The following is a 117,122-nucleotide window of genomic DNA, read 5'->3' on the forward strand; positions in this document are numbered from 1 at the left end:
GTTCAAGCCCAGGTAGGGGCGAGGAGAAGGACGGAAGCAAAACTGTTACATTGATGCGGTGACCCGGATCACTGGTTACTGCGGAAAAGGAGGAGGTCAAAAGGGGGGTGAGTGTAACTGGTGTGAAATGGCTAGCTAGTTAGCAAGGTGCGCGCTAATAGCATTTCAATTGGTGACGTCACTCACACTGAGACCTTGAAGTAGGTGTTTCCCTTGCTCCTCAAGAGCCGTGACTTTTGTGGAGCAATGGGTAACGGTGCTTCGAAGGTGACTGTTATCGATGTGTGCAGAGGGTCCCTGGTTCGAGCCCAGGTAGTAGCGAGGAGAGGGACGGAAGCAAAACTGTTACATACATATAAAGTATGAAAGAGAGAGAATGTTACAGTTTGTATGGTGGATAGGAGCTCTGTTTTCAGTTCGATTTTCATTAATAAAGTAATTTAATTTAAACAATTTGTCAATAAAAACAAACACAGAAGAGTGTTGATTTGAATGTTTATTGTATTTTACACAACACAGGAATAGTGAATTGATTATATTTGAATCAAAACAGTTGCTGAATCATAACACGATATTCGTTCTATTTTTATTGTTTTAAAACTTTGTTAAGGAAAATACATTTCCACATTAGCTATTGTTTATAGTCAACAGAAAAATCCCTTTAAATCTGTGTTAATCTCTCGTGGACAGATTCTCGTAACAGGAAATTACAAACTTTCATGGGAGAATTCTACTTCTGGGTAACCAAGATTAAACATATGTTAATATTAAGGCTTTGTTCACCATTGCTCTCATGTGGTGAAATGATTTATGATGCATACTGTATATTTGCAAAACAATGTGTAACTGTAAACATTGTATCTGTGGTTGAAATCAGTTCAGGTAACAGAACCGAAAATCATAAAATAACTAAATAAGAATGGATTAACTTTTTCAATGCTAGTTATCACATTTCGCATTGGATTTATAAACGACAAAAAGGTAAGACGTGTTTTTAATTCTGGTGCTGCTCTGCATACACAAGCGTGTTAGCTTTCTAGCTCAAAAGACATTCAAAGTTCCTCAATAGAAGCCGCTCCTCTTAGGTATAATTACGTGGACCTAAATCATATCATGCATGTCATAACAAGATGCCCAGCGCTTCAAGACTCCTCCTCAACCCTCTCGTGCTCTCTCCCCACCCACACAATTTCAGTCGCATCTTGCGCCGTAAGCTACAGTTGTCTGTACAACACGCGTGTAAACAACTAATAGCTTGCCTGCTCTATCCGCGCTGATTGGTGAAGTAATTTAATGAACTAAATGTAAAACACGGTTGATTCACAGGTTAAAAAAGGAACAGAAAGGAACACTATAATCCAGTATTTGTTTTGGTTCGAACCAGTTCAGAACATTATTTTGCTGGTCGGAACAGTGGAAGTTGCTGGTCGGAACAGCGGAAGGAAACAAAAAAACATTGTGATTCTGTTCAGAACGAAACGATTGGAAAATCATTTCCGTTCCAACCCTTGCTCAAAACCAACATTTTTTTTTGCAACTTTGAAATTGGCCACTAGTGTGACCTTACACATTGTTAATCATTTAATAATAATACATTGGATTGGTTTAGAACCGAAAAATGTATTTTTATTCCCCAAAAAATGAAATACAAAGATATAAATGGGCTTAGTAGGTATGGGGGCTTGGTAGGTATGCTTACCCTAATTCTCCTAACCTGCTGCGTAAGTTCTCCTAACCTGATACGAAAAGTCAATTCTAACATAAATTGTATCCCATCTAGACAGCCTAGAATGGTTCCACCTAATCTTGCCTGTCTGCCAATGAGGAACTACAGGCTCATCTTTTGCCATAACCCGAAGCAGCCAAAGATGACCATTCAATTCACTGCTAGTGAGTGGTGCTGAAGATAAGGTGAACTATTGTGTGTTTTAAGTGCTGAACGGTGAGTACAACAACATATAGGTTTGTGTGAGCATTGAGCTGACATTATTGTCAACATGTTTAGAGCAAATGGCGAGCCACAATACACTGCTGTGGTTGAATAGAGGCTGCAGTCAGTCATTTTGTTTTCACAGCCTAATATGCCCCATGCTGACCTGCAGTAGAGCCCTTTTTAGAGAGGTCGCTGGCCTGGGTAGTGTGTGTTTGTTAAATAGGGCACAGATCATTGAAACCATCACTGTCATTTACATATTCTTTGGTTTTAATGATGTAATCTTGATAGGTTGTTTTAGTCTTGAACTTTCCTCCCACAGCTCCTTTTTGAGTAAAAGTCAGAAGTGTCGGCTCCCGAGTGGTGCAGTGGTCTAAGGCCCTGCATCTCAGTGCAAGATGTGTCACTACAGTATCTGGTTAGAATCCAGGCTGTATCACATCTGGCCGTGATTGGGAGGCGCCCAATTGTCCCAGCGTCGTTCTTTACTGATTTGCCTAGTTAAATAAAGGTTAAAAAAAATATGTTTACTATATTTTCCTAAATGTTACCTCAGAAATACATAAACAAATAGTCAGAAATAGAAGATATGGGAAATCCCCAACCTTTTGACCACTGTAAACCTTGTCTGGGGTTGTGTGGTGTGGCCAGGATACGTATGGCATCTCAGTTTCACCCTGCTTACTGGGTCAGTCTGACACCAGACCCCAAATGCCACACCACAGACGTTAACTGCCAAGGTTAGGTCTTGTTCCAGGGTCAAGAGGATTGCAACGGTGAAACTGCCTCAAATTATTTCCCATTAACAAAATAACGCACTTCGTTTTATGGGCTAAAATTGGTGTGAATATGTGGTGGAATTCAATCCCCATTTCCATTCATTTTTAGTTAGTGAGTTATTTTGGGGGGAACAACCTTTCACCTCAACCTTTTAAATTAAGACATGAACTTTCACATGACTTCTAACTTCACATGTATGGGAGTCAGCATTCCTAAATTCTACATTTTCCCAAAAGTTCAAATGCACTGGCCCCGCAGACATCACCTCTGAGCCAAGAGTTAAAAGGTTCCGCAATCGTCACCCCTGTCCACCTGTTTCAGCTATTCCACTGCTCTCCTCAAACCCCCTTCCTCAAAATCTGCAATCTTCCTCTGCTCTTCCTTCATATAACTATTTAGCTAATGACACTCTGACCTACTGCATGTGTAATATCACTCCCCCTCCCACCTGTTCCAACCCTGCACTGCTATGTGTCCACAGTGTGCAGTTTATTAATCAACTGCTATGTGTCCACAGTGTGCAGGTTATTAATCAACTGCTATGTGTCCACAGTGTGCAGGTTATTAATCAACTGCTATGTGTCCACAGTGTGCAGGTTATTAATCAACCGCTGTGTGTTCACAGTGTGCAGGTTATTAATCAACTGCTATGTGTTCACAGTGTGCAGGTTATTAATCAACTGCTATGTGTTCACAGTGTGCAGGTTATTAATCAACTGCTATGTGTCCACAGTCTGCAAGCTATTAATCAACTGCTATGTGTCCACAGTCTGCAAGCTATTAATCAACTGCTATGTGTCCACAGTGTGCAAGCTATTAATCAACTGCTATGTGGTCACAATGCGCAGGTTATTAATCAACTGCTGCGTTCACAGTGTATATGTTATTAATCAACTGTTATGTGTTCACAATGTGCAGGTTATTAATCAACTGCTGCGTTCACAGTGTATATGTTATTAATCAACTGTTATGTGTTCACAGTGTGCAAGCTATTCATCAATTGCTGTGTCCACAGTGTGCAGGTTATGAATCAACTGCTGTGTTCACAGTGTGTAGGCTATTAATCAACTGCTATGTGGTCACAATGCGCAGCCTACTACGTTATGAAGTAGTAAGGTAGACTGCTGATGCCACAACCTAGTAGATAACAGGGTTGGGGTCGATTTGAATTGAAGGCTGTCAATTCAGGAAGTAAACTGAAATTCCAATTCAATAATTGGACAAACGGCCTCTTTTTATTTTATGACTTGTCAATACACTGAAAAGTAGGAGCTTTTCCATAAGTTTTTCCATATTTGAATGTTAAATTCACATCACTTCCTGAACCCTGGTAGATAGATAGACACCCATATCCTATTCTACCCAATCACTGATGAAGATACCTTTTCTAAACTTGTATTTTTTTCCTGAGATGGTCCCCAAAATATAAGTGCAAAGATGGAAAGGTTCTGCTACCTGAATGATTAGTCCCTGAATTTGCAATTTTGAGGTAACATATTATGTTTTGATATGAGGAGTCTTTTTTCATCCTGTGATGTACCTTTTAAGCTAACTAAACTAACCCCTGCACACAGCACACCCTTGCTAAACATGGGTTCTATTCAGAAGGGTCCAATGTAGTGAACAAACATTCAGGCAGGAATATAATATATATAATTCTGCAGAGTAAGGAATCGTTTCAGCTCTTTCTATTATTTTGATCTGTGATTAAAATGTAAATATGGCACCCTCCTGAACAAACCCTGCTTCTCCCCCCTGAGTTCCTGTCTAGTTGAAATGGGACAGGAAGTAGCCCAGGTCGTAGCGTGGAGGACAGTGCAGGCCCAGCCCTTGGCAGAGGGCGAGGAGGCGCTGGCGAGCGTTGGTGGCATTGTGGGCATCTCTCACCCCGACATTACAGAAGGGCTCCTCGTACTCACCAGAGATCAGTTCATCCTCCTCTGCCAGCTCGTTCAGCCACAACGCACCCTCCTGGTGGAGCCCTCTCAGGCGCTCAGGGCTGGCTGTCGTCTTCAGGGCCTGGAGGTGCCGTGACACCACCACCATCACCCCAGCAAAGTGGCCTCTGGCTGGGAGGGCTGTGGCCGAGGGCAGGCAGGGACGCACCCCACAGGACACCATGAAGGCGGCCATCAGGAGGTCCACGCCGTACAGCTGGCGGATCCAGTCGCACAGGTAGAAGCCGCCCATGCGGGCGTTGATCTCGATGAGCCTCGGGCCCACTTCTGTCATCTTCAGCTCCACGTTGAACACGCCGTCTCGCAGGCCACAGCCCAGGCATGCGTGGTGTGCCGCGCGGATCAGCTGAGCACGCTTGTCCGGCGCCAGCCCCGAGGGCATCTGGGCGGCCGTCTCGGTGAAGGCCGGGGTGCGCGTGGGGCCGTTGTCGGACACGAAGGCGCCCTCCAGTCTCCCGTCGAACATGACCACGTCCACGTCATGCTCGGTGCCTCCCACGTACTCCATGAGGATCATGGCGTTGCCCCAGCCCAGGCCGATGCCGGGGTAGTCTGTCTCCTCGCGGAGGTCCCCGGCGATCCTCTCAAAGTGTGCCAGACTTTCCTCCAGAGATCCTACCTTCCTCACGCCCACCGCCCCCGCGCCGTACTCCAGCTTCATCACCGCTGGGAATCTCACCACCCCCACACTGGCCCCACCAGGCCTCCCCTCCCCCCCACTGGCTGCCTTCTCCAGATCCAGGGTGCTCTCCACGTGGATACAGGGAACAGCATAGGAGGAAGGGGAGGGAGAGAGGAGAGGAGCGGAGGGACGGAAAGTGCCAAAGGAATGTGAGGAGGGTGAGGTGGAGGAAGAGGTAGGGGTGGTTGTGTTGTGTTTGCCCATTGCCTCATTGAAGAGATCCCCCCTGTCGAAATCGGCCATAGCTCTCATGCTATCTCCTTCCATGTTGACCATGCCATTCTGCTGTCTACCTCTCCTCTCATCCTCTCTAAACTCAACCAGGCTATCTGGCTGACCGGAGGGCTGCTCAACACTGATCAGGTTAGTCCCAGTAGACTTCAGTAGGCCCAAGAGGTGCCTGTGGGTGCGGCTCTTCTCCTTCGCAATGCGGATGGCCTCAGGGGGAGGCCCCCTAAGCCCCAGCCTATCACAGACCAGCGATGTCAGCACCACGCATTCGTCCCAGAAGCACACGCAGCCGTCAGGGCGGAGGCTGGAGGACAACAGCCAATCACAGATGCGGGAGCAGTGCTGGTCGTCACGCCGATGGTCGGGGAGGTCTGGCAGGGGGAGGAAGTGGTCGACCAACTGGGAGGCGAAGTGGGCAGAGTCACTGTCCACGAGCAGGATCTGATTGTAGGGGAGAAAGTTAATGAGTTCAATTCGCACATTAGCATAACTAGCTAGCCAGTAACCATTAATGTGCCAGTTAATCGGACTTTGCAGTGCAGTAAAATGCACTACTAAAATAGCTGAAAAGTCTATGTTGGGCAATCTAATGTATTTACTTTCACTGTGTACACTCTTAGAAAATAATGTGCAATCTAGAACCTTAAAGGGTTCTTCGGCTGTCCCCAGAGGAAAACCCTATGAAAAACACTTTTTGGTTGCAGGTAAGAATCCTTTTGGTTCCAGGTAGAACCGTTTTGGGTTTCATGTAGAACCCTTTCTACAGAGGGTTCTACATGGAACCCAAAAGGGTTCTACCTGGAACCAAAAAGGGTTCTCTTATGGGGACAGCTGAAGAACCCTTTTGGAACCCTTTTTTTCTAAGAGTGTAGTTATTCTACATTAATCTATATAGTTATTCTCCATGTAGACATTCACCTTGAGTTTGTACTGTTTGGCTGTTTTCCAGATGAACTTCTTACTGTGTCCTCCAGCTCCCACCACCAGCACAGTTTTCCCCTGCATCAGGTAGTACTGGGAGCGGGTGAGGGGGGTGAGGAGGAGGGTGCCCCTACTCCACCCCTCTATCCCACTGTCGCATCCCTCCATCCCCATTCCTCGCTCTTGGAAGGAGGAGTGAAGACAGAGGGAGGGATGTAGGCCCAAAATAACAGGCCTGATGATGGAGCCATCCATGGTGAAAAGGAGGTCCACGCCTACGAGAGAGGGAGTAGAAAGGAGGTAGAGAGATAGAGAAATGGAGTGGTAGAGAGGGAGATATGGAGAGGGAGATTCCTCTCAGATAGTAGCTCAGTGAGACATAGTGTTGACAGAGCGTGAGACTTATGATGTCATAAGTATACCCATGCTTTCAGAGGCTTCAACAGTAATCTGCAGTAATCTTTATCAAATCATATATCAACTCAGTCAGCTTCATGAACCAACACACACCTATCATGTCGGTCTGGGCACCCGCTCCACCGCGTTGTTCTGCGGACATGCTTGACTCTGTTTCCATGACAACACAGAGGCAGGACAGGGCGGTGTCCAGTGCTAGGCGGCAGAGAGATTTTGCCATGGTAGGGTCAGTGAAACCACACTCTAATAGGGTGGTCTCCAAAGACTGAGAGAGGGAGTGGCTGTGAGAGAGAGGATCGTCGGACACACCCACTCTACACACCAACTGAGGGAGAGGAAGAGAAAGGGAGAGGGAGAGGAAGAAGATAGAAGAAAAGTTAGAGATAAGGTCATTGATTTCAAACAGTTCAGTTCAAGTATTTGGCATATTACATGAATGTGTCTTCCATTCCCGAGTTAAAGACAACCTCTTAGATGTTAAGTCCCCTATTTAGGGGACTTTGAGTGGTTCTGGACCGGTTCTGACTGATATTTTGGTGTACAGAACACTCTGTGAACGTCGGAGGGTCCAATTCCTTATAGTGCTTTCCGCTACCACTCTCACTTGAAGTATCAGGTTGGCTTGAAGTGACGAGTTGACTTAAAGTGTCAGGCTTCATACATTTGCATAGGGAGTGACGTGTCACATTTTCTGGCCTATCCAGACAAATAATCGATTTCCTTTTCCTCTGAGCGATAGAGCCCATCCTGGTAGATGACATATTAACGGGGACAGTCTAGCGAATACAACTGCTGTAGTTTCATCTCACTGTGATATTCTCAGCCAGATGTAGCCCTCTCACCATGAAAAAATACTAAATGATTTTGTAGAATTCAAACACGACCACTTTCTCTTGGTCACAGACGGTGGATTCTGCAGACATTTAAATGGTGTCTGTACGTTGCTCAGAGGCAGAAAATGCTCCATTATTAGTTATATGAAATGGTGGCAAAATTGTACTGTCACTAAATATGATCATATTTATTTTACAGTTATAAGAAATGTGAAATCTTATAGTAAGTCGTTTATAATTTGGTTGTTACTATATTTAGAAAGCATTTCAGTCATTTCAAGCCCTAATAGGAAAAAAATGACATAAATTATATATTTTCATATTATTTGTAGTATGTACTGTACACCTCAGCTATTGATAAAAAAAGGACCAGAAAACTATGCATCATTACTCGTTATTGTTAATGACCATGTCATTAAAAAGTATTACTTTTGGGTATGTCTATTTAAATCTACATTTTGCCATAACGTTGAAGAGGAGACAACATCAACATTTTACAGAGCTATATACAAATACACTGAGTGTATAAAACATTAGGAACACCTTCTTAATATTGAGTTGCACCCCCCTTTTCCTTCAGAACAGACTCAATTCGTCAGGGCATGGACTCAACAAGGTGTCGAAAGCATTCCACAGGGATGCTGGCCCATGTTGACTCCAATGCTTCCCATAGTTGTGTCAAGTTGGCTGGATGTCCATTGGGTGCTGGACCATTCTTGAAATTGCTGAGCGTGAAAAACCCAGCAGCTCTACAGTTCTTGAGACAAACTGGTGTGCCTGGCACCTACTACCAGACCCCGTTGAAAGGCACTTCAATCTTTTGTCTGGACCATTCACCCTCTGAATGCCACACATACACAATCCATGTCTCAATTGCCTCAAGGCTTAAAAAGCCTTCTTTAACCTGTCTCTACCCTTCATCTACACTGACTGAAGTGGATTTAACAAGTGACATCGATAAGAGATCATAGCTTTCACCTGGTCAGTCTATGTCATGGAAAAAGCAGGTGTTCTTAATGTTTTGTACACTCAGCTATACGTTGACAGTATTGAGGGTCAATGCAAATACATGGTAAAGGGTCAAAAAGCTGCTGCTAGTCATACAACAACGTGTTCATGATGCACATAGTCAACATTTCATTTTTCTCTCCTACCTCGTTCTCTCTCGTTCTCTGTCTCTTTTACTCTCACCTTGTAGAGGAGAGGCAGGTCCAGAGGTGAGCGAGTTACTATGGCACACAGTCTGAAGGACAGGTCTGGAACCTGAGGCCTGCAGTCTGACAGACACACAGGCACACAACAACTACCTCATTAGTACAGAGATGGAGAGGACCATCTTTAGTAATGGTTGTAGTATATTACATTGAAAGTAGTTAGAGAGTCTTTACAAGTTCAATGTCATATGAAGACCACATACAAATAAGCATGAAAACAAGGTCCTCAAACATCAAACTACACTCATCCATCCTTACTAAAGCCCTCACCGGTGTACTGTTCCCAGGTGTGGTCCTCTACCCGTGGCCCAGGCTTCAGTGGGGAGCAGTAGGCCTCCAGCAGCACTGCCTCGCCAGGGAGGAGCTGGGGAAGGAGATAACTCACCTTGGCCCAGACCTCATCCCTGCTGTTCCTGGACAGGTAGACAGGGGGTGAGGTTGCCTCGCCCACAAACCTCCCCCCACTGCACCTGAGCACCACCTAGGCACAGAGAGAAAGGAAAGCTTTGTGTACTTTTACATAAAGGCTGACTGAATTCTTTAACAAACAGGACATACCCTCTCTGATCCCCTCATATTCTCAGACTCCAGGAAACTGTCCACCTTGTTTCGGACAGAGTTCATCCCTTCCTCCGCCCCCATTTCCAGGTGCACCACCTCCACCCCTCCTGTCCTGCCCTCCTCCAGCCTCATCTGCCCCGGTGGTAAAAGAAGGGCCAGGGTTGGGGGGCAGTGGATCTTGGCCTTCTGCAGCAGAACCCTGGTGGTCAGAACATTCCCCCAGAACTGACCCAGTGCTCCAGAACCTCCGCTTGGGCAGTCTGTCTCTCGGGTCATTTCCTCCTTAGCCCACGGGTCAGATGACAGGAAGTAGGTGACCCTGCGAGGCGGGTTGAAGTTGGATAGGAAAGTGCGCCCTCCCAGGTCAAAGGTGACAGCCTTGTGGACCAGGAGGGAGGAGGAGCGAGAGAGCCAGGATGGACAGAGACACAGGAGAGCATCTCCTAAATAGAGAGACAGAAAGAGGAGGGGGGATTTGAAAGGGGTAAACGAGAGTGAGAGAAGAAGGGAGAAACAGAAGGAGCGGGTGATGGGGGAAGTGAGGTAGAGAGAAATTGGAAGGGTGTAAGAGAGTGAGAAGAGGGGGAGGAAGGGAGAGAATAATTATAGAGGGGTGCTAGACATCCTGTGTTTGTCATAGGGCCGATGTACCTAGAAAACTGGAGATTGGAAATATCATTGACATATTTCCATAGAAAAAGGTCAAAAGTCATAAAGATGATCGTGCCACATGTAAACAGAACTATTTTTTTACCACTTGTTTCCACTTCAACGTTGGAGTAAAGTGTTGTAATCTGTTATTGGTCCTAACAGAGGGACAAAGTAGGCGGGAGAATGACTATTTATCATTGCTGGGATAATTATAGTTTTAACTATGCTTTGTGGAAAGTAACTACTTTGTGGGGGAACAAACAGTTACTTAGTCTTAACATTTTTTTTCTATCATAAACCTAAAAGGGTTCTTCGGCTGTCCTCATAGGATAACCCTTTGAAGAACCCTTTTGAGTTCCATGTTGAACCCTTTCCATAGAGAGTTCTACATGGAACCCAAAAGAGTTATATCTGGAATGAAAAATGCAACCCCATTTAGACGTTTTAAGAGGAAGCTGATTCCAACTCCAATATGTGATCGATGCCGAATGAATGCTTTTGGAACACTAATGCACATGTTTTGGGAATGTCCTGTGGTGTCCCAGTGCTGGTCACATGTTCCAGATTTCTTCACAAAAATGATAGGTTTCCCTGTGAACTAAGATCCACCTTTGTTTTTGTTGAATGACTCTTCACTTGTATTGCAACTGGTTCAGAAAATAATAGTTTATGCAGGGTTAACAGCAGCAAAAAAGGTTATCCTTAGTGCTTGGATTTCCCCTACAATCCTCTCCCCTCAAACATGGTTATCATATTTTCAAGATATTGTTCGTATAGAGCGATCGATCAGTGGCCGTGATAAACAAAGCTTGGGGAAATACAGTTGAGGCATGGGATGTATTATGCAAAAACTCTATCAGATTTCAACAACTCTTGACCAAGCAATGGACCTACATGGTTAGGGGAGTGGGGGAGACGCCATTTTCTTTTCTGAGAATAAAATTGAATGTTTTATTGTAAACTCTTACTTCCTTTCTGTAAATGTCATATTGTGCACTCATATAATTGATGTAAATAGTTGTATTGAATGTTAATGTTGTCATGTCGGCTAGTATTTGTAAAGTGATCTGGCCTTGTGTGTTGTATATTGTGAAATAAAAATAAAATGTTGATCACAAAAAAAGGGTTCTACCTAGAAACAAAAAGGGTTCTCCTTTGGGGACAGATGAAGAACCCTTTTTTCTAAGAGTATACAACTATTTGAATACAGATCCCAAAAAATTACTATGTTTTGAAACAATTTGAATAAAGATCTCAATAGGTAATACTACTTAAAAAATATATTTACAGATCTGTGGAAGTGACTACTTTTCAGAAACTATTGGATTGCCTGCCTTCAACTAATGGCAGGGTTGTATCTGGAACGGTATGTTGGAAGAAAGAAGCAGAATGAATAGCAAACACAATCTCCTATACTATTCCAATCTGACAGTCATTTGATCTACACAATACATTTCTATCTGGATATTCTGTAAATGTCCATTCTCCTGAATGACCATTGTCCCAGGCGTACATTATCAAGTCAAACAAAAACAAATGATATTTTGTACAGATATGTAAAAATACGTTGTGATGCTCAACGTCTGTATGACTCTTTCAACATGCCACTACAGTACCTACAGTACCCGATGTCACAGGAAGGCCAAAAAGATCATCAAGGACAACAACCACCCGAGCCACTGCCTGTTCACCCCGCTATCATCCAGAAGGCGAGGTCAGTACAGATGCATCAATGCTGGGACCATCTACTGCATCTTGCCTATCCCTATCATTAGTCACTTTAAATAACGCCACTTTAATAATGTTTACATATACTACATCACTCATCTCATATATATATACTGCTCTATACCATCTACTGCATCTTGCCTATGCCACATGATCATCGCTCACCCATATATTTATACGTACATATTCTTATTCATCCTTTACATTTGTGTGTGTATAATAAGGTAGTTGTTCTGAATTTGTTATATTGCTTGTTAGATATTACTGCATTGTCAGAACTAGAAGCCCAAGCATTTCGCTACACTCACATTAACATCTGCTAACCATGTGTATGTGACCAATGAAGTTTGATTTGAAAAAGTTGAAAGCTGCAATTTATTTGATTAATTAATGCCACTGAAAATACTGCAGAGAAATTCAAAGCCATTTGCAAACAGCAAGTTGGTGTAACGGAATTCCTCCTCCTCTTCACCCGAAAAGGAGGAGTAGTGATTCGACCAAAATGCAGCGGGTTGTGAATACATAATGATTTATTAAAGCAAACGACGAAACACGAAAACAAACACTTGGAAGGATTACAAAATAACAAAACAACGTAGACTGACCTGAACGTAAGAACTTTCATGTAACACGAAGAACGCACGAACAGGGAAAACAGACTACACAAAAACCGAACGAACAAACATACCGAAACAGTCCCGTGTGGCGCAACATACAGACACGGAAGACATTCACCCACAACAAACAATGTGAAACAACCTACCTTAATATGACTCTCAATCAGAGGAAACACTAAACACCTGCCTCTAATTGAGAGCCATACCAGGCAACTCATTAACCCAACATAGAAAACACATAACATAGACTACCCACCCAAAACTCACGCCCTGACCAATTAAACACATACCAAACAACAGAAAACAGGTCAGGAACGTGACAGAACCCCCCCTCAAGGTGCGAACTCCGGGCGCACCCCTACAACTCAAGGGGAGGGTCTGGGTGGGCATCTGTCCGCGGTGGCGGTTCCGGCGGTGGACGAGGACACCACTCCACCACTGTCTTTGTCCCTCTCCTTCGCGTCCTTTGAGTGGCGACCCTCGCCCCCGACCATGGTCCAGGAACCTTCACTAAGGCCCCTCCTACATAGAGGAGACAGCTCAGGACAGAGAGGTAGCTCAGGACAGAGAGGTAGCTCAGGACAGAGAGGTGGCTCAGGACAGAGAGGTAGCTCAGGACAGAGAGGTAGCTCAGGACAGAGAGGTAGCTCAGGACAGAGAGGTAGCTCAGGATTAGGGGCAGCTTCGGACTGAGGGGCAGCTCCGGACTGAGGGGCAGCTCCGGACTGAGGGGCAGCTCCGGACTGAGGGGCAGCTCCGGACTGAGGGGCAGCTCCGGACTGAGGGGCAGCTCCGGACTGGAGGGCAGCTCATGACTGGAGGGCAGCTCATGACTGGAGGGCGGCTCATGACTGGAGGGCGGCTCATGACTGGAGGGCGGCTCATGACTGGAAGGCGGCTCATGACTGGAAGGCGGCTCACGACTGGAGGGCGGCTCCTGACTGGAGGGCGGCTCCTGACTGGAGGGCGGCTCCTGACTGGCTGGCGGCTCCTGACTGGCTGGCGGCTCTGGCAGCTCCTGACTGGCTGGCGGCTCTGGCAGCTCCTGACTGGCTGGCGGCTCTGGCAGCTCCTGACTGGCTGCCGGCTCTGGCAGCTCCTGACTGGCTGGCGGCTCTGGCAGCTCCTGACTGGCTGGCGGCTCTGGCAGCTCCTGACTGGCTGGCGGCTCTGGCAGCTCCTGACTGTCTGGCGGCTCTGGCAGCTCCTGACTGGCTGGCGGCTCTGGCAGCTCCTGACTGTCTGGCGGCTCTGGCAGCTCCTGACTGACGGACGGCTCTAGCGGCTCCTGACTGACGGACGGCTCTAATGGCTCGAGACAGACGGGCGGCTCTAATGGCTCGTGGCAGACGGATGGCTCAGAAGGCGCCAGCTCATGACTGGAGGGCAGCTCATGACTGGAGGGCAGCTCATGACTGGAGGGCAGCTCATGACTGGAAGGCGGCTCATGACTGGAGGGCGGCTCACGACTGGAGGGCGGCTCCTGACTGGAGGGCGGCTCCTGACTGGCTGGCGGCTCCTGACTGGCTGGCGGCTCTGGCAGCTCCTGACTGGCTGGCGGCTCTGGCAGCTCCTGACTGGCTGGCGGCTCTGGCAGCTCCTGACTGGCTGGCGGCTCTGGCAGCTCCTGACTGGCTGGCGGCTCTGGCAGCTCCTGACTGGCTGGTGGCTCTGGCAGCTCTAACAAAACAATGTAGACTGACCTGAACTTAAGAACTTACATGTAACACGAAGAACGCACGAACAGGGAAAACAGACTACACAAAAACCGAACGAACAAACATACCGAAACAGTCCCGTGTGGCGCAACATACACAGACACGGAAGATATTCACCCACAACAAACAATGTGAAACAACCTACCTTAATATGACTCTCAATAAGAGGAAACGCCAAACACCTGCCTCTAATTGAGAGCCATACCAGGCAACCCATTAACCCAATATAGAAAACACATAACATAGACTACCCACCCAAAACTCACGCCCTGAACAATTAAACACATACCAAACAACAGAAAACAGGTCAGGAATGTGACAGTTGGATGCTTAGCAAAAACAACTTTGATACTCTTTGGCCATCTGAGGGGAAGTGATCTTGTTTCAAACACATCTTTATTATAGGGATAGTTTATTTAGTATACAAACTAACATGATTTCCAACCTACCTTGGCTGTAGTTGATACATGACGGCAGTTTCTGGATATATTGTTTCCTTTCGACACGTAATAGCCATATTTTGTTACTGTTAGCATTCTCAGTAACACTTCAAATCAAACTGTTACTGTGCCTGTGTTTATAAAACTGTAATTCGTTTGGAAGCAACATTTTAACATGTTGTTACATAATACTTTGGTAATTGCATTTTAATTGCATAGCAATGAGCTGAAAGTTTTAGTAACTACTGTACACAAGAGGAATAGTGACTGTTCCTTATTCCACGTATGTAACAATTCCAACGTATGTAATAATTCCATTATTATGCAACAATAAAGCAATTTCTAAAGTCCCATGTAACAGCAATGTTGCTATTGTAATAATCACTAAGTTACTACATATATATAAAAACTTGATGTTAAGTGTTACTGTATAACCTTATGTCACTCATTATGAAAATATATTTGTTAAGTCATTTTGAAACTGCAAAAGTTGTCTACTCTAATGTTGAGGTGATACCATGTCCCCCTTAAAATCAGTTGGAGCTGATTTGCTGGAGTAAAAAAAAAAAAAGTATGTCCAACAAAAGTGTATTTTATTTTTTTGCTCTTAAAACTTTGGGGGGCCAAATAATATCCCTGGGGTGCCAGTTGGGGAACCCTGCTACTGTAGTTTTTGGTTCCTCGTCAAATATTTGCCAGCCATCAAATATATGTATATATTTTCTCAAATAACTGTATATATTCAAATATCTTCAACTATTATTTCTTTTTCTGAGACCTGTATTTGAATATCACAGAAAATAGTTGCCTTTTAGTTGAAACTATAAAGACTATATTCAACTACCTGAGTATTTTCAAATAAACTACAAATAAACACATACTGTAAAGTACAAAAAACAAATATTTTCTGCCCATGTCTGCTATTTATGTATAAAAAGAGTCAAGGAGGGGAGTGACATTCTAATGAAATGTCAACCCTACACTAGTGAGCTTTCCCCTCAACCCGTTGGCCATCAGACTAAAATTACAGCTATTACTGTTAGACTCAGAATTTTTCTCTAGAAGGCGATTATGTTATTTGACAATGACACTAATGAATCACATAAAAGGATTGCCGTTCCAATATATATACTACATGACCAAAAGTATGTGGACAACTGCTTGTCGAACATCTCATTCCAAAATCATGGGCATTAATATGGAGTTGGTCCCCCCTTTGCTGCTATAACAGCCTACACTCTTCTGGGAAGGCTTTCCACTAGATGTTGGAACATTGCTGCAGGGACTTGCTTCCATTCAGCCACAAGAGCATTAGTGAGGTCGGGCACTGATGTTGGGCGATTAGGCCTGGCTTGCAGTCAGCGTTCCAATTCATCTCAAAGTTGTTTAATGGGGTTGAGGTCAGGGCTCTGTGCAGGCCAATCAAGTTCTTCCACACGATCTCGACAACTCATTTCTGTATGTTCTCGCTTGTGCACAGGGGCATTGTCATTCTGAAACAGGAAAGGGCCTTCCCCAAGCTGTTGCCATGAAGTTGGAAGCACAGAATCGTCTAGAACGTCATTGTATGCTGTAGCGTTAAGATTTCACTTCACTGGAACTAAGGAGTCTGAACCATGAAAAACAGCCCCAGACCATTATTCCTCTTCCACCAATCTTTACAGTTGGTACTGTGCATTGGGGCAGGTAGCGTTCTCCTGGCATCCGCCAAACCCAGATTAGTCCTTTGGACTGCCAGATGGTGAAGCGTGATTCATCACTCCAGAGAACACGTTTCCACTCCAGAGTCCAATGGCGGCGAGCTTCACACCACTCCAGCCGACGCTTGGCATTGCGCATGGTGATCTTAGGCTTGTGTGCGGCTGCTAAGCCATGTAAACCCATTTCATGAAGCTCCCGACGAACAGTTCTTGTGCTGATGTTGCTTCCAGAGGCCGTCTGGAACTTTTTACAATTTTTACACACTACTCACTTCAGCGGTCCTGTTCTGTGAGCTTGTGTGGCCTAACACTTCACGGCTTAGCTGTTGTTGCTCCTAGACGTTTTCATTTCACAATGACAGCACTTACAGTTGTCCGGGGCAGCTCTAGCAGGGCAGAGATTTGTCGAACTGACTTGTTGGAAAGGTGGCATCCTATGACGGTGCCATGTTGAAAGTCACTGACTTCTTCAGTAAGGCCATTCTACTGCCAATGTTTGTCTATGGAGATTGCATGGCTATGTGCCCTGTCAGCAACGGGTGTGGCTGAAATAGCCAAATCTACTAATGTGAATGGGTGTCGACATATTTTTGTATATATAGTGTATTTTACTGGTGCTCTGACAAGGTAAAGTTTTTAGGTCTATAGATGGATAAGAAAACCATGTACAATCTAACACCATTCTGCTTGGCACTAAGGGACACTTGGAAGACCTCTTGGAGGACATCTTGGAAAACAATTTGGCACATACTTTGAAGGGGAAAGGTATATGTTTTGGCCGATGCTCTAGCCGAACAGGCTTTTACATTAATTTACTGTTAGACTGATACCGGCAAGTGTGTACTGGTACTTATACAAAAACTGTGACCAAATGTTTATTTTGTTTTGACATTTTGACAGATTTCCATGACCAACAATTGGCGGAGTCTCTACATACATATAAAAAAGTAATGATAAAGGTGGGATTGACACTGGCTGCTGGCTGCTCTCTGATCCCATGTAGCCTGTTAGGCAACTTCATAAAACACATGTGGTCAACCCTCAGTCTGGACAGCTACTGGGTGTGCAGGCTTCTGATCCAGCCCTGCTCAAACACAAACAGTGTATTACTGGCTGTGCACATCAAGCCCAGACGATAGTGGAGATTCATAAAGCCCAGGCTACTTTGCAGGCTGACTAGCATCTATTGATGTTGCAATGTCCCATATATTGGATGCCCAAATCAACTGGAAGTATCTACAAAACAAGTTGAAGCCACTTAATACAAAAGAAAGGCTACATCTAATATGTTTTCCTAAAATTACTTTTCACGATTCATACGATTAAATTAACCGCGATTGAACAGAATCCCAACTAATACAATGGCAAAATGAATCATTAGTTTCGTAAAAAAATAATAGTTTATATTAATCATTTGAATCGTTTTTCGCGAGTGTCAGTCGGAACCTTTTTGGACATGATGAAAACATTAATACATGCTAATAATAACTAAACAGTTAACTATAAAGATAACTAGCCAGTCTACAATATTTCTTTTTCTATCTATTTAATCTGTTCTCTATCATATTTTATAGTCTAAGCCAGGGCTCTCCAACCCTGTTCCTGGAGCGCTACCCTCCTGTAGGTTTTCTCTCCAACACCAGTTGTAATGAACCTGATTTCAATTTATCAACCAGCTAATTATTACAATCAGGTGTGATGGATTAGGGTTGGAGTGAAAACCTACAGGACAGTAGTTCTCTAGGAACAGGGTTGGAGACCCCTGGTCTAGGCCTCCCTGCTGCTACAATATCCTTGAGCAACCGCCCACTCGCACACATGTAGGTGATGCGCGCACACACATACAGTACTGTCACGTGTGCTCCCTCTCCGGCCTCTAGCTCTAGTGCATGTCATTTTGGCACTGAATGATCAAAGGGCCAATCTAAATTAATAACACGGGCCGGATCTAGTAGCTGTGCCGCCAGTTGAATAGTCTTGCGCTAAAGTGTCATATTCCGATCCTGGCTGATATGATGATTATTATGTGATTGATCAACTATTCAAAAATAACTGTTCCTAAATTACATTAAAATAAATGATGAAATTAATTTCCATGACTTTTCCTGGCATGGAAAACACAATTGTAAAAATCTATGTATTTTCCAGGATTTTCATGAAGTACAAACCCTGCTTGTACATATCTGCTGTTTCCTGTCTGGGTGTGTTCTGCTACCATACCTGGGCTCCGTTGGCCTGCCTCTAACAGCAGAGAGAGGTAGGGGAGTGGGGATCCCAAAACACAGATGCACATCTCAGAGTGACTCATACCTGGAAGAGAACACAGTAGAACTGCCATTATGGTCAAAATCCCCATACATCGGTACTTCAGCCTTTCATGAAATAGAAAGTAGTTAGGTCCAAAAACAACTATACAGGGGTCAGCAATATGGTAGGTCATCTAAGCTCATTTCCTACATGCACACAGCCCTCTGGCCCTTTCCGGTCTGCAGACACACTTTGATACACCTGTTCACCTGCTAACCCAGTGACATATAGTGCTAAACTCACATGGTCTGGGTGACTCTGTGCAGGTTAAGATCCAGTGATAGGTTCACCTGGCCTGTAGGCTTAGTTCTGATTCAACGGTTCAGAGAGTCACAGGTAGAAATGAAAGGTGATAGAGCATGACTCCAATATCATAGAGATTGTAATAAACATGGAGGTGTCTCTCTAGCCTGGTACACTTCTATCTGACACATCCTGAACGTTTCAGCCTGGTGATCGTAGCTCGGGTCTCACCCTGTGGCAGGTCCTGTGTTTCAGGCAGGTCGATCTCCCTCAGAGCCTCCTGCAGGGTCTGGAACAGCGCCACCTCCTGTCTGGAGGACCGTGCCCTCGGTCCCCCAGTAGCACAGCCCCCTGGAGAGGAGGGGAGGCTGGGGACAACGGTGCTGGGGAGAGAGCTGAGAGAGAGCTGTGGGGGATAGGTGTGAGATGGACAATGTGTGTGTGTGTGTGTGTGTGTGAGCGAGCGAGCGAGTAATATAATAGGATTAATGAGAAAATAATCTAAAATTGAGAGGAGACCTGTCATCAAAGGGATTGTATTATAATCTATACATTTATAAACTATCTACAATTATAATTTATAAACAAAGTAGTTCGACACATACAACAACACAGAGTTACACATGGAGTAAAACAAACATACAGTCAGCTGCTCTGACAGCTGGTACTTAAAACTAGTGAGGGAGATAAGTGTTTCCAGTTTCAGAGATTTTTGTAGTTCGTTCCAGTCATTGGCAGCAGAGAACTGGAAGGAGAGGTGGCCAAAGGAGGAATTGGTTTTGGGGGTGACCAGAGAGATATACCTGCTGTAGCGCGTGCTACAGGTGGGTGCTGCTATGGTGACCAGTGAACTGAGATAAGGAGGATAAGGAGGACTTTACCTAGCAGGGTCTTGTAGATGACCTGGAGCCAGTGGGTTTGGCGACGAGTATGAAGCGAGGGCTAGCCAACAAGAGCGTACAGGTCGCAGTGGTGGGTAGTATATGGGGCTTTGGTGACAAAACGGATAGCACTGTGATAGACTGCATCCAATTTATTGAGTAGGGTTTTGGAGGCTATTTTGTAAATGACATCGCCGAAGTCGAGGATCGGTAGGATGGTCAGTTTTATGAGGGTATGTTTTGCAGCATTAGTGAAGGATGCTTTGTTGCAAAATAGGAAGCCAATTCTAGATTTAACTTTGGATTGGAGATGTTTGATGTGAGTCTGGAAGGAGAGTTTACAGTCTAACCAGACACCTAGGTATTTGTAGTTGTCCACATATTCTAAGTCAGAACCGTCCAGAGCAGTGATGCTGGACGGGCGGGCAGGTGCAGGCAGCGATCGGTTATAGAGCATGCATTTAGTTTTATTTGTATTTAAGAGCAGTTGGAGGCCACGGAAGGAGAGTTGTATGGCATTGAAGCTTGTCTGGAGGGTTGTTAACACAGTGTCCAAAGAAGGGCCAGAATGGTGTCGTCTGAGACAGTATACCACGCGTATGACAAAACATGTTGTCACGCCCTGACCTTAGAGAGCCTTTTATTTCTCCATTTGGTTAGGTCAGGGTGTGATTAGGGTGGGCATTCTAGTATTTTCGTTTCTATGTTGGCCTGGTATGGTTCCCAATCAGAGGAAGCTGTCTATCATTGTCTCTGATTGGGAATCATATTTAGGCATCCTTTTCCCACCTGTTGTTTGTGGGATCTTGTTTTTGTGCAGTTGCCTTGAGCACTGCAATACTGCACGTTTGTTATATTCTTTGTTGTTTTGGTTGTAAGTTTCATTATTAAATATAATGTGGAACTCTACACACGCTGCGCCTTGGTTCACTCATTTCAACAAGCGTGACACATGTATTTTTACTGCTCTAATTACTTTGGTAAACAGTTTATAATAGCATTAAGGCACCTCAGGGGTTTGCGGTATATTGACAATATACACTGAACAAAAACAAACGCAACATGCAATAATTTCAAAGATTTTAATTACAGTTCATATAAGACAATCTGTCAATTGAAATAAATTCATTAGGCCCTAATCTATAGATTTCACATTGAAATAAATTCATTAGGCACTAATCTATGGATTTCACATAACTGGGAAAACAGATGTGCAGATACCTTAAAAAGAAGGTACGGACATGGATAAAAAAAACAGAATCATCTGGTGTGACCACCCTTTGCCTCAAGCAGCATGACACATGTCTTTCGCATAGAGTTGTTCAGGCTGTTGATTGTGGCCTGTGCAATGTTGTCCCACTCCTCTTCACGTCGATCCAGAGCATCTCAAACATGCTCAATGGGTGACATGTCTGGTGAGTATGCAGGCCATGGAAGAACTGGGCCATTTTCAGTTTCCAGGAATTGTGTACGGATGCCTGCGAAATGGGGCAGTGCATTATCATGCTGAAATAGGAGGTGATGGCGGCGGATGAATGGCACGACAATGGGCCTCAGGATCTCGTGACGGTATCTCTGTGCAATCAAATTACCATCAATAAAATACAATTGTATTCGTTGTCCGTAGCCCCAACACCACCACTCTGTTCACAACGTTGCCATCAGAAAACCGCTCTCCCAAATGACGCCAAACACGCTGTCTGCCCGGTGCAGTTGAAACTGTGATTCATCTGTGAAGAGCACGCTTCTCCAGCGTTCCAGTGGCCATCGAAGGTAAGCATTGTCGATTATGACGACAAACTGCAGTCAGGTTAAGACCCTGGTGAGGACGACGAACACGCAGATGAGCTTCCTTGAGACAGTTTCTGACAGTTTGTGGTGAAATTCTTCAGTTGTGCAAACCCACACTTTCATCAGCTGTCCGGTGGATGGTCTCAGATGATCCCGCAGTTGAAGAAGCCGGATGTGGAGGTCCTGGGCTGGCGAGGTTACATGTGGTCTGAGGTTGTGACGATGTTTGGACGTACTGCCAAATTCTCTAAAACGACATTGGAGGTGGCTTTTGGTAGATAAATGAACATTAAATGATCTGGAAACAGCTCTGGTGGACATTCCTGCAGTCAGCAAGTCAATTTCACACGCCCTCAAAACTTCAGACATCTGTGGCATTATGTTGTGTGACAAAACTGCACATTTTAGAGTGGCCTTTTATTGTCCCCGGCACAAGGTGCACCTGTGTAATGATCATGCTGTTTAATCGGCTTCTTGATATGCTTCTTGATATGCAAATGAGAAATACTTACGAACAGGGATGTAAACAAATTTGTGCACAAATTTGAGAGAAATAAGTTTTTGTGCGTAAGGAACATTTCTGTGATCTTTTATTTCAGCTCATGAAACATGGCGACAACACTTTACATGTTGCATTTATATTTTTGTTCAGTGTAGTATCGTCCAAAATGTATATTGTGATAGTTAACTGCATAATTCTCCCCCCCCACCACTACTATAAACTACTTAAAACCCCTTTACAAACCCTTCATGAACTGTTTTTCCTTGATGTAAGGTATGAACACTCCCCCCCCCAATTGATTTCCAACCAGTTTCCCTTTCCAACTATAAATAATTAATAGTCAATAAACCATTCCATGATGTAAATTTGAACACGATTTTTCCCTCAAGTGTTACCCAACACTGTCTGAGAGGAGAATGTGAACGTCAGAGTCACACTGATACTGTTAAACACATGGCACTGACAGCTGATAGCTGATAGCTGTGTGTGTACATATAATACCGCATCACACCCACGTAGTAAACACTCTTTCATTAGCATACACACACACGGTTTTGGTCCTATGGCTTTTTAAACACTGGAATATATTCCAATAAAGTATGGATTGGTATGGGCCCCAGAAAAACATTGTTAATTAAATGCTAAGATCTCTCTTTTATGTTTATAGGTTTTATATTATAATCACATCAGTTATTTACAGCTAATCTGTTTGAAGTTTATATTTTTTTAGCACACAAAATGTTATTTCATAATATTTATCAGTTAGCTGGCTAAATCATTGTTATGTGGGCGCTAAAATCAGATATCAAATACAAACATGCATTAATTATTTATGCAAATGAATCACATACACAAAAACAGCATTGTTTGGTATGCAATCATGCAGAAGAACTATACACATGGTCGGCTTGTTCTCCTTCAAACCTCTCTCTTTGTCCATCAAGCTACAGTTGAAGTCTGAAGTTTACATACAGCTTAGCCAAATAAATTTAAACTCAGTTTTTCACAATTCCTGACATTTAATCCAAGTAAAAATTCACTGTCTTAGGTCAGTTAGGATCACCACTTTATTTTAAGAATGTGAAGTGTCAGAATAATAGTAGAGAAAATGATTTATTTCAGCTTTTATTTCTTTCATCACATTCCCAGTGGGTCAGAAGTTCACACACACTTAATTAGTATTTGGTAGCATTGCCTTTAAATTGTTTAACTTGGGTCAAATGTTTCGGGTAGCCTTCCACAAGCTTCCCACAATAAGTTGAGTGAATTTTGGCCCATTCCTCCTGACAGAGCTGGTGTAACTGAGTCAGGTTTGTGGGCCTCCTTGCTCACACACACTTTTTCAGTTCTGCCCACAAATGTTCTATATGATTGAGGTCAGGGCTTTGTGATGGCCACTCCAATACCTTGACTTTGTTGTCCTTAAGCCATTTTGCCACAACTTTGGAAGTATGCTTGGGGTCATTGTCCACTTGAAACACCCATTTGCGACCAAGCTTTAATTTCCTGACTGATGTCTTGAGATGTTGCTTCAATATATCCACATCATTTTCTATCCTCATGATGCCATCTATTTTGTGAAGTGCACCAGTCTCCCCTGCAGCAAAGCACCCCCACAACATTATTCTGCCGCCCCTGTGCTTCATGGTTAGGATGGTGTTTTTCGGCTTGCAAGCCTCCCCGTTTCCTCCAAACATAACGATGGTCATTATGACCAAACAGTACTTTTTTTGTTTCATCAGACCAGAGGACATTTCTCCAAAAAGTACAGTCTTTGTCCCCATGTGCAGTTGCAAACCGTAGTCTTGCTTTTTTATGGCGGTTTTGGAGCAGTGGCTTCTTCCTTGCTGTCTATATAGGACTCGTTTTACTGTGGATTTAGATAGTTTTGTACCTGTTTCCTCCAGCATCTTCACAAGGTCCTTTGCTGTTGTTCTGGGATTGATTTGCACTTTTCGCAGCAAAGTACGTTCATCTCTAGGAGACAGAACGCGTCTCCTTCCTGAGCGGTATGACGGCTGTGTGGTCCCATCGTGTTTATGCCTGCGTACTATTGTTTTTACAGATGAACGTGGTACCTTCAGGCGTTTGGAAATTGCTCCCAAGGATGAACCAGACTTGTGGAGGTCTACATTTTTTTTCTGAGGTCTTGGCTGATTTCTTTTGATTTTCCCATGATGTCAAGCAAAGAGGCACTGAGTTTGAAGGTAGGCCTTGAAATACATCCACAGGTACACCTCCAATTGACTCAAATTATGTCAATTAGTCTATCAGAAGCTTCTAAAGCCATGACATCATTTTCTGGAATTTTCCAAGCTGTTTAAAGGCACAGTCAACTTAGTGTATGTAAACTTCTGACACACTGGAATTGTGATACAGTGAATTATAAGTCAAATAATCTGTCTCTAAACAATTGTTGGAAAAATGACTTGTGTCATGCACGAAGTAGATGTCCTAACCTACTTGCCAAAACTATAGTTTGTTAACAAGACATTTTTGGAGTGGTTGAAAAACGAGTTTTGATGACTCCAACCTAAGTGTATGTAGACTTCTGACTTCAACTGTACATCTACTCAGGGTTTTCTAAAGCTAACCAGATTCAGTTAGCTTCACATTCCAGCTCAGGCTTCATCCGTACTACGAAGGTCGGTATTGCTCATCCGCCTACAGCTAACTCTAGCAGGCTTTTAACTGCGCCTGCATGTTAAAAATTTTTAAATAAAATATTTATCCTTTATTTAACTGGCTAGTCGAACACCTAACTCGTCATTAAAGACAATGGTGAATCATCAATCCATGGCCGAGTCAGTGACATTTTCATTTGTGCTGAAATCTAAATAAAAAACACAAAATCGTTCAAATCCACCATGCTATTGTGTGAAATAGGCTTTTAGAAGTTCTGTCTATCTAACATTTCCGGAAATGACCATTCAAAACCTGCCCACGAGTCCTGAAAACTAGCCCAACATGGTGTTTTTCCCAGCATGTCACGCCCGATCTGTTTCACCTGTCTTTGTGATTGTCTCCACCCCCTCTAGGTGTCACTTATTTTCCCTGGTGTATTTATCCCTGTGTTTCCTGTCTCTCTGTGCCAGTTTGTCTTGTCTGTTCAAGTCAACCAGTGTGCTTTTCCCGTGCTCCTGTTTTTTCTATTCTCTTTTGCTAGTCCTCCCGGTTTTGACCCTTGCCTGTTTCTGGACTCTGTACCCGCCTGCCTGACCATTCTGCCTGCACTGACCTCGAGCCTGTCTGCCACACTGTACCTCCTGGACTCTGTACCCGCCTGCCTGACCATTCTGCCTGCACTGACCTCGAGCCTGCCTGCCACACTGTACCTCCTGGACTCTGTACCCGCCTGCCTGACCATTCTGCCTGCACTGACCTCGAGCCTGCCTGCCACACTGTACCTCCTGGACTCTGTACCCGCCTGCCTGACCATTCTGCCTGCACTGACCTCGAGCCTGCCTGCCACACTGTACCTCCTGGACTCTGTACCCGCCTGCCTGACCATTCTGCCTGCACTGACCTCGAGCCTGCCTGCCACACTGTAGCTCCTGGACTCTGAACTGGTTTTGACCTTTATCCTGTCCACGACCATTCTATTGCCTACCCTTTTGGAATATAATAAATATCAAAGACTCAAACCATTTGCCTCCCGTATCTGCATCTGCGTCTGGCCTTGTGCTCTTATACAGCAAGAGAGGAGTTGGCACATTTAGCCAATAAACCCTTTTTCCATAATGTTATCGAGCGAATTAAGGAATGTCAACGTAATTTGTAAAGACGTAAGGAGCTAAATTCGGTTCTCCATCAAAATAATAATTATTGCGAGCTAACATGACTATTAAAGGAATTTGAATATGTCGAAAGAGAAAAGAGAATTAGTTGGCCCTTAATAAACTCGCCAGATAATTATCCGTCAATGGATGTTGATTTAACGGCTATGATTGTAAATCCCTTATGCACATGTGCATAACTATAGACCAATCTGACAGGAGAGTTTGAGGGATGAAATCTGGACAAAGGATCTCAATCTCTGTTCAAGAAACATTTGGGGGAAACTCGAACTAATGTTAGGCTATTTATTTTCTGGCAATTGTACCGTTATTATGTGCCAGACTGCAAACCGTTATAAATGAATTGGCTTATCAATTCAATAGGCTAGGCTTACTGACTCCGGGTTTATGATTGTAATTACATTTTGCCATGGTTTTCTGTTGTTTAATAGCCTGCTGTAATAGGATATTGAGGGTTGTAATTTTAATCACTGAATCAAACATTAATAATATGAACTGAATAGGCCCATGCTTGTCAACAGACAGTGTTTGTTTTTTTTTACCTGTAGCCTAATCTGACTGAATGTTACCTAATCTAATGCATTCTGACTACAGCTGATCTGCAATTGCGATAGAACTGTGACCATGTTCACAGTTGATAATTTCCAATTTCATTAACTAAACATGGCCATTAATAATTGCATAATAACACAAGGCTACAACAACAATAAACTGAAGTTATAGGCTGTTTATTAAATCCGTTTGCCAGCTCCAGGTAGGCTACACAAGTGGCACAAATTGATTTGCAATGGCTCCAGTGATATCCTCATTTCAACATATGTATTGTATCAAATGGTAGGCTACAGTAGCCTACAGTAACATATAAAATAATAGGCTACTTGATGACCAACAGATGCAGATGTATCATTCTCCACATTTAATGTCAGTTTTACTGTGGACTTTTCAGAAGCATGCCAGGGAGTTCCATAACTTCCATTGTTTTCCATAAGCAAAGTCGACATTAGAATTAAGCAATAAGGTTTGAGGGGGAGTGGTATTTGGCCAATATTTGTTTGTATGGTCTGATATAACACAGCTTTCAGCCAATCAGCATTCAGAGCTTGAACCACCCAGTTTATAATTAAGCAATAAGGCGCTAGGGGGTGTGGTATATGGCCAATATACCACTGCTAAGGGCTGTTCTTAAATCACTAAGCAAAGCGGAGTGCCTGTATACAGCCCTTAGCCGTGGTATATTGGCCATATACCACAACCCCCCAAGGTGCCTTATTGCTATTATAAACTGGTTATCAACGTAAGAAGAGCAGTAAAAATACATGTTTTGCCATACCCGTGGTATAGCCAATCAGCATTCAGGGCTCAAACCACCCAGTTTATAATGCAGTTTAAACCACCTCTGAGCGAATGTATCTAATATGTGCTGGAGCGCCTAAAGTAGTTTTCCTGTGCTTTGACGCTGTTATTTCTTGATGCACATCAGTTCTAGCGTGTTAATATGTTTTATGGAAAAATAGTTGGAAAAACAGTAGGTTGTCTCAATAATGACAATCTAACCTACAACATGTAAAAGGTTGACACGACATGCGCGCGTGCTGCTTTGTCTCCTCTCACTCAAATCACTCAGCTGCAGCGCTCAATCTCAACACACACACACCTCTCTTGCCCTCTCCCAGTCTGTCATTACCAAATTAATAAAATATTTAAGCAGTCGTCTGCCTCAAATGAAGGGGATGGGGGCGCAATCTTTGCAAGAGGGAGGTCATCTGATGTAAATGGAGATAGCCTTGAGTTAGCCTCCCCCAGAGCAGGTTAGATCTGAAGGATTCGTTGCCATAGGAATGTACCTGGCTTAAAGGTGAGCCACTTTCGTATGACAGGTTATCTCGAGTTGAACTCAGTTTACCAAAGTTATCTCACTAACTCCTCAACCTGCTTTGTAGTATACCCCTATGATCCCGCTTTCACCCCTCTCTCCCTCTGTTTGCCTATTATCACCCTGTTTATTTACCTTTCTATTTCTAACTTATCACCCTGTTTATTTACCTTTCTATTTCTACCTTATCACCCTGCTTATTTACCTTTCTATTTCTAACTTATCACCCTGGTTATTTACTTTCTATTTCTAACTTATCACCCTGTTTATTTACCTTTCTATTTCTACCTTATCACCCTGCTTATTTACCTTTCTATTTCTAACTTATCACCCTGTTTATTTACCTTTCTATTTCTAACTTATCACCCTGTTTATTTACCTTTCTATTTCTAACTTATCACCCTGTTTATGTACCTTTCTATTTCTAACTTATCACCCTGCTAATTTACCTTTCTATTTCTAACTTATCACCCTGTTTATTTACTTTCTATTTCTAACTTATCACCCTGTTTATTTACCTTTCTATTTCTAACTTATCACCATGTTTATTTAATTTCTATTTCTAACTTATCACCCTGTTTATTTACCTTTCTATTTCTAACTTATCACCCTGTTTATTTACTTTCTATTTCTAACTTATCACCCTGTTTATTTACCTTTCTATTTCTAACTTATCACCCTGTTAATTTACTTTCTATTTCTAACTTATCACCCTGTTTATTTACCTTTCTATTTCTAACTTATCACCCTGTTTATTTACTTTCTATTTCTAACTCATCACCCTGTTTATTTACTTTCTATTTCTAACTCATCACCCTGTTTATTTACTTTCTATTTCTAACTCATCACCCTGTTTATTTACCTTTCTATTTCTAACTTATCACCCTGTTTATTTACCTTTCTATTTCTAACTTATCACCCTGTTTATTTACCTTTCTATTTCTAACTTATCACCCTGTTTATTTACTTTCTATTTCTAACTTATCACCCTGTTTATTTACCTTTCTATTTCTAACTTATCACCCTGTTTATTTACCTTTCTATTTCTAACTTATCACCCTGTTTATTTACCTTTCTATTTCTAACTTATCACCCTGTTTATTTACTTTCTATTTCTAACTTATCACCCTGTTTATTTACTTTCTATTTCTAACTTATCACCCTGTTTATTTACTTTCTATTTCTAACTTATCACCCTGTTTATTTACTTTCTATTTCTAACTTATCACCCTGTTTATTTACCTTTCTATTTCTAACTTATCACCCTGTTTATTTACCTTTCTATTTCTAACTTATCACCCTGTTTATTTACCTTTCTATTTCTAACTTATCACCCTGTTTATTTACCTTTCTATTTCTAACTTATCACCCTGTTTATTTACCTTTCTATTTCTAACTTATCACCCTGTTTATTTACTTTCTATTTCTAACTTATCACCCTGTTTATTTACCTTTCTATTTCTAACTTATCACCCTGTTTATTTACCTTTCTATTTCTAACTTATCACCCTGTTTATTTACTTTCTATTTCTAACTTATCACCCTGTTTATTTACCTTTCTATTTCTAACTTATCACCCTGTTTATTTACCTTTCTATTTCTAACTTATCACCCTGTTTATTTACCTTTCTATTTCTAACTTATCACCCTGTTTATTTACTTTCTATTTCTAACTTATCACCCTGTTTATTTACCTTTCTATTTCTAACTTATCACCCTGTTTATTTACCTTTCTATTTCTAACTTATCACCCTGTTTATTTACTTTCTATTTCTAACTTATCACCCTGTTTATTTACCTTTCTATTTCTAACTTATCACCCTGTTTATTTACCTTTCTATTTCTAACTTATCACCCTGTTTATTTACTTTCTATTTCTAACTTATCACCCTGTTTATTTACTTTCTATTTCTACCTTATCACCCTGTTTATTTACCTTTCTATTTCTAACTTATCACCCTGTTGATCTACTTTCGTATTTCTAACTTCTTTCCTACTGACCTACCGGTACACACCTGAAGGGGTTTACTCTATTGTTTAATTCCCACCACCACCAGCTACAGTAGTTTGCTGCTTCATCACAGTAATATCGTGTCATACGAAAGAATGCCAAGGTTTTCAGTTTCACATACTGTAAAAAATATTAAATGAAGCTATAAATACTTATTGGCACTGCAGGAAATACAGCCCCACCTCTCGCTTAGCATTCATTGCACTATAACCTCTGTAAATCACACTTGACACTCTACATTTAACACGATACGCAGAGACCCTTAATAGACACTGTTTCTCACACAGACAACACACAGACAACAGGCAGACAACACACAGAACTGTAACGGTTCCGAGAGTAATATTGCAGCTACTGTCCTTCCAATCTCTCCTTATTCCGCTACACAGCAATATCTCTTCTTTAAACCCCTTCCTTTGGTCTCTACCACCCTCAGTCTTTCTCCCTCTTCCATTCCTCGCCCTATCACTGATTCTCTGACAGACATTGTCACACACACACACACAAAAAATATTCGAATTCTTCTGTCAATACACTGTACGGCATTGTATTTCAACACAAACATGTTGCACTCAATTGTATTTGTACGCCAAACGCCGCAAAACACTATTCAGTCAATTTATGAAATGTTATAAATGCAGATCAAGAACAAGCAAAACTTTTGAAGACTTCTCATCTGACAACAATTCAAATAGCATCATGCAATAACATACAACACTGAAAAACATTGTCTCATTCACACATTTACAAGAAAAGCTTTTCAGAAAAGCTAAGGAACACTTGATTAAAAGACAAACATTCAACACCTGCAGATATAAACTCACATCAATGTTCATTCAACCAAACTGTCTCTCTCTCATTCATCTCACCATAGTGTCTGCAGTGACCAAGTGGCAACCTGGAAATGACAGAAAGAGGAAGAAATTGAGAGGGGTAAGGAAAGAGAGAGGGAGGGAGCAAGCTGGAAAGGGTCAGAGGAGGGGTAAGAGGGGGGGTTCAGAGGAGGGAGGGGTCAGAGAGGAAGGGGTCAGAGGAGGGAGGGGTCAGAAAGAAGAAACGTGCAGATAGCAGAGAAGAGTACAAGTAAAAACATAACAGATGACATGCTATAAAACATGTCTGTTTTCTATGTAATATCTTGTAAAAAGGAATATCTTGTAAAAGGCCCATGTGAGCCTAATACATTTAAGTGGCAACATTACTAGTACGCTGAGCCATATTGACTTCGTAAAACCCAACACATTTTGAGAGCCCAGTACTTCCATTGACCTTGGAGATCACAGGAATGCCAACCTGTTGTTCTATTATGATAACACATACTTCCTGGGGTAGTCTGCAAATGGGCATCCATTTTTCACTTGGTTGACCGTTTTTCAACATTTAAACTGTTTCTGTAATTGAAATTCAAAACAACTTGACTCTCTGAAAGAAAATAGGTCAATCACAGATATTATAGTCTACCCTTTTCAAACCTGTTATCTTTGGCCTTTCTGCCTGAACTTTGCCAATGTAAACAGATGGAGTAGATTGCAGGTCTCTAGGACGGGCGTTGATTGGTAGGGGATCTAAGGAGCCAGGCTGTACCTCTGCACCAGCTGACAGGCTCTACAGGTGAGTGTCGACTAAGGGACGTTCCCATACCTTATCAGGTGCCATGCAGGTATAGGACAGGTATGGAGCACGTTTTAACAGTCCGACACTATCAGTCGTTCTCACTACACACACACACACACACACATTGTACCAGCCAGCCTCTCTGGCTATCTGATCAGTGGGATGGTTAAGGGCTGGCCTCTTAGATTTTCTGAAACACACAACCCAGACAAAGGTAATGTTATCAGAAGTAATCAAACTTTATAAAACCTGATGACTGATGGGAACATGGTGTGTATGTTTACTGTTGTTGAGTCACTAACCTCGTTCACCGGACACTTCCTGGCTATGCACAATTAGCCTGGGGAAGAGGTTACAAGGTCAATCTCGCGCTCACACACCTTTTAATATGCTCTGATGAAGGTCGACTGATCGAAAGCTTAGCCTCTATTAAAATACATTTGCATCTGACTAAGTGTGAAGAGACTTGTTCCTGTTTCTCCAACTGGCCTGAATAACAAATGGGCAGGAATAACAAACAATGAATTTACATTTGAGTAATTTTATCCAGAGCAACTTACAGGAGCAATTAGGGTTAGGTGCCTTGCTCAAGCGCACATCGATTAACCGCTAGGCTACCGGTCAAAACACATCTGCTATCTATTGAAATCAAGAGGTTCTTAAGACAAATCACATTCTGTTAGTTGAATTTCGCATTTTATAAAAACATTATAAAAATAACATCTGATTGTTTTACTGTACAGATATCCAGCACATAATATTGTTGAAAAAACATTTGAAAATCACATAATTTCATAAAAACATTTGTACATCACATAATTTCATAAAAACATTTTAAATGTACATGGTAGGTCTGAGCAAGACGGGGAGTCACCACCTCAGGGTCAGCCATCTTGAGTGTGGCACAGAGAGCAGGCAGTAGGCCAGCCTGAGCCAGGTGAGCCAGTAATCTCTCCCCTGATGGGAAATGTTACCCAGAACCCTTAGCACCTGGTGGGTTGGGGAGAAAGATTATCATTTAATCTCATTATCAAATAATTTCCCTGACCAAACTGAGTCAAAGTGCATGGCTCAGTGGATGGTGAAGCATAGTGCTGGACACATAGAGGTTAAATATGCCACATAATGTGTCAATAAGAGAATGTAAGTTGACCAGGAAAAAATCTGTAATGCTGTAACTTTTTCTGACTGGGTCAAATTATGCATGTGTTCCGTCAAATTAGATACTCAAATCGTGTTTAAAGGAGTTGACATTTGTAATATGATGGATATCACACAAGCATTCTACATGGCAGAGCTCCAGTGTGAAGGGGGTGATGTATCCCTGCTGCTAAAAATACTATCACTTTATATGACAAGCAGTAATCTATACGCCTTGATAACACACACAGATGTATAAATCAATTCACTCTCTCACACACAACACATACACCAGTGGAGGCTCCTCAGAGGAGGAAGGGGAGGACCGACCATCCTTCTCAGTGAAATTTCATAGAAATAAAAATAGTTTTTTTTTTTTTTTTTTTCCTGTTTAGATAAAACTATACTAAATATATTCACATGTCACCAAAAACAGATTAGAAAACACTGTTTTGCAATGAAGGTCTATAGTAACTTCAACAGCACTCGCTGGGGTAGCACCATGGTTTAGCCGGAGGACAGCTAGCTTCTGTCCTCCTCTGGGTACATTGACTTCAATACAAAACCAAGGAGGCTCGTAGGCCTCACCCCCTTCCATAGACCTAGATGGTAATTATGACCACTTCTGGAGGACGACCTCCAACCAATCAAAGCTTTTGCAGTATGAACTGATATGTTGTCCATCCAATCATAGGATTAGGATCAGAGAATGAACCTAGTGTGTTGTATTGGGGTTGTGCCAAAGAGCATTATAGGGCGGGGCGGGTCTATGTGTTGAGAAGCTTGGTGAGTTGGTGACATTATTGGATAGTGATAGTTGAGCAATTTTTGGATATTATTCAATTCAAATTAGGTTCTTCAAATCACAGGAGACGGTGGAGGTAGATTATACATTGTTTTCTTTGTTTTAGAACTTTATTTTTGCTAGCTACCAGCTCCAGTGTGCAGGAAAATGTTGTTGACTTTTTGTTGAAGAACTCCTTTCATTCTCTGGGGTACACGGAAAAGGTGTGAATTAAAAATCAGTTTCATGAAGAAATATGAAAAGGTGATGGCGTTCAATACGAATGAATATCAAAGGTATAGCTGGTTAACAGGGAGCCTTTCATCAAGCTGCCTGTATTGCAGGCCTTGCCTGCTCTTTGGAAAGTCAGCCTTGGGCGAAAGAGAGGTACAGTGACCTGAAGAACATCAATCGTTCAGCTAAACGCCAAAACAAAAGCAGGGAGCATATAAATCCCACATCCGATTCAAGATTCTGCAAAAAAGCTGCATCACTCATGAAGAAGGTCTATGTATTCAAGCTGCGCAACATATGAGAAAGTAAGAAGAAACAGGGATGTTCTCAAGCGGCTTATCAACATCACTGTGTTTTTGGGCCTGCAAGAATGGGCTTTTAGAGGACACAACAAGAGGGAAAGTTCCTCTAACAGGTGCAACCACAAGGAGCTTGCAGCGATAATTGCAGGTTAAGATGCTTTACTTGCTGAACATATGAAACGTTCTACTGTCTAGTGTCTTTTTCTGAGATGTCGAAATCAATTCAATAGCTTCCATCGCATCATCCATAAAAAGTTAGATTAAAGAGCGAGGTTGACGCAGAATGCTCAAGTAGGCTTTCCACTGTACTCAGGTATGCCTATACGTTTTCAATCCAAAATGATTATCTGGAATTAACTGGAATTAATCAATCAACATAATAGTCTACAGTTGCAACTGTCAAACTGCAGTAACTTGTTCATTTGATTTATATCAGTTGTCCAACTGAATGTATTCAACTGAAATGTGTCTTCTGCATTTAACCCAACCCCTCTGAATTAAAGAGGTGGAGGGGGCCGCCCTCCTTGACATCTACGTCTTGGGTGCCCGGGGAACAGTGGGTTAACTGTCTTGCTCAGGGACAGAATGACAGATTTTTATATTGTCAGCTCGGGGATTCGATTCAGTTGCCGCAGTTTTACAGGGTTTTCACCCACCCCCAGGGCCTAGAGTTTTTCTCCCCAGTTTTTTTTAAAACCATGTGACCTGATTAGGAAAAACGATGGGACCCTTTATTTCACTTTTTAATCACTGATGTCGTGCGTAATGTCACTTTCTCCAGAGTCCATAGAATGGGTAAGGCCTCTGGAAATAGGCCACGGGCTATTATTGCATGTTTTGACAAATTTAAGCAAAAGGAAATGGCGAAGAGCAGGGGCAAAGAACTCAGAAACACAGATTTTGGAATGAATGATCACTTCCCCACCGAGATCAATGAAAGGAGAAAAAAACAATATCCCATCATGAAAGAAAAGCGCTGCCTGAATCAACGAGTCTCCATGGTGATGGATAAACTATATATCAACGGGCAATTGTATCAGGACTCTGGAGTAACTCCCTGGCTATTTTAATTTAACGTTCAAATTTGAGTTTGTGTGTTGTAGTGTATCATGACAACTTCAACTACAACGAATACATGCTCTATTGATCTACACTTGTGTCACGTTCCTGACCTGTTTTCTGTTGTTTTGTATGTGTGTGATGGTCAGGGCGTGAGTTTTGGGTGGGCAGTCTATGTTTTCTGTTTCTATGTTGGTTTTGGGTTGCCTGGTATGGCTCTTAATTAGAGGCAGGTGTTTTGCGTTTTCCTCTAATTGAGAGTCATATTAAGGTAGGTTGTTCTCACTGTTTGTTTGTGGGTGATTGTCGCTGTGTCTGTGTTTGTTGCACCACATGGTACTGTCTCGTCTCATCTCGTTCGTTCGGTCGGTCGGTAGTTCCTGTTCATGTGTTCTTCGTTCCATGTAAGTTCGTAGTTTAGGTCTGTCTAGTTCGTTTTGTTATTTTGTAAATTAGTCAAGTGTATTTCGTGTCTGTTCTTCGTCTTGAAATAAAGTCATTATGTATTCACAACCCGCTGCGCCTTGGTCTACTAACTCACCGAAAGACAGCCGTTACAGAATCACCCACCAAACCCAGATCAAGCAGCGGGTTAACGGACAGCAACGACAGCAGCAGTGGGAAAAGGAGGATTGGACATGGGAAGAGATCCTGGACGGTAAAGGACCCTGGGCAGAACCAGAGGAGTGTCGCCGTTCAAAGGCGGAGCTGGAGGCATCTAAAGCGGAGAGGCGACGTTATGAGGAGGCAGCAAGGAAGCAAGGCTGGAAGCCCGTAAGTACTACCCAAAAATTTCTTGGGGGGGGGGGGGGGGGGGCTAAGAGGTAGTGGGCCGAGGGCAGGTAGGAGACCTGCGCCTACTTCCCAGGCTAACCGTGGAGAGCGGGAGTACGGGCAGACACCATGTTACGCAGTAGAGCGCACGGTGTCTCTTGTACGGGTGCATAGCCCAGTGCGGGTTATTCCTCCTCCCCGCACTGGACGGGCTACAGGGAGCATGCAACCAGGTAAGGTTGGGCAGGCTCAGTGCTCAAGGGAGCCAGTACGCCTACATGGTCCGGTATTTCCGGCGCTACCTCCTCGCCCCAGCCCAGTACCACCAGTTCCGGCACCACGCACTAAGCCACCTGTGCGTCTCCAGAGCCCTGTTCCTCCTCCACGCACTCTCCCTATGGTGCGTGTCTGCAGCCCAGTGCCTCCAGTTCCGGCACCACGCACTAAGCCACCTGTGCGTCTCCAGAGCCCTGTACGCACTGTTCCTTCTCCCCGCACTTGCCCTGAGGTGCGTGCCCTCAGCCCGGTACCTCCAGTTCCGGTACCACGCACCAGGCCTATAGTGCGCTTCGAGAGGTCAGTGTGCCCTGTCCCTGCTCCCCGCACTAGCCTTGAAGTGCGTGCCGTCATCCCGGTACCTCCAGTTCCGGCACCACGCACTAAGCCATCTGTGGGTCTCCAGAGCCCTCTACGCACTGTTCCTTCTCCCCGCACTCGCCCTGAGGTGCGTGCCCTCAGCCCGGTACCTCCAGTTCCGGTACCACGCACCAGGCCTATAGTGCGCTTCGAGAGGTCAGTGTGCCCTGTCCCTGCTCCCCGCACTAGCCTTAAAGTGCGTGCCGTCATCCCGGTACCTCCAGTTCCGGCACCACGAACCAGGCCTACTGTGCGCCTCAGCAGGGCAGAGTCGGCCGTCTGCCCAACGCCTTCTGCACTGCCTGTCTGCCCAGCGCCGTCTGAGTCGTCTGTCTGCCCAGCGCCGTCTGAGTCGTCTGTCTGCCCAGCGCCGTCTGAGTCGTCTGTCTGCCCAGCGCCGTCTGAGTCGTCTGTCTGCCCAGCGCCGTCTGAGTCGTCTGTCTGCCCAGCGCCGTCTGAGTCGTCTGTCTGCCCAGCGCCGTCTGAGTCGTCTGTCTGCCCAGCGCCGTCTGAGTCGTCTGTCTGCCCAGCGCCGTCTGTCTGCCCAGCGCCGTCTGTCTGCCCTGAGTCGTCTGTCTGCCCAGCGCCGTCTGAGTCGTCTGTCTGCCCAGCGCCGTCTGAGTCGTCTGTCTGCCCAGCGCCGTCTGAGTCGTCTGTCTGCCCAGCGCCGTCTGAGTCGTCTGTCTGCCCAGCGCCGTCTGAGTCGTCTGTCTGCCCAGCGCCGTCTGAGCCGTCTGTCTGCCCAGCGCCGTCTGAGCCGTCTGTCTGCCCAGCGCCGTCTGAGCCGTCTGTCTGCCCAGCGCCGTCTGAGCCGTCTGTCTGCCCAGCGCCGTCTGTCTGCCCAGCGCCGTCTGTCTGCCCAGCGCCGTCTGTCTGCCCAGCGCCGTCTGTCTGCCCAGCGCCGTCTGTCTGCCCAGCGCCGTCTGTCTGCCCAGCGCCGTCTGAGCCGTCTGTCTGCCCAGCGCCGTCTGAGCCGTCCGTCTGCCCAGCGCCGTCTGAGCCGTCCGTCTGCCCAGCGCCGTCTGAGCCGTCCGTCTGCCCAGCGCCGTCTGAGCCGTCCGTCTGCCCAGCGCCGTCTGAGCCGTCCGTCTGCCCAGCGCCGTCTGAGCCGTCAGTCTGCCCAGCGCCGTCTGAGCCGTCCGTCTGCCCAGCGCCGTCTGAGCCGTCCGTCAGTCAGGAGCCGCTAGAGCCGTCCGTCAGTCAGGAGCCGCCAGAGCCGCCAGCCAGTCAGGAGCCGCCAGCCAGTCAGGAGCCGCCAGAGCCGCCAGCCAGTCAGGAGCTGCCCTCCAGTCAGGAGCTGCCCTCCAGTCAGGAGCTGCCCTCCAGTCATGAGCTGCCCTCCAGTCATGAGCTGCCCTCCAGTCATGAGCTGCCCTCCAGTCATGAGCGGCCACCCAGTCATGAGCGGCCACCCAGTCCGGAGTTGCCATTAGTACAGAGTTGTCCCTCTGTCCTAAGCTGTCCCTCTTTCCGGAGCTACCTCTCTGTCCTGAGCTGTCTCCTCTATGTAGGAGGGGCCTTAGTAAAGGTTCCTGGACGTTGGTTGGGGGCGAGGGTCGCCACTCAAAGGACGCCAAGGAGGGGGACAGAGACAGTGGTGGAGTGGTGTCCTCGTCCATCGCCGGAGCCGCCACCGCGGACAGATGCCCACCCAGACCCTCCCCTTGAGTTTTAGGGGTGCGCCCGGAGTTCGCACCTTGAGGGGGGGGTCCTGTCACGTTCCTGACCTGTTTTCTGTTGTTTTGTATGTGTGTGATGGTCAGGGCGTGAGTTTTGGGTGGGCAGTCTATGTTTTCTGTTTCTATGTTGGTTTTGGGTTGCCTGGTATGGCTCTTAATTAGAGGCAGGTGTTTTGCGTTTTCCTCTAATTGAGAGTCATATTAAGGTAGGTTGTTCTCACTGTTTGTTTGTGGGTGATTGTCGCTGTGTCTGTGTTTGTTGCACCACACGTACTGTCTCGTCTCGTCTCGTTCGTTCGGTCGTTCCTGTTCATGTGTTCTTCATTTCATGTAAGTTCGTAGTTTAGGTCTGTCTAGTTCGTTTTGTTATTTTGTAAATTAGTCAAGTGTATTTCGTGTCTGTTCTTCGTCTTGAAATAAAGTCATTATGTATTCACAACCCGCTGCGCCTTGGTCTACTAACTCACCGAAAGACAGCCGTTACAACTTGATAAGGAAAGGGTTGCATATAGCTCAGGTTAATGTATGTAGCCTTCCTAACAAAATACATGAGGTTTTTTACTTGGTCAACATAAATAATATTCATGTTTTGGCTTTGACCAAAACACATTTAGATGCATCTGTAAATGATGGGCAAATTAACATTCATGGATATAGTCTACTGAGAAGAGATAGTAATAGGAATGGTGGGGGTGTAGCACTGTACATTCAGAATCATATACCTTTTAAGAGGAGGGATGACCTTAATGTATGTCAAGTAGAGGCACTATGGGCTCAGGTACATCTGCCTCACCAGGCACCCATATTGGTAGGATGTGTGTATAGACCTCCTAGCTCTAAGGTGTCCTATCTGGATAACTTATGTACTGGGTTTGACCAGGCCACATATAGCAACAGAGATGTATTTATCTTGGGTGATTTTAATATAAATTGGAAGGATCACAATAATTCGAATAGAACAAAATTGATGAGATATGCCAAGAACTGTGGTTTGAAACAAATGGTTAATGATACTACTAGATCATCAATTAAGTTAGGTCATCGTTCAGACACATGCATTGATCTGATTTTCTCTAATATACCATTGCAATGCTTAAAAGCCAGATCAATGCCAGTGGGCTGGACAGACCATAATATTGTGACCATAACCATGAACACCAAGGTTCCAAAGAAACCCCCTAGGATTGTGGTTAAGAGAAATTTTAAAACATTTAATCATGAGCTATTTCAAAATGATTTGGCTGCTGTACCCTGGGAGCTGATTTGTCTAGAGGATGATTTAAATCATGCTACAGAATGTTTTATTGATTTGCTCACTGAGGTAATGGACCATCATGCCCCTATAAGAAAGAGTACAGTTGGTGCTCGTCCATCTCCATGGATTGATGATGAACTGGGTGAGGCTTTTTCTCAAAGAAATATGGCAAAAGTCTTAGCAGCCAAGTCAAAATTAGAAATTGATGAACAGAATTATAGAACATTACGTAATTCTGCAGTTAAATTGAATCGAAAGAAAAAAAAGTTATTTTACAACAATGCTTTTATTGATTGTAAAAATGATTATTAAAAGGTATGGAACACAGTTAAGGGCTTACTTGGTACATCTATCTCATCATGCCCATCTAGTGTGGAGGTTGACGGGAGAATAATAACAAAACCAGTTGATATTGGCAATCATGTTGCAGATTTTTTTTACAAAGAAAATGTATTTACTGAGCAACAATGTAAACATACATTCTTCCAAACAAGCTATTGTCCAATGGATTGATGATCATATTATGAGCAACAAGATCTGCTCTTTTAGTCTGCAAACGGTGTCAGTGGAGGAGGTGTTAAACCTATTGAAGTCATTACCTGATGGGAAATCTACAGGTTATGGTCTTATGGAAAAATGTTTGCTTCACTGTGCTGCTCCCCAAATTGCAGTTCCACTGAGATACATATTTAATTGGTCACTGGAAAAGGGGATGTTTGCAAATGTATGGAAGCATGCAAAACTGTATCCTATTCCGAAAGACTGCAAAGAACCCATTACTCCTGCCAATAGTCGACCAATTAGTCTACTCCCTGCACTCAGTAAGATATTGGAGGGTATTGTGAGTAGACAAATATGGGAGTACATGGAAAAGAATGATCTGATTACAGCCAATCAGCATGCTTATCGCAAAAACCATTCCACTACCACTGCATTGGTTGACATGACTGACCAGTGGCTCAATGCTATGGATAATGGCAAGTTTGTGGGTGTACTATTTTTAGATTTCAGTGCAGCATTTGATTTAGTGGATCATTAAATAATTTTGACAAAATGAATGCATTATGGTTTTAAGGAGGTAGCATTGAATTGGATACAGTCATATCTAACTGACAGGAAACAGTCCACCTATATCAATGGTTCATTTTCTTCCCCTCATGTGTTAAACTGTGGATTACCGCAGGGCAGCTGCCTTGGGCCACTTCTTTATTTAATATATACCAACGACCTTCCCTATGCCTCAAGCTACTATATTTGCAGATGATACTACAATTTATGCAGCAAGACAATCGGTTCAACAGGTACAGCAAGCTTTACATGGAGAATTGGAGAATATTAGGGAGTGGGTTTGCCAAAACAAACTTGTTTTAAACACCAGAAAATCAAAATTATGTTGGTCTGTTCCACTAGGAAAAGGCCAAAACAGCATGGGATACAATTAAGTATGGGAGGAGTACAAATTGAAGAAGTGGCAGAAACCAAACTATTGGGAGTGCAGCTAGACAACTGCTTATCATGGTCATCTCAAATAACTAATCTATGTAAAAAAAATATTAAAACAGCATGCATAATCAGAAGGATAGCTAAATATTTACCAGGAAAAATTCTTCAGCAAATAACACAAGCATTAATTGAGAGTCAGGTGAACTACTGTTCTGTGGTCTGGGGAAATGCATCATCAAGTGAAGTTAGGAGACTGCAGAATGCACAGAACAAAGCAGCAAGGATTGTTTTAAGGTGGAGATATGGTTCTTCTGTTGCAGTCATGCGCAATGTTCTTGGTTGGTCATCAATCAACAAGATAATTGAAAAAAACATGCTTATTTTATTTCATAATATACATCATTTAAAATGGCCAAGTTCTATTCACAACGGTATTCAGTTGGTAAGAGACAGACGTTCCGTAAATACTAGGAATAGATTGTCCACCATCTATGCGTTGTCCAGACAGAAAAGAGAAATAGGCAAAATAACATTTTGATTTAGAGCAATAAAGAAATGGAATAAATTAACTGAGAACTAGAAACCTTTCAATATATACATTTAAACATTATTTTAAAACGATTTAAATATAATACATAGAAATGTTGTGGGACTATAGTAGATGAAGAATCAATATTTTTTAGATTGAGTATTTATTGGGTCATTATGTTAGTATATTATGTATGTTTGTAATAGTGTGTTATATGTGAAAATGTGTTTGTATTATAAATGGTATTTTAATGTTTTCCAGCATCTTGAACAGCTCCGCCACCTAGGGAAGAGAAGGCAGAACAACGGTCCCAGGATAGAGAGGATAAAATATCTGTCATATTCAGTGTCCTTCAGCTGCTAGTTGCTGTACTTCTCTGCTGGGTTACTGACTAGAATATTCATCTCTGACACGTGGTTGTTATATTAGAGCACAATACCTGATCGCTGGCGAGTGTGTCCATGGTTAGTGCTATCTACCTCATAACTAGATACCAAAAAGCAATTTCAGACTATCAATCAAGTTAGAGTAGCTAGCTTGTTCTATCTTAGCAGGCAATCCTGCTGGTAAGGTTGGTAGACTTTAGAACTGCAAGCAATAACTAAATGTACTGAATTAGACTCACATTCCTTTCAATCTTTTACCCAGATTTTAGCAGAGAAGCATATACACAGAACACAAATATATGCAACATGCAACAATTTCTAAGATTTTACTGAGTTACAGTTCATATAAGAAAATCAGTCAATTGAAATAAATTCATTAGGCCCTAATCTAGGGATTTCACATGACTGGGAATACAGATATGTGTCTGTTGGTCACAGATGCCTTAAAAAAGGTGATGTGACACCTCTTTCACATAGAGTTGATCAGCCTGTTGATTGTGGCCTGTGGAAAGTTGTCCCACAATTGAGGTAATATGTACATGTAGGTAGGGGTAAAGTGATTATGATAGATAATAAACAGAGAGTAGCAGCAGCGTATGTGAAGAGTGTGAAGGAATGTGTGTGGTAGCAGTGTGGTAGCAGAGAGAACAGTCTATGACTTGGGTGACTGTAATTTAAAAAAATGTTTAGGGCCTTCCTCTGACACTGCTTAGTATAGAGGTCCTGGATGGCAGGAAGCTCAGCCACAGTGATGTACTGGGCTGTACGCACTGCCCTCTGCTGAGCAGTTGCCATATGCAACCGGTCAGGATGCTCTCGATGGTGCAGTTGTAGAACTTTTTGAGGATCTGTGGGCCCATGCCAAATCTTTTCAGCTTCATGAAGGGGAATCGGCATTGTCGTATTGGGAATATTTAAAAAAAATAACTTTATTTAACTAGGCAAGTCAGTTAAGAACAAATTCTTATTTTCAATGATGGCCTAGGAACAGCGGGTTAACGGATAACTGCCTTGTTCAGGGGCAGAACGATTTCTACCTTGTCAGCTTGGAGATTCGATCTTGCAACCTTCCGGTTACTAATCCAACGCTCTAACCACTAGGCTACCTGCTGCCCACTATGGTGGTCTGCTTGAAACACGCAGGTATCATAGATTGTAACAGGGAGAGGTTGAAAATGTGGTCTTAGTGCCAGCATCGGTTTGTGGTGGTTAATAGACAGCCACGAAATATGTAGATGAAAACTCTCTCGGTAATGCACGGAAAACCCAGCTAACTATATATTATCCATGTCCTGGTTCAGCCACGACTCTGTGAAACATAGGATATTATAGTTTTTAATGTCCTGTTGATAGGATAGTCTCGAACGAAGCTCATCCAGTTTATTCTCCAGTGATTGCATGTTCGCTAGTAGAACAGAGGGTGAAGGTGGATTATCCACTTGCTGATGCAGTCTCGCCACGCAAACGGCTTTCGACCTCTGTAACGGCATCTCCTCTTCATACGAATGGGGATTTGGGCTTGGTCTAGGAATAGCAGTATATCCTTCGCGTCCGACTCCAGTTCAAGGTTATATCTGTTCTGATATACAGAAGCTCTTTTCGGTCATAGGAAACGATGGCGGAAACATTATGTACAAAACAAGTAAAAAATTGCGCAAAAAAACACACAATTGGACAGGAGCCCGTAAAATGGCGGCCAGCACCTCTGGCGCCAATCTTTCATATTCAGGGTATAAACCTTCAAACTTATTTTTCGATAATATAGACATTAGTTTAGATTAGGTTCTAACTTTTCTTTGGACATTTCAAAATGGATTAACAATTTTACTTTTCCCATTACATGATTTCGCATGAATTACCTTTTACACTACGACACATCTGTTTGGTGATTAGGCTTACGATAGTGTTCTGCCCTGGAACTTGTTATTGAATGGCATCTGAAAGCAAAAGTAGCCAATTGTATAGCAGATGATTAGGATGAATTATTCCTCCATGGTTCTGACCTGCTCGTTGTGCATTGCCTTGTATCAATCTGGCTGAACTCACCTTTTTCATATGCTCGCCTCTTGAATTGAACTCTGAACCGCTGCCCTGACGACCGGCGTTGTGGCGGACTGCATTCAACCTAAACATTTCATATATCTACCAATCTATCCGGTTTAATAAGTTAGATAGCTAAGTTGATAAGACATGAGTTTGTTAACGTCACATTTTACCAAGAGTTGTTGACGTTATCTGTCTTGTTTTGCACACTTTGTACAAAATAATAAAATGCAGTACTACAGGATATTTCTTAACGTAGCTCTTTATTAGCTAGCTATAACTGGCGTGTTCACGTATCGCCAACCAGGATCAAACTGACCATCACCTAACCATGTGGGTGGTCTTAACCAATCATAGCACAGTATGATATGGCGGTAAAATGCATCCAATTATAATTCAGTATGTTTACACATATGAATATTACATCCCCCTTCTTTTAAAACAAAAGAAAAATGTTTACATATTCGAAGCATTTCTTTTGAAAACATGCTCTGCAGTTTGAACTCAAGGTAAGTAACCATTTATATTGCATACTATACCAACTGAATCAACATAGACTCTGAAACAATAATCCAACATACTGTTACTTTTCAAACAAGGGATTCTCAGCAACTCAGCTTTCACTGTAGAAATGCATCTTAACATTTCAAACAAATACAATACCAAAGCATTTCAAGTGAACTTTCAATAACAAGTTTACAGTCTGGAACTCTTTTAGGGCATCGATCCGCCCACACCCTTTGACATTTCACAGGTCTAGGACAGCTCTGGGCTTGACCTCTCTTCCTGACCTTGTGCGATATGATGCTGAGCATGCTTCTGTGTCAGTCAACAGTTCTTGTGGTGTTGCAGGTAAGTATGGTGTATGTTGTGCTGTGTGTGTGTGTGTGTTTAGTCCATCACGTTCTCTTTCAGGGGAACAATTAATCTCATCAGTGTGTTGTTCTTTTGTGTTCAGTAGGTGACGACGATTGCGGCAGTACACCGCTCCTTCTGTGGTGCGGACGTGATATGAACGTTCAGTGTCAGCTGGCTGGATGACGACTGCTGGCTTCCAGAGGCCATGCTCTTGGATTCTAACTGACTCCCCGTCGATCAGTGGTGGCAGTGGTCTAGCTGACCTGTCGTAGTATCGCTTTTGTTGTTGTTGTCTCTGTGCACGTTTTCCATGCATTTCCTTGTAGCTGACGACCTCAGGTTGCAGCTGCTGGTTGGTGCTGGGAAGGATTGAGCGAAGTCTGCGTTTCATCAACAGCTGGGCGGGTGATTTGAAGTTGTCAACTGGAGTGTTGCGGTATTCAAGGAGACTAAGGTAGGGGTCTCTCTTGTCTGCTTTTGCTTTATCCATGAGTGATTTAGCAATCTGCACTGATTTTTCAGCAAGGCCATTACTTTGAGGGTAATGCGGGCTTGTGGTGACATGTGTGAACTCCCATGCTTTTGTGAAGGATTCAAACTCATTTGATTTGTAACAGGCCCCATTGTCAGATATTAAAGTCTCTACAATGCCATGCCTGGCAAAGGCTGCTTTCAGCTTGTGTATCACAGCTGCAGATGTGGTGCTGTGAAGCTTGTCGAGTTTGAAGTATCTGCTGTAGTAGTCCACTGTTACGATGTAGTCCTCGTTGTTCCAGGTAAACAGATCGGTTGCCACGACCTGCCAGGGTCGGTCTGGGATACAGTGAGGTAACATTGGCTCGTTGGTGTTTGAGGGGCGTCGTTCAAGACATATGGCGCATTTACCAACAATGTCCTCTATTTGTTTGCACATTCCGGGTCAAAATAAAATGTCCCGTGCTCTCTGTTTGCACTTTTCCATGCCCATGTGTCCAGCATGGATCTTTGTCAAAATCTCTTCTCTGAGACAGGTAGGAATAATGATTTTCTCTGCTTTGAAAATTATTCCGTTGATCTGTGATAGTTCATCACGATGGTTCCAGAATTCTGACACGCTCTGAGGGCATTTTCTCCTCTCCTCAGGCCATCCATCCTGTATGACTTTCCTCAGCTGTGCGAGTTGTGAGTCCTTTTCTGTTTCTGCTTGGATCTCCTTCAGTTTTGTGTCACTAACTGGTAAGTTGCTGTACACAGTGTGCACTTGCATGTCCATGCCTTCACTGAGGCTGCTGTCCTTATAGGTAAGAAACTTCCTGGAGAGTGTGTCTGCAACAGGGATGTCTTTGCCTGGACGGTGAGTGATTGTGAAGTCGTATTTTTGTAGTTGAAGGATCATTCTCTGTAGCCTTGGCGGGGCTGCGGCTAGTGGTTTCCTCATGATTGACTCAAGGGGCTTGTGGTCGGATTCCACAATGACTTGTCGTCCATATATGTACTGATGGAAACGTTTACATCCGAACAGAATGGCGTAGAGCTCCTTTTCGATTTGAGAGTAGTTGATTTCACAGTCTGTGAGAGATTTGGAAGCGTAGCCGATGGGCTTTTCTTCTTGCAGTAGCACTGCACCTAGTCCATACTTCGACGCGTCCACTTGGAGTCTGAGCTCTTTGTTGGGGTCGTAGTAGGCAAGGAGTGGTCCTGGTTCTCTCGCTTCTGACACCATGTCTTGTTTTGCACACTTTGTACAAAATAATAAAACGCAGTACTACAGGATATTTCTTAACGTAGCTCTTTATTAGCTAGCTATAACTGGTGTGTTCACGTATCGCCAACCAGGATCAAACTGACCATCACCTAACCATTTGGGTGGTCTTAACCAATCATAGCACAGTATGATATGGCGGTAAAATGCATCCAATTATAATTCAGTATGTTTACACATATGAATATTACATTATCTTCTTCATCGGTAGAATAGTCAAAAGTAATGTTTTTAGACAAGGTATGAGATGATGGTGATAAAGTGGGCCAGCTGTCAAGTGCTTCAGGAGTGCTTCAAGATAAAGCTATTGGCACCAGTACCTCCAACCTACTGCAACAAAATGCACTTAAAAACAAACTGTAGAAAAATATGACTTTTAATTCCATTAAAAAATACAGTAGAAAAGTAACATACTTACTGACCATGAAACTTTTCGAAAAATGTTCTTAGTCCTAATATCTTTAAAATATTTTTCAATCTCATGATTCTCTTACCATTTAAGTTATGCATTCATCACTAGGGTGTAAGGGTAAAACAAGGGCCCCTTGGTTTCATTGGTATTTTGAGGTTAATTTGATCTTTAGGATCAGCTATATGTATTCACCACGTAAGACATACAGCAGCAGATGCTGTCCTAGCCCAATAATGGACCAAAGTAGCCTAACGTTACTCCTTATAGTTCAAGGACCTTACGTGTTCTGTTTAAAGGGCAAATTGGCTCTGGCAGCCAAAACAGCATCTAAACGGAAATCGATTCTCAATTGCGGTACGGTTGTAGAAACATAAATCCCTCTACTTTCATATCATATCAAAATAATTTCACGAATGGAAAATACACACTTACTGTACACTGTTGTAACCGGTATTAACACAGCCGACAGTATTTTTCAGTGACAACACGTTTGTGGCGTCTGCCTTCCGTTTACACACAGGTGTTCGGAGACGCAGATAGCTAATTAGTACAGGCAGTCTGCTCTGTCTTCCGTCTGTTTTCCGTAAACAAGCACTGTAACATGGAGAAATGGCTGTGTGGGAACCTTAACCCTATAAAGGTTTTTAGTATATTTTCTTCTCACTGATATGAATATATACGCTACTGTTCAAGAGTTTGGGGTCACTTAGAAATGTCCTTGTTTTTGAACACAATAAAATAATGTTTTATTGCTTCTTTAATCAGAACAACAGTTTTCAGCTGTGCTATCATAATTGTAAAAGGGTTTTCTAATGATCAATTAGCCTTTTAAAGTGATAAACTTGAATTAGCTAACACAACATGCCATTGGAACACAGGAGTGATGGTTGCTGATAATGGGCCTCTGTACGCCTATGTAGATATTCCATAAAAAAAATTGCAGTTTCTACACAAAAAAATTTGCTTTTCCTTCAAAAACAAGGACATTTCTAAGTGACCCAAAACTTTTGAACGGTAGTGTACGTTCCTTATGTTTCAAAATTCGTACCGCAAGCAATGCATGTTCACGTTCAGAAAGAGCGTCGGGGCTCTTAACAAAACTCCCCCGGTCAGAAGATACTATCATCAATAGGCGCTAAAGGAAGTTAGGGCTAATGCTATAGTAAACTTGACATTTCCTTAAAACGTTCTGTTTTTCACTATCACACAAACATGCAAGGAAACGTCATAATTAAAATGTACGGTAACATAGATAGCTGCAGCACATCACATAGTATGCAAAACAGCAAACTGTACAATCATTTTTTGGGGGGATAAACTAATAAAAACAATGTTTTAACTTCAATAAAATGCATTTAATACAGTATACAATGTTATAAAAAAAATATAACAAGTCCCCAGGGTCCGGTTTTTCTAAAGTTATCTATCTGGATTTCGCCTATCGGATACAATTAAATGCATAGAAATAGAATGAATAGTACAGACAAAACATTGACTTGAATGGGGACTTCTGTTCTATTCATTTTATTTCTATGCATTTTAACCTCTCCGATAGGCGAAATCCAGATAGATAACTTTTGAAAAACTGGGCCCAGTTGATTTGGTCTAGGGAGACCATTGTGTGGACAGACAGTCTTTACCATTATTGCTCTACTACCATTTAGGTAGAATCCTGGGTCCAGGTCCACACTTGACACAGCCCCATTGTAGGTGACCTTCATCTCTAAAGGCCTGACTTACTCTTAGATGATTTTTTTTTCTGAGGAGAACAAAAACAAAAACATTTAAGGCTCTGTATATTGCAACAGTTAGAGGTCTGAGGACTAAGGCATGCAGTGAGCAGTATAAACATGCTGGAATTCAACGACAAGAAAGAGCATGTGTGTCTGTCTTGCTACTACTTCTACACCTTGGTAAAGATGAGGATGATCGCTTCCTTACCTTTCTAGGAGGGGTCTTTGTGGATGCCTGTACAGGGGTGACCGGAGTCTCAGGCACTGCAATCTCCACTGAGAGTTTCAGCTTTTTCTTCTCTGTAGAGAGTTTAACACATTAAACACATTAAACAGGCACTCTTCAGTGTAAAGTTATTTTGTTGTCTGAGACAAGGATTTTAGAGAAAGAGTCACTCACTTTTCTTCTTCTCTGTTGGAGGATCAGGCGTTCCTGTGGTGGATGGAGGTAGTGGGTCAGTTTTAACGCCATTCCCTTTAGTCTTGTTCTTGTCTTTTCCCCGTTTCTTCTCAGCCTCATTGTCCCTGCTCATCTTCTCCTGTTTCTTCTCAGTCTCATTGTCCCTGCTCATCTTCTCCTGTTTCTTCTCAGTCTCATTGTCCCTGCTCATCTTCTCCTTTTTCTTCTTTCTTTCCTTCTCTTTTTCTGCCCCATTCTCCTTAGCCGTCTTCTCCTTTTTCTTCTTCTCTGGTTCCGTCTTCTCCTCTACAATCTCCTTTTTCTTTTTCTTCTTCTTGGGTTCTGGTAGATTCTTATCTGCTTTAGCCTTACTAATGTTCCCATTTTTCCTCTTTCCTTTCTTGGCTGTCTGTTTTCCATTAAGTGTTGTGGTAGAGAGCATGGAGGGTGGCTGTTTGTCTGCTACAGCTATTAGGTCAGCTGTATTATTGTTGATCTCCTCTGCTTGGCGTTCAGGGGATGGGGAGGGAGGTGCTGACTTCTTCACTTGACTAGACTTGGCTTTACTGTCTTTTGCTGGTGTCTTGGTCTTCCCATTCTCCTCAGCCATGGCTTTTTTTTCAGTTGTAGCTTTGAACTTTTTAGCATGACCAGCCTTTTTCACTGCAGCGTCAGCCTTGGGTTTTGGTGTTTTCGTTGCAGATTTAGCCCTGGGCTTCCTCGGTGCTCTTGTTTTCTTTGCTGCTGAGGCAGGTGAGGTGGGAGCAGGTGGAGCATTCAGTGCAGTGATGGCGTCTATTTTGGCAATATCAGTGTCTGTGGACAGAGAGGTAGGTCGACAGTAAATAAACAACATGGCTAACATAGACCTACTATGAACACCTCCTATACTTTATGTAAAATACATCATGCAGATGAACTGTCAACACCTACTGTACTTTATGTAAAATACATAATACAGTTCTGTTTATATTGACATAATGAAGTTATTAAAGGGTGATGCTGTCTGTCTTATGGCTGTTATGATTTTAAATCCTTCACCCACTCTCTGACTCAACCCTCTCCATCCTCCCCTCTCTCCCTTCTGCTCCTCCCCTCTCTCCCTCCCCTCCTCCCCACTCTCCCTCCCCTCTCTTTCCCCTCTCTCTCACCTGACAGTTCCCGTGCCAGTTTCTTCCACTTCTCCACATCCAGTTCGGTGTCAGAGTCTGAGTCAGACTCGTCTCCCCCAGTAGGAGGAACAGGAGGGGTCTGAGGCATGGCGATCATGACAGTCTCCGCCTGTGGAGGGGAGGGCTTCTTCCTCTTGTCCTTAGCGGGCATGTCCCCTGGTTTCTCTTCACATCTCTTCCTCTTGGCTGATGAAGCTGAGGCCTGAAACCAGGGTTAGTAAGAATAAGTCAGTTAGGGGCAGTTATCTAGCTAACAGTATGTGGTTCACCATGTGCATGTACAGATGAGAAAAGTCAACTTAGAGAGTTATCTGTACCTGCGCTTTCTTTGTTGCTGTTGCTGTCTTGTCTTTTGTGGTCACCTTCTTTCGTTTTGGTGTGGCTGGGGCAGCTACATACAAGGGAAAGAGACAAACCTACATTAACTTACACCACCATCAATGCAGAACACACATAGGGCCACATGCAGTTTGTTTGGAATCACTGGAATCCTTACTAGATGGTGCCTTGCTTGGAGTAGCAGCAACCACTGGTTTAGCTGGGGTAGCAGGAGTGGCTTTTGTCTTGGCTGTTGAACTTGGTTTTGGTTGCTTCACTGGTGTAGCTTTAGTTGTGGCAGCTGTTGTCTGAATCAGTGTAAAGACAGATACAACAGTGAAGAAATGTGTTAAGAAAACTAATTATGAAGATTATTTCGCACTACACAGGGATATACAGTGCCCTCAGAAAGTATTCAAACCCCTTGACTTTTTCCACATTTTGTTACGCAACAGCCTTCTGTAAAATGGATTAAATAAATAAAAATCTCAGCAATCTACACACAATACACCATAACGACAAAGCGAAAACAGTTTTTTCGAAATTTTTACAAATGTATTACAAACAAACAGAAATACCTTATTTACAAGTATTCAGACCATTTGCTATGAGACCCAAAATTGAGCTCAGGTGAATCCTGTTTCCATTGATCATCCTTGAGATGTTTCTACAACTTTATTGGAGTCTACATGTGGTAAATTAAATTGATTGGACATGATTTGGAATGGCACACACCTGTCTATATAAGGTCCCTCAGTTGACAGTGCATGTCAGAGCAAAAACCAAGACATGAAGTTGAAAGAATTGTCCGTAGAGCTCCGAGACAGGATTGTGTCTAGGCACAGATCTGGGGAAGGGTACTAAACAATGTCTGTAGCATTGAAGGTCCCCAAGAACACAGTGGCCTCCATCATTCTTAAATGGAAAGTGTTTGGAACCACCAAGGCTCTTCCTAGAGCTGGCCGCCCGGCCAAACCGAGCAATCGTGGGAGAAGGGCCCTGGTCAGGGAGGTGACCAAGAACCCAATGGTCACTCTGACAGAGCTCCAGAGTTCCTCTGTGGAGATGGGATAAACTTACCGAAGGACAGCCATCTCTACAGCACTCCACTAATCAGGCCTTTATGGTAGAGTGGCCAGACAGAAGCCACTCCTCAGTAAAAGGCACATGAAAGCCCACTTGGAGTTTGCCAAAAGGCACCTAAAGACTCTCAGATATTGAGAAACAAGATTCTATGGTCTGTTGAAACCAAGATTGAACTCTTTGGCCTGAATGCCAAACATCATGTCTGGAGGAAACCTGGCACTATCCCTACGGTGAAGCATGGTGGTGGCAGCATCATGCTGTGGGGATGTTTTTCAGCGCAGGGACTGGGAGACTAGTCTGGATCGAGGCAAAGATGAACTGCGCAAAGTACAGAGAGATCCTTGATGTACTGCTCCAGAGCGCTCAGGACCTCAGACTGGGGTCGAAGGTTCACACATCCAAGAAAATGCAGGAGTGGCTTCGGGACAAGTCTCTGAATGTCTTTGAGTGACCCAGCCAGAGCCTGGACTTGAACCCGATCGAATATCTATGGAGACCTGAAAATAGCTGTGCAGCTTCGCTCCCCATCCAGCCTGACAGAGCTTGAGAGGATCTGCAGAGAAGAATGGGAGAAAGTCCCCAAATACAGGTGTGCCAAGCTTGTTGCGTCATACCCAAGAAGACTCAATGATTTAATCGCTGCCAAAGGTGCTTCAACAAAGTACTGAGTAAATAAATAAATACATTTGCTAAAATGTCTATACCTCTTTTTGCTTTGTCATTATGGGGTATTATGTGTAGATTGATGAGGGAAAAAACTATTTAATACATTTTATCATGAGGCTGTAATGTAACAAAATGTGGAAAAAGTCAAGGGGTCTGAATACTTTCCGAAGGCACTGTACACTACATGACCAAAAGTATGTGGACACCTGCTCGTCAAACATCTCATTCCAAAATCATGGGCATTAATATGGAGTTGGTCCCCCCTTTGCTGCTATAACAGCCTCCACTCTTCTTGGAAGGCTTTCCACTAGATGTTGGAACATTACTGCAGGTTCTTGCTTCTATTCAGCCAAGAGCATTAGTGAGGTCAGGCACTGATGTTGGGCAATTAGGCCGGCGTTACAATTTATCCCAAAAGTGTTCGATGGGGTTAAGGTCAGGGTTCTGTTCAGGCCAGTCAAGTTCTTCCACAACGATCTCAACAAACCATCTGTATGGACCTAGCTTTGTGCACGAGGCCTTGTCATGCTAAAACAGGAAAGGGCCTTCCCTGTTTGTCTATGGAGATTGCATTGCTGTGTGCTTGATTTTATACACCGGTCAGCAACAGGTGTGGCTGAAATAGCAGAATCCACTAATTAAAAAAGAAAAGAAAAAAAGAAACAGGTCTGCTTGTCGGGGAGGATGTCTGCTACAAAGACAGAGCACTCAACCCAACTGTCAATCAATGTATCAATGCATCAATCTTCCATCCATCCATGTGATTATTTTGCAGTCTATTTTTTGTCTACTTTCATGTTATGTATCCTCTATTATTTCTTACAACCGACAAGAACTCTTGTAATCCCCACATGTTTTAAGATGACCACAATCATCCCTGTTCCTAAGAACTCTAAGGCTGCATGCCACAATGACTACCACCATGTAGCACTCACTTCTGTAATCATGAAGTGCTTTGAGAGGCTGGTTATGGCATTTTTCTACTCCACCATCCCAGCCACCTTAGACCCACTGCAATATGCATACCTCCCCAACAGGTCCATAGATGACACAATTTCAATTGCTCTCCACACTGCCCTCACACACCTGGCTTAAGGGATACTGCTGCACGATGGGAATTCCTTTTGTGGATAACTTTGCAGCTTTTACAGACCGACCAGGTCTATTTCTTCGGGACAATTTACATCTTAACAGGTATGGCTCCAGCATCCTCTCCACCAACATGTCTCTTACTCTTGCCTCATGTAGAGCCTTTGATACCCGACGTTGTGTATTCTCGGGGGTTGACTTTTGGGATTGTACGCTCCCCTATCAGACTATGTTCAATGCTCCTCTCCCAGTTTCATTTATTAGTTCCTCAATTGCAAATATGGAACAAACTACAGTTAACAACCTTTCTGCAATTCCTAGATTATTGTCCAATCACCGTATTGCGAATACTACTCACATGCAGAGAGGTATTGTTAGTAGTAATCTTGTCCCCATAAAATTGAGCTCTGTCAATAGCTCGAAAATGGTTTATTGCTCATCCAGTGCAGCTTCAGGTGCTACCTTGGATACTCCATCTGATACGAATTCCCGTAGCAATGGTATTGGAATAATTCATTTGAATGCTAGAAGCCTGATCCAAAAGTTGGACTTTATTGAAATTTTGGTCTCACAATCAAATGTTGACGTTCTGATTGTATCTGAATCGTGGCTGTGTGATTCTGTGCCAGATTCAGATGTTCAGTTGATTGGATACAATATTTATAGAACTGATAGAGTTGGTAGAGGTGGTGGTATTGCGATTTATGTTAAATGCTGCTTAAATGTTTCTGTGTCCATATCAACCTCTGTCTCAAAGCAATATGAATGTCTAGTTTTAAACGTGGTACTTGGTATTAATGCTCATTTAACTCTAGCAGGGGTATATCGCCCCCCCTCAGCTCCTCCTTGTACTCTATGCAAATTATCTGATATACTGTCAAATTATGCAAACTCTGAATTACTAATTTTGGGAGATTTTAACCTGGATTGGCTCTCACCAGTATCCGATAAATTAAAAGGCATTTGTACTGAGCTAAATCTAACTCAGCTGATAACTAAACCAACCCGTCCCAACTTTAAGAACCCAGTAAAATCCACTCTACTAGACATTATTCTAACAAATAACCCCCATAAATACACAGCCAGTGGGGTTTTTGCAAATGATATCAGTGACCACTGCCCTATTGCTTGTATTAGAGATACCAGGCTGAAACACTCTGATCCCTGTATAATCTCTAAGAGAAATTATAAACATTTCTCACAGCAAGCTTTTATCCTTGACTTATATCACTCTGAGCTTTTATCCACTTGCTGCTTTCTGGACCCGGTTTTAGCCCTAGCTTTTTTCTCTTCTATTGTTACCTCTATGTCTGATAAACATGCCCCGCTTAAGAATCACAGAGTAAGAAACCGAACCAGTTCTTGGTTCTCTCCTGAATTGTCAGGTCTTTTCCTGCAAAAGAATCGGGCCTGGGCCTTGGCGAGGAAAACAGGTACTCCAGCTGATTGGCTGTTTTTTAGGCAATTGAGAAATAAATGTACTGCAGCTGTCAAAAAGGCAAAATCAAATTACTTCCTTAATGCTATGACAGATTCTGCAGGAGATCCTGCAAAATTCTGGAAAACCGTTAATTCACTGAAACGGGGGAATTCTTCTGTTTCTCTTCCTAAGGAAATTACCTCAGACTTCTGTATTCTAACTGAAAAAAATGATGTTTGTGATGCTTTTAATAAGCATTTCATCTCTGCTGGTTTTTTATTTGAAAGGAAAAGTGGACTTTGTGGTACTGGCCAGTTAGTTGATTCTTCGTCTTGCTTTTCAACCGTTACTCTGAAAAATGGTAACCCTGTTTTTAGTTTCCAGAAAATAACTGAAGCAGAGGTTCTAATTGCCCTGTGTGCCATTGATACTAAGAAATCCTTAGGCGCTGACAATTTAGACCCGTACTTACTTAAGTGTGCTGCACCTATTTTTGCTGGTTCAGTAACACACATTTTTAATCTAACATTAAGCACAGGAAATATCCCTAAGGTGTGGAAAGCAGCTTTTGTTCTGCCATTACATAAGGGAGGTGACGGTAGTGATTTGGATAACTATCGACCCATCTCTAGGCTCCCTTGTCTGGTAAAGATTCTAGAATCTATAGTCAACAAACAGTTACAATCTTTTCTTTCTGCTAACAGTATTCTTAGTACCAATCAATCTGGTTTTAGATCTAAACACAGTACCACATCGGCCACTATGCTTGTTGTAAATGATATTGCAAATGCCTTAGACGATAGAAAGCACTGTGCTGCGTTGTTTGTAGATTTGTCAAAAGCTTTTGACACTGTAGACCATGCTATCCTTTTGAGTAAGCTGTCATCTATAGGACTGGGCACTGATGCCTGCCGATGGTTTTATGACTATCTTAAAGATAGAACTCAAGCCGTCATGGTCGATGGGGTCAAGTCTGACCCCTTACAGTTACTTAAAGGGGTCCCTCAGGGTTCAATAATTGGCCCACTATTGTTCTCACTTTATATAAACAACATTGGTGATGATGTCAGATATTGTAAATTCCATTTATATGCAGATGACACAGTGATGTACTCTATTGCTCCAACAGCGGACCAAGCTTTAATGCAGTTGGAGTCTGATTTTAGGATACTACAGGGGTCTCTTTTACAGCTTAAACTTGTTTTAAACGCTAAGAAAACAAATGTCATGTTTTTTTCTAGGTCTAAACTCTCAGTTAGAAACACGTTTGTAATCACTAGCTTGGATGGTACTCAAATCAATAAGGTCTCTGCATATAAATACTTAGGGGTATGGTTAGATGATAGGCTTTCTTTTAAAAAACATGTTACTGAATTGGGAAAAAAGCTCAAATTCAAGATAGGATTCCTTTACAGAAACAGGGCTTGTCTGTCCTCTGTAAATAGGAAAAATGCAGGCTACTTTTATGTCCGTTTTAGATTATGGTGATATTATCTATATGCATGCATCGGCAAACACATTAAAACCACTGGATGCTATTTACCATTGTGTACTCAGGTTTATCACGGGTGATAGTTACAGAACTCATCACTGTATCCTATATCAACATGTGGGTTGGGTCTCTCTATCTGTGAGGTGAGAGCAACATGCTCTCTTGTTTATTTATAAAGCACTTCTTTTAAAACTACCTCCATATATATCATCATTAATTTCCACAAGATGTACTAATTTTAAAACCAGATCACAGATGTGGATTACATTAGAGACTCCTGCGGTCTCCACAGAGTTGGGTAGGACTGCCTTCAGTTCCTTTGCACCTTATTTATGGAACAAACTGCAGATCCAACTTAAGTTAGACACTCTGGTGTCCCTTGCCCATTTTAAAATGTTTATGGAGGATCAATATGATGTTGTCTGTGATTGTTTCTGTTGAATTGTGTATGTTTTGAAATGTTCTTGTCTGTATGTCTAAAACTGTACATGTCAACATGTTTACACAGGGCACAGCCGTAAAAGAGATCCAGGTCTCAGTCTGTTTTCCCTGTTAAAATAAAGATTTAACTAAGACAGCTTCAAGTTCCTTGGTGTCCAAATCACTAAAGACTTCAAATGGTCCAAACACACACGCACAGTCCCAAAGCAAGCAGAGTGTGCAAAGCTGTCATCAAGGCAAAGGGTGGCTACTTCGAAGAATCTAAAATATATTTTGATTTGTTTAACCCTTTTTTAGTTAATACATGATTCCATATGTGTTATTTCATAGTTTTGATGTCTTCACGATTATTCTATAATGTAGAAAATAGTAAAAATAAAGAAAAACCCTTGAATGAGTAGGTGTGTCCAAACAAAAGGCATTTCCCTGTACTTGTGCATGTGACATTAAGACGTGAAACATCTGTATCTCCATCAACCCCTATTTCACCTGTGGAAGCAGACTCTGGCTCTCATCTTCACTCCCCGAGCTGCTGTCACTGTCTGAGCTCTCTGCTGGTTTCTTGTTCAGGGTCAATGGAGTGACCGCTGACCTGGCCTTGACCTTTGCAGCTGGAACATGATTGGCTTTGGGTGTCACAGGGATTTTCTTTAAACAGTGGGGGAGAGGAACAGAGCACCATCATTAACAGGAAGAATATCTCACTTTGACATCATGACCTTCTATCAGTGTTAACCTCTGAACTGACCAGTGTGATTCCTCACCTGTGGTGGTGTCTCCTCACTCTCTGAGTCTTCAGAGACCTCTGAGCTGTCAGACCCAGAGCTCTCCCCCATTGTGGCCTTTCCTCCAGAGGTGCTCTGCACTAGAGCCTTGCCCTTAGCTGGTCTGGCAGTAGCTAGGCTCTGATGCTTTGGGATCTGGGAGCCTGGAAAGACAGATATCCTCAGAGTTAAAGAACATGACATACATGATCTTCGGGGCTCTAATTCCGTCTGGCATTAAGGCGGCACCAGTGTCAAACGCACGTTCTTGGCAATTCCGACCCGATAAAGCCAGTGCTCTGCTATTTTCAAACTGTTGGATTGGTAATTTACCTATCTTCTATCAGCTTGTACAGTGGTTCCCAAACTTTTTATAGTCCCGTACCCCTTCAAACATTCAACCTCCAGCTGAGTACCCCCTCTAGCACCAGGGTCAGCGTACTCTCAAATGTTGTTTTTTTGCCATCATTGTAAACCTGCCACACACACACTATACGATACATTTATTAAACATAAGAATGAGTTTGTCACAACCCGGCTCGTGGGAAGTGACAAAGAGCTCTTATGGGACCAGGGCACAAATAATAATATAATAATAATCAATAGTTTTGCTCTTTATTTAGCAATCTTACATTTAAAACCTTATGTGTTCATCAAAAATGGTGAATAACTCACCACAGGTTAAGGAGAAGGGTGTGCTTGAAAGGATGGAGAGAGTCTCAGTCTTAAATCATTTCCCACAGACAGTCTGTGCCTGTATTTAGTTTTCATGCTAGTGAGGGCAGAGAATCCACTTTCACATAGGTACGTGGTTGCAAAGGGCATCAGTGTCTTAACAGCGCGATTTGCCAAGGCAAGAAACTCTTGAGCGCAGCCCTATCCAGAAATCTTGCAGTGGCTTCAGATTAATTTTTCACAGAACTGCTTTTTGCAATTTCGATGAGGCTCTCTTGTTCAGACATCGGTAAGTGGACTGGAGGCAAGGCATGAAAGGGATAACGAATCCAGTTGTTTGTGTCACGCCCTGGCCTTAGTATTCTTTGTTTTCTTAATTATTTTAGTTAGGTCAGGGTGTGACATGGGGAATGTATGTGGTTTTTGTAGTGTCTAGGGTGGTTGTAAGGTTTAGGGGGTTTATTAGAGTAGTTGGGTTTATGTTTAGTATAGAAGTCTAGCTGTGTCTATGGTGGAGTGTATGTTTCTAGGTATGTCTATGGTTGCCTGAGTGGTTCTCAATCAGAGACAGATGTCTTTCATTTGTCTCTGATTGGGAGCCATATTTAAGGCAGCCATAGGCATCATGCATTTGTGGGTAATTGTCTATGTCGATGTTCTATGTTGCATGTTGTGCACTTAGTCCTTGCTTAGCTTCACGTTCGTCTGTTTGTTGTTTTTGTTTCGGTTTTTCCTTCTTTAATAAAGAGAAGATGTATTTTACACGCGCTGTATGTTGGTCCTCACTCTCTCCAAAAGACGATCGTGACAGTTTGTGTCGTCCATTTCGGGAAAGTACCTGCGTAATTGCGCACCCAGCTCACTCAGGTGCTTCGCTATATCACATTTGACATTGTCCTTAAGCTTGAGTTCATTTGCACACAAAAAATCATTCAATGATGGAAAGACCTGTATGTAGTCCTTGTTAATTATGACAGTGAAGAGTTCCAACTTCTTAATAATAGCCTTAATTTTATCCTGCACATTGAATATAGTTGCGGATAGTCCCTGTAATCCTAGATTCAGATCATTCAGGCGGGAAAAAACATCACCCAGATAGGCCAGTCGTGTGAGAAACTCGTCATCACGCAAGCGGTCAGGCAAGTGAAATTATGGTCAAAGTAAAGAAAACTTTAAGCTTGTCTCTCAATTCAAAAAAACGTGTCAATACTTTGCCGCTTGATAACCAGCGTACTTCTGTATGTTGTAAAAGCGTTACATGGTCGCTGCCCATATCATTGCATAATGCAGAAAATACACGAGTTCAGGGGCCTTGCTTTAACAAAGTTAACCATTTTCACTGTAGTGTCCAAAATGTCTTTCAAGCTGTCAGGCATTCCCTTGGCAGCAAGAGCCTCTCGGTAGATGCTGCAGTGTACCCAAGTGGGTTTCGGAGCAACTGCTTGCACGCACGTTACCACTCCACTATGTCTCCCTGTCATGGCATTTGCACCATCAGTACAGATACCAACACATCTTGACCACCAAAGTCCATTTGATGTCACAAAGCTGTCCAGTACAATATAAATGTTTTGTTTTTAAATGTGAATTACATTTTTATTTGGCGTACCCCCGACGGCATTGTGCATACTGCAGTATGGGAATACGTGGTGTAGTGTATACAAAAGTATGTGGACACCCCTTCAAATTAGTGGATTCGGCTATTTCAGCCACACCTGTTGCTGACAGGTGTATAAAATCAAGCACACAGCCATGCAATCTCCATAGACAAACATTGGCAGTAGAATGGCCTAACTGTAGAGGTCAGTGACTTTCAACGTGGCACCGTCAAGGGATGCCACCTTTCCAACAAGTCAGTTCATCAAATTTCTGCCCTGCTAGAGCTGCCCATGTCAACTTTAAGTGCTGTTATTGTGAATTGGAAACGTCTAGGAGCAACAACGGCTCAGCCGCAAAGTGGAAGGCCACACAAACTCACAGAACGGCACCGACGAGTGCTGAAGCTTGTAAAAAACGTCTTTCCTCGGTTGCAACACTCACTCCCGAGTTTCAAACAGTCTCTGGAAGCAATGTCAGCACAAGAACTTGACTAGCCTGCACAGAGCCCTGACCTCAACCCCATCACACATCTTTGGGATTAATTGGAACACCGACTGCGAGCCAGGCCTAATTGCCCAACATCAGTGCCCGACCTCACTAATGCACGTGGCTAAATGGAAGCAAATCCCCGCAGCAATGTTCTACCATCTAGTGGAAAGTCTTCCCAGAAGAGAGGAGGCTGTTACAGCAGCAAAGTGGGTACCAACTCCATATTAATCCCCATGATTCTGGAATGAGATGTTCGACGAGCATGTGTCCACATAGTTTTGGTCATGTAGTGTATCTTTATCAAGATAGACTTTGTGAGCCTTGAGACATAAACATATCTCTTCACATATCGCTTCACAAAATCAATTGCTCATTAATGTCCATTCCTTTCCCCCACAGTCCTCAGATATAGATCTCCATCTGTGTAGATATTGTAAACCTTCATACGTCAAATTAATTCTGCATCAATTCCGTTCCTTCACCGTCTTAAAAATTCCTTAGACATCCGGTATTTATCAGGATAGACTTCACAAGCCTTGAGTCATGAATATATCTCTTCAGAATACCAATTTCACATCCTTATCTGTTCCTTTGACTCACAGTCCAAAAGACAAGTCTTGTTGCATAGCTGTATCTCTCTGTCTCAGACCCATCTCAGACCTTGCTTTCCCAATGAGCACAAGACGTTGAAAAGATGTCGAAAAGACATTGGAAATACATATTTTGGTTGAAAACCAAACCATCTTTTTGACACATTTTGCTCACTGGGTTATCTCTATCAGTACACAGTAGTAATGATGAACCTTCCTTCAGACTCACATCTCATTGAGATTGTTAGCAGTTGATGTTATTCTTCAATAACACAAACTCCAAAGCAAATCAGAGGGAGAAAAATAGGTTTATTTGAGAAGGACAAATCATAGATGTTATGCTGGGAGATAGATGTTCAGTCTCCCCTGTCCTCAGCTTTTCTCCACAGAACAAAGGAACAGGATGCCATTTATAACCCCCCACCCTAGCCTGGGGATGACCAATCAGATGTCCTTGCAGTACAACTGGGCCAATGGCCAAAGAACACGTATCCTGCTCCAGACTCAATATACAGACCAATGAAAACGTGGCGCACGTAGCTCTGAGTCCAGGACTGACATTCCACAGATTCTACAGATGTTGAACCAAAGACCAACTATTTACATTGACAATTCCCTATTGACCATTAATACTCTTGTCATCTCATCCTCTGCGTTGTGTATTTATTTTCAAAAAATTCTTATAAGATGAATAGAGGATGATTGAGGATTCCAGTCCTATTGATGGGTCACCAACACTCTGAGACTGAGACAGAGAAGGTGACAGAGGGAATAGAGCTGCCATACTCTCTGACACGCCTTGCTATTATTCTCATCTAACTGGAGATGTTTTGTTTCTGCTCCTGGTGCTCTGTGACAGACTGGGTTGATGTGATGTCTATGCTCCTGATGATCTGTGATAGACTGGGTTGATGTGATGTCTCTGCTCCTGATGCTCTGTGACAGACTGGGTTGATGTGATGTCTCTGCTCCTGGTGCTGTCTGTGACAGACTGGGTTGATGTGATGTCTCTGCTCCTGGTGCTGTCTGACAGACTGGGCTGATATATCTGTTCCTCGGCGTACGCATCACTAACCAAATTAAATGGTCCACCCACACAGACCGTGTTGTGAAGAAGGCGCAACAGCGCCTCTTCAACCTCAGGAGGCTGAAGAAATTTGGCTTGGCCCCTAAGACCATTAAAAACTTTTTACAGATGCACCATTGAGAGCATCCTGTCGGGCTGTATCACCGACTTGTACGGCAACTGCATCGTCCGCAACCACAGGGCTCTCCAGACAGTGGTTCAGTCAGCCCAACACATCACTGGGAGCACACTGCCTGCCCTCCAGGACAACTACAGGACTCCAGCCCCGTAGATACGGCCTGTTCACCCCGCTACCATCCAGAAGGAGAGGGCTGTACAGGTGCATCAACGCTGGGACAGAGACACTGAAAAACAGCTTCATCAGACTCTTAGATAGTCGCCACTAGCCGGCCTCCGTCCAGTACCCTTCTCTGAACTTTAGTCACTGTCACTAGCCGGCTACCACCTGGTTACTCATCTCTGCACCTTAAAGGTTGTCGCCCAATGTACATCGACATGGAACACTGGCCACTTCAGTCATGTTTACATACTGTTTTACACACTTCATATGTATATATTGTATTCTAGTCAAGGCCATATATACAGTTGAAATCGGAAGTTGACATACACCTTAGCCAAATACATTTAAAAACTCGTTTTTTCACAATTCCTGACATTTAATCCTAGTAAAAATTCCCTGTTTTAGTTATGTTAGGCTCACCAGTTTATTTTAACAACGTGAAATGTCAGGCTGTGACATAACAAAATGTGGAAAAAGTCAAGGGGTCTGAATACTTTCTGAAGGCATTGTACACTATATGACCAAAAGTATGTGGACACCTGCTTGTCAAACATCTCATTCCAAAATGATTGGTTGTTTACTTTGGATTTAGTCTCCTATAGTGTATGTCTGACACTACAGTTACAGTGGGGCAAAAAAGTATTTAGTCAGCCACCAATTGTGCAAGTTCTCCCACTTAAAAAGATGAGAGAGGCCTGTAATTTTCATCATAGGTACACTTCAACTATGACAGACAAAATGAGGGAAAAAAATTCAGAAAATCACATTGTAGGATTTTTTATGAATTTATTTGCAAATTATGGTGGAAAATAAGTATTTGGTCAATAACAAAAGTTTATCTCAATACTTTGTTATATACCCTTTGTTGGCAATGACAGAGGTCAAACGTTTTCTGTAAGTCTTCACAAGGTTTTCACACACTGTTGCTGGTATTTTGGCCCATTCCTCCATGCAGATCTCCTCTAGAGCAGTGATGTTTTGGGGCTGTTGCTGGGCAACACGGACTTTCAACTTCCTCCAAAGATTTTCTATGGGGTTGAGATCTGGAGCCTGGCTAGGCCACTCCAGGACCTTGAAATGCTTCTTAGCCACTCCTTCGTTGCCCGGGCGGTGTGTTTGGGATCATTGGCATGCTGAAAGACCCAGCCACGTTTCATCTTCAATGCCCTTGCTGATGGAAGGAGGTTTTCACTCAAAATCTCACGATATATGGGCCCATTCATCCTGTCCTTTACACGGATCAGTCGTCCTGGTCCCTTTGCAGAAAAACAGCCCCAAAGCATGATGTTTCCACCCCCATGCTTCACAGTAGGTATGGTGTTCTTTGGATGCAACTCAGCATTCTTTGTCCTCCAAACACGACGAGTTGAGTTTTTACCAAAAAGTTATATTTTGGTTTCATCTGACCATATGACATTCTCCCAATCTTCTTCTGGATCATCCAAATGGTATCTGGCAAACTTCAGACGGGCCTGGACATGTACTGGCTTAAGCATGGGGACACGTCTGGCACTGCAGGATTTGAGTCCCTGGCGGCGTAGTGTGTTACTGATGGTAGGCTTTGTTACTTTGGTCCCAGCTCTCTGCAGGTCATTCACTAGGTCCCCCCGTGTGGTTCTGGGATTTTTGCTCACCGTTCTTGTGATCATTTTGACCCCACGGGGTGAGATCTTGCGTGGAGCCCCAGATCGAGGGAGATTATGTCTTGTATGTCTTCCATTTCCTAATAATTGCTCCCACAGTTGATTTCTTCAAACCAAGCTGCTTACCTATTGCAGATTCAGTCTTCCCAGCCTGGTGCAGGTCTACAATGTTGTTTCTGGTGTCCTTTGACAGCTCTTTGGTCTTGGCCATATTGGAGTTTGGAGTGTGACTGTTTGAGGTTGTGGACAGGTGTCTTTTATACTGATAACAAGTTCAAATAGGTGTCATTAATACAGGTAACGAGTGGAGGACAGAGGAGCCTCTTAAAGAAGAAGAAGTTACAGGTCTGTGAGAGCCAGAAATCTTGTTTGTTTGTAGGTGACCAAATACTTATTTTCCACCATAATTTGCAAATAAATTCATTAAAAATCCTACAATGTGATTTTATGGATTTTTTTTCCCTCATTTTGTCTGTCATAGTTGAAGTGTACCTATGATGAACATTACAGGCCTCTCTCATCTTTTTAAGTGGGAGAACTTGCACAATTGGTGGCTGACTAAATACTTTTTTGCCCCACTGTAGTTAGATGATTGGAGATAAAGGCTGTACCTTTAACAGGTTTTGTTTCTTCCTCTGCTGAACTCCAGCTCTCTGTGCTGCTTTCAGGGTCTGCTTGACAGTTCTTTTTGAACTTGGAAGAATCCGGTTCTGTTCCCTTTTTTGAGCTCTTGGAAGTACTTAAGAACACAGTTGAATGTTAAAATCAAACCCAATGCAATCAATTTATCAGACAAAATAATGGCTGGAATTTTAAGAAAAAGTATAGGTTACTCACTCTCCGAACCATTTATTGTAGATCTCCAGTAGTGATGTTGACAAGGCTTCTGGTTCTCCACCCTATAGAAAAAATAAAGACTGACAAAATCAAACACAGGGAAATCTAGCTAGCTACATAATGAAAACCAGAAACTACACAGCAGAGTTCAATCTATTAGTGTAATCTCCATGTATAATCTACAGCCTCTACCAAGAGGTCTGGACCTTCATGGCACTGGCACAGTAGTGTAGAGAGCATATAGCAGGGGTTCCCAATTAGACTCAGCCGCGGGCCGATTTTTCCTTGAGCGGATGGTCTGGAGACCGGAACATAGTTATAAATAATTTTTACACTGCAAATTGACCGCAAGAATCCCCAAAATATATAGCATTGGACAAAAACAGAATCATTTCAAGCCTTGTTTACATTGGGATACGATCACATATGACTCTCTACTTGTGTACTTGGGAACAGGGTTCAAATAAGCAGGCGCGGGCTGCCTATCGGGGAACCCTGCAATTTATTATTGTTGCATTGACTCTTGTTCAAGCGTCGCTCCGGCTGTTCCTCCTAGCTACACTGTTACAACTATTTTATTACATCGTAACACGTTTCCTAAGGAGAATGATAGCGCTAATGTTACAATGTATTAAGCAGGAAACATAATAGATATATCGACCTTCTTCACATGCTTCTTGAGTTCTTCTGCAGCTTTCTGGAAGCCGTTCTCTTTTAAATACTGGTAGATCAAATGGTTCAATTTTTGATTTGAAGCATGCTCCTTCCTTAAATACATATTCAGACGTTAACACAAACACAACAAGATAACGTTACATTTTAACTAATTTAATAAACTCGGCAACATCGGTGTGCATGCTTTCATTCTTCACATCGGGCATGGTAAACTTTCAACTTTGGCCCATGAGTGTCTATCCGCCCAAGACCGTGTGCATGATGGGAATTGTAGTGCTGCCACTGCGGATGCACTGATTGGGTATTGTCCACTTTCCCCAACTTTATGCAAAGTCATATCGAGTGTTTCCCATGATGAATTTGACGCTGTGTGACCTAACGCTGGAGACGATGGCTGACAAGAATACTACGATGGAACGGATCATAACGAATCATGCAAAAAAAAATTACAGTTGAGAGGATTATGTTAGTTAATGTAGAGACAAATGGTTATGCATATTTTTCTGTCACAAAGTTAATTTACGAAAATCGCTATTTAGCAAGCTAGCTAACTAGCCAACATTAGCCAGCTATAGTAGCTGGCTAGCGGTATGGGTGCTGTGACAAGCTAGGTAAAGTTGGTTTTACATTCACACATTCAGACATTCAACAGACATTCGCTAAAAGCCATTTAAAACTGTAAAAATCAATAACTAATTAATTGATTGTCACAGAAACATAAAACTAGATATGGTGTATTCTATAAATGTCTAGCATACTTTTACAACATTTGTTTTGAATAAAATATAAAGTTTGATTTGATGGAAATGCATCAAATCTTTAAAATGCAATTTAAAGCTGTATAAATAAATAGCTAATTCACCCTTTGTCACAGAATCATCAAGCTAGATATGATTTACTCTATAAATGTCTAGCATACTTTTACAACCTTTGTTTTGAATACAAATTCTAGTTTTGATTTGATAGAAATACATCAAATCTATAATATGCCATTAAAGCGGTATAAATCAATGCCTTGTTTTGTTTTTTATTCTAACACTGTCAAATCAAACCTTATTGATCACATACACATGGTTAGCAGATGTTAATGTGAGTGTAGTGAAATGCTTGTGCTTCCGGTTTGGATAGTGCAGTTATATCTAACAAGTAATCAAACAATTCCCCAACAACTACCTAATACACATGAATCTAAAAGGAGTGAATGAGAATATGTACATATAAATATATGGCTGAGCAATGGCCGAGCGGCATAGTCAAGGTGCAATAGATGGTATAAAATACAGAATATACAGTTGAAGTTGGAAGTTTACATACACCTTAGCACCCAATACATTTGAACTCAGTTTTTCACAATTCCTGACATTTAATCCTAGCAAGAAATCCCTGTTTTACGTCAGTTAGGATCACCACTTTATTTTAAGAATGTGAAATGTCAGAATAATAGTAGAGAGGATGATTTATTTCAGCTTTAATTTCTTTCATCACATTCCCAGTGGGTCAGAAGCTTACATACACTCAATTAGTATTTTGTAGCTATGCCTTTAAATTGTTTAACTTGGGTCAAACTTTTCGGGCACCCTTCCACAAGCTTCCCACAATAAGTTGGGTGAATTTTGGCCAATTCTTCCTGACAGAGCTGGTGAAACTGAGTCAGGTTTGTATGCCTCCTTGCTCGGCACACTTTTTCAGTTCTGCCCACAAATGTTCTATAGAATTTAGGTCAGGGCTTTGTAATGGCCACTCCAATACCTTGACTTTGTTGTCCTTAAGCCATTTTGCCAACACTTTGAAAGTATGCTTGGGGTCATTGTCCATTTGGAAGACCCATTTGCGACCAAGCTTTAACTTCCTGACTGGTGTCTTGAGATGTTGCTTCAATATATCCACATCATTTTCTATCCTCATGAAGCTATCTATTTTGTGAAGTGCACCAGTCCCTCTTGCAGCAAAGCACCACCACAACATGATGCTGCTACCCCTGTGCTTCATGGTTGGGACGGTGTTTTTCGGTTTGCAAGCATCCCCCTTTTTCCTCCAAACATAACGATGGTCATTATGACCAAACAGTTCTATTTTTGTTTCATCAGACTAGAGGACATTTCTCCAAAAGGTACGATCTTTGTCCCCATGTGCAGTTGCAAACCGTAGTCTGGCTTTTTTATGGCGGTTTTGGAGCAGTGGCTTCTTCCTTGCTGAGTGGCCTTTCAGGTTATGTCGATATAGGGCTCATTTACTGTGGATATAGATACTTTTGTACCTGTTTCCTTCAGCATCTTCACAAGGTCCTTTGCTGTTCTGGGATTGATTCGCACTTTTCGCACCAAAGTACGTTCATCTCTAGGAGACCGAATGCGTCTCCTTCCTGAGCGGTATGACAGCTGCATGGTCCCATGGTGTTTATACTTGCATACTATTATTTGTACAGATGAACGTTGTACCTTCAGGCGTTTGGAAATTGTTCCCAAGAATGAACCAGACTAGTGAAGGTCTACATTTTTTTTCTGAGGTCTTGGCTGATTTCTTTTGATTTTCCCATGATGTCAAGCAAAGAGGCACTGAGTTTGAAGGTAGGCCTTGAAATGCATCCACAGGTACACCTCCAATTGACTCAAATTATGTAAATTAGCCTATCAGAAGCTTCTAAAGCCATGACATAATTTTCTGGAATTTTCCAAGCTATGTAAACTTCTGACCCACTGGAATTGTGATACAGTGAATGATAAGTGAAATAATCTGTCTGTAAACAATTGTTGGAAAAATTACTTGTGTCATGCACAAAGTAGATGTCCTAACCGACTTGCCAAAACTAGTTTGTGAACAAGAAATGTGTGGAGTGGTTGAAAAATGAGTTTTAAAGACTCCAACCTAAGTGTATGTAAACTTTTGACTTCAACTGTACATATGATATGAGTAATGTAAGATATGTAAACATTATTAAAACTGGCATTATTTAAAGTGGCATTGTTTAAAGTGACTAGCGATCCATTTGTTAGTGATGGCTGTTTAGCAGTCTGATGGCCTTGAGATAGAAGCTTTTCTTCAGTCTGTCAGTCCAAGCTTTGATGCACCTGTTCTGACCTCGCCTTCTGGATGGTAGCGGTGTGAACGGGCAGTGGCTCGGGAGGTTGTTGTCCTAGATCATATTATTTGCCTTCCTGTGACATCGGGGGCTATAGGTGTCATGGAGGGCAGGTAGTTGTGCAGAACGCACCACCCTCCGGAGAGCCTTGCGGTTGAGGGTGGAGCGGTTGCCGTACCAGGCTGTGATACAGTCCAACAGGATGCTCTCTTGTGGATCTGTATAAGTTAGTCAGGGTTTTGGGTGACAAGCCACATTTCTTCAGCCTCCTGAGGTTGAAGAGGGGCTGTTGCGCCTTCTTCACCACACTCTGTGTGGGTGGACCATTTAAGTTTGTCAATGATGTGTACGCCGAGGAACTTAAAACTCTCCACTTTCTCCACTGCTCTCCCTTGGATGTGGATAGGGGGGTGCTCCCTCTGCTGTTTCCTGAAGTCCACGATCATCACCTTTTGTTGACGTTGAGTGAGAGGTTGTTTTCCTGACACCACACTCCTAGTGCCCTCACCTCCTCTCTGTAAACTGTCTCGTTGTTTTTGGTAATCAAGCCCACTACTGTTGTGTCGTCTGTAAACTTGATGATTGAGTTGAAGGCGTGCATGGCCATGCAGTCGTGGGTGAACAGGGAGTACAGGATGGGGGCTGAGCACACACCCTTGTGGGGCCCCAGTGTTGAGGGTCAGTGAGATGGATATGTTGTTTCCTACCTTCACCACCTGGGGGCGGCCCGTCAAAGTCCAGGACCCAATTGCACAGGGCGGGTTTGAGGCCCAGGGCCTCCAGCTTGATGATGAGCTTGGAGGGTACTATGGTGTTGAATGCTGAGCTATAGTCAGTGAACAGCATTCTTACATAGGTATTCCTCTTGTCCAGATGGGATAGGGCAGTGTGCAGTGTTATGGCGACTTCATCGTCTGTGGACCTGTTAGGGAGGTACACAAACTGAAGTGGGTCTAGGGTGGCCGTAAGGTGGAGATGATATGATCCTTGACTAGTCTCTCAAAGCACTTCATGATGACAGAAGTGAGCGCTATGAGGTGGTAGTCATTTAGTTCAGTTATCTTTGCCTTCTTGAGTACAGGAACCATAGTGGCCATCTTTAAGCATGTGGGGACAGCAGACTGGGATAGGGAGCGATTGAATATGTCCGTAAACACATCAGCCAGCTGGTCTGTGCATGCTCTGAGGACGTGGCTAGGGATGCCATCTGGGCCAGCAGCCTTGTGAGGGTGGCACTGTATTATCCTCAAAGCGGGCAAAGAAGGTGTTTAGTTTGTCTGGAAGCGTGATGTCGGTGTCCGTGACGTGGCTGGTTTTCTTTTTGTAGTCCTTGCCAAATACGTCACATGTCTGAGCCGTTGAATTGCGACTCCACTTTGTACCTGCACCGGCATTTCGCTTGTTTGATTGCCTTGCGGAGGGAATAAGTACACTGTTTATATTCAGTCATATTCCCAGACATCTTTCCATGGTTAAATGCAGTGGTTCGCACTTTCAGTTTTGCGCGAATGCCGCCATCCATCCACAGTTTATGGTTAGGGTAGGTTTTAATAGGTACAGTGGGTACAACATCTCCAACGCACTTCCTCATAAATTCACTCACCGAGACAGCGTACAGGTCGATGTTATTCTCTGAGGCTGACCGGAACATATCCCAATCCGCGTGATCAAAACAATCTTGATGCGTGGATTCTGATTGGTCAGACCAGCATTGAAGGGTTCTAGTCACTGGTACATCCTGTTTGTTTCTGCCTACAGGACGGTAGGAGCAAGATGACGTTGTGGTCGGATTTGCCGAAGGGAGGGAGGGGGAGGGCTTTGTATACATTGCGGAAGTTAGAGTAGCAGTGGTCGAATGTTTTATCCCGTGCGTAGTGCAATCAATATGCTGATGAAATTTAGGTAGCCTTGTTCTCAAATGTGCTGTGCTAAAATCCCTAGCTACAATAAATTCATCCTCAGGATATATGGTTTCCAGTTTACATAGAGTCCAGTGAAGTTCCTTTAGGGCCATCTTGGCATCTGTTTGGGGGGGAATGTAAACAGCTGTGACGATAACTGACTCTCTTGGAAGGTAATATGGCCGGCATTTGATTGTGAGGAATTCTAGGTTGGGTGAGCAGATGGACTTGAGTTCCTGTATGTTGTTATGATTACACCATGAGTCGTTAATCATGTAGCATACACCCCCGCCCTTCCTCTTCCCAGAGAAGTGTTTATCTCTGTTGGCGTGATGCACGGAGAAGCCCGGTGGCTGAACCGATTCCGACAACATATACCGAGAGAGCTGTGTTTCCGTGAAACAGAGAACAATCTCAGATTTTTTATTTATTTCACATTTATTTAACCAGGTAGGCTAGTTGAGAACAAGTTCTCATTTGCAACTGCGACCTGGCCAAGATAAAGCAGAGCAGTTGCGACAAAAACAACAACACAGAGTTACAAACAAACGCACAGTCAATAACACAAAAGAAAAATAGAAAGAATCTATGTACAGTGTGTGCAAATGTAGAAGAGTAAGGAGGTAGGCAATAAATAGGTAGTAATATGGGGATGAGGTAGTTGGTTGTGCTATTTACAGATTGGCTGTGTACAGGTACAGTGATCGATAAGCTGCTCTGACAGCTTGTGCTTAAAGTTAGAGAGGGAGATAAAAGACTCCAGCTTCAGAGATTTTTGCAATTCGTTCCAGTCATTGAGCAATCGGGGGTGAAGGGCCTTGGTCAGTGGTAGAGTGGCCAGACGGAAGAAACTCCTCAATAAAAGGCACATGATAGCACGCTTTGAGTTTGCCTTAAGGCACATAAAGACTCTCAGACCATGAGAAACAAGATTTTATGGTCTGATTAAACCAAGCATGAACTCTTTGGCCTGAATGCCAAGCGTCACGTTTGGAGGAAACCTGGCACCATCCCTACGGTGAAGCATGGTGATGGCAGCATCACGCTGTGTGGATGTTTTTTTAGCGGCAGGGACTGGGAGACTAGTCAGGACAGAGGAAAAGATGAACGGAGCAAAGTACAGAGAGATCCTTAATGAAAACCTACACCAGAGCGCTCAGGACATCAGACTGGGCCGAAGGTTCACCTTCCAACAGGACAACAACCCTGCGCACACAGCCAATACAGCGCAGGAGTGGCTTTGGGTCAAGTCTCTGAATGTCCTTGAGTGGCTCAGCTAGAGCCCAGACTTGAACCTGATCAAACATCTCTGGAGAGACCTGAATATAGCTGTGCAGCAACGCTCCCCATCCAACCTGACAGAGTTTGGGAGGATCTGCAGCGAAGATTGGGGAGAAACTGCCCAAATACAGGTGTGCCAAGCTTGTAGCATCATACCCAAGAAGAATCTCGGTTGTAATCACAGCCAAAGGTGTCACAGGGTCTGAATACTTTCCGAAGGCACTGTAGGATTAGATACATGGGGAATGTTCCACTGTAAAACTGATACATGATTAGATACATTGGGAATGTTCCACTGTAAAACTGATATATGATTAAATACATGGGGAACGTTCCACTGTAAAACTGATACATGATTAGACACATGGGGAATGTTCCACTGTAAAACTGCTATATGATTAGACACATGGGGAATGTTCCACTGTAAAACTGATATATGATTAGATACATGGGGAATGTTCCACTGTAAAACTGATATATGATTAGATACATGGGGAATGTTCCACTGTAAAACTGATATATGATTAAATACATGGGGAATGATCTGGAGGTCAATAATCAAGAAAGAGAGAAGGCAAAAATATTTAGAATTCAGCCTGAAAAAATATTTATTGTTAATAAAAAACGCTATTTATGGATTGAAGCAAAACGTCCTAGTTATGTAGATACACTAACCAAGCATTAACAGATTGAGTAACAGCTTTCTACGTCATTTCTAATCTGAGTTACTGTGTTGTTACTTTGTGCCTCGTGTTACTTTGTTCCCCAGTCTCCCCTATTGTGTATTGGAATATGATAATATTTGCTCTGGATTGGAAAACTAAATTTGAAGACTTCTTGTCAAGAGACAAATGTGTCATTGTTTTATCAAAGTAAGGAAGTTAAATTACACACTTGTGTTTCCGCACCCTTTTGTCAGAGGAAAGGGGGCTAGCTAATATCAGAACTGTTCATTCTAGAACGAGGAAGACAACACATCAAGAGGTTTCAGTTGCAGCTTTTTCTCAGTTTGACTTGCATAGCCAGACTTGAGGACAACAGTAAAGGAAACTTATTTTTGGGGCTCATTTGAAGTCTGTTAATTGAATTAGGGAGTGAAGAGAGAGACATGGAGGCTGTTTTTGGATTGTCGGTGATGATCGCACGAGTGTCTCATGGTAAGTTACGTCTTTATTTGTGTCGTAGCTCATTATGCAAGAGCCTACTATTTTCAGACTGTGAAGACTATGGCTATATGGAGACAGGATGGAGGTAGAGAGTTAGAGGTTTTCCATTCCAACCATGTCTGAGTATAACTTTAGATGGCTTGTGTGCCCTTATCATTGCAACAGCATAATTGTTGTTTGGAAAATATATTGTTGATAAAAGATATGCATATTCCTGGCAAACCTGAGTCTGCTCCATCTGATTGTTCCTTTCAACACTGTTTTCTGCTGTATCCCACTCATTGTAGAAGTCATCTTTGAAGTTATTGTCAACTCAGTATCAGACAATTAAATTACAAAAAAGCACTCCAGTTCAGTCATAGTTATGACAGTAACATATTTTCCCTCTATCCACTTATACCAGTTGTGTCAGAATTGTGACACAATGTTCAACTTTGTCCTCAGGGATGTTGACCTCCTCCTGTGATGCTAGGGCGGATGGATGTCAGTGTTATGGAGCTCTGGGAGGAATTGTCTATCTCCAGCTGACTGATACCACAGTATCTGAACTGACACCACTGGTGCTAGTATAAAGATATTCAGAGTGAAAAACAACACAGTGAGAATCCATGACTCCGTTGAAGCTAGATCAGAGTTCTTTATCAACAATGGGACATTTAGGATATCTAACACAGAAAAGAGTGATTCTGGTGAATATGTCTTAGAAATCTATGATTCAGATGGAAAATGTTTGAGCATCAGAGGAGTACAAGTGATAATTGGAGGTAAGGAGCTAAACATCTTCAAAAAGATAGCTACATGACTGTATTTTACTTAACCTTGCAAGTCAGTTAAAAACAAATTCTTATTTACTGCCCCTGAACAGTGCCTTGTTCAGGGGCAGAATGACAGATTTTTTGTCAACGTCGTGTGTATAGGTGGCAGGGAAGTCAGACGCAGGAGAGTAAACGAAGTGTATATGGAGACTTTTAATAAACGTCCATGAAATGCTCCAAACACGAGTAATATACATATATCAAAATAAAATGGGTACAAGGACCCGTCGCACACCTATACACTAATAAAACAACACTTGACATACAACAATCTCTGACAAACACATGAAGGGAAACAGAGGGTTAAATACACAACAGGTAATGAATGGGATTGACAACAGGTGTGTGGAAAGACAAGACAAAACCAATGGAAAATGAAAAATGGATCGATGATGGCTAAAAGACCGGTGAAGTCGACCGCCGAACACCGCCCGGACAAGGAGAGGCAATGACTTCGAGAGAAGTCGTGACATTTTTACCTTTTCAGCTCAGGGATTTGATCTAGCAACCTTTCGTTTACTGCACCAATGCTCTAACCACTAGGCTACCTCACACCCCCAAAATATATAGGGATTATTGAAAGTTGGAACAATCCTTGTCTGGCAGGGAAACAAAAAATAAATAATATTTGTCATTATTTGAGCCCAAAAAATACATCTAGGGGAATTTTTAAAGGTATATTATATTTATATTATTCATTTCCATGTGGGCACTGTGCCAGGAAATGCCCTTGTCTAGAGCAAAGGATCACACTTTTAAAAAAGTGTTTAAAATTCAAAAAACTTGCGAAAATGTATAATAACTGTTAAAGGAGCTCATGTAGTTTCCTACAATAGCGCTCTCTGAATTAAAGTAATATTTCTCTCAAAACTGTTTTCCTAAAAAAATGTGTCCAGAGTACCATGACAATGCCTTCTTTATCTCCTGATTAACTGTAGTGCAACAAGACATGGTCCTGAAAGTCCTCTACTTTTGAAAGATTTAACCCCAGGATGCATAGTAAACATGGCGCCCCAAGAATGCATATGCTGGGTCAAAATGACCCGATAATGTAATATCTGTGTTTTAAAATACGCAATATCTGTGGGTCTAAAATATTATCCATTTTGTGGAACATAATTATTTTGAGTGATGATTTTGGATCTTTCAATAATTATTTTATTGTTTGAAATGTTTTTTCTCGCTCTTCAACAGTTTGATACTCATTTCAATGATAACATATTATGAAAATTCATAACAGCAATTGAAAATATTAGTATAATATTCTTACAATAAATCTTACAATCAAAGTTTCACATTCAACCTTTTAGTATGAACAACTAAATAAAACCACCTTAAGCATGTTTTATAATATTTCAAAACATTTATTGGAAAATCCAAAGTTCATCATCAATATAAACGACAACACCAACAATAATTGTTGTGAATTTAGAAAACATGAACACTAAAAGGAACAAAGTGTGCGTCTTTGTGATGCTTACTCATGCTGTCTTGGTCCATGCATTTGTTACAAACAACAAGCACGTGACTGTGCTCTTTGCAGACGGGTGTGTTGCACTGAGAACACCAGCAGCTGACTTTACTATCATTTGCTCTTGGGCAGAGCTGGCACCTCTTCTGGCTCTGGCGGCTCTGAGTGGTGGTGGCATGGCTCTCTTTCATCACCCCACATCTTTACATTGACTCAGTTCTTCTGTGGAGATGGGAGAACCTTCCAGAAAGACAAGCATCTCTGCAGCACTCCACCAATCAGGCCTTTATGGTAGAGTGGCCAGCCTTAAGCCACTCCTCAGTAAAAGCCACATGACAGCCCGCTTGGAGTTTGCCAAAAGGCACCTAAAGAACTCTCAGACCATGAGAAACAAGATTATCTGGTCTGATGAAACCAAAAGTCTTTGGATGGAATGCCAAGCGTCATGTCTGGAGGAAAGCTGCTCATCCACAGTGACGCAGTCACTGGAGATGAACCTTCCTCTACAGTTTGCTAGGAAAAGGTCTCACACATACCGGAAGGCTGCCAGGCTTCTCTGAACACTCTGGTCCTCTTGTCATCAAGCCTCAGGTAGCGACGGATATCCTCATATCTTCAGACCGACATGGTGGCCTTATACATTGGATTCTGCAGTGGATCCAAAAATAGCTCCCGTGTGGAGACATCTCACCTTTTCTCCATGTCGTCGATGAGGGTTAAACCAATAAAGGCCTTTAGTTACTCTTTGTTGACCTCTCCCTACTCTGCCCCTTTTGCTGTCGCAATTCTCAGGCACTGGGCAGCTCCTCAGGATGTTATGGCTTCTGGTCCTACCTTTAGTGGGGGGGGGGGGGGGGGATGTTCACTCCAGTAAGACCCCTTTTTACTACCACGTGCATCCACAACTCCAACTTGACCCGTCCATAAGACTCACATCGGCCCCCCAGTCGATGAGTACCTGGAGAGACTTGGACTGTTTGCCCCACAGCTGGCATGGAGAGGGGGGTGAGTAAGGGGAGAAGAACAATTATCTTTAAGACCCACCAGTGTACTCACTCCAATGAATGAGCTAGGTCTCTTGAAGGGACAGGTAGACACAAAATGACCAGCAGTACCACAATACAGACAACTCTGGGTGTCAAGTCTGTGTACGTGTTTGGCTGGAAACAGCCTAGCCCTGCCGAGCTGCATCGGCTCGGTAAGAGGTGAATCGTCAGTCTTCGGAGGCTCTTGGAGGAACTTGGGTAAGCTCGGATCCTCTCGGGGACGTAGACGCTGGGAACTTCCGGAGTTCCTCAGATGCAAGGTGGGATCCTTAAGTGAGCGATTGGAAACGCAATCAGACCTCTTCTCCCTCCTACGTTCCCGTAGCTGACCATCGATCCGGATGGTTAAAGCGATGAGTGAGTCGAGATCCGCGGTAGCTCCCAGGCTGCAAGCTCTTCCTTTACTTCCCCCGATAATCCGTGCAGGAACGTGTTGAACAGCGCTTCCGGGTTCCAGGCACCCTCCGCTGCTAGCGTGCGGAAATCCACCGCATAGTCTGCTACACTGAGGGAGTCCTGCCGAAGCTGGAGTAACAGCCTCTCTCCCGGACACCAGAAACTCTTAACTTTTTTTACCTCCGCCACAAATTCCTCCAGACTGAAACAAACGGCCGACTGTTGTTCCCTAACGGCCATAGCCCAGGCGAGGGCCCTCCTGGACATCAGCGTGATGAGGTACGCTATCTTAGAGTTGTCCTAGGGGATGTAGGAAGGCTGCAGCTACATGACAAGGGAACACTGAGCGGGAAACGTCCGACAGGTGTCCGATTCTCCATCAAAGCGCTCCGGGGGAGGTAAGTGGGTTCTCGGGAAACCGGAGTGACGGCTGCTTCTCGCTGGGTTACTGAGGGGCTGAATGGTTACCGTTGTGGTAGGCTGCCTAGTAGGCAACCCACAGACTTGCCTACTCCAATGCTTGGTCGTGACGTTCGGCCGTGGCCTGGAACCCCTCCATCAGACCGCGAAGCAACTGTCTAATAATTCACAACATTAAGAAATATATTAGATGTCGGAGTGGCATTGACTAAAATACAGTAGAATATAATACAGTATATACATATGAGATGAGTAAAGCAGTATGTATCCATTATTAAAGTGGCCAGTGATTCCAAGTCTATGTATATAGGGCAGCAGCCTCTAAGGTGCAGGGTTGCGTAACCAGGTGGAAGCCGGCTAGTGATGGCTATTTAAAAGCAAGGGAATTCTCTTTTTCCAGTCCCACAAAAAATACAGTAAACCCTCACTTTGCCACTCAGAAACGTATTCCAGTGTCTGCCTCCCTGCCAGTTGAAAATCTTTGCCAGTGTGTGCGTGTGTATAGGTTACCTGCCCCTCCCTCCGAAGCATAGTCTACTCTAGCTACTGATGTTACAAGCTTCATTCACAAATTAGGGAGAGATATTTTTAATTAGAGAAGAATGGATGAACTTTTTCACTGCTAGTTAAGGATACTATAGTTATCACGTTTCATGTTAGATTTATTAACTACAAAAAGGTAAGATGTATAAGCTTGTTAGCTAGCTAACTTAGCAAGCTCTGGTCTAGATCTCAAACTCTAGCTGGCATTATGTGTACTTTAATGGAACGGAGAGTTATGATCAAGGCCTAGCTTTAGTCCAATGTTAGTTAAGCCAACTCTGAATTTAAAAGACAATCAAAGTTCAGTCATAGAAGCCGCTCCTCCAAAGGTATACTTCTGGGGGCCTAATTCAGATAATATATGTCATAACAACAAGATGCCCAACGCTTCATTACCAGTACTCTCATCACCCACAAAATTTCAGTCGCATTTCGCACTTTACACTACACTTGTCTGTCCAATGAATGTACATGGCTTGCCCGCTTCATAGCAAGCTGCTCTATCCATTGGTGAAGTCGTTTAATGTCGAGCTAAATGTAAAAAAAATATTTCAGAGATTTTAAAGGAGCAGAAAATAACAATATAAACCGTTACTGTTTTTGGGTTCGAACCGGTTCAGAACTTTATGTTTCTAGTCGGGACAGGACAAAAAAAAATAATGGGACTTGTTGACATGGAATGCCCACAAACAATTAAATATTACTTTCCTTTACTTTCAACCGAATAAATAAGAGGTGTACAGCCATGTACAAACGATACAAAATACAGCAAAGTGATACAGCCCACTCAACATGTGGAAGAGTCGCATTGAACAGATCCGACTCTGGGTGATGACCTCAAAGGGGAAAGGTCACGGTCAATGCCAGTGCCAATAATAACCATGTACACATGAATAGCAATCATACTATACTGCAGGTAAGTGCAATTCATATTCAATGAAATCATTTATATACTGTCCACACTATAACAGTACTGTTCAGAACGAAACAATTGGAAAATAATTTCTGTTCCAACCCCTGCTGGACTGTGGACCTTGTTCGTCTTTCAATCACCCACATGGGTATATGATCGTAAAAAGAAGATGGTTGAGGTGGGACTTGCAGTGGCTTATATTCATGGATGCCAATTCGTAATAGGCTGAAAGTATCTCACCAGAGTAAGCATCTGCGCGGGCGATTAGTAGGCCATCTATCCGATGTTGTCTGGTTAAAAAGAGTGTGACATTGTTGCCGCCTTGAATGCAAGGGAAGCCAGCGAGCATTTGGTCTCCCATAATAAAAAAGTATAAAATAATAGCCAATCATCTAAACTGAAGTACCTCAACTGAGAATGGTCCTGAAGCACAGTGGTGTAAAGTACTTAAGTAAAAATACTTTAAAGTACTATATGCTTTGTTCGTAAATTATGTTTGAGTCTTGTAGTGTGCCTCGCTATCAGTAAATTTAAAAAACAAGAAAATCGTGCTGTCCGGTTTGCTTAATATAAGGAATTTGAAATTACTTAAGTATATTTTAGCAATAACATTTACTTTTGATACTTCTATAAGTATTTTTAGAACCAAATACTTTTAGACTTTACTGAAATAGTATTTTACTGGGTGACTTTTACTTGAGTCATTTTCTTTTAAGGTATCTTTACTTTTACTCAAGTATGATAATTGAGTACTTTTTCCACCACTGCTGGCGCAACAACAAAAAAGTGTAAAGGGAAGCCAGTTTGGATTTGGTTTCACTCCTATCACAATGCATCGAGAGCAGAAAGAACTTGAATTGTTGCATCTCATTGTGTTGTTGTCCTCCGTTGGCTAGATAGCTGGCTAAAATTGTCCCTTTCCTAAATTAGCCATGGATGGAGATAGGGATTTGGACTTGTGGTTTTACTTAATTCTATGTACCGGCCCAATGATTATAAAGGCGATTCTGATCCAATCATAAATTCATACATTGTGCCCCTGGCCTGAGAGGATGGAAGTTCAATATGTAATTAGATGTAGAAGGCTAATGTTAACTAGCTTATGTTGCCAATTCAAGAAAGTTAGGCTAGCGAGCAAGCATTTTAGCCAGGTAGCCTAGGACAACAAAAAATAAAAGCGTGTACTGTATGACAGAGTGATAGACTGTTTCATCAACATAAAAGAGAGGAGGATGGAGGACATTGCCGTTTCTCTACAAGTGGGGTGAGTCAACACGTTTTTTCTACTTGCACGCGTACAAACATACACACACACACAGACAGAAATCAGAACCATGGACAGCCACATCATATTTAGCTTACGTTAATTGGACTAAATTATTTTTTGGTATCTTTTAGTTGTCACTGTGTTAGACTAAGCAGAGGTGATTTGATGATGTTGAAGTTGAAATGGTGCTGGAATAGTGGAGGCAGCTCCTGTTTTCTTTTCGACTTGCGTTGACTCTCTGGTTTTAAATCAATAGTTGTTTAGTAGTCCGAAAATGTTGGAAACATTAACTTGCATGACCATGCTGTAGGTCATGTAACTGTTTATTAGATGCAATTTGCTTTGTGGACTTCACCAGACAGATGTTGCTGTCCGGTTTTGTGATGAAACAAATGTGTTGTTGAATTTATTCTGCCACTGTGTCTTCTTATATGTCATGGTCACAAGACATATGAACTAACACGTTATAGAGCAAACACCAATTATCACAACACATAGGTTGTAATAAGGCTTTCTAGTCTGACTTGGCTTCCTCAGTGATTTTACTCACGCACCGGTACTGGGAACTTGCAGCGTGTCAAGTGTCTAAAATAGAACCAAGTTAGAACTAAGATCTATTTTAGCGTCTGGCTATGTTTACTGTTCCCTTCTTAATATAAGTGTTATTCTGTCTCTATTTTCCACAGGAACAGGGTTCAATGTGTTTGTTTATTTCCAACTTGCTGAAGTCTTCATTCTGCTGGCAATCTGTCTGGGATCATACTGTTTCTACAAGAAGAAAACTTGTACAAGAACAAGGTCAGTAACCATATATTGTACCTTTCAATTAAGGTCTATATTTGTTTTAAACATTTTTCTTTTTATTCTGCTTAATTCTCCCTCTCTCTCTCCAGATGATGGTCAGTAAGCAGAGGAATATGAAGTCTCTCAGGTGGATCACGGTGGGACTTAGAACATCAACACCCTCCTCTAAGAGTTGCTATGGGGATCAACCAGGCTTTGAGATTACCTTATGAAATAATGACTAATGATGATATAATACTGCTTATCACTCTTTTAATCTTGAAACTCAAAGCACAGTAATGTATTTAAACCAAAAAAAGACCATTCTATTCTCTTGACATATATTTTCTTATTTTCATTATGTTCCTTCAGACCTGCCTTTAACAACATGAATAGTGAATGATCAATGTGATGATGTTTATTTCATGGATTTTAAAACTTGAATTGTAGTGATTTAGTGCTTTTTATTTTGTTCATACTGTTACATAAACTAATGAAAAATATGTTTTTTCGAAATACATTTTCTTGCATATTCTAATTCTACCTACCTTCTTAAACACAAACAAATTATTATTTTACCAATAGCAGACATCACATGTATTTATTAGACTGTTAGAATATTGACATCTGAAAGACTCATCATTGGCTTGAAGGGGGTCCCTCTAGGCTTTTCTAGTGTTAAGTATCATTTAAAATGTCAAAGGAGTGTATAGTACAGTGTATTGATTGCATGGCAGGGTTTTGTTTTTTGATGCTTGTGATATACAGTAACAGAAATGTTCGAGAGTTGAAAGGCTTTTTAAATAGGGAACTGTAACAGACTCTCATTCCTACTGTAACTTTATCATGCGCCAAATACAGCAAGTGTAGACCTTACTGTGAAATGCTTACTTACAAGCCCTTATTAACCAACGGTGCAGTTCAAGAAGAGTTAAGAAATGTTTTACCAAATAAACTCAAGTAAAAAATTATAAAAAGTAACACAATAAAATAACAATAACGAGGCTATATACAGGAGGTACCGGTACCGAGTCAGTGTGCGAGGGTACAGGTTCGTTGAGGTAATTTGTACATGTAGGTAGGGGTGAAGTGACTATGCATGATAATAAACAGCGAGTAGCAGCAGTGTACAAAGAAATGGAGGGGGGGGGGGGGTCAATGTAAATAGTCCGGTGGCCATTTGATTAATTGTTCAGCAGTCTTATGGCTTGGGGGTAGAAGCTGTTAAAGAGCCTTTTGGTCCTAGACTTGGCGTTCTGGTACTGCTTGCCGTGCGGTAATAGAGAAAACAGTCTATGACTTGAGTGACTGGAGTCTGATGATTTTATGGGCTTTCCTCTGACACCGCCTATTATATAGGTCCTGGATGGCAGGAAGCTTGACCCCAGGGCCGTACGATGGTGCAGCTGTAAAAAAAATGGAGGATCTGGGGACCCTTGACAAATCTTTTCAGTCTCCTGATGGGGCAAATGTTTTGTCGTGCCTTCTTCACGACTGTCTTAGTGTGTTTGGACCATGATAGTTTGTTGGTGATGTGGACACAAAGTAAAACTCTCGACCCGCTCCACCACATTCCTGTCGATGTAAATGGGGGTCTGTTCGGACCGCCTTTTCCTGTAGTCCACGATCAGCTCCTTTGTCTTGCTCACATTGAGGAAGAGGTTGTTGTCCGGGCACCACACTGACAGTTCTCTGACCTCCTCCTTATAGGCTGTCTTATCGTTGTCAGTGATCAGGCATACCACGTCAGCAAGCATGTGTTGTCAGCAAACTTAATGATGTTGGAGTCGTGTTTGGTCATGGTGTCATGGGTGAACAGGGAGTGCAGGAGGGAACTAAGTAAACACCCCTGAGGGGCACCAGTGTTGAGGATCAACGTGGCAGACTTGGTGTTGATTACCCTTACCACCTGGCGGCGGCCAGTCAGGAAGTCCAGGATCCATTTGCAGAGGGAGTCCCAGAGTCCTTAGCTTAGTGATGGGCTTCATGGGCACTACGGTGTTGAACGCTGAGCTGTAGTCAATGAACAGTATTCTCACATAGAGGTTCCTTTTGTCCAGGTGGGAAAGGGCAGTGTGATTGAGATTGCGTTATCTGTGGATCTGTTGGGGCGGTATGCGAATTGGAGTGGGTGTAGGGTATCCGGAGGATGCTGTTTAAGTGAGCCATGACCAGCCTTTCAAAGCACTTCATGGCTACAGATGTGAGTGCCACGGGGCAGTAATAATTTAGGCAGGTTACCTTCGCTTCCTTGGGCACAGGGACTATGGTGATCTGATTGAAATTCTTGTAACCATCTGGATTAGTGTCCTGCTCCTTGAAAGCGGCAGCTCTAGCCTTTAGCTTGATGCAGATATTGCCTGTAATCCATGGCTTCTGGTTGGGATATGTACGTACGGTCACTGTGGGGATGACGTCGTCGATGCACTTTTGATGAAGCCGATGACTGAGGTGGTATACTCCTCAATACCATTGGATGAATCCCGGAACATATTCCAGTCTGTGCTAGCAAAACAGTCCTGTAGCGTAGCATCCGCGTCATCTGACCAGTTCTGTATTGAGCGAGTCACTGGTACTTCCTGCTTTAGTTTTTTCTTGTAAGCAGGAATCAGGAGGATAGAATTATGGTCAGATTTGCCAAATGGAGGGCGAGGGAAAGCTTTGTATGCATCTCTGTGTGGGGAGGAAAGGTGGTCTAGAGTTGTTTTTCCTCTGGTTGCAAATGTGACTTGCTGGTAAAAATGTGGTAAAACTGATATAAGTTTGCCTGCATTAAAGTTCCCGGCCACTTAGTGCCAGCATCGGTCTGTGGTGGTAAATAGATGGCTACGAATAATATAGATGAGAACTATCTTGGTAGATACTGTGGTCTACAGCTTATCATAAGGTACTCTACCTCAGGCGAGCAATACCGCAAGACTTATTTAATATTAGACATCGCGCACCAGCTGTTTTTGACAAATAGACACACACACCCACCACTCGTCTTACCAGACGTAACTTATTTGTTCTGCCGGTGCATGGAAAATCCCGCCAGCTCTATATTATCCGTGTCGTCGTTCAGCCACGACTCGGGGAAACAAGATGTTACAGTTTTTAATGTCCCGTTGGTAGGATATTCGTACTGTAGGTCATCAATTTTATTTTCCAATTATTGTATGTTAGCCAGTAGAACGGATGGCAGTGGGAATTTACTCGCTCGCCTACGGACTCTCAGAATGCAGCTCGACCTTTTCCTTTGTCTTTTCTTGTCACGATCGTGTGGCGGATTAACGGACCAAAATGCAGCAGTTGGAAAATAAGCCATCTTCTTTTATTATACAACGAAGATGAACACGACACAAGAACACTTTACAAACTAACAAAATAACAAAACGACCGTGAAGCTACAAACGTTGTGCACAAACATACAGGCTACTAACGTTCTACATAGACAATTACCCACAACCAATGAGAGCCTATGGCTACCCTAAATAAGGCTCCCAATCAGAGACAACCGAAATCAGCTGTCTCTAATTGGGAACTCATTCAGGTAACCATAGACTCTTCTAGATAACTCACCAACATAGACAACGCTAGACATCTACACTCAACACAAAACCATATATTACACCCCATAACCCCTTTACCAAATAAACACCCAAAACCAACAAAATCTAAACATTCCCCATGTCACACCCTGACCTAACTAAAATAATAAAGAAAACAAAGAATAATAAGGCCAGGGCGTGACATAACCCCCCCCTTGAGGCGCGAACTCCGGGCGCACCATACACAGTCTAGGGGAGGGTCTGGGTGGGCTCCCCTCCACGGTGGCGGCTCCGGCTCTGGTCGTGGTCCCCACTTCACCACAGTCCCTAACCACCTCCTTAGTTTCTTCAAAATAACCCCTCTCCACATTAATCCCATTGCATTAAGGGGGAGTTCCGGATTAAGGGCCAGTACCAGGGTAAGGGGCAGTACCAGGATCAGGGGCAGTACCAGGGTAAGGGGCAGCACCAGGGTAAGGGGCAGCACCAGGGTAAGGGGCAGCACCAGGGTAAGGGGCAGCACCAGGGTAAGGGGCAGCACCAGGGTAAGGGGCAGCTCCGGACTGAGGAATGGCAGCTCCGGACTGAGGGACTGCAGCTCCGGACTGAGGGACTGCAGCTCCGGACTGAGGGACGGCCCATGGCTGGCTGACAGATCTGGCTGCTCATGGCTGGCTAACTGATCTGGCTGCTCATGGCTGGCTGACGGATCTGGCTGCTCATGGCTAGCTGACGGATCTGGCTGCTCATGGCTAGCTGACGGATCTGGCTGCTCATGGCTAGCTGACGGATCTGGCTGCTCATGGCTAGCTGACGGATCTGGCTGCTCATGGCTAGCTGACGGATCTGGCTGCTCATGGCTAGCTGACGGATCTGGCTGCTCATGGCTAGCTGACGGATCTGGCTGCTCATGGCTAGCTGACGGATCTGGCTGCTCATGGCTAGCTGACGGATCTGGCTGCTCATGGCTAGCTGACGGATCTGGCTGCTCATGGCTGGCTGACGGATCTGGCTGCTCATGGCTGGCTGACGGATCTGGCTGCTCATGGCTGGCTGACGGATCTGGCTGCTCATGGCTAGCTGACGGATCTGGCTGCTCATGGCTAGCTGACTGATCTGGCTGATCCTGTCTGGTTGGCGGCTCTGGCAGATCCTGTCTGGTTGGCGGCTCTGGCAGATCCTGTCTGACGGACGGCTCTAGCGGCTCCTGTCTGGCTGGCGGCTCTAGCGGCTCCTGTCTGGCGGACGGCTCAGTGGGCTCATGGCAGACGGGCGGCTTTGCAGGCTCATGGCAGACCGGCGGCTTTGCAGGCTCATTGCAGACGGATGGCTCAGATGGCGCTAGGGAGACGGATGGCTCAGATGGCGCTGGGGAGACGGGCAGTTCAGTCATTGCTGTGCAGACGGCAGACTCCTGCCGGCTGAGGCGCACTGTAGGCCTGGTGCGTGGTGCCGGGACTGGTGGCACCGGGCTGGGGACACGCATCTCAGGGCTAGTGCGGGGAGCAGCAACAGGACGCACAGGACTCTGGGGACACACAGGAGGCTTGGTGCGTGGTTTAGACACTGGTGGTAAAGGGCTGGAGACACGCACCATATAGCTAGTGCGTGGAGGAGGCACTGGTGGTACTGGATTGGGGCGGGGAGGTGGCGCCGGAAATACCGGACCGTGCAGGCGTACTGGCTCCCTTGAACGCCGAGCCTGCCCAACCTTACCTGGTTGTATGCTCCCCGTCGCCTGACCAGTACGGGGAGGTGGAATAACCCGCACCGGCCTATGTAGGCGAACCGGGGACACCATGCGTAAGGCTGGTGCCATGTACGCCGGCCCGAGGAGACGCACTGGTGACCAGATACGTTGGGCCGGCTTCATGACATACGGCTCAACGCTCAGTCTAGCCCGGCCGATACGTGGAGCCGAAATGTACCGAACCGGGCTATGCACGCGTACAGGAGACACCGTGCGCTCTACTGCGTAACACGGTGTCTGCCCGTACTTCCGCTCTCCACGGTAAGTACAGGGAGTAGGCGCAGGTTTCCTACCTGACTTCGCCACACTCCCTTTAAGGCCCCCCCCAAGAAATTTTTGGGTTGTACTCACGGGTCTCCAGCCTTGTCTCCGTGCTGCCTCCTCATATCGCCTCCTCTCGGCTTTCGCTGCCTCCAGCTCTTCACGAGAGAGGCGATATTCTCCAGGTTGAGCCCAAGGTCCATCTTCTTCCAATTCGTCCTCCCAACTCCAGAGATCCTGTGTAGGTAGGTCCTGTTGCCGCCTTCCATGCCGCTTGGTCCTATGGTGGGTAATTCTGTCACGATCGTGTGGCGGATTGATGGACCAAAACGCAGCTTTTGGAAAGTAAGCCATCTTCTTTTATTTTTTAAGATGACGAAAAATAAACACGATACGAAACACTTTAACAAAACGAACAAAAAAACAACAAACGACCGTGAAGCTAAATAACGTTGTGCACATACACATACAGGCTACAAACGTTCTACATAGACAATTACCCACAACCAATGAGAGCCTATGGCTACCCTAAATAAGGCTCCCAATCAGAGACAACCGAAATCAGCTGTCTCTAATTGGGAACTCATTCAGGTAACCATAGACTCTTCTAGATAACTCACCAACATAGACAACGCTAGACATCTACACTCAACACAAAACCATATATTACACCCCATAACCCCTTTACCAAATAAACACCCAAAACCAACAAAATCTAAACATTCCCCATGTCACACCCTGACCTAACTAAAATAATAAAGAAAACAAAGAATAATAAGGCCAGGGCGTGACATTTCTTCACACAAATGACAGGGATTTGGGCCTGTTCCCGGGAAAGCAGTATATCCTTCTCGTCGGACACGTTAAAGGAAAAAGCAAAAACTAACAAAATAGCACAGCTGGTTAGGAGCATTTAAAACATCAGCCATCCTCTTCGGCACCATCTTAGATCATGTTTTAATTTGATGTATTTGTGTGATTTTTAATGTGTAGAAATAAAGCAAGCAACTTTTAAAACATTAAAACCTAATTTCTCATTATCTACTACCTTTTGAACATGCTGGACCTCATTTTTCATTGTCATTCATTTGTTTAAAGCACAACAAACTAAGTGAATATGTGCAGGGATTCTGACTTTTCTATGGGTCCACTGAAAGAAATGTTATCACACAGACTGTAGCACTTCCCTTCATGAAGAGCCAATGCTGAGGTGTAGTCCGTCAAACATCCCAATGTCATAGACCACATCTCACGTCACCAGATCTGTGGTCTGATGTGATTAGTGCCTGGCAGAGAGTGATTCTTGATAAGAGACTGGAATGGAGAGAAAATTTAAGTATCCTTTTCAAGAAAGCACTAAGTCCTTTGCTCTTTCATTGTATTCATTCATTGACTTCTAATACATATTTATGTGGTATTGGCATTTAAAAATAAAAAAAACATTAAGTTGCCAGATATGAATTAGCAATACCATTAATACATTTTCAGAGGATAGGGAACCAAATTGCATTTGAAGACTTTTCTCATGAGAAATAAAAAGCATGAACACGTTCTTAAAAATAAGTTCTCCCTCACAAATCAAATCAATTGTATTCGTCACATGCTTCGTAAACAACAGGTGTAGACTAACAGTGAAATGCATACGGGCCCTTCCCAACAATGCAGAGAGAAACAAAATAGAGAAATAATGGAAAAGTACAGTACCGAGTACCACTTCCTCCCGATTCGGCCCATACCCGGTACGACATCTGGACCTTTTCCTCACCAACACTCTTGACTGTCTGTCATGATCGTTTGAAGCATACTCGGACCAACGTGCAGCGTGATCTGGGTTTCACATCTTTATTTAGTGAAAGGCACAAAACAATAAAGCAAGAATGAAACAAACAACGAACCGTGACTACAGAGGTGCTACATGCACTAACTCAAAACAATATCCCATAAAACACAGGTGGAAAAAATGCTACTTAAATATGATCCCCAATTAGAGACAACAATTGCCAGCTGCCTCTAATTGGGAATCATACCAAACACCAACATAGAAAAACTAAACTAGAACCCCACAAAGAAAATAATAACTAGAATACCCCCCAGTCACACCCTGACCTACTATACCATAGAAAAACAAAGGCTCTCTATGGTCAGGGCGTGACACTGTCCTCCCTCAAGCATATTAGCAGATCGTGCCACCTCAAAGCTAGCTAATGAATCTACGCAAGCGGGACACTTAATGCTGAGGAGTATGTTTGAAACATCCCCATGTACTACACTGGCACCACACGGGCAGACGGGCGGCTTTGCAGGCTCATGGCAGACCGGCGGCTTTGCAGGCTCATTGCAGACGGATGGCTCAGATGGCGCTAGGGAGACGGATGGCTCAGATGGCGCTGGGGAGACGGGCAGTTCAGTCATTGCTGTGCAGACGGCAGACTCCTGCCGGCTGAGGCGCACTGTAGGCCTGGTGCGTGGTGCCGGGACTGGTGGCACCGGGCTGGGGACACGCATCTCAGGGCTAGTGCGGGGAGCAGCAACAGGACGCACAGGACTCTGGGGACACACAGGAGGCTTGGTGCGTGGTTTAGACACTGGTGGTAAAGGGCTGGAGACACGCACCATATAGCTAGTGCGTGGAGGAGGCACTGGTGGTACTGGATTGGGGCGGGGAGGTGGCGCCGGAAATACCGGACCGTGCAGGCGTACTGGCTCCCTTGAACGCCGAGCCTGCCCAACCTTACCTGGTTGTATGCTCCCCGTCGCCTGACCAGTACGGGGAGGTGGAATAACCCGCACCGGCCTATGTAGGCGAACCGGGGACACCATGCGTAAGGCTGGTGCCATGTACGCCGGCCCGAGGAGACGCACTGGTGACCAGATACGTTGGGCCGGCTTCATGACATACGGCTCAACGCTCAGTCTAGCCCGGCCGATACGTGGAGCCGAAATGTACCGAACCGGGCTATGCACGCGTACAGGAGACACCGTGCGCTCTACTGCGTAACACGGTGTCTGCCCGTACTTCCGCTCTCCACGGTAAGTACAGGGAGTAGGCGCAGGTTTCCTACCTGACTTCGCCACACTCCCTTTAAGGCCCCCCCCAAGAAATTTTTGGGTTGTACTCACGGGTCTCCAGCCTTGTCTCCGTGCTGCCTCCTCATATCGCCTCCTCTCGGCTTTCGCTGCCTCCAGCTCTTCACGAGAGAGGCGATATTCTCCAGGTTGAGCCCAAGGTCCATCTTCTTCCAATTCGTCCTCCCAACTCCAGAGATCCTGTGTAGGTAGGTCCTGTTGCCGCCTTCCATGCCGCTTGGTCCTATGGTGGGTAATTCTGTCACGATCGTGTGGCGGATTGATGGACCAAAACGCAGCTTTTGGAAAGTAAGCCATCTTCTTTTATTTTTTAAGATGACGAAAAATAAACACGATACGAAACACTTTAACAAAACGAACAAAAAAACAACAAACGACCGTGAAGCTAAATAACGTTGTGCACATACACATACAGGCTACAAACGTTCTACATAGACAATTACCCACAACCAATGAGAGCCTATGGCTACCCTAAATAAGGCTCCCAATCAGAGACAACCGAAATCAGCTGTCTCTAATTGGGAACTCATTCAGGTAACCATAGACTCTTCTAGATAACTCACCAACATAGACAACGCTAGACATCTACACTCAACACAAAACCATATATTACACCCCATAACCCCTTTACCAAATAAACACCCAAAACCAACAAAATCTAAACATTCCCCATGTCACACCCTGACCTAACTAAAATAATAAAGAAAACAAAGAATAATAAGGCCAGGGCGTGACATTTCTTCACACAAATGACAGGGATTTGGGCCTGTTCCCGGGAAAGCAGTATATCCTTCTCGTCGGACACGTTAAAGGAAAAAGCAAAAACTAACAAAATAGCACAGCTGGTTAGGAGCATTTAAAACATCAGCCATCCTCTTCGGCACCATCTTAGATCATGTTTTAATTTGATGTATTTGTGTGATTTTTAATGTGTAGAAATAAAGCAAGCAACTTTTAAAACATTAAAACCTAATTTCTCATTATCTACTACCTTTTGAACATGCTGGACCTCATTTTTCATTGTCATTCATTTGTTTAAAGCACCTCAAAGCTAGCTAATGAATCTACGCAAGCGGGACACTTAATGCTGAGGAGTATGTTTGAAACATCCCCATGTACTACACTGGCACCACACTGCCACATCTCTGTCCTCTTACCTATAGGCCGTTTCATCGTTGTCGGTGATCAGGCCTACCGCTGTCGTGTCATCGTCAAACTTAATGATGGTGTTGGAGTCGTGGGCGGCCACGTGGGGCCACAGTGTTGAGGTTCAACGTGGCGGATTTGTTGTTGCCTATCCTCACCATCTGGGTCAGCCCGTCAGGAAGTTCAGGATCCAGTTGCAGAGGGAGGTGTTCAGTGCAAGGGTCCTTAGCTTAGTGATGAGCTTGGAGAAAACTATGGTGTTGAACGCTGAGCTGTAGTCAATGAAAAACATTCTCATGTAGGTGGTTCTTTATGCCCAAGTGGGAAAGGGCAGTGTGGAGTGCAATAGATATTGTGTCATCTGTGGATCTGTTGTGGTGGTATGTGAATTGAAGTGTGTACTGTACAGGGTTTCTGGGATGATGGTGTTGATGTGAGCCATGACCAGTGTTATGGCTCGATAGTGATTTAGACAGGTTACCTTGGCGTTCTTGGGCACAGGGACTGTGGTGGTTTGCTTGAAACATGTAGGTATTAAAGACTGGGTCAGGGAGAGGTTGAACATGTCAGGGAAGACACTAGCGAGCTGGGCAGCACATGCTCTGAGTATGTGCCCTGGTAATCCATATGGCCCTGAATGTTAATAACCTGTTTCAAAGGTCTTACTCACATTGCTATGGAACAGCGGGTGCTCTTTTGCATGGTTCAGTGTTGCTTGCCACGAAGCAGAGTATGTGAACGGAGTTGAGCAGTCAAAAATCTTGCTCATTGCTCCGCTAATAACTGCTCCACGTTCAACAAAAATGAATAAAACTCGGCTCCAAATTATAATAAAATCCCAATTTATCCAACATCCATCCAACATCCGTATTGTTGTGACTACATGGACCTACCATTTGGTTTTTAAGTATTGAAACCAAACCATATCATTTGAATGAAAAGTATTTTCATAAATAACATGAAAAGGTGACTGTAAGAAGCACTCATCATTTCAAATAATCTACATCATGTGTGAGTTCCAAATATCATTACTGAGCCGGACAAACTTCTGTTCGATGAGAGCCCAAGCACCTCCCCAGTGTTTCTCCAGATCAAGTAGGCAGACATTTGTGCATCTCCAGTCAGAACAGTTAAATAAAGGTAAAATAAATAAAAAATGAATGCATTCCGATTCTTGCATAGATTGTAATGGACACATATGATGTGTGTAAAATATTTTTTTCAAGGTTGTACTGATAATGATGAGCTAATGCTAAGCTAATTGTCAGCTATGTGTCACACCATGCTTGTTGACATCTGACATTGTGGTTGTCACGCGAATGTCTGTCAGACCAAAGATGTTATAACAAAACAAAGTGAAGGGATCGTTCACTTGTCTTTTGAGTAAACTTCCGGAAGTGAGTGATGGTAGACAACACAGCCCCTTCAACATGCAGTCTGCAAACACTCTCTCTCTCTCTTTCCTCAGCCAAAGGTCCAATATCACATCATCAACTTGTATCGATCACATTTTTACTAACATGGCTGAACATTGTTCTAAACCTGTATCAGTGGCACTAGGTTGTAGTCATGATAACTTGGTTGCACTCACTAGGAAAACTACAATACCAAAGGCCCTAAGGTAAAATACACTGAGGTCAAACGGTGCCCCATGGATTGATGAGCTAAGAAATGCAATGATTCAACATTGATGCCAAAAAAGCAGCAGATAAATCTGTTACTCTGCTTGATGAGCAAAGCTATTGTAAATTAAGAAATCTTGTGAGAATGGATTCTATCAGCACAAAATTGATGAAGTAATGGGTGATGGGAAAAAACTGTGGAGAACGTTGAATGCTATTATGGGTAGGAATTCAAACATCTACCTCTTGTTGAATAAGAGGGTATATTTATTACAAAACCACTTTAATGAATATTTTACAGTTCTCATGTAATGGTCTGATATCGGGTTTCTAGCATGCATACAAAGGGCATTCTACGAGTACAAATGACAGATGATTGGTTAAAGAGTATGGATGACAGGAAGTTTCTGCAGCAAGGAAAGATATAAAAAAGCTCAAATGGCTCAAAACCTGTCTGCCAGATTAGCTCTTCATTGCTCTAGCCGTATGAATATTATCCAAATGCATGTCACGTTCCTGACCTATTTATGTTAGTTGTTATGTGTGTTAGTTGGTCAGGACGTGAGGTTGGGTGGGCATTCTATGTTTTCTGTTTCTGTGTTGGTTTTGGGTCGCCTGGTATGGCTCTTAATTAGAGGCAGGTGTTTGGCGTTCCTCTAATTAAGAGTCATATTTAGGTAGGCGTTGTCACAGTGTTCGTTGTGGGTGATTGTCTCCTGTGTTTGTGTTATGTCTGCACCATGCGGGACTGGTTTCGGTTTGTTTCGTTTCGATGTAGTCTGTTTCCTGTCCGTGAGTTTTACGTTTCAGTTAAGTAAGTTCATGTTCAGGTTTTGTCGTCTACGTCGTTTTCTTGTTTTTGTAGTTTTGAAAGTGTTTTGTTTTGTTTCGTGTTGCCGTCGTATTTATAATAAAGATGGCTTATTTCCCTGAAGCTGCGTTTTGGTCTGAAGATCCTTCTCTCCTCACCTCATCCGAGGATGAGGAGAGCGACAGCCGTTACAGAATCACCCACCACTCCAGAGCCAAGCAGCGGAGGCAAGGGAAAGCTCGACAGGGCAACAAGGATTTCTGGACTTGGGAGGAAATATTGGACGGGAGAGGTCCATGGGCACAGCAGGGAGAATATCGCCGTCCCAAAGCTGAGCTGGAGGCACGGAGGAGAGCAGAGGCTACCGGAGAGAGGAACCGGAGCTATGAGGGAACGCGTCTGGCACGGAAGCCAAAAAAGCCCGTAAGTAACACCCAAAAATTTCTTGGGGGGGGGCTAGGAGGTAGTGGGCCAAGGGCAGGTAGGAGACCTGCGCCCACTTCCCAGGCTTACCGTGGAGAGCGGGAGTACGGGCAGGCGCCGTGTTACGCAGTAGAGCGCACGGTGTCTCCTGTACGAGTGCATAGCCCAGTGGGGGTTATTCCACCTCCCCGCACTGGTAGGGCTAGATTGAGTATTGAGCCAGGTGTCATGAGGCCGGCTCAACGCGTCTGGTCTCCAGTGCGTCTCCTCGGGCCGGCATACATGGCACCGGCCTTACGCATGGTTTCCCCGGTTCGCCTACATAGGCCGGTGCGGGTTATTCCACCTCCCCGCACTGGTCGGGCGACCGGGAGCATTCAACCAGGTAAGGTTGGGCGGGTTCAATGCTCAAGAGTGCCAGTACGCCTCCACGGTCCGGTATTTCCGGCACCACCTCCCCGCCCCAGCCTAGTACCTACAGTGTCTACACTACGCACTAGGCTACCAGTGCGTATCCTGAGCCCTGTTCCTCCTCCACGCACTCTCCCTGTAGTGCGTGTATCTAGCCCGGTGCCTCCAGTTCCGGCACCACGCACTAAGCCACCTGTGCGTCTCCAGAGCCCTGAACACACTGTATCTTCTCCCCCTACTAATCCTGATGTGCTTGTCCTCAGCCCGGTGTCACCAGTGCCGGTACCTCGCATCAGGGATAGAGTAGGCTTTGAGAGTACAGTGTGCCCTGTCCCTGCTCCCCGCACTAGTAGGAAGGTGCTTGTCATTAGCACGGTGCCTCCAGTTCCGGCACCACGCACCAGGTCTACAGTGCACCGTATCCGGCCAGAGCCATCCGTCTCCCCAGCGCCATCTGAGCCATCCGTCTCCCCAGCGCCATCTGAGCCATCCGTCTCCCCAGCGCCATCTGAGCCATCCGTCTCCCCAGCGCCATCTGAGCCATCCGTCTCCCCAGCGCCGTCTGAGCCATTCGTCTGCCATGAGCCTGCAAAGCCGCCCGTCTGCCATGAGCCTGCAAAGCCGCCCGTTTGCCATGAGCCTACAGAGCCATCCGCCAGACAGGAGCCGCTAGAGCCGTCAGCCAGACAGGAGCCACTAGAGCCGTCAGCCAGACAGGATCTGCCAGAGCCGCCAACCAGACAGGATCTGCCAGAGCCGCCAACCAGACAGGATCTGCCAGAGCCGCCAACCAGACAGGATCTGCCAGAGCCGCCAACCAGACAGGATCTGCCAGAGCCGCCAACCAGACAGGATCTGCCAGAGCCGCCAACTAGACAGGATCTGCCAGAGCCGCCAACTAGACAGGATCTGCCAGAGCCGCCAGCGAGCCATGAGCAGCCAGAGCCGTCAGAGAGCCATGAGCAGCCAGAGCCGTCAGAGAGCCATGAGCAGCCAGAGCCGTCAGAGAGCCATGAGCAGCCAGAGCCGTCAGAGAGCCATGAGCAGCCAGAGCCGTCAGAGCGCCATGAGCGTCGAGAGCCGTCAGCCTGCCATGAGCGTCGAGAGCCGTCAGCCTGCCATGAGCGTCGAGAGCCGTCAGCCTGCCATGAGCGTCGAGAGCCGTCAGCCTGCCATGAGCGTCGAGAGCCGTCAGCCTGCCATGAGCGTCGAGAGCCGTCAGCCTGCCATGAGCGTCGAGAGCCGTCAGCCTGCCATGAGCGTCGAGAGCCGTCAGCCAGCCATGAGCGTCGAGAGTCGTCAGTCAGCCATGAGCTGCCCTTCAGCCTGAAACGGCTAGATACCCAGAACTGCCCATCAGTCCAAAGCTGTCTCTCTGTCCGGAGCTGCTTTTCAGTCCGGAGTTGCCCCTCTATCCTGATCTCCCTCTCTATCTTAATCTACCTCTATATTCTTATCTATCCCTCTGTCTTGATTTATCTCTCTGTCCCGGTGTTGTCCTTATTAGTGAGGTTATTAAGAGGATTTTGTGGGGATGAAAAGAGGGTGGACATTCTTAGAGGGAGGAAGCTAGGATGGATTATGTTGGGGTGGGGACCTCGCCCGGAGCCTGAGCCACCACCGTGGTTAGATGCCCACCCAGACCCTCCCCTAGACTTTGTGCTGGTGCGTCCGGAGTTCGCACCTTGTGGGGGGGGGTAATGTCACGTTCCTGACCTATTTATGTTAGTTGTTATGTGTGTTAGTTGGTCAGGACGTGAGGTTGGGTGGGCATTCTATGTTTTCTGTTTCTGTGTTGGTTTTGGGTCGCCTGGTATGGCTCTTAATTAGAGGCAGGTGTTTGGCGTTCCTCTAATTAAGAGTCATATTTAGGTAGGCGTTGTCACAGTGTTCGTTGTGGGTGATTGTCTCCTGTGTTTGTGTTATGTCTGCACCATGCGGGACTGGTTTCGGTTTGTTTCGTTTCGATGTAGTCTGTTTCCTGTCCGTGAGTTTTACGTTTCAGTTAAGTAAGTTCATGTTCAGGTTTTGTCGTCTACGTCGTTTTCTTGTTTTTGTAGTTTTGAAAGTGTTTTGTTTTGTTTCGTGTTGCCGTCGTGTTTATAATAAAGATGGCTTATTTCCCTGAAGCTGCGTTTTGGTCTGAAGATCCTTCTCTCCTCACCTCATCCGAGGATGAGGAGAGCGACAGCCGTTACAATGCATCAGAATCTCTCATGGCTTCACATTGAAAATAAATGACTATCCAGTCTTCTGATTTTCTTCAAGAATGTTATATTTAAAAGAAAAACACAGTATTCTTCAGGCCATTTAGTACATACTAGCAACACGCATAACCACCAAACCAGACAAGTAAATTCAGGGCATCTATGAACCCAAGCCAAGTGTAACGTTCGTCTTGTGGTGCATGAACGGACCAAGGCGCAGCGGGTGATGAATACATACTGAATTTATTTACAACAAGACGAAAACACTAACGAACACTAGAACAAACTACAAAACAATAAACGAAGTCAACAGACTTTAAACAAATGAACTTACATATAGACGAAGAACGCACAAACAGACTACCTAAAACGAACAAACAAAACAGTCCCATGTGGTATACACTGACACAGGAACAATTTCCCACAAACAAACAGTGAGAACAACCGACCTTAATATGGCTCTCAATCAGAGGAAACGACACACACCTGCCTCTAATTGAGAACCATACCAGGCAAACCATTAACCCAACATAGAAAACACATAACATAGACTACCCACCCCAACTCACGCCCTGACCAATTAAACACATACAAAACAGAAAACAGGTCAGGAACGTGACACCAAGGAAAAATCGCCTTAAATCTACAGTTTTATATAGAGCCATAGCTGAATGGAACTTGTACCAATCCACATTTCTCAGGCAAAAAGTTAATCCACCTTAAAAAATATATATATACGGTCTATCGCATTAGAAGTTTTTTTTTTCTTCTTGAAAGTGGATTTATAAATGCATTTATAAATGCATTTGATTGATTGATTGATTTTATTTTCCCCTATCTATTAAAATGACCAATTACAAAACAAATGGAATAAGGTGCAGCAGAACAAAGTAGCTGTCACGTTCCTGACCGGTTTTCTGTTATTTTGTATGTGTTTGACGGTCAGGGCGTGAGTTTGGGTGGGTAGTCTATGTTATGTGTTTCTATGTTGGTAATAGGGTGACCTGATATGGCTCTCAATTAGAGGCAGGTGGTTTTCATTTCCTCTGATTGAGAGCCATATTAAGGTAGGTGTTTTCACACTGTTTGTTTGTGGGTGGTTGTCTCCTGTGTCAGTGTATGTTACGCCACACAGGACTGTTTCGGTTTTGTTTGTTTGTTTGTTTTATGTAGTCAGTTTTCCTGTTCATGCGTTCTTCGTGTTTCATGTAAGTTCGTCGTCCAGGTCTGTCTACGTTGTTTTGTAATTATTCCAAGTGTCGTTTTGTGTTCGTCTTCGTCTTGCAATAAATCATTATGTCATCATACCTCGCTGCACATTGGTCTTCCGATCCCTCTCTCCTCTCCTCGTCCGAGGAGGAGGAAGAGCTAGAAATCCGTTACAGTAGCCATGATACTGCCAGCTAAACCATCAATATCTCCATTATGCAGAGATCATATGTACTACCTCTTAGACCTAATAACCATCTCCTTAAATGGCTGGAAATACTGTCAAATTGAAACAAATTGCGTAACATAGGTGAATACAATATGCTGAGACACAGCACATGTGCATTCATGTAGATTTACAAGTGCCTATAGAAGTTCTACATCCCCTTGGATTTCTGCACATTTTATTGTGTTAGAAAGTGGGATTAAAATGGATTTCATTGTAATTTTTGGTCACTGATCTAAACAAAATACTCAAAGTGGAAGAACATAAAAAAGAACATTAAAAAAAGTTTCATCCACTCCGATATATAAAGCGTGAAACTCCTATGTCCTGAAAAGCCTATGTCCTGAAGCTCAGTTCAAAAGAACTACTGCATCTTTGTGTCTGGGTGGTTTAATGCATCATTCACAGCATAATTATTAACCTGACCATTCTTAAAGACATATTCAATGTCTGATTTGTTATTGTTACCCAGGTACCAATCACTGCCTGTCTTTATGAGGCGTTCGAAAAAGTCCCTGGTCTTTGTAGTTGAATCTGTGCTTGAAATGCAATACTTGACTGTATGGGGGACAGAGGAAGGGGAAGTCATTTACAAATCATGTCAACACCTAATATGTCAGTCCATTTAACTTAATATGTGATTTGTTAAGCCACATTTTACTTCTGAACTAATTTAGGCTTGCCTAAACAAAGGGGGTGAATACTTATGCCTTGACTATTTTAGTTATGACATTTTTATTAATAAAAAAAAATGGTAAAATGTTATTTTCACTATGACATTATGGAGTATTTTGTGTAGATCAATTAATATGTTTCAATCCCACTATATAACACAACACTGTATGTATAAGGGGCTTAAAAGCCATGGACTCATTGAACGCAAACAGCCAGTAGGGGTTTAAGAATAATTTATACCTTAAGTTTAGAATGCTAGACTCATGTTCTCAAAAAGGAAGTGGTCAGCATGCTATATGTGCTTCTGCGTTACCACCTTCTGTAGATGAGTGCTGTTGTTGTGCTCTGTGGGTGTTGTTGCCTGGTAACGGTGTCCTGAATTCAGTCAGGGGGTCCTCCTCAGCTATAAACAGGGCCGCACCACACCAAACTATACCATACCAAACCAACCATACCGTACTAAACCATACCATACCAAACCATATCAAACCATACCAAACCATAGCATACCATACCAAACCATTGCATACCAAACCATACCATACCAGCCATACCAAACCATACCATACCATACCAACCATACCAAACCATACCTTACCAAACCATACCAACTCTGTGACAGTCTAGCAAATCTAGTAAACCTCAAAGATTACTATATACAATACACAGATGGTTACCACATTCAGTCAGCTCATGTGACTGTTGTGTCAGTGTTGTAGCTCACCTTAGGACTGCCTAGATATGTTTCAATGGGTCTATTTCCAGATCTGCAGATAGGCCAAGTGTATGTGAAGTACCTTAGGTGATTGGATGCTATTTCTAACTCCCCTCATGACATTGGATGACCTTTGATACAGTAGGGAGTTATAGCTACTATACCCACACTCCAACCATAGTGCTTCTGTAGACTACTAACATACCCTCAAATGTTAAATTTCAACAAATGATCTGTGCAGCATCCTACCCTTTTTTCCCCCAAACACTCATGTCGCATCTCCCCACAGATGCTGATGAGAGTCCAGAACTGGAACATGCTGACATCAATATTCTAAAGAAGATGGAGAAACACAGGGAGGTTCCAGAGGTGGTGGGGTATGGACAGGTTGTAGTGTTGAAGGCTCCAGACCAACCACAGAGAGAGACAGACCTTAGGGGCGGGAGGATGCTGTAATTCAGCTTGGCCAATGAGAGAGGTTCTTCGATGTAGGCCAGGTTGTGAAGGGTTGGTCTTTATACATAGTATTAAAGATTTGTTGCTTCATTTGTTACTGTAACTAATTCTATCTAGCATTCCCATATTTCTGTACATATTTTTATGAAATATACATGAACAATACATGAGGTATTGTTTGTTTTGTGACACACGTCTTTCAGAGTGCTGGTTTTCCCAGTGATTTACTTCTCCCGTGTATGATAGTTTTTGCCTGCCTCACTAACGAAGCCTTTTTGCCTTTTTTTGCCTCGGATTTCCTGTTATATACCTATTGCCTGATCTCCCAGACTAGCCTTTTCCCTGCCTGTACTGCCTGTACTGTTGCCTTTTTGGACCCCCTGTGTATGACCTTCTGCCTGCCCCTGGACCCAGCTACCTGCCTCCTCCTGTGGGCCTTTACAATAAACACCTGCTGCGCCCTGTGCTTGAAACCAGCTCTCTGTCTCCCCTAGTGTTCATTACAAAAGGGAACATATAAGCAGACAATGGAAGCTCTTACAATATTCCATGATGACATTTCTCTAAAACAGGCTATAGGCTACATGGTGCACCACCAAGTCAGAACAGTAGGAGAAATGATGAGGGGGAAAGGGACCAAATTAACAGCTCACTACACAACATACACTCAGTATTACTTTCTTAGCTACAGTATACATATCTCCCTGGCATAGTACATAATTCATGCAGAAGCATATAATACATTTTTGGACTCATCTTGTTGTGCTGTGGTCACTTGAACAGGAAGGTGGCGCAGCGGTCCTTTGTGGGAACATTTTGTCATCAAAGTCTGTCATTCTCTGGATTTATGGTCCTCCGACTGGGAAAATATGGTTTGGGAACTCGGGCCTCTTTCCAGAGCTCCGACCTGAAGATCACTGACGTCACGATTTCTGAGTTCCCAGTTTTCCTGAACTCACTGAGTCTGAGATTTCCCAATTCTGAGATTCCAGTTGTTTTGAACAAGGCAGAAGTCATGCTGGATTGACAGCATGGCCAATGTTGAATGTTAATCCATTTAAGCTAGGAAAAGAGACCCTTAAACCCAGACTTGGACCACACACCCACTCCACTGAATAGCTGGCTAGTGATTGCTTTAGAACGCTTGCAGTTAGCCACTGATTCCTTCCAAACCACTCATTGTTGAATTTGCTATGAGCGCCGATACATTTTATCTATAATTTCTCTTCATAATTTCTCTTCATTTGACAAGTTTTTAAAAGGGTTTGCCAGTAGATTGTCCACTTGATTCATGATGATGATTGCTATCTAAGATTTTGAAAGTTTGATGTTGACTTGATCAGTCCAATCAATGCTACGGTAGATATAACGTCATTTGATGTTATTTCACCTGTGGCCAATGACCTCGAGCCTTCTTGGAAGGGCACTTCTAATGTAACTCTATGGCAGCACTCAAGGAAGGGTCTTGAATTTTCGATTTTGCGGTGATCTAGCTTCCCCATGAGTGACAGAACACTGAGCCAATCAAGGCGCAACTAGAGAACTTCACCAACCCCTGCTCTCCGTATTTTCCACCACAGAAAGACCTGAGCTAGGCTGAAACACCTGCATTTTGGAGCTGCCTTACTCAAGAAAGCAAAAAAAATAAAATGTTTGTATGCGACTTTATTAAGTCAATTACATTGTTTGCAAACTGATATGTAACACGTATTAATACCAAAATAACATGCAAAACAGGCAACAACAAAAAAAGCTAGATAAACAGGTGGACTCAAAACAGGTGTCCCACCTGCTCTGAATTATGGGTCACCACTGGCTGTTCATATAATGAAGAAGTGAGACTCTGATGAGGCTCTTCCTCTTTCCTCTGAGTCAGAATCTATGATTAGGGTCAAAATTACACTTCTTCTTTTGCTTGTCACAAACTGGTTGAATTATTCTGAGTGAAAGGAACAGCTCTCTCTCATACTATCCTTGCATTGGTTTTTGTTTATGCTGTAAAACGTTGCCAGATTATGGAAATTCAGCTCTGAATAGAAAATAGAGGACTTTGTTGAAGTACCTAAGTTATTTTGATAAACTGAGACCCAGCGTTGTGAAGAGACATGGAGGCTGTTTTAGGACTGTTGGTAATCTCAGCAGGAGTGTCTCATGGTAAGAAACATCTTTATAGGTGTAGGTTTTCCTCTTCCTTTATGCAGAATATAATATCAGGAGTCTTGTATATCATGAAGCAGAAATGATGGATGATGATAGACAAGATTCAGAACACTGTGGAAGACAGTTGTCTCTTTACTCATTGTACCATAATAATGATCACTGACTTAATGATCCCTATCACGTTGATGCTGTTGGTTTGGTTATACTGTTAGCCGCTTGTATCCTCGTCTGTAAAATGATACATGACTTGACATGGGTTAGAACAGTGATAGTCACTACATTGTCTTTTCTTCTTGATCTTCAGGCTTGGAGACTTCCTGTGATGCTAGAGAAGATGGATCTCAGTGTTATGGAGCTCTGGGAGGAACTGTCTATCTCCAGCTGACTGATGCCACGAGATATGATGAACTCTCATTTTGGAAAGGCTCAACTGGTGCTAAAACAGAGATACTCAAAACGAAGAAGGATAAACTGGTAATAAGAGACACCCTCATTAGAGATAGAGTACACTTCTTTATAAACAATGGGACATTGAGGATAAATAACACAAGAAGGAATGATTCTGGTGAATACCTGCTAGAAACATTTAATTCAGTAGGGGTAGCACTAGGGACCAGAGGACTACAACTGTTCATCGAAGGTAAATAAATAACTTGCCAAATAATTATTACAAGTGGTAACTTTGACAAGCTATTGCTCTGGCTAAACTACACATATGTGACTACCTAATAATACAAATAATGAGAAATGCATGGAGTAATTTTTATTGTCATAGTCTACTGTAGTTGGTACATAGAGTCATAACCACATCCATCAACATTAAATAATCTGTTGGTTATTTGAAATGTAGTCAATATGTGCCATGAATCTGCTGCTCTTGTTGACTACAGTAGTTTCTGTGGCTTTCAAGAAGAATGGCTGGTGTTGTGTTCTGATGTGTTTTGCCCTCTTACTACAGTTACGTATCCTTCTTCCCCCACAGCTCCAGTGTCCAGTCCTCAGCTGTCCTCTGAGTGTCTGTCCCATGGAGAGATGAGGGTGTCCTGCTACTCTGAGGGGGATGGTCCCCAGTACAGCTGGACTCTGGATGGACAGACGCTGAGAGACACTAAGGCCTCTTCTGATAACGAGACAAACACAATCACTCTGAAGAAAGGCCTGTCAGGAAATCTCACCTGTACCATCAGAAACTACATCAGCAGTGATTCTATCAGCAAGATAATCTCTCCTTGCCCAGGTAAGCTACTGTACTCTCACATTGTCAACCCTGTACTCTCTGTGTCACTTTGTTTAGTTTAGCAGACACATCATGCAAAATAATACATGATTATATTGATATTAATGATGATGATGATTGACTTCATCGTCATTGTCATCATGACCTTTAGGGTCGTTCTACGAAATTAGTCCCTTTTGCATCCCTTTGATATTTTCTTTAATATAGACCACATGGAAACTTCAATAAATCAGACTTTTGACAATTTTTCAAACACATAGCTTGTCAAAATTAGCTGAATACTTAATTGATGTGTCATTCTGTCTCCCTTCTGTTCCCTAGAACCAGGAGTCAGTGTGTTTGTTTATTTCCAAATTGCTGAAGTCTTCATTCCGCTGACAATCTGTCTGGGATCATACTATTTCTACAAGAAGGAAACCTATCATCATGAAGAAGGTTAGTAATGCACCATTGTACCTTTATTGAAGGTATTTTGTTTAATAGGTTTCTCATTTTATTCTGCTTAATTCTCTCTCTCTCTCTCGATGATGTTGAGTAAGCAGAGTGTATGCAGTCTCAGGTGGATCATGGTGGGACTCAGATGAGGGTGTTAATGTCCTGAGAGGTGCTATGGAGACCAACTAGGCTGTGAGATTACCCGATGATGATTTAATATTGCTTACCATTGAAAATATTTGATTTAGCTCTTTTAAGGTTTAATTAAGCTTTTATTATCATTTGGAATTTTAAATGAGCTTATAGTACAGTGTACTGCATTGCAGTGTTTTGTTTTATGTTGCTTGTGACATACAGTAACCTAAATGTATGATATTTGGAAGACTTGTTAAATGGTGAAAGGTAACAAAACGCTTTCCTTCTTAACTTTATTATGCTTTAATATAGCGTATTTGTGTGATTTTGAATTCATAAAAATACAAGCAAGCAACTTTTAAAACATCCTGGAACTCATTTTCCATTAACTACTACTTAAAAGAAATCCTGGACTGTCACGACTCCAACCGAGGCAGGCTCTCCTTCCCGTTCGGGTGGCGCTCGGCGGTCATTGTCACCGGCCTACTAGCTGCCACTGACTCTTTTTCCTCCCCCTCCTTAATTGTTTATTTGTATCACCTGTGTTCAGTTAGTTGTTAATTAGTGTGGCTTTATTAGCCAGCCAGCCCGTACGCTTCGTTGTGCGGGATTGTTACATTGTAGCTTTGGGATTTCGGGAGTGTTTATGGTTATTGTGGACTGGGTTTGTTTCTCGTGTCATTGGACCGTTGTGTATGACACCCAGTACGTCCGTGTTGGACATTTTGGTTGCTAGTTGGGCATTAAAGACTCAACATATTGAAGCTCTGCTGTTCCTGCGTCTGACTTCGGACCCCCCGACACCCAGGGCGTTACATGGACATTTCAGAATCTACCATTTTTGAAACATTCTGGACCTCATTTCTCATTATCTACTACTTTTAAAACATTCTGGACCTCATTTCTCATTATCTACTACTTTTAAAACATTCTGGACCTCATTTTAATAAGTTGCCAAATAATTATTACAAATGGTAACTTTGACAAGCTCTACATATTGCTCTGGCTGAACTACAAATATGTGACTGCTTAATAATCAAAATAATGAGAAATGCATTTTTTGTGTAACCATGGAGTCATTTTTATTTTCATATGTTACTGTAGTTGGTACATAGATTTATAGCCAAATCCATCAACAATAAATCATCTGTTGGTTATTTGAAAAACAGTCATTGTGTGTCATTTTCTTTATCTACTACTTTTTGTTTAAAGCACAAAAAACTAAGTGAATATGTGCAGGGAATCTGACTTTTCTATGGGCCCACTGAAAGAAATGTTATCACACAGACTGTAGCACTTCCCTTGATGAAGAGCCAATACTGAGATGTAGTCAGTCAAACATCCCAATGTCATAGACCACATCTCACGTCACCAGATCTGTCTCCTACTTCCTAGAATGATGGGCTATGAGTTAGTCACCTGGAATGCATTTCAATTAACAGGAGTCCCTTGTTAAAAGTTCATTTGTGGATTCTTTACCCTTCTTAATGCGTTTGAGCCAATCAGTTGGGATGTGACGAGGTAGGGGTGATATACAGAAGAAAGCCCTATTTGGTAAAAGACCAAGTCCATATTATGGCAAGAACAGCTCAAATAAGCAAGGAGAAACGACAGTCCATCATTACTTTTAGACATAAAGGTCAGTCAATGCGGTAAATTTCAAGAACTTTGAAAGTGAAGTTGCAAAAACCATCAAGCTCTATGATGAAACAAGTTCTCATGAGGACCACCACAGGAAGAAAGGAAGACCCAGAGTTACCTCTGCTGCAGAGGATACGTTCATTAGAGTTACCAGTCTCAGAAATTGCATCCCAAATAAATGCTTCACAGAGTTCAAGTAACAGAAACATCTCAACATCAACTGTTCAGAGGAGACTGCGTGAATCAGGCCTTCATGGTCAAATTGCTGCAAAGACACCATTATAAAAGTACACCAATAAGAAGAAGAGACTTGCTTTGTCCAAGAAACACGAGCAATGGACATTAGAGCAGTGGAAATCTGTCCTTTGGTCTGATGAGTCAAAATTTTGGATTTTTGTTTCCAACCGCCATGTCTTTGTGAGATGCAAAGTAGGTGAACGGATGATCTCCGCACATGTTGTTCCCACCGTGAAGGTTGGAGGAGGAGGTGTGATGGTGCTTTGCTGGTGACACAGTCTGTGATTTATTTTCAATTCAAGGCACACTTAACCAGCATGGCTTCCACAGCATTCTGCAGCAATACGCCATCCCATCTCGTTTGTGCTTAGTGGGATTATTTGATTTTCAACAGGACAATGACCCAACACACCTCCAGGCTGTGTAAGGGCTATTTGACCAAGAAGGAGAGTGATGGGGTGCTGCATCAGATGACCTGACCTCCACAATCACTCGACCTCAACCCATTTGAGATGTTTTGGGATGAGTTGGACCACAGAGTGAAGGAAAAGCAACCAACACGTTCTAAGCATATGTTGGAATTCCTTCAAGACTGTTGGAAAAGCATTCCAGGTGAAGCTGGTTGAGAGGATGCCAAGAGTGTGCAACGCTGTCAAAGGCAAAGTGTAGCTACTATGAAGAATCTATATATTTAGATTTGTTTAACAATTTTTTTGTTACTACATTATTCCATATGAGTTATTTCATAGTTTTGATGTCTTCACTATTATTCTACAATGTAGAAAACAGTAAAGATTAAGAAAAACCCTTGAATGAATGGGTGTGTCCAAACTTTTGACTGGCACTGTATGTAGAGTTCAAAAGGTACTTGCACTCAAAACCATGAAAAGGAATAACCCAAGGAGATGCAAAAATAATGCACTTAATTTAATCAATGCTCAAAAGAATACAAAAGGTGCTAGAAAACAAAAACGGATTATACGTTTTGACCTCATGCCTCCATCAGTGCTGTACAAATAAATTATGAAGACAGGTTATGTGCGTAACAGGCACAACAGGTGCAAGCAGATAGTTGATTAGATACTGGCGAATAGGGAGTCAGTGCATATTAGCAAGAAATATGTAGAAGAATATAAAAAAATGGACAATCAAATGTCACATATAATTGGAAAGAGACAACAGTCTGGTCTACATAAGAATATCAGAAGCAATAGACATGAAATAATAAAGTAAGCTAAAGAACTGAGAGCGCGGGGGGAGGGTCATTGTCTCGAAGGGGAGTTCCTCGAGACAAGGCTATTCTAGTGTTAATTACTGTTAAACATTTGAAAGGAGTATATAGTACAGTATATTGAAGTGTTTTCTTTTGTGTTGCTTGTGATATACAGTAACAGAAATGAGTTTGGGATTGCTTTAATCAGGGAAACTGTAACATAGACACTTCCCTTCTTACTGTAACTTCATCATGTATTTGTGATTTTGAATGCATAGAAAATAATAAAAGCAAGTAGCTTTTTGAAACATTCTGGACCTAATTTCTCATTATCTACTACTTTCGAAACATTCTGGACCTCATTTCTCATTTCTTAAGCCCTTTGGTCTTTCATTGTATTCATTCATTGATTTCTAATACATATTTGTATGGTATTGTCTTTTATTTAAAATGTTTTTGGCAGACAGGAATTAGCAATGGCATTATTACATTTTCTCAGGATATGAAAACAAATTGCATTTGAATACTTTTTCTCAAGTACAACAAACAGCCTGAACCTGTAACACTTTGTTAAAATGATGTTCTCCCTCACACAGCAAATCAAATTGTATTCATCGCATTCTTCGTAAATAACAGGTGTACACTAACAGTGAAATGCTTACTTACAGGCCCTTCCCGACAGTGCAGAAAGAAAGAAAATAGAGAAATAATAGAAAAGTAAAAAAAGTTATAAAAACACAATAATAGATACAATGAGTAACGGAAACATGGCTACAGTAAATACACGAGGTACAAGTACCGAGTGCAGGGGTACGAGGTAATAACATGGCTATATACACGAGGTACAAGTACCGAGTCAATGTGTAGGGGTACGAGGTAATAACATGGCTATATACACGAGGTACAAGTACCAAGTCAATGTCCAGGGGTACGAGGTAATAACATGGCTATATACACGAGGTACAGGTACAGTGTCAATGTGCAGGGGTACGAGGTAATAACATGGCTATATACACGAGGTACAAGTACCGAGTCAATGTGCAGGGGTACGAGGTAATAACATGGCTATATACACGAGGTACAAGTACCGAGTCAATGTGTAGGGGTACGAGGTAATAACATGGCTATATACACACCGGGTACCAGTACCGAGTCAATGTGTAGGGGTACGAGGTAATAACATGGCTATATACACACCGGGTACCAGTACCGAGTCAATGTGTAGGGGTACGAGGTAATAACATGGCTATATACACAGGGTACCAGTACCGAGTCAATGTGTAGGGGTACGAGGTAATATCATGGCTATATACACAGGGTACCAGTACCGAGTCAATGTGTAGGGGTACGAGGTAATAACATGGCTATATACACACCGGGTACCAGTACCGAGTCAATGTGTAGGGGTACGAGGTAATAACATGGCTATATACACAGGGTACCAGTACCGAGTCAATGTGTAGGGGTACGAGGTAATAACATGGCTATATACACGAGGTACCAGTACCGAGTCAATGTGTAGGGGTACGAGGTAATAACATGGCTATATACACAGGGTACCAGTACCGAGTCAATGTGTAGGGGTACGAGGTAATAACATGGCTATATACACAGGGTACCAGTACCGAGTCAATGTGTAGGGGTACGAGGTAATAACATGGCTATATACACAGGGTACCAGTACCGAGTCAATGTGTAGGGGTACGAGGTAATAACATGGCTATATACACAGGGTACCAGTACCGAGTCAATGTGCAGGGGTACGAGGTAATAAGATGGCTATATACACGGGGTACCATTACTGAGTTAATGTGCAGGGGTACGAGGTAATAACATGGCTATATACACGGGGTACCAGTACTGAGTCAATGCGCAGGAGTAGGAGGTAATAACATGGCTATATTAACAGGATACCAGAACTGAGTCGGTGTGCAGGAGTAGGAGGTAATAACATGGCTATATTAACAGGATACCAGAACTGAGTCGATGTGCAGGGGTACGAGGTAATAACATGGCTATATTAACAGGATACCAGAACTGAGTCGATGTGCAGGGGTACGAGGTAATAACATGGCTATATTAACAGGATACCAGAACTGAGTCGATGTGCAGGGGTACGAGGTAATAACATGGCTATATTAACAGGATACCAGAACTGAGTCGATGTGCAGGAGTAGGAGGTAATAACATGGCTATATTAACAGGATACCAGAACTGAGTCGATGTGCAGGAGTAGGAGGTAATAACATGGCTATATTAACAAGATACCAGAACTGAGTCGATGTGTAGGGGTACGAGGTAATTGAGGTAGATATGTACATATGGTTTGGTTTCTCAAATGATTGCCTCGCCTGATTCACCAACTACTTCTCTGATAGAGTTCAGTGTCTCAAATCGGAGGGCCTATTGTCCGGGCCTCTGGCAGTCTCCCTCTCTCTGCCAAAGGGTTCAATTCTTGGACCGACTCTCTTCTCTGTATACATCAATGATGTCGCTCTTGCTGCTGGTGAGTCTCTGATCCACCTCTACGCAGACGACACCATTCTGTATACTTCTGGCCCTTCTTTGGACACTGTGTTAACAACCCTCCAGACAAGCTTCAATGCCATACAACTCTCCTTCCGTGGCCTCCAATTGCTCTTAAATACAAGTAAAACTAAATGCATGCTCTTCAACCGATCGCTGCCTGCACCTGCCCGCCCGTCCAACATCACTACTCTGGATGGTTCTGACTTAGAATATGTGGACAACTACAAATACCTAGGTGTCTGGTTAGACTGTAAACTCTTATTCCAGACTCACATCAAACATCTCCAATCCAAAGTTAAATCTAGAATTAGCTTCCTATTTCGCAACAAAGCATCTTTCACTCATGCTGCCTAACATACCCTTGTAAAACTGACCATCCTACCGATCCTCGACTTAGGCAATGTCATTTACAAAATAGCCTCCAATACTCTACTCAATAAATTGGATGCAGTCTATCACAGTGCCATCCGTTTTGTCACCAAAGCCCCATATACTACCCACCACTGCGACCTGTACGCTCTCATTGGCTGGCCCTCGCTTCATACTCATCGCCAAACCCACTGGCTCCAGGTCATCTACAAGACCCTGCTAGGTAAAGTCCGCCCTTATCTCCGCTCGCTGGTCACCATAGCAGCACCCACCTGTAGCACGCGCTCCAGCAGGTATATCTCTCTGGTCACCCCCAAAACCAATTCTTCCTTTGGCCGCCTCTCCTTCCAGTTCGCTGCTGCCAATGACTGGAATGAACTACAAAAATCTCTGAAACTGGAAACACTTATCTCCCTCACTAGGTTTAAGCACCAGCTGTCAAAGCATCTCACAGATCACTACACCTGTACATAGCCCATCTATAATTTAGCCCAAACAACTACCTCTCCCCCTACTGTATTTATTTATTTTGCTCCTTTGCACCCCATTATTTCTATCTTTACAGTGCACATTCTTCCACTGCAAATCTACTATTCCAGTGTTTTACTTGCTATATTGCATTTACTTCGCCACCATGGCCTTTTTTTGCCTTTACCTCCCTTATCTCACCTCATTTGCTCACATTTTATATACACTGCTCAAAAAAATAAAGGGAACACTAAAATAGCACATCCTAGATCTGAATGAATGAAATATTCTTATTAAATACTTTTTTCTTTACATAGTTGAATATGCTGACAACAAAATCACACAAAAATGATCAATGGAAATCAAATTTATCAACCCATGGAGGTCTGGATTTGGAGTCACACTCAAAATGAAAGTGGAAAACCACACTACAGGCTGATCCAACTTTGATATAATGTCCTTAAAACAAGTCAAAATGAGGCTCAGTAGTGTGTGTCGCCTCCACGTGCCTGTTTGACCTCCCTACAACGCCTGGGCATGCTCCTGATGAGGTGGCGGATGGTCTCCTGAGGCATCTCCTCCCAGACCTGGACTAAAGCATCCGCCAACTCCTGGACAGTCTGTGGTGCAACGTGGCGTTGGTGGATGGAGCGAGACATGATGTCCCAGATGTGCTCAATTGGATTCAGGTCTGGGGAACGGGTGGGCCAGTCCATAGCATCAATGCCTTCCTCTTGCAGGAACTGCTGACACACTCCAGCCACATGAGGTCTAGCATTGTCTTGCATTAGGAGGAACCCAGGGCCAACCACACCAGCATATGGTCTCACAAGGAGTCTGAGGATCTCATCTCGGTACCTAATGGCAGTCAGGCTACCTCTGGCGAGCACATGGAGGGCTGTGCGGCCCAAAGAAATGCCACCCCACACCATGACTGACCCACCGCCAAACCGGTCATGCTGGAGGATGTTGCAGGCAGCAGAAGGTTCTCCACGGCGTCTTCAGACTCTGTCACGTCTGTCACGTGCTCAGTGTGAACCTGCTTTCATCTGTGAAGAGCACAGGGCGCCAGTGGCGAATTTGCCAATCTTGGTGTTATCTGGCAAATGCCAAACGTCCTGCACGGTGTTGGGCTGTAAGCACAACCGCCACCTGTGGACGTCGGGCCCTCATACCACCCTCATGGAGTCTGTTTCTGACCGTTTGAGCAGACACATGCACATTTGTGGCCTGCTGGAGGTCATTTTGCAGTGCTCTGGCAGTGCTCCTCCTGCTCAAAGGCGGAGGTAGCGGTCCTGCTGCTGGGTTGTTGCCCTCCTACGGCCTCCTCCACGTCTCCTGATGTACTTGTCAGGTTTTGGCCAAGACTGTTTGGGTTTTGGTCACTAGATGTCCCCATTGCACCTTTTTTGTACCTTTTGTTTTTCTTGCTCTAATTATTGTTTGCACCTGTAGGTCATTCCCTTGTTAGTATTTAAACCCTGTGTGTTCCTCAGTTCCTTGCTCAGTGTTTGTAAGTCAGCACCCAGCGCCAGCCCAAGCCTTGTTTTATACAGATATTTCTCTTGTTGGATTTTCCAGAGGTTCTCTGGTTTAGTTCTTGTGTATTATTTGAGTAGTCTTTTGAGGTTTGTTTTTCCCTGCTGTTTTTCCCACTTTGTGGAGTTTCTTTTGTATTTTGGAGGATTTCCATTTTGTGCCTTTTGGTTTTATTTTTGGACATTGTGGATTTAGTTTCTTTGCCTGAAGATTTTGTTCTTTTATTAAACCACCATCTCTAGTACTGCTGTGTCTGCCTCATCTTCTGGGTTCTGACGATTATTAGTGACTGTTTCTCGCACCGGGTCCTGACAGTACTGGCCCGTCTCCTGGTAGCGCCTCCATGCTCTGGACACTACGCTGACAGACACAGCAAACCTTCTTGACACAGCTCGCATTGATGTGCCATCCTGGATGAGCTGCACTACCTGAGCCACTTGTGTGGGTTGTAGACTCCGTCTCATGCTACCACTAGAGTGATAGCAAAAGTGACCAAAACATCAGCCAGGCAGCATAGGAACTGAGAAGTGGTCTGTGGTCACCACCTGCAGAACCACTCCTTTATTGGGGGTGTCTTGCTAATTGCCTATAATTTCCACCAGTCTATTCCATTTGCAAAACAGCATGTGAAATTTATTGTCAATCAGTGTTGCTTCCTAAGTGGACAGTTTGATTTCACAGAAGTGTGATTGACTTGGAGTTACATTGTGTTGTTTAAGTGTTCCCTTTATCTTTTTGAGCGGTGTGCTTATTTTTTCTACTGTATTATTGACTGTATGTTTGTTTTACGACATGTGTAACTCTGTGTTGTTGTATGCGTCGAACTGCTTTGCTTTATCTTGGCCAGGTCGCAATTGTAAATGAGAACTTGTTCTCAACGTGCCAACCTGGTTAAATAAAGGTGTGAAAAAAAATACAAATAATAATAATATATAACTAGGAAAAGTTAGTGGCAAAAGGGTCAATGTAGATAGTTAACCAAATAGCTACCCGGACTAACTATTTAGCAGCCTTATGGTTTGGAGGTAGAAGCTGATCAGTATCCTGTTGGTTCCAGACTTGGTTCATCGGTACCACTTGCCATGCGATAGCAGAGAGACAGTATATGACTTGGGTGGCTGGAGTCTTTGACCATTTTTAGGCACTTCCTCTGACACTGCCTGGTATAGAGGTCTTGGATGGCAGGGAGCTCGGCCCCAGTGATGTACTGGGCCTACTCACTACCATCTGTAGCGCCTTCCGGTCTGATGCCAATTAGTTGCCATACCAAGCAGTGATGCAGTCAGTCAAGATGCTCTCAATGGTGCAGTGGTAGAACTTTTGAAGATCTGAGGTCCCATGCCAAATCTTTTCAGTGTCCTGAGGAGGAAGAGGCGTTGTCGTGCCCTCTTCACAACTGTGTTGGTGTGTGTGGACCATGATAGATCCTTAGTGATGTGGACACAGAGTAACTTGAAGCTCTCGACCTGCTCCACTACAGCCCCGTCGATATGAATGGGGCCGTTCTCAGCCCGCCGTTTACTGTAGCCCTCCATAAAGCTATTTGTCTTGCTGACGTTGAGGGAAAGGTTGTTGGCACTACACTGTGTTGTCAACAAACTTAATGACGGTGTTGGAGTTGTGCGCAGCCACGCGGTCGTGGGTGAACAAAGAGTACAGGAGTGGACTAAGCGCACACTCCTGAGAGGGCAAGTAGCAGCAATTTCTGAATTACAGAAACGCATATAATTGTACCTTAGAGCACCCCAAGAAAACATCCCCAAAATACAAACACTTAAATATATTTTTAGAATAGTGTAATATTGTTCTCAAAGTTGTGTTTGAGGTTTTCTCCAAATCAGGTCTAACTTTGGAAGCAAAGGACCAGCAGAGACAGAGCATTATCAGGGCTTCACCAGGTAAGTTAAAGACCTTGCTTACTACCTCTATGCTAACGCTAGATAGCTATAGAGGTACCGCATTTCCATCTAAATAACACAGATTAATGCTGAAGTAACCAAATTAACATGTCTGCAAGCTGTTGGTAGCTAACTGCTGGTGCTGTCATACTATAGATAGTAGAAGCCTATGGGAAAAGAGTAAAATAGTTTTTGTAGCGATGGAGGTGTGGTATATGGCCAATATACCATGGCTAAGGACTGTGTCCAGGCACTCCGCGTTGCGTCGTGGCTAAGAACAGCCCTTAGCCGTGGTATATTCACCATATACCACACCTCCTCGGGACTTATTGCTTAAGTATAGAGCCCTGTGGCTGGGCCCGAAACTGTGTGTGTGTGTCTGTGTGTGGACGGGGGGCTAAACCAAAATGCGACGCTTTGGCCAGGTATTCGATTGTGGATCTGGTAGAATTTCAGAGAAAGGTGCCAGATTTCTTTAGAGGGTTGGATTGTGGATTTTGCCCAATGGGAAAGTTTATTTCTGGAGCTTGCTGCATGTGTTGTGTTTTGGAAGCCTCTGGCTGTCTGCACTTAGGCTCTCTGTGTGTGTGTGGATGGGTCGTTGGATGGTGTCTGGGGCACCGGGGGAGTTTTCTATAGATCGTGCATGTGGACTAAATTGAAATGTGATATTCTGGTTATGGATCTGATTGCGGATCTGAGGACAGGCTTTCTTTGGAGGAGTAGATTTTGTTCCAAGGGAACATTAAAAAAATAATCTTCGGATCTTCTTCTGTTTGTGAATTAATTTGTTGCCGTTTCTTTCTAGCTGGCAAAATAAGTGAGCTAGATTTTGTTTGTGTACTGTCATATGTCGATAACATAGCTAAGTTTGTCACTGGTATGGGCAAGTACATATCCTTAAGCTAGCCAGCTAGACAGTGATAGCTGCAAGCTAAAACTTGGGGGAGAATTAACTTTCTTGTTTTATCTACTGCTGGCTTGATAATGTTCACTCAAATACGTTTTTTTCACATGCAATTGATTAAATTAGATTTTTTTCTAAAGATTGTAACGGTGTCAATGTTGTGAATATTGTCGAAAAATCCTCAAAGCTGTTTTCCAGTGGTGGAAAAACTACTCAATTGCCATACTTGAGTAAAATTAAAGATACTATAATGGGAATTTTAATGTTTGTGCTTTTCTTATTACTAATTTATATGTTCTATTCATTTGCTGTTCAATTAACCAATTTATGGTTGGCAGTACTCCCAGATGTTGTTTTGAGAACAAGTGAAAGATATCTCAGTTTCAAGGTCTCAGCTTAGAGAGGAGAAGCCTCGTGAGGTGTTGGTCTGTCACATGTTATGAAACAGTATTGGTCAGTCACACAAATGAAACAAAATGGTAATGATTAATTAATTATGCTAAATCTTGCAAATATAACTTGTCTGTGTATAGCCGTATATAAGACAACTCCTAGGTCTGCCCAGCGGAGCTCCTGATTGACATGTGTACTTGGTGCATTGAGTTGGTTGGAACCTCTCCAGCGCGCTGAGAATAAACAATGATTCATTTAAGATTTATTTTCAGTGTCCCTGTGTAAGAATTTCCACGACAATACCTGTCACGTTTGTCGTAATGAGGAGACCAAGGCGCAGCGTGATTTGAATACATTCTTCTTAATAAACGAATGAAACACTAAACAAACTAACAAAACGAACGTGACACTATAATAACTGAGTGCTGACATGCAACTACACATAGACAATAACCCACAAACCTAAATGGAAAATGGCAACCTAAATAGGATCCCCAATCAGAGACAACGATAAACAGCTGTCTCTGATTGGGAACCAATTCAGGCCACCATAGACCTACAATATGCCTAGACAAACAAACACCCCTAGACATACAAAAACCCTAGACAGGACGAACAAGCATACCCACCCTCGTCACACCCAAAATAATACATAAAACATAGAAAACTAAGGTCAGGGCGTGACAATACCTACCTTATTAGAAAATGACTCAAGTTAAAGTGAAAGTCACCCAGTAAAATCCTACTTGAGTAAAAGACAAAAAGTATTTGGTTTTCAATATACTAAAGTATGAAAAGTAAAAGTAATAATAAAATATACTTATGTATCAAAAGTAAAAGTATAAATCATTTCAAATTCCTTATATTAAGCAAACCAGACAGCACCATTTTCTTTTCTTTTTTTATTTACAAACAGCCAGGGGCACACTCCAACAGTCAAGCATAATTTACAAACTCAGCATTTGTGTTTAGAGAGTCCGCCAGATCAGAGGCAGTAGGGATGACCAGGGGTGATCTCTTGTGAATTAGACCATTTTCCTGTCCTCCTAAGCATTCAAAATGTAACGAGTACTTTTGGGTGTCAGGATAAATGTATGGAGTAAAAAGTACATTATTTTCTTTTGGAAAGAAGTGATGTAAAAGTAAAAGTAGTCAAATAAATTAATAGTAAAGTAAAGTACAGACACCCCAAAAAACGACGTAAGTAGTACTTTCAACTACTTTTACTTAAGTAATTTACATCACTGCCGTTTTCCATACTAAAAAGTGAAGTACAAATTGGTGCGCACCAGCTTACTATGTGTACTATGGCTACAGAAAAATATACACGGTGTGTGCAAATGAGGTAAGATAAGGGAGGTAAGGCAATAAATAGGCCATAGCGGCGAAGTAATTACAATATAGCAATTAAACACTGGAGTGATAAATGTGCAGAAGATGAATGTGCAAGTAGATATACTGGGGTGCAAAGGAGCAAAATAAATAAATAACAGTATGGGGATGAGGTAGTTGGATGGGCTATTTATAGATGGGCTATGTACAGGTGCAGTGATCTGTGAGCTGCTCTGACAGCTAGTGAGGGAGATATGAGTCTCCAGCTTCAGTGATTTTTGCAGTTCTTTCCAGTCAATGGCAGCAGAGAACTGGAAGGAGAGACGGCCAAAGGAAGAATTGGTTTTGGGGGTGACCAGAGAGATATACCTGCTGGAGCGCGTGCTACAGGTGGGTGCTGCTATGGTGACCAGCGAGCTGAGATAAGGGGGGACTTTACCTAGCAGGGTCTTGTAGATGACCTGGAGCCAGTGGGTTTGGCAACGAGTATGAAGCGAGGGCCAGCCAACGAGAGCGTACAGGTCGCAGTGGTGGGTAGTATATGGGGCTTTGGTGACAAAACGGATGGCACTGTGATAGACTGCATCCAATTTATTGAGTAGGGTATTGGAGGCTATTTTGTAAATGACATCGCCGAAGTCAAGGATCGGTAGGATGGTCAGATTTACGAGGGGATGTTTGGCAGCATGAGTGAAGGATGCTTTGTTGCGAAATAGGAAGCCAATTCTAGATTTAACTTTGGATTGGAGATTATGAAGGACTCCTAAAGAATTAACTCTTTAGAACAAAACATGCCGGGTTGCTGCCGGCGTGTAGAGTGGTTCTAGCTGTACCCTGAATAATCAACCATTGAGATGAGTCCATTGCCGGATTGCTACTGGCGTGTAAAATGGATTAAAACTACTAGACCAGAAAATGGTAAGACCCTCAAACTCTCGACGAGTGGAGGTGAAGACTAGACTACACATTCAGTCTGCAGCTGTATATGTAAAACAGTCTAGGAAACTTGACCCAAAGATGAGAAAATAAGAACATTTCCCTATCAACACCAGGTGATATACCTTTGACGTATCTATTCTAACGAACAGGAGGAATAACATTTCCCTCTCAACACCATTGGAATGTCTGATGGACTGAACACTTCCAGAACCAAGCAGCATACAACTACAAAGGACATTGTGACCTTTGGTGGACAACCAGACTTACACAACCAGAGTTTCTGTCGACTGACTCTCCATAGACGGACCAGGTGATTTCAACAGTGAGAGACGACAACGACATACAAGCGTAAATATGTACATTGCATTTCTAAATCCGAATGAGCGGTTGTTGGGGTACTAAATGTCCATATCTATGATGAGTGTATTATTCAACTGTTAGTACGATAGTTGAATTCCTTTGTCTCTTCTTCTCCCGCTCTTTTGTTCCCCACCCCCTTTCATTGTGTAACCTGCCGTCATATCGGGTTAGTCCACTAGGGACTTTTTATTGCATTATGTTAGTAATCTATCCTGTGTGTGTGTTTATGCAATTCTGTGTGATTATTTAATTAGTTAGTAAATAGATAATTAAGCCAATTTGTATAAACTGAGTCATTATGTGGACTAGGGTTTATGCTAATTTATAGAATATTACGATGTTCAGAATGAGACTAATATGAGATAAATAAGAATTAGTAATTGACTGTGACTGATGGAAGAGATATATCTTTAGAGTTTAGTTGATAGATAGTAACTCATTAAATAACTTTTCCCATGGTGCCGCAAGATTACTAATGAGTTAATTGATACATGATTAATTGAATCACGTAATATTATTAATGTAGATAATTGATTTGATAAAATAACAGTCAACCCATGTCACGTCACGACAGAGCTAAGAGTTT

The 117,122-nt window shown here is 43.2% G+C and overlaps 3 protein-coding genes across 4 annotated transcripts; 1 reads left to right on the forward strand and 2 right to left on the reverse strand.

Moving 5' to 3' along the window:
- Nucleotides 1–483: 483 nt before the first annotated feature.
- LOC129827794 (carnosine synthase 1-like) lies at nt 484–30,704 on the reverse strand. Of its 2 annotated transcripts, XM_055888985.1 has the most exons (9): nt 30,659–30,704; nt 19,166–19,340; nt 18,605–18,694; nt 9,528–9,973; nt 9,240–9,450; nt 8,947–9,032; nt 7,016–7,247; nt 6,503–6,780; nt 484–6,025 (listed from the first exon to the last, which is right to left on the reverse strand). In XM_055888985.1, exons 1-9 carry the CDS (start codon nt 30,659–30,661, stop codon nt 4,481–4,483), a joined length of 3,066 nt encoding a protein of 1,021 aa, XP_055744960.1. In that variant the 5' UTR covers nt 30,662–30,704; the 3' UTR covers nt 484–4,480. The 2 variants fall into 2 exon arrangements, with proteins under 2 accessions (XP_055744960.1, XP_055744959.1); XM_055888984.1 differs by lacking the exon at nt 30,659–30,704 and having other exon boundaries at nt 19,166–22,310.
- Nucleotides 30,705–46,624: 15,920 nt separating this feature from the next.
- LOC129827795 (axoneme-associated protein mst101(2)-like) lies at nt 46,625–65,371 on the reverse strand. The gene is made up of 11 exons (XM_055888986.1): nt 65,121–65,371; nt 64,460–64,521; nt 64,234–64,361; nt 57,260–57,423; nt 56,985–57,143; nt 50,480–50,609; nt 50,301–50,374; nt 49,963–50,185; nt 48,812–49,627; nt 48,620–48,711; nt 46,625–48,437 (listed from the first exon to the last, which is right to left on the reverse strand). Exons 1-11 carry the CDS (start codon nt 65,235–65,237, stop codon nt 48,402–48,404), a joined length of 2,001 nt encoding a protein of 666 aa, XP_055744961.1. The 5' UTR covers nt 65,238–65,371; the 3' UTR covers nt 46,625–48,401.
- Nucleotides 65,372–100,686: 35,315 nt separating this feature from the next.
- On the forward strand, nt 100,687–102,581 carry LOC129827280 (T-cell surface antigen CD2-like). Its single transcript, XM_055888012.1, has 4 exons — nt 100,687–100,898; nt 101,209–101,544; nt 101,887–102,141; nt 102,463–102,581. Exons 1-4 carry the CDS (start codon nt 100,850–100,852, stop codon nt 102,579–102,581), a joined length of 759 nt encoding a protein of 252 aa, XP_055743987.1. The 5' UTR covers nt 100,687–100,849.
- The last annotated feature ends 14,541 nt before the right edge of the window (nt 102,582–117,122 follow it).

Source organism: Salvelinus fontinalis, chromosome 29 (genome assembly GCF_029448725.1).
Source record: "Salvelinus fontinalis isolate EN_2023a chromosome 29, ASM2944872v1, whole genome shotgun sequence".
Classification (NCBI taxonomy): domain Eukaryota; kingdom Metazoa; phylum Chordata; class Actinopteri; order Salmoniformes; family Salmonidae; genus Salvelinus; species Salvelinus fontinalis.

What these genes read in the sequence shown, in the direction of transcription:
- LOC129827795 (XM_055888986.1), bottom strand. Translation starts at nt 65,237, where the DNA reads ATGTATTTAAGGAAGGAGCATGCTTCAAATCAAAAATTGAACCATTTG. An exon ending in AGAAACAAAACCTGTTAAAG is followed by an intron (nt 57,424 to 64,233) that starts GTACAGCCTTTA and finishes CTGTCTTTCCAG; the next exon opens with GCTCCCAGATCCCAAAGCAT. An exon ending in GTGAGGAGACACCACCACAG is followed by an intron (nt 57,144 to 57,259) that starts GTGAGGAATCAC and finishes CACTGTTTAAAG; the next exon opens with AAAATCCCTGTGACACCCAA.
- LOC129827794 (XM_055888984.1), bottom strand. Translation starts at nt 19,460, where the DNA reads ATGACAGGTCTCCTCTCAATTTTAGATTATTTTCTCATTAATCCTATT. An exon ending in AACACAGGACCTGCCACAGG is followed by an intron (nt 18,695 to 19,165) that starts GTGAGACCCGAG and finishes GTTCTCTTCCAG; the next exon opens with GTATGAGTCACTCTGAGATG. An exon ending in CACCTGGGAACAGTACACCG is followed by an intron (nt 9,033 to 9,239) that starts GTGAGGGCTTTA and finishes TGTGTCTGTCAG; the next exon opens with ACTGCAGGCCTCAGGTTCCA.
- LOC129827280 (XM_055888012.1), top strand. Translation starts at nt 100,850, where the DNA reads ATGGAGGCTGTTTTAGGACTGTTGGTAATCTCAGCAGGAGTGTCTCAT. An exon ending in CTCAGCAGGAGTGTCTCATG is followed by an intron (nt 100,899 to 101,208) that starts GTAAGAAACATC and finishes CTTGATCTTCAG; the next exon opens with GCTTGGAGACTTCCTGTGAT. An exon ending in GATAATCTCTCCTTGCCCAG is followed by an intron (nt 102,142 to 102,462) that starts GTAAGCTACTGT and finishes TCTGTTCCCTAG; the next exon opens with AACCAGGAGTCAGTGTGTTT.